This window comes from Mauremys reevesii, linkage group 25 (assembly GCF_016161935.1).
Source record: "Mauremys reevesii isolate NIE-2019 linkage group 25, ASM1616193v1, whole genome shotgun sequence".
Lineage (NCBI taxonomy): Eukaryota > Metazoa > Chordata > Testudines > Geoemydidae > Mauremys > Mauremys reevesii.
This window is the reverse complement of record NC_052647.1, coordinates 21,639,038-21,769,585: the sequence shown is the minus strand read 5'-3', so window position 1 is coordinate 21,769,585 and position 130,548 is coordinate 21,639,038. Positions and strand designations below refer to the sequence as shown.

At 49.3% G+C, this 130,548-nt stretch overlaps 1 protein-coding gene and 2 long non-coding RNA genes across 8 annotated transcripts; 1 reads left to right on the top strand and 2 right to left on the bottom strand.

The window, feature by feature from the left end:
• Window positions 1–3,955: 3,955 nt before the first annotated feature.
• Window positions 3,956–6,776, bottom strand: LOC120390800. Its single transcript, XR_005591146.1, has 3 exons — window positions 6,716–6,776; window positions 4,853–4,965; window positions 3,956–4,104 (listed from the first exon to the last, which is right to left on the bottom strand). It is a non-coding gene; the product is annotated as an uncharacterized LOC120390800 (long non-coding RNA).
• Window positions 6,777–39,832: 33,056 nt separating this feature from the next.
• On the bottom strand, window positions 39,833–44,224 carry LOC120391287. The gene is made up of 3 exons (XR_005591252.1): window positions 44,117–44,224; window positions 43,254–43,396; window positions 39,833–39,867 (listed from the first exon to the last, which is right to left on the bottom strand). It is a non-coding gene; the product is annotated as an uncharacterized LOC120391287 (long non-coding RNA).
• LOC120391285 (gametocyte-specific factor 1-like) lies at window positions 42,965–92,278 on the top strand. 6 transcript variants are annotated; one of them, XM_039514784.1, is made up of 9 exons: window positions 42,965–43,003; window positions 65,383–65,497; window positions 70,533–70,633; window positions 72,058–72,184; window positions 73,546–73,629; window positions 74,088–74,151; window positions 82,796–82,890; window positions 90,333–90,501; window positions 91,667–92,278. In XM_039514784.1, exons 2-8 carry the CDS (start codon window positions 65,476–65,478, stop codon window positions 90,455–90,457), a joined length of 618 nt encoding a protein of 205 aa, XP_039370718.1. In that variant the 5' UTR covers window positions 42,965–43,003; window positions 65,383–65,475; the 3' UTR covers window positions 90,458–90,501; window positions 91,667–92,278. The 6 variants fall into 6 exon arrangements, with proteins under 6 accessions (XP_039370718.1, XP_039370717.1, XP_039370719.1 ...); XM_039514783.1 differs by lacking the exon at window positions 42,965–43,003 and adding an exon at window positions 43,429–43,558 and having other exon boundaries at window positions 91,667–92,277; XM_039514785.1 differs by lacking the exon at window positions 42,965–43,003 and adding an exon at window positions 43,494–43,527.
• The last annotated feature ends 38,270 nt before the right edge of the window (window positions 92,279–130,548 follow it).

Sequence of the window (130,548 nt, the reverse complement as noted above, 5' to 3'; positions counted from 1 at the left end):
AATTGCCAGATGTTATTAGAAACAATCAGCCATGTACTCTAAAACTGCTGTATTTGTTCACCCATGACAGCAGGCAGCCAGACTCAGGAAACTGTACATCAGAGGAGAAGTGCCCACCTGCAATATTCTTCCCCACTTCTTTCCTATCAATGCAGGATTGTCACGAGGACAGAGAAAGCCTGACCAGCGTGTCTGTCATCTAACTTCTGAGAGGTTCAGCAGCTGCCGAATGCCTGTGAGTTATCAGTCTCTGAGGTGACACTTCCTTCTTAGCTTGTTGAAGTCTTTATTTTGTCCATTAGGACCTGTAGGACTCAGTGGCAGCAGGGTCTCCCCAGAAAGAGATGCACTCCTGCAGCTCAGTGGTGTCACTTCAATTTAATAGAAGTTACATGCTGACCCCCTGGACACTTTTTGTGACTCCAGAGGCCTGAATCGTCCTATTTGGTAAAGACCAAATTTTCTCCTACTGCCTACTGATACGAGAAAGTTCTGAGCACTTTGTCCTCCTCTAACACGCCTCTTGTTTAAATCATGTGAGTTTCCAGTTACCAGAACTAGGTTAAGTGACCTTGAGTCTTACTGCATGCCTAACCATTAATACTAGACTTCCAGGCTTTTAGGACACAGGCGCCAACCTCAGTTCCTGTTTTCCTCACTGAGGAAACATGGACTCATGAGCATGTGTGCTCCCAGATCCAGGGTTTGGAAGGCAAGATTGATGAAAGAAAAGCCACATTCTACTAACTGGACAGCACAATTATGAAGCGAGATATTCACTTGGCCATCCTAGGTCCCACTTCCACAAAGGTGTTCCTACCCTCTGTTTGCCAGAAGCTGGGACTGGGCAGGAAGGGATGGATCATTTGACATTTTACCTGCTCTGTTTCAATTCCCCTCTGGGGCATGGCACTGGCCACTGTCGGAGACAGGATACTGGGCTAGATAGGATCTCCTTTGGTCCCTGACCCACTATGCAGCCGTTCGTGTATCGTCTTAGAATTCCAGCACTGATAACTGAGTTTATCAGTTGAATCTTTAAATGAAATGATGGATCTGCTTGAGTCCAGTTTTAAATCCCAAGGATGGCAACTCTATTCTTCAGCAGCCAAACCTCACAGATGTACCAAGCGGCAGCAGTCTGATGACAATATTGGCCCTATTCTTTGTAATCAGCCAGAGTTGGACTTGAAGCTGTCATGCTACAAATCAACAGCCACTGCTAATTTCCCAAGTGAGGTCGTCCAATTCAGGTGTCTAGAAACCAGGCGGTTCCAGAGCACCAGCCCAGCAAGCAGCTGCTTGGCAGCGAAGCCAATGAGTGAGGCGACATGTCCTGGGTCTTCAGGCGGCAGATTCGGCGGCTCAATCCCTCACTCCTTCTCAGAGGCGAAGGACCAGCGCGAATTGCCGCCAGCGACTGGCCAGCAACGATGGTAAGAGCTGCAGAAATCGTGATAAGCAGCTTGTTTTCCTTTTTGCTGCTGGGCAGCAAAGCTCCTCTAGCAGGGCTGGCTCCAGAAGTAGATCATTTCCACAATACACTCCCAGTTATACCAGTAAAGTTAGGTCTTTGGGATGTCAAAGCACTTATGAATTAATGAAACAGAATGACATCTAATTTCTCTCCACACCCCACCTTAACGCTGCTCTTGGACCTTCTGGAGAAAGACCCAGGCTATTAACTATCAGGAATTATCCCAAAATGTCTGCTGCTTAAATAAAGCCTTCTAAGCATCTCCCAGTAAAGCTGTGGGATCCATGTTTTACCAAGATGAATGCAATAGGTAGTGGTATATACCTGTCCATCGGCAGACGAGTTTTCTTGGAGGCTGGAGAGCACTGCCTCTGGTGATGGTGAGCTAGAATAGACACTGCCTCCAGCAGGAGTGCCTCAAGCTGCCCTCCTGGATAGTAGGCACGTGGCTATATATTATATTCAGGATAGCTGCTACCCAGCACCTGGAAGGAAGAAAACCAGAAAGAAACGTCCCTTTTTCTTTCTCTCCATTCATTCTGCAGAATCAAAACCTTTATTTAGCCATTTGCTGATTTTTAGAAATTCAAGAAACAAATGTTCAAATATGTCCGTAACTTTAACCCACAACAATTGCCCACTAATTTGGCTGTAAAAATTAACACTGACACACACATACAGCGAAACCCCACTATAACCACGATGATCGGGTCCAAAAATGGGATTACGCTAATGCGGGTCGTGGTATAGAGGGTCTACCATTTCAAGCTGGTCGATTTCTCTTGGGCAGAAAACTACTTTCATTTGTGAACTGCCCACAGCAGTAACTGAAAGGGTGGAGCTCCAGCAGCGGGGCTCTCAGCCATGCAGGAGAGAGGGAAACACTTGGGGAGAGCAGGTGAGACATGCAACGGGCAGAGGAAGAGCGAGGAGCAGCCGGGAGAGTGGCTCTTCTCACCAAAAGGGTGAGCGGGGCAGGTGGGAAGAGGCAGTGGGAAGGCACATTCCATTTTTGCTTTCCGCCCCTCCCAGGCGCTCCAGCCACTCTCCCTTCACAAAGCCTCTCGCTCTGTTTTTTTTTTTTTTTACTCTTTGTTTTCCACTGCACCGCCGCATTTATTTATTTATTTTGCGCTTCTGCACTGCAGCCACTTTTTTTTTTTTTTTGGCCTGGGCGGCCAGAGCCACCTTACAATTGCGTGATAGCTAAATCGCTTTATTGCGGGGCGCATTATAGCGGGATCAGGGGCAGCTCTAGCCATTTCGCCACCCCAAGCATGGTGGCACGCAGCGGGGGGCGTTCTGCCGGTTGCCAGTCCTGCAGCTCCAGTAGACTTCCCGCAGACGTGCCTGCGGAGGGTCCGCTGGTCCTGTGGCTCGTGGACCTCCCACAGGCGACCGGCAGAGCGCCCCGCGCGTGCCGCTTCAAGCACGCGCTTTGCATGCTGAGGCCTGGGGCGCCCTGAGCGGGATTTCCTGTACATACCAGGTAATTTAATGTGATGGTGCCTAGCTAGGCATTAAATAAACCAGCTGCCATGCACAAAGAAGGCTTTGCTTGCCCAGATTTTGCAGCTGTGATTTGAGCAGCCAAATCCGACCATTTGCCTCAAAAGATGCACAGATCATAAACAACCACAAGCACAAAATATGCAAGTGCTTTAAACACAGTGTGCAAATGCCTGGGACTATGAACAGGTGACGACCTCTCATATTCATGCCTAGCCCTTCACATCTTCAAAACACTGTGCAAACGTGGCAGTTCTGCTACGAGGGTTCCCTGTCCTGAGGCCTTTCACCAGCCTTGATAGAAGATTTTTGGAGTGCTCCTTTCATCTAGCCCTAACGCACTGGGCTCCAGAATAAGGCATATAAATAGTGGATCCCAAAGACACTATAGTTTTCTCCCTCCCACCTTCTATTCTTAAAGGGTACGTCTACACACCAAAAATCCACAGCAGTGAGTTTCAGAGCTCAGGTCAACCTGGGCCTGAGGGGCTTGCACTATGTGGCTAAAAGTGTAGCTGTTCCTGCTCGGGCTGGAGCCCAGGCTCTGAAACCTGGCAAGAGGGTGGGTCTCAGAGCCCAGGCTCCAGACTCACTGGGAATGACTACAGGGCTATTTTTATCCAGGTAGCCCTTAGCCATAGGCCTCCTAAGAAGTGGATGCCTCCAAGTGCCGGTCATTCTGTCTTCTTGTCTTTTCCCCAGAGTCTGTTTTTTCAAGCCTTTCTTGGCTGAATACTGTGGCAACAAGCCAGACAAATAAATAACCAACCATCTTCCTTTTCCCTTCGATTTTCTCTGTCTATTGCTATTGATTCTGCCATTGCCTAGTTTAGGGTGGGAACAGAGATGGAATCGACTCTACGTCCGAGGGGGAGAAACAGCAAGATTTTTGTTCATTACACATGAGGGCAAAGATCTAAAAGCCTAGAGTTTAGGCAGAAAACCTCTCCAGTTTCCCATTTTACCTGGCCCAGCATGGCATCTCCACACTCCTTTAGGATGATCTTTATCCACAGTCCAGCTGCCATGGCACAGGTGGGGCTGGCAGACAGCATACCTTCCACTGTGGCCTCAATAAAGTCTGTGGCCTGTTCTGGGGAAAAGTACTCACTAACAACCTGGGAACAAATCAAAAACAGGAGAGACTGCAATGATGTTTGGCTCCAGCACTTGTAAAAATGGAGGCCTAATCTCTCTATGGAAAAAGATCTATGCATCCGCAAATTGCATCCGACGAAGTGGGTATTCACCCACAAAAGCTCATGCTCCAATACGTCTGTTAGTCTATAAGGTGCCACAGGACTCTTTGCTGCTTTTACAGTTCCAGACTAACACGGCTACCCCTCTGATTAATTAACAATTTGTTAATTAGCCTATGTCCAGCTAGCCATTTGGGATTAAAATTCTCTCCATGGTCTATATACTACATTTTTTGTATTCTACACTAATGAGATCAGGTTCGAGGCAAAGCCTCTGTTGCACAGTTAGCACAACATTGTACTGGATATTCAGGAGATAAGTTTCAGTTTGTATATACACTGCATCTTTTTACAACATATAAAATGAAGTCAAGAGAGGCATGCTCACAAATATAGGCTAAGGCAAACCCACAAGGTGACAGAATGAAGACTGGATGGGTTCTCAGCTTGATGTTCCACTAACAGAGTTTTTTCTCATGGATAGCGGGATAGGTACATGTGTGCACATCTGCATGCGCATTTTCATGCACGTGCAACATTCTGTGGAATCTGGATTTACATGGCCCACAGCTTGCTCCAAGTATGGAAAGGCATCATGAAAGCGTAAATGTAAAATGAAGGGTGCCTGGTCACTAGAACATCTGCACAAGTTTTTTGAGTCAGTTACCCTGGCCATTTTGGAAGATGCCTGAAACAAAGCCTCAGGGTCTGGAGCTGTTGTTAGTTCGTCACGGAGACATCTCAGCTCCTCCTCCGCTGACCCCAGGTTCATGGGCTGGCCTGGAGTGGAGAAAAGGAGAAAAAGTACTGTAACGACTAATGAAACTGAACCTCTACTGCATGGACATTCATACAGAAGGATCCATGTGCTAGGCTGTTATTAGCACAGTGTAAAATCTTGGCCCCATCAAAGTCAATGGCAAAACTCCTGTTGACTATAATGGAGTCGGGATTACACCCTAAATGTCTGAAAGTTAACAGTAGTGGTATGTTCTTGTGACTGATACAGGATTGAACAAGCACCGTCTTCAGCTTGGAGCAGCTTTCTGGGGGTGTCTGGTTTCAGTAGCATCTCTGCTCTCAGTATTTACATCTAATCTCATATTCAAGTACAACTCATGCAGGTAGATGTGACGTTCCAATGTAGAGGTGAATCCCTCCACCAAACTCTCATTGTAAAAGAGATGGGCAGGACAAAACCTTCGGCAGGAAACCCAGGCTCATCCATCACTTCTAAACAATGCTGGGATTTCTATGTTGTACAGTCAAAGACTGGAGTCCCTTATTCTGTTTCTGAATCACCAACACTGTTTTTTAGGACTGATTAATAATAATTAGAAATAGGGTGACCAGATGTTCCGATTTTATAGGGACAGTCCTGATTTTGGGGTCTTTTCTTATATAGACTCATATTACCCCCACCCTGTCCTGCATGAGTTTCACATTTGCTGTCTGGTCGCCCTAATTGAAATGGCCTTAAATGACAACCAAGATCTATCCCATTAGGTGAAAAGAACGTCCTACTCCAGGGTCGGCAACCTTTCAGAAGTGCTGTGCCGAGTCTTCATTTATTCACTCGAATTTAAGGTTTCATGCGTACAGTAAGACATTTTAACGCTTTGAGAAGGTCTCGCTCTATAAGTCTATAATATATAACTAAACTATGGTTGTATGTAAAGTAACTAAGGTTTTAAATGTTTAAGAAGCTTCATTTAAAATTAAATTAAAATGCAGAGCCCCGGACTGGTGGCCAGGACCTGGGCAGTGTGAGTGCCACTGAAAATCAGCTCGAGTGCCGCCGCACCCGTGCCATAGGTTGCCTACCCTGTCCCACTCTTCACAAAGGGGAGAATGGCCTACACTTACTCCAATAGCTTTGAATGCTCATGACAGAGGGCTGCTGCAAGAACTTTTGTTTAAAGAATTAGTCCAGGAAACCCTCCAATACAGCCAGTGGCAGGTAAAGAGAATGAAAATGTTTAGTACCAAGGGCTTGTCTACATGGAGATAGTCAAGAAAGCTAATCCAAATTCATTTTCAAACTGCATTAGTTAAACTTCATTAAACACCTCTGGGGACACACTTATTTAGAATTAAAGGGCCTTTTTTCAGGTTAGTTTAATTCATGTAATTCACTAAAATTAAGAAGGGCCATTTTAATTCAGAAATAGAGCATCCACACGTGTTTAATGCCACTTTAAAATTTACACCTTTAGTTCATTTGGATTAATTCTCCTTAGTGTCCCTGTGTAGAGAAGCCCTAAGGAACTGAGCAGTTATCTACCTGGTGCAGACCATTTATTATTTGTACAGTTCCCAGAAGTGTGCCACACTCTTTACACATCATAATTGTCTCTTCTAATGAGGTATTTACAAGATGCCCACCACTCTGTTATCTAAGTGCCAACAGACAGGACAGAAAGAACTAGACAGGCAGAAAAATGGACAATACAACAGTGGAAGAAGGTGAAGAATTACTTATACCTGCTAATGGGGAAGAATTACTTATACCTGCTAATGGTCTCCTCACCTTGTATACTGAGAAGGCAGCTGATACAGTCAACCACCCACTGACGAGACGTGGCCAGTGAATCACAGCTGTATGGTGCTATTGCTCCAATCAGAGATCCAAACTGATTAAAAGTTTCCTGAGTCTAATTAAAAAGAATGAAGAATGAACGTTCTCCAGCTGTACTAGACTTCACTTGCCATCTTTATTGTTGATACCAGTCAGCTCTGTGTTTTGGGGACCAGGCACAGTATCTAGCTTGTGTGACTCATGAAGAACACCCCAACCCCCGTCTCTGTTTGAACCAAAACCGATCAGAGAAAAGGCTTGCAGAGAACAATGAAGGGTTTGTGGAGACCCACCTAGACACCTCCTGACAAGGGTGACAAGATTAAGACATCTCCATTTGCATACAGAATGAAGATCAGAGACAACTCCCCTAGCCTCAACTGCATGAAAGATGGTATAGGGATTAGCATAAAGAATGAAGAACAGAGAACTGCACTGAACTCTGGGACCAGAAAGCAGGGACGCATTAAATCATGGGAATCCCTGCTCCAGATGCTAATGAACCTACGCCTGCACACACCCCGCCAGCAATTATCAGACCAATTCTAGTAATAAATCTTTGACTCATATCCCAAAATACTGAAGCAGCCTAGTTGCCTTGTGAGCTCCCTGGAAGAAAACAACACCCATAGCCAAGAGTGATCAGCTCCTATTGTCTAGCCTAAAGAAAACCCTTGAGCCATCAGTTTACCCATAAACAAATCTAGTGTTCTCCCTTCAACCATTGTATTTTCTCTACAAAACCCCTACCTATGCCCAGGTAAGGGTTCTGATGTATAGACCCAAACTCTGCATCAGTTCCACCAGGATTCCATCTCCTGACTGATCGTGCTGGGGGCTCTGCCTGTCTCCAGCACTCAGGACCCTGAGCTACCACCATCACCTGGGAACCCCGACCAGTTCAAGTCTCATGGAGCGGGTGAAATCCATCTCTCTCTGTTTTCTTTCCTACCTCAGGTATTAACCTTTAAAATGTAGCTGTTATGTTTGTTTAGCCCTCCTGGTGTGGTTATCACTATGATTCAATCAATAACTGTTATGGTTCATCTGGTTGCCTCTCTCTCTCTCTCTCTGAATTTTACTCTTTTGTGTTTTTAGCTTCCCCATTTACTGTGCAGCAACACTTCTTGTACCTAAGCTAAAGATCCCTGTAGTGCCCAAAAATACTGTGGGTTTGCTCTCAAGTGGGTTACTACCAGTACAATTGTAATGTGAAAGTGTGATAGGAATGTGTTAAACTTATGCACATAAGTGGGGAGCAGCTGAAAGTGCTGCTGAACCCAGCCTGTTGAGACCAGGGGCGCATAAGGGTACCAGCTCGACAGTGCTGCTTAACCCAGCCCACTGAACACAGGGACATATGAGGGGATAAGCTGATTGACTTGCTCTGCTAGTGTGCGCATGTTCATCTAGTTCTAGTTATTAGCCCTGGGGAACCTAGTCCTGCAGGAAAGCTCCATTGGGAGGGGACTTGTGGAAGGAAGGAGTAGAACACACAAGTGACATAAGCAACACATTAATAGAATTACTGAACCGCCTCCCCGCACAGAAGAGTGACCCTAATTAATGAGCCTCCCAAAGTAACGGGCACATCTGGTAACATTGTGCCTCTGATTCCTGTACTGAACTGGGTAACGCACATTGGAAAATATAATTCCAATTGTACATACAAACAGATGGGGTCTAAATTAGCTGTTATCTCTCAAAGAAGAGACCTCAGGGTCATTGTGTACAGTTCTCTGAAAGCATCTGCTCCACATGTCAAAAAACGCTTAACAACATGTTAGGAACCATTAGGAAGCGGATCGATAATAAGGCAGTAAATATCATTATGCCACTATAGAAATCTACAGTACCCCCACACCTTGAATACTGAGTGCAGTTTTGCTCATCTCATCTCAAAAAAGATATGTTAGAATTGGAAGAAATACAGAGAAGAGTAACAAAAATTATTAGGCATATGGGACAACTTCTCGTACAAGGAGAGATTAAAAAGACAGGGACTTTTCAGCTAGGAAAAGAGACAACTAAGAGGGACTATGATAGAGATCTATCAAATCATGACTGGTGTAGAGAAAGTCAATAAGGAAGTGTTATTTAGCCCTTCACATAACACAGGAACAAGGGGTCACCCAATGAAATTAATAGGCAGCAGGTTTAAAACAAAAAAAAGGAAGCATTTTTTCACACAATGCAGTCAACCTGTGCAACTCATTGCCAGGGAGATGTTGTGAAGGCCAAAAGTATAACTGGGTTCAAAAAAGAATTAGATGAGTTCACGGAGGATAGGTCCATCTCTGGCTATTAGCTAACATGGTCAGGGATGCAACCCCATGATCTGGATGTCTCTAAACCTCTGACTGCCAGACGCTGGGGCTGGGACTGTCCAACAGGGGATGGTTCACTTGACAATTGCCTTGTTCTGTTCATTCCCTCTGATGCATCTGGCACCCACCACTATCAGAAGACAGGATACTGGGTAGATGAACCATTCTTCTGGGGGATCCAGGATAGCCACTCTTATGGTTTATGTTCTTAGCTGATTACATAGAAATTCAGCTTTAGCATCCTGGGAGCATAAGAACCAAGAATGCATTTGTGACACTGGCAGACCGGTCAACCTGTGTATGACCCATAATAACTTAACAAGAGGCACTTCTACTGTATCAAGACAGTTCACTTGCATGTGAATTTCAAAGAGATGTATTAGACTAGCAATCATCAACTCATTCAAAAATGAACAAAAGATGCTAAGTGTATTTGTCTGTGATTATCTATACCCGGTTAGAACATAAGAACATAAGAATATAAGAACGGCCGTACCGGGTCAGACCAAAGGTCCATCTAGCCCAGTATCTGTCTACCGACAGTGGCCACTGCCAGGTGCCCCAGAGGGAGTGAACCTAACAGGCAACGATCAAGTGATCTTCCTCCTGCCATCCATCTTCATCCTCTGACGAACAGAGGTTAGGGACACCATTCTTACCCATCCTGGCTAATAGCCATTTATAGACTTAGCCACCATGAATTTATCCAGTTCCCTTTTAAAAATTGTTATAGTCCTAGCCTTCACAACCTCCTCAGGTAAGGAGTTCCACAAGTTGACTGTGCCGTGAAGAAGAACTTCCTTTATTTGTTTTAAACCTGCTGCCTATTAATTTCATTTGGTGACCCTAGTTCTTGTATTATGGGAATAAGTAAATAGCTTTTCCTTATCCACTTTCTCCACACCACTCATGATTTTATATACCTCATCATATCCCCTTAGTCTTCTCTTTTCCAAGCTGAAGAGCCCTAACCTCTTTAATCTTTCCTCGTACGGGACCCTCTCTAAACCCCTAATCATTTTAGTTGCCCTTTCTGAACCTTTCTAGTGCTAGAATATCTTTTTTGAGGTGAGGAGACCACATCTGTACACAGTATTCAAGATGTGGGTGTACCATGGATTTATACAAGGTCAATAATATATTCTCAGTCTTATTTTCTATCCCCTTTCTAATGATTCCTAACAGCCTGTTTGCTTTTTTGACCGCCTCTGCACACTGCGTGGACATCTTCAGAGAACTATTCACAATGACTCCAAGATCTTTTTCCTGACTCGTTGTAGCTAAATTAGCCCCCATCATACTGTATGTATAGTTGGGGTTATTTTTTCCAATGTGCATTACTTTACATTTCTCCACATTAAATTTCATTTGCCATTTTGTTGCCCAATCACTTAGTTTTGTGAGATCTTTTTGAAGTTCTTCACAGTCTGCTTTGGTCTTAACTATCTTGAGCAGTTTAGTATCATCTGCAAACTTTGCCACCTCACTGTTTACCCCTTTCTCCAGATCATTTATGAATAAATTGAATAGGTTTGGTCCTAAGACTGACCCTTGCGGAACACCACTAGTTACCCCTCTCCATTCTGAGAATTTACCATTAATTCCTACCCTTTGTTCCCTGTCTTTTAACCAGTTCTCTATCCATGAAAGGACCTTCCCTTTTATCCCATGACAGCGTAATTTACGTAAGAGCCTTTGGTGAGGGACCTTGTCAAAGGCTTTCTGGAAATCTAAGTACACTGTGTCCACTGGATCCCCCTTGTCCACATGTTTGTTGACCCCTTCAAAGAACTCTAATAGATTAGTAAGACACGATTTCCCTTTACAGAAACCAGGTTGACTACTGCTCAATAATTTATGTTTTTCTATGTGTCTGACAATTTTATTCTTAACTATTGTTTCAACTAATTTGTCCGGTACCGACGTTAGACTTACCGGTCTGTAATGGCCAGGATCACCTCTAGAGCCCTTTTAAAATATTGGCGTTACATTCGCTAACTTCCAATCATTGGGTACTGAAGCCGATTTAAAGGACAGGTTACAAACCTTAGTTAATAGTTCCGCAACTTCACATTTGAGTTCTTTTAGAACTCTTGGGTGAATGCCATCTGGTCCCGGTGACTTGTTAATGTTGAGTTTATCAATTAATTCCAAAACCTCCTCTAGTGACACTTCAATCTGTGACAGTTCCTCAGATTTGTCACCTACAAAAGTCAGGTCAGGTTTGGGAATCTCCCTAACATCCTCAGCCGTGAAGACCGAAGCAAAGAATCCATTTAGTTTCTCCGCAATGACTTTATCATCTTTAAGCGCTCCTTTTGTATTTTGATCGTCAAGGGGCCCCACTGGTTGTTTAGCTGGCTTCCTGCTTCTGATGTACTTCAAAAACATTTTGTTATTACCTTTGGAGTTTTTGACTAGCCGTTCTTCAAACTCCTCTTTGGCTTTTCTCATTACACTCTTGCACTTAAGTTGGCAGTGTTTGTGCTCCTTTCTATTTGCCTCACTAGGATTTGACTTCCACTGTTTAAAGGAAGTCTTTTTATCTCTCACTGCTTCTTTTACATGGTTGTTAAGCCACAGTGGCTCTTTCTTAGTTCTTTAACTGTTTTTCTTAATTTGGGGTATACATTGAAGTTGGGCCTCTATTATGGTGTCTTTAAAAAGGGCCCACACAACTTGCAGGGATTTCACTTTAGTCACTCTACCTTTTAACTTTTGTTTAACTAACCCCCTCATTTTTGTATAGTTCCCCCTTTTGAAATTAAATGCCACAGTATTGGGCTGTTGAGGTGTTCTTCCCACCACAGGGATGTTGAATGTTATTGTATTATGGTCACTATTTCCAAGCGGTCCTGCTATAGTTACCTCTTGGACCAGCACCTGCGCTCCACTCAGGATTAAGTCTAGAGTGCCTCTCCCCTTGTGGGTTCCCGTACCAGCTGCTCCAAGAAGCAGTCATTTAAAGTATCAAGAAATTTTATCTCTGCATTTCGTCCTGAAGTGAAATGTTCCCAGTCAATATGGGGATAATTGAAATCCCCCACTATTATTGGGTTCTTAATTTTGATAGCCTCTCTAATTTCCCTTAGCATTTCATCATCAGTATTACTGTCCTGGTCAAGTGGTCGATAATAGATCCCTAATGTTATATTTTTATTAGAGCATGAAATTTCTATCCATAGAGATTCTATAGAACATGCGGATTCGCTTAAGATTTTTACTTCATTTGAATCTACACTTTCTTTCACATATAGTGCCACTCCTCCCCCTGCACGACCTGTTCTGTCCTTCCGATATATTTTGTACCCCGGAATGTACTTCACAATGTAACTAAATTAGCTTGTAGATGCTAATTCCCTTTCATGGCTTAATTGCCTTAATTATGTGTGCAAGGTGTTCAGTTAACCTTAAAATCAAAGATGTAAGACACTTCAGGAAATCAATCATTTCTACATTATCTTCAGCTTAACTATCTGTGTTATAATGGAAGATCAGCTAATTACCTTATGTGAATGAATGTAACTAGTTTACTGTGTATGCACAGGAAATAGAAGATTATCTTCAAAGCTAAGTACAACGGGCCATCTGCATTGGGGGAAGGTCCTTCTGTGACAATTTCTGTGAGGTAGGCTTGTCAGTCTGGTAGAATAGCTATAAAAGAGAAGGCTCGGGCCTGATCCTACCATCTCTAGTCTGCTTAAACGTTGAACAGGGACAGTGTAAGCCATAGGACAGAGATCTTCCAAATGATTATTTGGAAGAACCTGGAAAATGCCTGGAAAAACTAACAGACCTTACATCTAAGCTGCCTTTGGATTCTGATCTGTTGGGAAGATTCCAGAGAGACTTTTACAAACCAGCAGTTTATTCCATCACTGTTGTGATCCTGAACTAGGAACATTGAAAGTCACTTGTCTGGATATTGATCTTTTAACCATTTCTTTTAACAATAAATCTTAGATTTAGTTAATAAGGATTGGCTGACAGTGTGATATTTGGGAAAGACCTGAGATTCACATTGACCTGGGGATAAGCATCTGGTCCTTTATGATTAGGGAACCCCACATATGGCGAATCAGGTTTCCAGTAACCCCTCACTATATTAGACATAGAATGTCAGGGTTGGAAAGGACCTCAGGAGGTCATCTAGTCCAACCCCTGGCTCAAAGCAGGACCAATCCCCAGACAGATTTTTACTCAAGGATTGAATTTACAATCTTCGTTTAGCAGGCCAATGCTCAAATCCCTGAGCTATCCCTCCCCCCTCTTCCAAGACGTGGATGTTTACATGGGAGCCAAGGTCTGGAATGCCAAAAGGGGACCGTGTTTGGCATCTTGATAACTAGGGTGGAAGCTCTTTTGTGGTTGACTTGGTGAATCTAATGATAGAATAAGTCATCAGCTTGGGGGTTGTCTCCCTCTACTTCTTGCAGTCTGCCCGCAGTGTGGTCACAGCAATGTTGTGTAAACCTCTCTCTTACAGAAGCAGAAGGATGTTAGTCACCTTGAGATCCCCCCAGCTGCTGTCCTGGAAGAGTTTTTCATGCATTTGCGTTGAGTGTCAGATCTGATGTAAGCAGGGAAGTCAGCTCAAGGAAGAGTACGGCTATACTCACTGTGCTATGAACTGTCTCTTGATAGGCAGTCAGCAACTGGGTGCTGGCCTGCAAGGCCCTTTCTCTCTCCCACTCCTTCTCTGAATTGAACCATGTCCTTAGGAGCTGTTGGTAGAGCAGGGGAATGGACAGAGTTAGTACTATTAAATCCCTCCTAAAAGTTCCTCTTAAACACGTTTAATTGTCACTAAAATCCCTCTCCAAAGCATCTGACCTCCATGTAGCAAAGGAATTACACCTATATCTAAGGGGCTCTTCCATTAGACGAGTCCCAGGGACCAGATTCACCTCTGGTGTACTGTAGCTCAATTGAAGCCAAAGGAGTTACATGAGAGATGAATCTGGGCCCGTGTATGTGATGTCTGCTATAGACTGTCTGATGGGAGCTGTCTAGCACATTGCATGCTGTTTGATGTCTGCTGCTGTGGTCTGTTTCCTGGGCAACTTCTCCCACATTGAGTGGCAAAATGACAGAGAGAAGCATTTATTTTTATTAATTTGAATAAGAGCAGAGAAGTCCCCCAAGCCGAGCTCCTTTTTTAACTTCACTTTTATACTGAAGGTGCATCAAACTCCCCACCCCTCAGCTCTTCACGATATTCTGTTCATGTCTGAGGAACAGGAAGTCTGCTCTGAATGAGTTTCCATGCACAGGGCTTAACTCAATATTCATGAATTCCTCTTAGAAGAAGTGATCAGTTTCAACTGGTTCTCTTGGATTTGGCTACTGCAGTGGTGATTTTCTTGCCGCTCCAAGTAGTGTCAACGACACTGTAAGAACCTGGTCCCAATCCAGCCCTGGCATAAAATGGCACAGCTTCCATGGATTTCAATGGGGCACATGCCCGCTTATCCCAGGAAGAATTTGGTACTTTCTCCCTAAAATTCACTCCGTTGTGGAAAATTCCTCCACAACTGAAGCTTGACCCCCTAAATCTCTGACTCTTCCCTGCTGTAACACAAGAAACAATCTCCACCACGGTTCAATGGTCTACTCACATCAAACATTTCCTGGAACCAGTCTGCGGTTGGTGCTTCCTCCAGCAATGTCTCCATTAGCTTGCCAAGAGCTTCAAAGGACCTCACGTAGAGTGACTGAAACCAGAAGAGAAGGAGTGAGGCTCAGCACAGATCATTTGTGTGTGTGGGCCGGGGAAAGCTAACCATAACCTTGCCAGGGAGGCCATGTGTGACTGCCATCACCCAGTGCCTGCTGGGCAGAAATACAGTGGATGGTGCCAGAGGAGACTTGTCATCACGCATTTGTATATGCAGAGCATCCTCTGCTGTCTCGCCTTCCTCTTTCACATCTCCAAGGGAGGAAGGGAAATAAACTTTGAAGCACTGATCCAGGAGCTCACGGTTTTCCTCCATGGTCAGAGATGGTTTGAGCTTGCTGGCAGAGGAAAGATAGAGAGAAAAGTCATGCATTGGACTCAGTTCCACCTTCAAGTAAAAGAAACGGGTCCAATGACTAGAGATTGTCCCAATCTAGGACCCCAAATGCGAACAACCCTTCACTTTGCACCTCTCAAGTACTGGCTCATCTAGAAGTAAAGCTAAAATGTCAAGTCCCCCTTTTAGAGAAACCCACAAGCTTCCTTCCCCCTGCCAGCTAGTCAGACACCTGCCTCCCCATCTGAACTCTGCTCCATTGTACTGCATGCCCCACAACCGCCAATCTTGTGTCTTTCGAGCACAACCCCCCAAATGGACACATTCAAATCCTTAAGAACTAAAGTCCTGCTGTTGAGCAGCATGTGAGCCACAGGGCCACCCAGAGGATTCAGGGGGCCTGCGGTTTTTGGCGACGGGGAATTGCCGCCGAAGACCCAGCACTTCAGCGGCGGGTCCCGGGGCGGAAGGACCCCCCGTCGCCAAATTGCCGCCAAAGACCCAGAGCGGAAGAAGCTCCGGGGGCCTAGGCCCCGTGGGAGTTTTCCAGGGCCTCCGGAGTGAAGGACCCCGCTCCACGGGCCCTGAAAAACTGTCGTGGGGGCCCCTGCGGGGCCCAGGGCCTGGGGCAAATTGCCGCACTTGCCCCCCGGAAGGCCCTGGTGAGCCAAACCCTGCAAGCATTAAACTGCTCCCTACCTGACACTCATGAATTAACAAATAAGAAGGCATCACAGTGCCAGGAAATATGGCAGAAAATAGCCTACCTCAGATGTCCAATGGCAAGAATTGCCTGGTAGCAAACTGCAGGTGCCAGAGAATCCAGTGGTTCCTGTTTAATGAAGTCCTGAAATGCATGAATAGAGACATCAAAAATGGGAAATGGATTTGAAAGGCAGAGAGGCCTTCCTCTCACAACCTGAAACAGGGCTATATGCCAGACCTGGAATAAACAGACATCATGCCCAGCAGGCTCTCTGCCTCAGAAATGGACCGTAGGGCCATCTGCAGGCTATACAGAAGACAGAAAGAGAACTCACAAGACACAAGCCATTCCTTCCAGTTACAGCCCACAATATGTCAGCATCCCTGCCAAGCTCAGAGAGGACCCAGCATTATGGGTGCCGTGCAGGTAGCTCATGAGACTGCAGTAGTACAGTCACAGCCAATGGATAAAATATCATCTCCCTGGAAAACCGGTCTCATTACATTACAACAAACTCTCTTGTACTTCAGTCCTCAAAGCTCCTAATCACTCACCAGCATGTAGCCAAGGAGCTCCAGTTTGTACGAGAATCCGAACTCCTGGGAGTCTCTGGTCTCCAAGATGGCACGGCTAATCTCCATGACATTGTGGATGAAGGTTAATTTTAGGTTCATGTCCTAAATAATCCAGAAGGAGAAACAAGAGGATATGGATGAGAAACTGAGAGAAGAACCAGAGTCCAGACGATAAAGATCAGGAATTAAATCTAGCCTCAGGGAAGCAGAGAGGTGTCCCCAGACCCCAGAAGGTAGTGGACTCTGGCTCTGCACCCACCTCAGAAGAAAAGAAAACCAAGGTTCATCAAATAAATCCAGGTCCACTTACACCAGAGCAGCCAGGACCCCTGCTTGATGTAGCAAGGAAACCAAGCTCTGTGCAATCCTGAGATTCACATTGACCTAGGGATAAACAACTGGTCCTTTATGATCAGTGAACCCCACATATGGTGAATCGGGTTTCCAGGAACCCCTCACTATATTAGACATAGAATGTCAGGGTTGGAAAGGACCTCAGGAGGTCATCTAGTCCAACCCCTGGCTCAAAGCAGGACCAATCCCCAGACAGATTTTTACCCCAGTTCCCTAAACGGCACCCTCAAGGATTGAACTTACAATCTTCGTTTAGCAGGCCAATGCTCAAACCCCTCAGTTATCCCTCCCCCCTCTTCCAAAGACGTGGATGTTTACATGGGAGCCAAGGTCTGGAATGCCAAAAGGGGACCGTGTTTGGCATCTTGATAACTAGGGTGGAAGCTCTTTTGTGGTTGACTTGGTGAATCTAATGATAGAATAAGTCATCAGCTTGGGGGTTGTCTCCCTCTACTTCTTGCAGTCTGCCCGCAGTGTGGTCACAGCAATGTTGTGTAAACCTCTCTCTTACGGAAGCAGAGGGATGTTAGTCACCTTGAGATCCTAGCTGCTGTCCTGGAAGAGTTTTTCATGCATTTGCGTTGAGTGTCAGATCTGATGTAAGCAGGGAAGTCAGCTCAAGGAAGAGTACGGCTATACTCACTGTGCTATGAACTGTCTCTAGATAGGCAGTCAGCAGCTGGGTGCTGGCCTGCAAGGCCCTTTCTCTCCCACTCCTTCCTGAACTGAACCATGTCCTTAGGAGCTGTTGGTAGAGCAGGGGAAAGGACAGAGTTAGTACCAGAAAATCCCTCCTAAAAGTTCCTCTTAAACAGGTTTAATTGTCACTAAAATCCCTCTCCAAAGCATCTGACCTCCATGTAGCAAAGGAATTACATGTCTAATGGAAGAGCCCCTTAGATATACAAGTCCCAGGGACCAGATTCACCTCTGGTGTACTGTAGCTCGATTGAAGCCAAAGGAGTTACATGAGAGATGAATCTGGGCCCGTGTATGTGATGTCTGCTGTAGACTGTCTGATGGGAGCTGTCTAGCACATTGCATGCTGTTTGATGTCTGCTGCTGTGGTCTGTTTCCTGGGCAACTTCTCCCACACTGAGTGGCAAAATGACAGAGAGGAGCATTTCTTTTATTAATTTGAATAAGAGCAGAGAAGTCTCCCCAGCCGAGCTCCTTTTTAACTTCACTTTTATACTGAAGGTGCATCAAACTCCCACCCTCAGCTCTTCACGATATTCTGTTCATGTCTGAGGAACAGGAAGTCTGCTCTGAATGAGTTTCCATACACAGGGCTTAACTCAATATTCATGAATTCCTCTTAGAAGAAGTGATCAGTTTCAACTGGTTCTCTTGGATTTGGCTACTGCAGTGGTGATTTTCTTGCCGCTCCAAGTAGTGTTAACGACACTGTAAGAACCTGGTCCCAATCCAGCCCTGGCATAAAATGGCACAGCTTCCATGGATTTCAATGGGGCACATGCCCGCTTATCCCAGGAAGAATTTGGTACTTTCTCCCTAAAATTCACTCCGTTGTGGAAAATTCCTCCACAACTGAAGCTTGACCCCCTAAATCTCTGTCTCTTCCCTGCTGTAACACAAGAAACAATCTCCACCACAGTTCAATGGTCTACTCACATCAAACATTTCCTGGAACCAGTCTGCGGTTGGTGCTTCCTCCAGCAATGTCTCCATTAGCTTGCCAAGAGCTTCAAAGGACCTCACGTAGAGTGACTGAAACCAGAAGAGAAGGAGTGAGGCTCAGCACAGATCATTTGTGTGTGTGGGCCGGGGAAAGCTAACCATAACCTTGCCAGGGAGGCCATGTGTGACTGCCATCACCCAGTGCCTGCTGGGCAGAAATACAGTGGATGGTGCCAGAGGAGAATTGTCATCACGTACTTGTATATGCAGAGCATCCTCTGCTGTCTCGCCTTCCTCTTTCGTCATCTCCAAGGGAGGAAGGGGAAATAAACTTTTGAAGCACTGATCCAGGAGCTCATGGTTTTCCTCCATGGTCAGAGATGGTTTGAGCTTGCTGGCAGAAGAAAGATAGAGAGAAAAGTCATGCATTGGACTCAGTTCCACCTTCAAGTAAAAGAAACAGGTCCAATGACTAGAGATTGTCACAATCTAGAACCCCAAATGCGAACAACCCTTCACTTTGCACCTCTCAAGTACTGGCTCATCTAGAAGTAAAGCTAAAACGTCAAGTCCCCTTTTTAGAGAAACCCACAAGCTTTCTTCCCCCTGCCAGCTAGCCAGACACCTGCCTCCCCATCTGAACTCTGCTCCATTGTACTGCATGCCCCACAACCTCCAATCTTGTGTCTTTCGAGCACAAACCCCCAAATGGACACATTCAAATCCTTAAGAACTAAAGTCCTGCTGTTGAGCAGCATGTGAGCCACAGGGCCACCCAGAGGATTCAGGGGGTCTGGAGTCTTTGGCGATGGGGAATTGCCGCCAAGACCCAGTACTTCAGCGGTGGGTCCCGGGCGAAGGACCCCATCGCCAAATTGCCGCCAAAGACCCGGAGCAGAAGCAGCTCCGGGGCCTGGGCCCCGTGGGAGTTTTCCAGGGCTTCCGAGGAAGGACCCGCCCACGGGCCCTGAAAACTGTCGTGGGGCCCTGGGCCCAGGGCCTGGGGCAAATTGTCGCACTTGCCCCCGGGAGGCCCTGGTGAGCCAAACCCTGCAAGCATTAAACTGCTCCCTACCTGACACTCATGAATTTACAAATAAGAAGGCATCACAGTGCCAGGAAATATGGCAGAAAATAGCCTACCTCAGATGTCCAATGGCAAGAATCGCCTGGTAGCGAACTGGAGATGCCAGAGAATCCAGTGGTTCCTGTTTAATGAAGTCCTGAAATGCATGAATAGAGACATCAAAAATGGGAAATGGATTTGAAAGGCAGAGAGGCCTTCCTCTCACACCCTGAAACAGGGCCATATGCCAGACCTGGAATAAACAGACACCGTGCCCAGCAGGCTCTCTGCCTCAGAAATGGACCGTAGGGCCATCTGCAGGCTATACAGAGGACAGAAAGAGAACTCACAAGACACAAGCCATTCCTTCCAGTTACAGCCCACAATATGTCAGCATCCCTGCTAAGCTCAGAGGGGACCCAGCATCCTGGGTGCCGTGCAGGTAGCTCATGAGACTGCAGTAGTACAGTCACAGCCAATGGATAAAATATCATCTCCTGGAAAACCGGTCTCATTACATTACAACAAACTCTCTTGTACTTCAGTCCTCAAAGCTCCTAATCACTCACCAGCATGTAGCCAAGGAACTCCAGTTTGTACGAGAATTGAACTCCAGGAGTCTCTGGTCTCCAAGATGGCACGGCTAATCTCCATGACATTGTGGATGAGGGTTAATTTTAGGTTCATGTCCTACATAATCCAGAAGGAGAAAGAAGAGGATGTGGATGAGAAACTGAGAGAAGAACCAGAGTCCAGACGATAAAGATCAGGAATTAAATCTAGCCTCAGGGAAGGAGAGAGGTGTCCCCAGACCCCAGAAGGTAGTGGACTCTGGCTCTGCACCCACCTCAGAAGAAGAGAAAACCCAGGTTCATCAAATAAATCCAGGTCCACTTACACCAGAGCAGCCAGGACTCCTGCTTGATGTAGCAAGGAAACCAAGCTCTGTGCAATTTAAACAAGCAACTTGTGTATAGAAAACGCAAAAGCTGACAGCAGATTATTTAGAATGTACCTTGTTCGCAACAGTGATGCCCAGCACCTGAAAAACAAAATGCAAAACAGCTATTAGCAATGTAGATAGTCCCACATAACACACAACCTCAAAACGTCCTGGCTGGTGACTATGGAGCAGAGAGAAATCACTATTGTTAAATCTTCTAAAAGGCAGGAAAGGTATCCAGAGGGGATGTTTTGCAGAGGTCAATATCAGGGGCCATCCTCCGTAATATCTGCATTTGTGAACTACTGGAAGATCTGTTTGGTTCAACTGTTTTTGGCAATGCCTAAGTGAAAGTCTCAGTTAGACAAGGCAGAACTGAATGGCAAAGTGACGTGGAAAGGTTGGACTGAGATGAGAGTCAGGACCAGCAGTCAGGCACCTGGGGAACAGAAATAACGCAGCACACACAAACAAGACGACAGATAAGAGGTAAGGGAAGTAGTGAGTCCAAGAAACAGCGTGACAATAAATTAACTAAATACAGGCTAGCACTAGACTCTCTTGGGTAGTAAAAAATAGAGCTAGATACATGTCCATATGAGGAGTGGTACTCTGAATTGCCTGAGTGTCACTGCGTCTGAATTACTGTGTAGCTGGGGTCGACAGAATTTAGAAGAATATAGAAAACTAGAGAAAATACAAAGAAGAGCAACAAAATGATACAACATGTGACAGCTCACACTCCCATTACAGTTTTAAATTTGAGTTATGTGACACTTATCACGCAAAAGCTCTTACCTGACCACTGGCTCTGTAATGGAGAAGGATGTTCCTGTGATGTCTGCCTCTACTCGGGAGAGAAGCTGGTCTTTGGAGCATGGACAGCCACGCTGCTGTAGGCCAGCATCAGGGTGCTGCGAGTCTTGCCTCTTCTCCCATGGTGGTGGTCCTAGACAATCAGAAAGTTCTTCTGATTCCTTTGCTTTGGAATTCTCATCTGCTGCTGACCGAGGAATTCCTCACAGCAGCAATAGCAGCTTGCACTTGCAAAGCTCTTTTCAGCCAAAGATCTCAAACCACTTGCAAAAAGTATTTAAGCAATATAATAACTGTGAGGTGTGGAGATATTAGTATCTCCATCATTCCCACTAGGTAACTCTGACACAGAGAACCTAAAATGCTGAACCTACAGCAGTGAAGTACACGGGAGCTTAGTCATTGACACTGGTAGGTACAAGATCAGGCGCTAAATATCTTGCCTAAGGCTGCACAGTGAGTAAGTGGCAGAGCCAGCAGTGGAAGCCCAGAGGCCTAGTCTCCTGCTCTAGCCTCTAGATCAGTGGTTTTCAACCAGGGCTACTTGTGTACCCCTGAGGGTCTGCAGAGGTCTTCCAGGGGGTTTATCAACTCATCTAGCTATTTGCCAAGTTTTACAGCAGACTACAAAGAATGCAAGTACAATATTTATATTCCAGTTGATTTATTTTATAATTATATGGTAAAAATGAGAAAATAAGCAATTTTCAGTAATAATGTGCTATGACACTTTAATAATTTTATGCCTGATTTTGTAAGCAAGTAGTTTTTAAGTGAGGTGAAATTTGGGGACAAATCAGACTCCTGAAAGCAGTACACTAATCTGGACAGGTTGAGAACCACTGCTCTAAATCACAGGTTCCATAATTGTCATCCATAGACCACTGGTGGTCTACCTAAAGCAGATTGGTTGGCCACATGTTGCTTGCAACACCTCCTCATTTCCAGCCACTAACTTGGATTAAAAAAAAACGCTAAAAATACCTTAAATGCTTTTCCATGCAAGCCACTGAGGTAGTTCCCACACATTGTGCATGGGAGGGGCGCTCAAGCCATGAGACATCAGATGATAAAAATCATTTGAGAGAACCGCAGCTCCAGAGTGTGCTCCTCTCTGCTTAACTGCAGGCGTCACATAGAACGCACACACTTGGGGACAATGCGAGCTGAGCAGAACTGACACTACCCCGGGGCTGCTGCCCCTGCTTTAGAGGGAGAGGAAGTTGGAGAGAAGCCCCTGGCTCCTTTACCTTCAGGCGGCTGATGAACCCAGGAATCGTAACCTTGCTCATTGCAGCCCCAAACTCTTGAAGTGCATTCAGGGTGAGGTCCAAGTGGCTCTCAGCAGAGAATGTGAAGATGGAAATGACTCCCTGTCACCCAAGAAAAATACTGGTTAGGATCTAACCCATGAGTCCCTTCCTTTCAGCTGAAGCGGTGTAAAGCGCCAGTCAGGCGTCAGACCCATGGGCAGCGGGGGCTGAGTGAAACAGCAATGAAGAGGATATGAAGCGAAATGGCATCTGTCCCAGGCCAGCTCAGAGCTGAGCCCCACAGGGAGCATTCAGGGATTACTTGGTAAAGTGGAGAGAAGGACAGAGTCCTCACCTGTCTCTCAGGGGCTTCCATATAATCTGTTGCTGTCAAAAATTTATGAAGCTGCGATTTAACGTGGACCAGGTCCTGACAAACTGCTAAGGACGTTCCTAGCGCCTTATACAGGAAACTCTGAAAGAAAGAGACCGGCACTGAGATACCAGTAACAGAACGTGCCAGTCAGTACAGACCCAGCTCAGCAACACTCAGGAAAGAACAAGATAGCCAAGTCCAAGCACCCATACTGCAGAAACATCCCATCATCTAGCCCAGCCAGAGAACCAACAATGCAGCACAGACAAGCAGCCTGTCCAAGCAAATATTGGAAGGGCAGGGGGGCAAGAGAGCAGGGAACAAGTAAAAACAAATTTTATATGCAGAATAAAATATAAGGTAATGAAGCCTTGAGAGAAGCCTTATGCAGCCCCCCAATCAGAATTTCAAGGAAATTAACTAGAAACTAAGCCTTAACAGAGAACAAACCTTCTCATGGGAGGGGCTGGTATAGCTGGCCATCTGCTGGTTCAACTCAAGGCTTATCTGGCTGCTCCAGGCACTGTCGTCTATCATCGCCAGAGATGTTCTTAGGAACTGAGTGTAAAAGAAGAGTTATAGCAGATGGTTAATTGCAAGAATTTGGGGGTTGTTGTGGGGTTTGTTTATTTGTTCGGTGTTTTTTTTCTTCCTTGTTCTCTCTTGTAAACTTTCCAATATTCAGGTGTCATGGGAAGGTTACTTCCCTATTGAGAACTATAAACATCGACAACCCAGACTTCCTCTGCTGTTGTTCTTTAACCTTTGTCTGATGATTCTTCTCAGTCCCCAAACCCAGATGAACAGTGAATTGGAGAATGAGATGGAGCCAAGAAATCTGACCATTGAGGAGTGATTTTATAGTGGATGGAGGATGGGCCTAGTAAACTTTGAACAAAGGGCCCTTGACTACGAAGGACCAGGAACCTTCTCTCAAGTGCTATGAACCCTTTATGCCACCTCCCAAGGGTCCCCAGGGTTGTGAGGTACCTAACTACCACCTGCCCTTAGCATGAAGAAGACTTCTCTGTGCTCTACCAGCCACAGGAAATACAAGCACCCTCTTCTCACCCCATTCAGGTTCCACTATCCTCCTACAGATAAGCAATCGGTACAGTCTAACCGCCGAGCCCTCTCTGTGGTCCCACAACATCCAGCCCCTGTTCCACTGGACACTCACAGAATTCATAAGTTTGCTACACACCACCTTACCAGTTTCACCTCAGCGTCACCGCTCCATTTAACACACTTAGATACATTTATAGTGAAAACAAGCAGCGTTCAAGTGACAAAGATCAGAGAGTTGAGAAGCAGCAAGTAAAATAAATGTAAACAAATGGTTATGTAAAAATAAAATCCTAAAACACTTCTAGAGCTTGAACTTAGATAACCAAACATTCCCCTGTCTCACAAAGGATAGCTCCCCCAAATCTCTCTCCCCGCATGAAACACCCAGACCAAAAGGTGATCCTCCATTCATAAGACAAGCCAGCTGGCAGTTCGTCCAATAGGTGAAGGATTCCTGGTGCCGGGTATCTCTGGACCTCCAGATATAGTTCCACGCATCCATTGTCTTCATTTGAAAACAGGGTACCCCCTACTGTTTGCTTGTTTTTCTTGTATCAAATCTCCTCTGGAGACTTCACAATCACTTGATTAGAATTTTCCTCTATTGATTAGCATCCACTGTGAATAATTACTCACAGGCAGATAAGCGTCTCCTGCCTGAAAGAAACTTGTTTATCACTTTCTGGTGACCAGCCCCAACTCACAGACCTTAAAAGCATCAATTTCAGTATGGAACCATAACACCTTATATATTATCCATCCAGTCACTGTGCAATGAATATGATGAGCCGTGTGGCACAGGTATCCAGTAAAGGCTTTACATGACACCCTTTGATTATATAGAGATCAGATCCAGGGAATCCTGGGAATAAAAGGTATCTCCTAGAACTGGAAGGGACCTTGAAAGGTCATTGAGTCCAGCCCCCTGCCTTCACTAGCAGGACCAATTTTTGCCCCAAATCCCTAAGTGGCCTCCCTCAAGGATTGAACTCACAACCCTGGGTTTAGTAGGTCAATGCTTAAACCACTGAGCTATCCCTCCCCAATTCTGTGGCTTAACTCACTGGGCATCCAAAGGACCAGGAGTCACACCCTCAACTCCCATTGAAGTCGGCCAGAGGTTAGTAACTCAGCACTTTGCTGTTTCAGGCCCAAATTTTGAACAGCAGCCAGGAAATCTCAGAAACCTCACAAGAAAACCCAATCTTATTTGATTTTTTAGCTGAAAGAATTTGAAAGGAGGCTGGATCTGCAATGGGGAACTCTAGAGTGTAATCCAACCCCAAATGGAACTGCAAACCTTCTGGGGCGTATTTCTCACTAGGTCCCTTCCTTTCATTTTCAGCACTCGCCATCAAAATGTTCCTTGTCTGGATTTACACGAGGCTGCAAAGAGCCTTTCTGCTCAGATACAGTCACCAAACCCTGTCTTGTCTCTTCCTTTTGGGGTTTCTCATAGCAAATTTTCTTTTGAGTGGCAAAAAGAATCCTTTCGATGTCCCCCAGTGGTGCATTAGCACCATGAGCATGCTGGTTTTCTGGTTACGTTTTGTGTTGTTCCCAGTGGTAACACAGAGTTATTTATAACTAGAGCAGGTTGAACAATGGTAAGTCCATTTCACAAAACAAGTGGGATTTTTTTGTTTTCTTGATTTTTCAACACACACATGAAAAGTGAAAGAAACAAAAATATTTTGCTTTTCAAAATCAAAAATGACCATTATTCAGTTCTTTGTTTTCCCCCTTTCCTTCCCTTTATCCCTCGTCCCCAGGCCTTTCCTCCCCTCTTCCACTTTGTGACTGAAAAAGCCAGGGCGGGGGGAGGGGGGAGCAGGGGGAAGGAGACAAACAGGATAGCAAATGAAAAAAAAATACCCTAAATCAACTTCACTTTAAAAAAACTGAACATTTTCCGGCTGGGTTGGGTTGTTTTGTTTTGTGTAAAAAAACAAAAAATTGATAATGTCCCATGAAAATAAAAAAGGCCAGTTTTCACTGAGCAAAATGAAATGGTTTGACCAGCTCTGCTTATAATGAATAGTTTATCATTAATATTTTCCCCAGCTGATACATTTGGAGGGGGGAGGGAGGGCTGTGACAATACAGCTGAAAGCCATCTTGTACCTGAAGCAGCATGTGCTCCCACCGCGCATGGTCCAGGGAATTCTCCGTGTTTCCTATGAAGCAGGAGGCAAAACAATAATGTCAGCTCGGTTAGCAAGAGTTGTCGTCCCAGGAATCTCCTTTGCAATCAGTCCTTTGAAAACCCCTGCTCTGCCAAACTGTAACATACCTGGGCTTTCAAGGCTAAATGGGACCTACGCCAACATTCTTTGCTGGACCAACAGAAAGTATCATGTTATGTACCCTGCTGGCATTTTTATTCAGGGTCAGTCAACCCACCAGGAGTGAGATGCTGAGCACTCCCAATTCCTTTTGACTTTAATGGGAGCTGAGGGTACTGAGCATCTCAGAAAACTGTTCAACACATCAGAAGACTGGGTTTAATGGGAATACAAACTTTTCCTGCATAATAAGAGATTCTGGACTTGATCCTAACTTGATGTAAATCAGTGGAGCTTCACTGAAGTCAATGGAATGATACTGATTTACATCAGCTGAGAATCTGGCCCTGTTTCTGAATGTCCAGCTCTAACCTACCCTTCTTTAATGTTGGCACAAGGCAGTACTGGGGACTCTGTACAGCAACAACCACTAGGAAGATACAGCTCATTTTTAAAATCTTTTTGACTATCAAACCCACTTGAACATTGTGGGTCCGACCTTCACCAGAAACATATCCGGTTTGTGCTCCACGTAGGGTCTGTCATACTTCACAGAGACTACAATGGCACAGCCACGTCATTGGCGCTCTGCTGGCATAACCCCATAGTGTAGACGCAGCCTACACTGACTGAGGAGGTCAATAGATTCATACCACCGTAAAATTGCTGAAAGACATTATTAGGCCCACAATACCTAGAGTCTACATGGGCACTCACTTGGCCAACCTAGCTTTTATGGCTCAGGTTTCCTTACAGAAAGAAAAACTCTGGGTTTTTAATTGAATCACCCTTGAAAGTAAACATGGGGTTTAATTTTCAGAAACCTTCAGTTTGCAAAATCAGACTATATATGGAACCCCAAAATATTTCACTAACCTCCAGCTTCACGCATAATTCACCTTCCCAAACATTAACCTAGCAAAGGTGTGTGGGGAACTGCTGTAAAATTTCCATTCAGCTGAAACCTTCCTGGCCTGATTCTGCCCGGATTGAATTGGCTTCAGTGGTTTAACTCTAGATTTACCCCAGTGGTTCACAGTTATCCAGATGAAGGAAAAGTGAGGGCCTAGAAGCCCAATTTCAATTCCCCACTGTTCCCACATACTGCAACAGGAATGGCACAACACGTGTCGATATGAAGCTGCATTTTCTGGCTTCCCTTCTATGCTCCATGGACTGCACTCCTCCTAACTAGCACTTTACCTTCAATGTACTGCAGCAGAGATGGGATCTTTACTACCCACATCTCACCCACTGCTGCATGGATATTTTGGTGCAGGGCTTGTAGTAACTGCAAGGCAGCACATCCGTGTCCTTCTCCTGCATAAGGGGACGAGGCTACTACCTGTCAGCGAGAGAGAAGAACAGGCTAAGTTTGGTCAGCACAATACCAGTTTGTTCCTGAAGGAGGGAATAGTTCAGACTCTCTCATTGTGGAGACCATACAATAGAGTCATTGTTACTGCAGTGCCTTCCTGAAGAAGAAAGCATTCTAGCTAGTACGAGGATGCAGAACAATGTGTCTCAGGAGAGGGCAGAGCAGAGAGATCCAATCATACACATTCCTCAGCCTGTCTACAAGCATCTAGCTAGAAAACCCATTTTTATAGTTAACTGTCCCACTTCACATTCTGCAGAAAACCTAGTCTCATGGTCTACTCACCAGGAGTCGTGCCAGCAGCCCCTGGGGTGTAGGGAATTTCACTAGGGAAAGAAAGAGAATATCATGAATTCTGTCAGACTTTCAGAAAGTCCTGCTTATGTTATTCACCTAGCCATTTCCAACGTGTCCACCAATGTTGAATGCAGCTGATCATAATTTGCATTTCCATAGTGCTTTCAGTCTGAGCTTCTCAAAATGCTTTACAGACATGAATGAATTCCGCCTCACAGCACCTCTATGAGGTTGGCATTAATTACTCCTTCATTTCACAAGTGGGAAGCTGAGAGAGAAAGATCAGGTGATTTCCCCAAGGTCACGTCAGAATTTTTGTGGCAAGCTGGGAACAGAACCCACATTTCCTAGCTCCCTCCCATGGCCATGTTGTAATCACAAGACCATCCCTCATTTTAGCCTTCTCATTGCAGAGGAGAAAACTGGAGCAGACTGAACCTGTTCATTGCATAGTGTGCCTGGGGAGAATAAATGAAAGAGTTTCTGTTATAAACCTGGTCCACCGTAGTCGAGGCAAGCAGCTTCTTCTCCTTCCTGCTGCTTTTTCTCAGCCAGCTCCCTAAGGCATCTGCAGAGAGGCTTCAAAGTACCAGTGTACTGAGCTGGCACCACATATTCCAGAAGCCTTGGCCATAACACCTGCAGAGAAGAGCAAGACTGTTCAGTACGCAGCTATTTCCATTCCCCCACCTCCAGTATCCTGCTGTCGGAATCCCTCCCTCTCATGTAGCTTCTCCTTTTATTCATCACTGACCCGTCCCTTACCTACCACCTCATCTCTCTCTCCCCATCATCTCACTCCACCTGTCCGGGGCCCCCTCACTCTGTCTTTTAAATACACTGCCTTGTTTGGTGAGCAATTTGGCTCTCACCCAGAGATGAATCCTCTTTCCCTGCATTAGAGCATTATGGAGCTATTTAGATGGCACCATCAACTCACCCAGAACTTTACAGACCTATAGAAGGCACAGTCCCAGCCCCAGCATCTGTTCAAATCCAGGATCACCAAATCTAAATGTCAGAAGTATTCATGGGGGACCAAAGGGGCAGTTGCACTCAGACAGTGGAAAGAATGAAGAGAAGATCTCTGCAACATGATTCCTTCCAGTTCAGTTGCTTTCTATCTTTTCTCTAATGTGAACCACTTACTCCGTGATGAAGGGGTCACATCCCTGACATGAATTTGACATGCTGTTCCTCCATTATGCTGACTGTGCAAAAAGCTTCCTTGTGGGGAGGTACAAGGAAGGTAAGGAAGAACGTCCCTATTTCAAGAAGCAGTAGCAACAGGTCACTTACTTGGGTCATTCCAGTGACTGAGGTGTCCAGACATTGCAGGATGTCAGTGCACAGGGTTTGGATAGTGTTTTCTTCCGGAATAGCCTGGGTGAGAAGTGTGGTACCCTGGTGTGAGACAGCTCTATAGAACTTATTAGCTAGTAGCAAGACACTGGCTAGAGAATCAGTGTCCTTCTCTTACAAAGCCATCTTGAACATGGGGGACCTATGCAGTTAGGTCTGCTTTTATATTGCACTGGAAGGGAAGAGAATAATGGAAACACCTAACTGGTGGGTCAGATCCCAGGCTTAGGAAAACCCTAAAGTGAAGGGAATGATTCACTGAACACAAAAGAGTTTCAACAGGGTTAATTTTCTTTAAATTTGAAAAAACTGTTTCATCTTTTTATCTCTGAGGAAAAACATTCAGACTCCGCCCTGTGGAAATCAATATGCAGAACCAGGGGGATCCACTCTGTTTTTTCTGATGCCCCAACCAGCTTGGTCATTTCGTATGTAGTGAGTGTGATTCTATCAACTGGCCTAATTCTGCTCTTACTTACACCGGACTAAATATTGATTGACTCTACTGATTTCAATGTAAAGGAGAGCAAAACTGGCTCGAGAAGAAAAAGCAGCCTTCCTTAAGGGGTGGGTGGGTGGGTGGGTGGGTGGGTGTGTGTGTGAGAGAGAGAGGGGCCCTTGGAGAGTATTGCCACAAGCTCCAACTTTGTAGAAAAGAGGCCAGGCAGAGCTAAGATCTTCAACAACTTACTGTAAAGTTGGACTGTTTATGTTAATACAGATCATGGATCCACTCATGGAGCACAAAGTGTCTGGAGCCCCTGGCTGTGTCCATGGACAGAAATACGGATTGAAGATATTTTTAATCTAGTACATGTAGATTAGAGCATGTAGTGAGGGAAATATGCAGCAAGCTTTCCCAGGCTCCTGACAGTCTGTGATGCAGCCTGCATAACCTCAGTGTTTTGCTGATAGTTTATGTTTGCTTCAACAGCCACAGAATTGGGCGTCATTATGTTCTCTGGAGAGTCTATTGAAAACAAAGAGATGTGCTTCCTTGTACAAGAACATTTCACTGAAAAATGGTGTTTTCAGAATTTTCAATGACTCATCAGAGGGTTGAGGAACCTAGATAACTCTGTTAGATGTAAATACCCAGTGTGAGAGTCTGATCTGTTACACTAGTATAAATCCAGAGTAACGCCACTAAAGTCAGTGGAGTTACCTTGACTTTACACTAATATAACTGATCAGATTCTGGCTCTAATCATTCAGTCCAGTTGTCCTTGAGTCAAAACTCCCACTGAAGGCAAGGGGAGCAGTCAGCATGCAAGAATGGTAGGACCGAGTCCTAAGTGTTAAGAACTCTCCTTACCAGTTTGCTGGTGGACACACTGAACTCCCTGAAAACATGTGCTACCATATCCCATGCTGCACAGTTCTCCACACTTTCTGAGCTGAGCAGCGTCCTGATGAAATGAAGAACTGCCTTCCTCACCTGCAAGGGTAGAGATGACACACATGAGTTATTGTTATCCCTTCTGCCTGAAATAGGAGATACGATATGAGAGTCCTTATGCTTTTGATTTGATCTCCTTGGCTTATAAACATGGATCCATTTAACACAGTCAGGAGAATGACATGCCTTCTCTAGTCTGCAGTCTCTCCTCTGGATCTGAATGAAAGCTCCACCCAGATGTCCATTCATCCCATATCATTGTAAAAATTTTGAAATATTTCACTGCTCCACACACAATCTTACCGTAGCATTCTGATCACTGAAAGTAGATTTCACTGCCTTCACAATCAGAAACTTTTTCAGTCTTGTCTCGGGCACTGAAAGATAAGGAGAGATGTACAGTACTTCTTTGTTCCACACACTCACTTTCCACATTGGAATGAATCCTGGATTTCAAAAGGCCCTATTTAAGAATAGTCCCAAGCTTCTCTCATACACAGAATCAATGGGGAAAACATAGGACCAGACTCTGGCCTCAGTTACAGTAGTGTAAATCTAAAGTAATTCCATTTCTATAAATAGTGCCATCATACTGCCATGATGGAAATAGTATAAAAGAATTAGATTGAGGTCAATCTGTGTTTAACACAGTATAACAGAACTCAGAATCTAGTCTATAGTGTCTAATACTGACGATTATCGAGTCAGGGGTATTATTTTATTTTTTATAATTGTTAATGTGCATTAGCCCCAAGGCAACTTCTGTATCTGAAGTTGAAAAATATCTTGGGCTACATTCAGCACTTAGTTGAACCTGTTGATTTCTGTGTGGCCATAGGGGGGTAACTTAGGGCAGCATTTGATCCTTTAGTGGATATCCAGACCACTGGTGACTGTGTGTTATAGAGATTCTGTGCCCCATTTGCAAAGGCGATGAGTCTGTTACAGCTCTGCTGTGCCTACAAAGCCTTGGTTCTTTAACTCAATCTATAGTAGCTCATGCTTTTAGCTCTGGATCAGGGCTGGCTTTAGGCCGATTCTCCGTGCCTGAGAGGGCCTCGCACATAACAGGACCCCGCGCCCAGTGGCCTTTTTAATTTTTACTCACTTGGCGGTGCTCTGGGTCTTCGGCGGCACTTTGACGGCACGTCCTTCACTCGCTTTGGGTGTTCGGCGGCACTTTGGCGGTGAATCCTTCACTCGCTCCAGGTCTTCAGCAGCACGTGAAGGACCCGCTGCTGAAGTTCCACCGAAGACTCGGAGCGAGTGAGGGACCCGCCGCTGAAGTGCACCCGAAGTCTCAGGGCACCGCCCCACAAATCAGGCCCTGCACTTCCTGAAGCCAGCCCTGCCCTGGACGTCCCCAACTCAACCCTCAGCATGTCGGCCAAGAGGGCAGCTGGCACAGTTGCTCCTGTGTTACTTACAGTCAGCACTAACAATAGCTCTGAGCAGATTCAGAGATGCCACACGAACAGCCTCATTCTCAATCTCCAGCTGCGAGTGCAGAAAGGCTATCAGATCATCAGGAGAAGAACGGGCTGCAAGGCAAGAAATCACGTCCTCACTGACAACAGAACTCTTATTCTTACCAGACCTTACAAAGGTAAGGAAGTTACAAGGAAACTACTGTGTAACTCAGTCTCTCTTTCCCTTACCTAGCTGAACTATACAATAGACCAGCTCTGTGTGATTTTCCATGCTGAGCGGCTTAGCTTGAGAACAGAGCTGTGGGAAGAAGGGAAATGGTCAAAGAAAAACTATTCAGAAGAAATTGAAAAGAAAATGTTCAATTAATTTCTAAGCTTCCACTTCCTACTTGTCCAACTAGAGGTCTGAACCCCAGGTGGATGGTACTGAATGCACAGCAAGAATCAAACACAATGTCCAATACATTAGATGAGAGAAGCTGAAGTGTTTTGAGCAGCAGAGCTCATCGAATCAAGACACAGCCACAGTGTTTACTGTGCAACTCTGACTCCCCCGATAATCGGCTTATGGTGAAATTGCTTTACAAACTGATCTGGATATTAGCTAAGAAAATGAGACCACTACCTGCTTACTCTTGACCCTGCAGAAATCAGTAAGGCATGAGGCGGTCCCCAGGCTCTGCACTATCATTCCATAGATTTGGATTGTTAATATGCACAGCAGATCTGCTGTGCCTAAGCTCAAGGGATCCAAGCAAACCACCCCTCACCTGGTTGTGCAGAGCACTGCAGATGGCTTGAAACTTCCTCTTAGGGAGAGGGATCTTATATTCACCCGAGACCTCCAAGAGCTGGCTCAGACTCTGCAAGAGAGGGTGAAAGTCAGATGGTGGCACACACAGGAGCAATATGTAGTGACTGAAGCAGATTCAGGGGATTCGTAGATTCCAAGGCCGGAATTATTGCCATCATCTAGTCTGACCTCCGGTATAACACAGGCCACAGACCTTGCCCAGAATAATTCCCAGAGCCGAGCTTTTAGAAAAACATCCCAATCTCGATATAAAAACTGTCAGTGAGGGAGAATCTGCCTCGGCCCTTGGTAAATGGTTCTAATGGTTAATTATCTCACCATTAAAAATGGACACCGCATTTCCAGTCTGAATGTGTCTTGCTTCAGTTTCTAGCCATTGGATCAAGTTACACCTTTCTCTGCTAGACTGAAGAGTCCGTTATAAAACATGAGGACCTCATGTAGGATATTATAGACTGTCATGAAGTCACCCTGTCACAGGATAGGTCCACCCCGTCAGGGTGGTACCAGGTTGTGGAGGAAATGAAGTAGATCTCGGGCGGCCCAGCTGCCTAGTCACTGCAGCAGTCCTGACTCCTACGGCAGCATAGCCTAATGGTTGGGATCAGCGCAGCAGCCCTTCAGTGAGGGTCCACGGCCAAACAGCCTGAGTCTGTAGGGCTCCCCTTCTAGGTATGGCAGTGCGGCCGAGTGGCCAGAGTCATTAGAACCTCCTTTTGCTGCAGGGAAGTGTTGCCTAGTGGCCAGCCCTTCTGCATTGGGTCCTACATATTCCACAGGTCCCAGCCCAGGGCCGTGTCTTGCTGCAGTGGTATCTGCCACCAAATCAGTGGGAATCCTTCCAAAACATGCCAAGTCAAAGCCCAGGGCCTCAACTGGATCAGTGCTTATTCTACCTAGGCTACTTCACACTCAGGGATTCTGTGGTCTCTCCTCCATCTCTGGCATTGGGCGGCTGGGGGTCAGTTGCAGCCGCAGTCTGGCTGGCCTCTGAATTCTGGAGCACTGGCAGTCTCTCTGCAGAGACTGCAATGCACCCAGGGCCGGCGCTTCCATTTAGGTGAGCTAGGCAGTCGCCTAGGGCGCCAGGATTTGAGGGGGGCGGCATTTTGCCGGGAGGGCGGCAGGCGGCTCTGGTGGACCTCCCGCAGGTGTGCCTGGGGAGAGTCCGCTGGGCCTGTGGCTCCGGTGGAGCATCCACAGGCACACCTGTGGCAGGTCCACCGGAGCCACGGGACCGGCGGCAAAATTGGTAGAGCTGGCCCTGTGCCTAGGGCGCCAAAAACCCTGGCGCCACTCCTGAATGCACCTCTGCTCTCTTCGGCAACCAGACTGAGCTGAGTGGCTCTCTTTTATATCCTGGTTCCAGCTGAAGCATGCCCAGCAGAGATGAGGGGCCATGGCCTCCTTAACCCATAAAGTATAATTAACCCATGTTGAACCAATGTGGGGTAGGTAAACCCAGTCATGCACCCTTTTACTTTCTGTTTGTTAAACTAAATAGATTGAGTTCCTTGATTCTACCACTGTAAGGCTTGTTTTCTAATCCTTTAATCACGGGGGCTCTTCTCTCAATCTCCTCTCCAATTTATCAACACCCTTTTTGAGTTGTGGGCACGAGAACTGGACACCATATTCCAATGGAAGTCACACAAGTGCCAGATTTAGAGGTAAAATAACCACTGTACTCCTCCTCGAGATTCCCCTTTTTATGCTTTTCAGCTTTTTTGGCCACAGCATGAGTTCACATTCAGCTGATTATTCATCATGATCCCCACAATCTTTTTCAGAGTCACTGCTTCCCAGACAGCATCCCCCATCAGATATGTATGGCCTAAATTCTTTGGGCCTAGATGCTCACATTTACATTCAGCCATATTTAAATGCATCTTTGTTTGCGCCCAGTTTACCAAGTGATCTAGATCTCTCTGAATCTGTCCTCTCCATTTTTTACCACTTCCCAATTTTTATCTCATCTGCCAACTTTAGCAGGGAAGATTTTATGTCCTCTGCCAGGTTATTGATAAAAAAGGTGAAAATCGAATTCCTTCCTGCATCTAAACACTTTTCTCCTTTGCTGCTTCAAGCTTCCACAATGTCTCTGATGCCATCTACAGATTTTACTATATTGAAGCAGTTCTGTAGTGCCCTGATGCTATCAAACAAGTCCATGATGCGTTGGTTCCTCCAAATCATGGGTATTTCAACCCCAAAAGTGACCACATACTCTGTACCAGAAAGCTTCAACCAACAGAGATGGTGAGTAAATATCACTACCAAGAAGTTACAGCTGTCTCGTGAGTTCATTTACAACTCTGTAGCCCCACTGAAGACAGAATATGGCCCCTTACTTCTTGCTCATGTGGTACTCAGGGCAGATGAAATAGAGAGACAAGGGGAGTGAGACAATATCTTTAATTAGATTATCTCACCCACCTTGGCGCTCTAATATCTTGGAACCAACATGGCTACAACAGCACTGCATAGAACGGGAGATGAAATAGACAGGCAATGCTTTTAGATTCATCTAGTTCCATAATCCAAAGCAATGACTCTCAAGCCTCCTTAGTATTAATTTTCAACCATTGACAATTGGCTTGGTACTGACCAGAGACAACATATGGCAGCCCCTGCTCTGAGGAGCTTGTGAACTAAAAGAGAGACGCAGAGTTGACAGGATGTACTGGGAAATCAGAAGGAGGGAGGATCTTGTTGGGGAGGGGGGCAGGTGTTTTATTTTTTATCTCCTTATCATCCTCCCCAGGAAACAGAGGATGCTTTTCATAAGAGGCATTTACCTACAAATCTTGTTGCCTGGGTCACCATGTGTATAAACCCAGAACTCGTGTGGATATTTATTTTCTAACAAGTCACTGTCTAAACCAGGAAACCCCACTGGCAGCAAATTCCTCGTGCAGTTCATACATGCAGACACATAGACAGTTACCTTAAGGAGCGGTACCTCACCTTGGTGACGTGAAGAACATCAGTGCTCTCCTTATATTGCTTAAGAAGCCATGACATCTGTTCAAATATCTGACCTTGATACTCCTCTTTGTGTAGCAGGAGACTCATCATGGGACCAAGGGCTTTGATGACAGCCTGCTTGAGCTGCATAGATGAGACACAGAATTTATGTTCCTACGAATTCATTCAATATCATTCAATGGGCACACCTTTTCTACTTCCAATGACTGCACCTTCCCTTGTTCCACTGTAAGATTGTGTCTATCTCAATATTTCCTGGTAAAGAACCAGGACTCGCCGGGTTGGTTTCAGGATTATATCCTAATGCACCTCACAGCTATACCAGGTAAAATATTCCCCAGATTAGTATGCATTCTAGGCCAACTCATCCCTGCTGGAACTCCACTGGGGCTGAATGGAGGAATTAATTTAGGCCACTATCCCGTGTTTATCTGAACGTTAGGTGCATAAAACTAGAATCCATGTACACTGCGTACAGACAGAATTTCCATGATGTGGTGACATTATAAATGTTAGGGTTTTAGATATTTTACATGACACTCTGTTCCATCCAAAAGGACCTACCATTAAATGCCATCATCACAATGAGTGTCAGACTCATAGAATTTAACGTTACAATTTCTGCTAAAGTTTTAGAGAACCAGCAATTCTCACCTCCAGCTCCTCACAGGTCAGCCAGTTGCTGGTCACATGAGAGTAGACGGGAAGAAAATGATTGCAGAGCCGCAATTCGCCCACTTTGGGGAATGGGTACTTTTCCCAGCTAGCCAAAAAGAGACGTACTGCCCTTGACCATTGTTCCAGAACTGCATGGACGGAGAGAAGACAGGCAATGTGAAAAGGACACATTAGTAACGAGGAGAAGTTGCTTTATCGGTGAAGACACCCAGGCCTAAAGTTTACTACAATTCCGTGGCAGCTACTGCTTAGTTCAGGACTAGACGCTGAAATCCAGCATCAGTTTTGAGCTATTTCTCTTCCCCCCATTCCATGTCTTGTTTCTCAAAAGGCTTTTTAATTTGCAGATCTCTCAATCTTTTTTCAATTACCAGCATCTGAAGACAATTTTTTCTCCCTTCCTTGTTACCTCTTAATTAGAGCTGCTTGAAAAAGCAGTTTAAATTAAATTACAAATCTTTACTGATAGTGTTTTTTTCTTTCTAAATTGCAAAGTTTAAAAATCATTTATATTTTTCAAAAATCAAAAAAAATTCAGCCACCTCTTTAGATACTCAGAAACACTGGATGCACACTTCCTGATCAAACTTGTCATTGACATTTTTCACGTTTGTTTTTCCTCAAATTTGAGGAAAAAATTATGGAAAATATAATTAAAAATCAAAATATTTCAGCAAGCTCTCCTCTGAACGACTCGTGCCCTCTGCAGTTATTGTTTATTTAACTCTAACACTGTATGATTTAACCTGAGTTACAGTTTGTCTGAAAGATGTTCGGTGCCCCTAACTGCCATTGGCTTTACTGGGATTTGAAGGTAGTGGGGAGCACTTTGCCCTAAAAGTAGGTGAATCTAGTGTCCTTGCTAAGAAGAATTAGGGCCCAATCCTGTTGTCTATGAAGTCGATGGCAAAATTCCCATTTACCTCAAAGGCACAGGATTAACCCCTTACTGAGCATCACCTGAAAAGCAAAGGAAGAGAGAAGTAGAGAGGAAGAGATTACAGAGAAAGAGGGTGAAAGGAAATGATGATAAAGAAACTAAGAGGAGAGAATGGGTGAAGGAGTGGGAAATGGGATTTTTAAATGTACAGTATTGAAATCTGCTCCCTTCACCTCCTCCCCCAGGAGACTGCTGGCAGATGGACAGCTTCAGCCTTTGTGTCTGTTTATTTTAAATTATATCCATGAGTCATAAAGGGCTTGAACTTACAAATGCTCAGCTCCTCCTGCAAAGTACAGAGCACTCTCAACTTCACTGAGTGCCGCGGGAGCCAAGAAACGCAGCACCTGGTGCAATCCAGGGCAGGGAGCACAGTTCAGGGCGTGTTTGCAAACTTGGTCAGTCACTCCAATCTGTACCAAAACCCCCTAAATATCCATTTGGGGCACTGCCGTAAGTTCTGGCACTTACCACCGCAAAATGCTTGTCTCATCCTGCTGTCATTGACTAACTCCAGCATGGAGAACATGGTGCTCAGGGTCATTTCCACAAAAGGGATACAGTCAAGTGCTGCAGAGAAAGGCCAGAAGAGAAGGAAGACAGATAATTGGCTGCTCCCCGCCTTCTTAGAACACACTTGGAAACATTGTGGGGCAGGATGCTATGGGCTCCTAGGCCAGTTTGTGCTGTGTAAGCAGAGCAGACTGGCTTTAAAGGAGCCATTGAAAGCCAGTGGGGGATTCTCCCTGAAGAGAGGAATCCCGCACCAGTGCACAGCTCTGCCCGATGCCTAACTCACTCCCAGGGTAAGGGGAGAGAGCATTGGGGCGGGATGGGAAGTGGGGTGGAGAAGAGCTCCACTGGACCTGCAGGGATTGATGGGTGGGGTGGGGGTGGTGGAGGCTCCACTGGACCTGGTAAGGGAGAGAGCATGGGGCGGGATGGGAAGTGGGGTGGAGCAGAGCTCCACTGGACCTGATCTTCCACTCATTCCCATCCTTAAGGAACTTCAGTCAGGGGCAGAAGTTAGAGCTTGCACCGCTGTCTGCATAGCTCATGATCTGGAAGCCAGAACTAGCAATAGCAGTTAATCCTGTGTCTCTCCACACACGCACGCACGCACACACTCAAGCAGAGCTCAGTTTAGCTGCAACATTTTTAGGTAGAGAGAGTAATCCCCTGTCCTTAAATGAAAGATGATAACTTTGAAACAAAAGATGGAAGTTACCATACCATAGGCTGATGACAGGTTGCCCAGTGTAACTAAAATAAACTCTTCAGGCAGCTTCGGTGGTTTCAGGTGACAGTGCAGCTCATACATGACATCATCAAAATAGCAGCTTGCCAGAGTCACTAACGTGTTGCTAGCTGCCACTTTTACCTCATTTGTTGCTTCCTAAGAAAAAAAAGACCACAAAAAGAGAAAGACTGAAGTAACTGAAGCCGGTTGCACTAGCCAGAGTTGTTTATATGAGTCAAGTTCTTATTTCTGTGCATAAGTTCCAAATGAACTCGCCCAACTTTCTGCAGATACAGTCATTAGTCATAAATATTCATTGAGTCGTTTGGCTAAACAATTTTCAGCCTTTGAGTTGCTTGCAAGCTGCTTAGTTAGACTATTCACTAGTAGCTCCTTGTGGTGGATGACTGATCAGCAGAGTCACGTGATATTTTGCCCTTCCCTTCCCTGAGGAGGTAGTTAGAGACAGACTGGGCAGCTTCAAAGATATTCAGAGAGCCTTCCTGGAATAAACTGTCCCCCAAAAGGAGGCTGACTTCCTTTGGAACAAGAGAGGGATTTTTCCATGGGTTTTCCTGCTGCCAAACTAGATTCTAAATCCAATGCTGCTGCTTTTGGAGATAGCTCAGATTCTGTCTGTCTTAGGGCTTTAGACTGCCACTTATCGCTATAGTATCAGAGCGCCTCCCACATAACATCAGTATCAAAAATGAAATCCCTAGTAGACTTTGGGAAAGACGTGCTCATTAAGAAACCACAGGCCTGTCTCTGTGTCTGAGATCATGTGTCTCGGGTTCTGATCCTGCAAAGCACTTAAGCACATGTGTAACTTTCACATGTGAGTTTTCCCATCTTATGCATGTGCACAAGTGCTGTCTAGGACCTGGGCTTTGGTCTGGAGGAAGGTGTGGGCCTCTAACAGAAGAATACATTTTCATTTCAGTAAATAGTTTACCCCCCCCCCAAAAAAGAAGAGTTTTTATTAGTTAAAGCTTTGGATCCTTTGATTAGTAGCTCAGGAGAACTAACTTACCCGAGTCTCTCTCATCTGCTCTGAGGCTAGGCTTATAATTTTGTTCACTAGCCTCATCTCTAGGCCTCCGGTGTCCTGCTGTAACACCCTCCAGGATATAGTAGATGGCTACTCTGTTTTGCTGGGGACAAACCAGAAAAGAGAACAAACAATTTTCTTGATGACCACACAGTAATTTGACGAATAAGCCCCTGCCCTAAAGAGCTTCCAATCCAAACATAAAATGATTAGCCCAAGTCTTATCAGAACAGAGCCGGTCCGTGGCCAGGAAGAGAATCCATGTCTCCTGAGTCATTATCCAGAGTCCTATCCACTAGGCCACACTGACTCCTCAGCCAGCATGCTCACACAACTAATCCCTTGGCTTAACTGGTGTCAAACATGCCATGCCCTCCACAATCACCGCATTAGCAGCACTTCAGAAGCGGCCAAACAATTGACATATTTTAATCTTCCTGCAGAGAAAAAAGCCAGAAGAAGCCTCCTTCACTGCCCCCTTCTCGAGTTTCATTTATTGAAATGAAACAATAAAAAGGAGCCCCTTGCCCTTGCTCTAGCCACTCCAGACAGAATTGGTAAATGTGTAATTACAAAATACCCAACTCCCGCAGTAAGTCCTCAACAGCTGCTAGGGGAAATTAGCTCAGCAGTTAGATCTACATGGACAGTCGCACAGTTAAAGGTGTCTTTTATGAGGCCCATCAGTGTAGAAATTCACAGATGATACTAAATATGGGGGAGTTTAGTAACAGCTGGGACAGAAAAAAAATAAAGAGGACACAGAAAAATTAAAAACTTGAGCAGAGAACAAGATTCCTTTCAGAAACCTGCAAACTAGCACATCTGGAAAGGAGGTAGAAGTAACTGACATAATGGGAGGGAGAAAAGTGGGAAGCAACAAGTGCCCTGGGGGTGACAGTGAAAAACCAAGTCAATGTGTATATGCAAGGGGTGACGGCTACCACAAAGAGCCATGTGGGTTGGGTCTTTTCCACACAGGGATCATGGCACAAAGCAGGAAGATGACAGTTCCTCTCTGTTCATCTAAGGTGTGACTGCATCTGGATTATTGCATTTTCTAGCACCACATTCCCAGAGAGATCAACAAACTGGAAGTAATTCATGGGAGAGCAAAAAAGAATGCAGGGGGTGGCAGAATTGACTTCTGAATAGAGCCCTGCAACCTGACCCAAATCCTATGGGACCTGACTACAGGCATCAGGCTCAGGTTGGATGAGAAAACAACTGACTCTCTTGGGCTCAGGTCAGCTCGGCTCTCCTCCTTTAGCCCATGGGATCGGCACAACAGGGGGCAGTGTCAGAGGATGAAGCCATCGCTGCACATTGTTGCTGCTGAGCCAGCTCCACGAGCAGGATGCAGTGGCAATATCCGGTTTGGGGGGAAGGGCTGGGACCAAGATGGAAAATGATTCAACCCTCTCAAGGTGAGGTGAGTGGGCTTGGGGCCAGTTCAGGTTGGGCTTCAAAACTGGGCCCGAGCAGACCTCTACTTCTGAAGACAGACTGAAAGAACTGTCTACGGCAGATGCGGCCAAAGGATGACTATGAGGGAGACATGATAATACCAGACAACTATGTGAAGCATGTGAACATCAAGGAGGGAGAGGAATTTTTTAGTATAATACATTTAGGTAAAAGTAGGAGTAATGGGATTAAACTAAAAAAAGACATACAGTTTAGACTTTAATAACAGGAAATATGCCTCACCTGTGAGACAGATCTATAAGGTTATGACATAGTCTTCCTAGGAAAATAGTGCAAGTTCAGTCATTAGGGGCTTTTAAAATTAGTTTCGGCAAACCAGTGGGAAATGGCCATTTGGAATGGTTCTGCATTGGCAGGGAAATGGACTGGATGATCCAATAGGTCTTTTCCATCTCTGTCTCCTGGGAGTCTCTAAATCTAGGTAACCTGCATGCCAAGGTCATAAAGCCCTTTGGAATGTTCAGAGCCAATCAGATCTCTCGATTGGCTAAACATTCCAGGGGTGCTGCTTGAAAAGGAGGCTTCTGCAAACTGCAACCAGAACACACAGCTCCACTGGGGAGAAGCTCCTTCCATTCATTTTTAAATGTCAGGAGGATTTGTTTAATTGAAAACTGTCACTGATAATTTATGAATACATAAGCACTACGTAATACAAGCAGCTCTGGATTAGGCAACAATTTTATTCTTTAAAACCAAAAGATTCATAATTAATCAAGTAATTCAAATAATTAAAGTACTAGGAGGCCAAGACAAGCAGTTGGGTTCTGCTCATAAGGACTAGTGGGGGAGAACAGACTGGGGCAGGGGCTGAATGGGAGTGGAGACCCAGGGTTACAGGGGGGAGGGAGGTTCAGAGCCACATAGTGATGTGGGAGGAGGTGCAGAGCTACACAGGGACAGGGGGTGGTTGGGTAGGGCACAGAGCCACATTGGGATGGGGGGAGTGGGGGTCTGAGTCAGGGTGGAGGAACACATGTGGACAAGGGGTGCAAGGTCCCATGAGGGTGCAGGAACACATGGAGACAGGGGCAGATGCCTTACTGAATGGGAGAGGTTAGGAGTCAGCCAGGGTCTGCATGGGGGGAGCTCCCTAACAATTCCTCCCCACCCCTCCCAAAAAAACTGTTCCATACCTTTCCCAACCCTGCAAGTTCACACCCAGGCTCCTTCCCAGCAATTTACCTCCCTCTCCCTCAGCTCCTCCATTACCCCTGACTCCACCAAGCCTTTGCACTGCAGCTGAGGGGTGCAAGAAATATGGCTCTGTAGTGAGTTGAAATGAATTGTTACTCAGAGTTCTGTATTAATATGCATAGTAAGGAATCTATTTGTCAAAAAACATTTCCTCAATCCTTTTTGTTGTCTGTATTGATACAGACATACTTGCTGCCAGGGATTTTGAAATAAATAATTTGAACTGGTGCAATTATATTGTATATTTGCAGAAATGTTAAAATACTGTGCACATCATTTTTATTTTTTTGTTGCAGAATCCCCCCCCCCTAAAATATATAGATAAGGTCCCTTCAGTGCTATAATCTCAATAACCTTTCTTATGATGACATGAGTGTTGGCTAGGAATAAGAGCAGAGAGTCAGTTCACTTGGGTATTATTCACATTCTTTTACTAACTTGCTAAGTGGTGTTGAGCAAGTAACTTAATTCCCTGTGACACAAATCATCTGTAAATGGGGATCATGCTTACCATTCTCACAAGGGTGCTGAGAGTCTTAATTCATTAGTATTAGGTAAGTGCTTTGAGATTTTTGGATGAAGATGCTAAAGAAGGGTAAGGTATTATTAGAAAAGATTACTGAAGGTCCTATAGTGTACTTTTACTATATACAACCCATGTACTCCACTGTGTGTAAACGGACAATGCTCTTTTTATAGAGCATTATATCAGCCTGATCTGTAATAATAGCATTCCCCAGGAAGTCAGGCAGAATTTGGTGTGGACACATGGAAAGCAGATTTAATTTCATGAAATTGCTCTACCTCATCCTGTTGCAGTTTCTCCAGTAGAACTCTCACAACACTAACCAGCTTGGTCTTTGCTATAGAGGCAATCCTGAGGGCAATTCTGTTCTTATCTTGGTCAGCTATATGCGCCAGGAGCGAAATAACCTCATTATAAACACCTGAAATTCAATAAAAGGATTCGGCTGGTTACCATTAATAGTAGAATTAGTGCTGGCCTCTTTAATTCACTATCCAGTAAAGATTCTGCAGGTGCCCAAACACTGTGAGGAGAAGAAGACCTGGGAATCATGTAAATCCTCTTCCTTCCTCCTGATGATCAGGTTTGTGTGCTGAAGGACCCAGTGTGTTTGAGGGGAATCATAATGAAGAAAATTTGCTCCTTTCAAGTAGATCCCCATGTAAAATAATCTTCCTTTCCCTCTTTACTATCAATTGATGAGGTTTGATAGCATACAGAATAATTATTTATGGCCCAAATTTTCAAAACCGGGTGCCTAAACTTAAGCTCCTAAATCCATATTAAGGCACCTACACCCTGATTCAGCATCCTAATCACATGTTTAACTCTAAGCCAACAAAGAGACCTAAAGTTAAGCACATGCTTTAAGAGTTTTGCTTAGTCAGACCTCCCCCATAACATTCAATAGAAACTGAGATTCTCAGGAAAGTTTCCAGGTCCAAAGGCTGTAGGCCAAGTCCTCAACTGGTGTAAATCAACACAGCTACAAGGAAGACAACAGAGCAATACTGGTTTACAGCAGCTGAGGTTCTGGTCATAGAAATGGAGAACATTACAACTTATCTATCTGTATGCCTAGGCTTTCTGAATGTGTGTGTGAATATAGACTGGATCTAGAAAATACAGTGCTGACCCTTACCTCTCTCGGTTACCTCCAGTTCACTCACAAGATTATTCATGTTTTAGTCGTTTTTCACCACTTCCTACAGTCCTTTCTCTAAAGAGCTCCTGTACTGTCAGGCAGCTGGCCTCTCAGTCTGTCATGGCCAGGATTAGATTCAGATTATGCAAGCACTATTATGACATCAATGTGACTGCAGCATACCTCACAATCTGTTGCTGACCAGGTATGTACTGTAATTACATGGACAAGAGTCTCAAAGGTATTTAGGCTCCTAACTCACACTGAAATCAGTAGCTTTTAGGAACCTAAATACATTTCAATATCTGGGCCCATACATGTAAGCAGTTCAACAGGTGGCTACATTTGCTCCAGTGTAGAATTTCTCATTCTCTCAACATCATTTTGAATTTTGGTTTGGTCCCTCTCTCAGTTTACAACACTTTCCAGTATTGGTTTTACCTGAAAATCTGCTCCTGGTTGAATTTATATAAAATAAAAGCACCAAACAAAGAAAGAGAAGAAACTGCCTTGGAGAATGCACAGTGACCCTTGAGTGTGGTTGATTGGTATCCTTTGCTTTTTAATTTGGTTGATCAAAAAGCCTGATGAAACCTTATTGAACTGTATTACAAATATTGATTTTTATATTCTTTTACAATGAATTGAAATTTATACTTAATTTCCATGTCCTGCCAGACAAATCAACTACATTAATTTTTATTGTGTTTAATACAGTGTGGTGTCATATGTAGGGCCATATGTAGAGCCAACTCTTGATTTTGGAAGTTATGTTGCCTTTAAAGCATTCAGAGTGATGACACTCTTTGCAGTCTAAACTTCCTAGTGTTCAGTTTATATCCATTTCTTCTTGTGTTCACATTGTTACTAAGCTTAAAAAATTCCTCTCCCTCCCTAATATTTATCCCTCTGATATATTTATAAAGAGCAATCATATCCCCCCTCAGCCTCCTTTTGGTTAGGCTAAACAAGCCAAGCTCTTTGAGTCTCCTTCCATAAGTCAGGTTTTCCATTCCTCGGATCATCCTAGGAGTCCTTCTCTGTACCTGTTCCAGTTTGAATTCATCCTTCTTTAACATGGGAGACCAGAACTGGACACAATATTCCAGATAAGGCCTCACAGTGCCTTGTATAATGGTACTAACACCTCCTTATCTTGCTGGAAATACCTCGCCTGATGCATCCTAAAACTGCATTAGCATTTTTAATGGCCATATCACATTGGCGGCTCATAGTCATCCTATGATCAACCATGAGGTCCTTCTCCTCCTCTGTTACTCCCAACTGATGTGCCCCCAATTTATAACTAAAATTCTTGTTGTTAGTCCCTAAATGCATAGCCTTGCACTTTTCACTATTAAATTTCATCCTATTACTATTACTCCAGTTTACAAGGTCATCCACTTCTTCCTGTATGATAGCCCGGTCCTTCTCTGTGTTAGCAATACCTCCCAGCTTTGTGTCATCCGCAAACTTTATTAGCACATTCCCACTTTTTGTGCCAAGGTCAGTAATAAAGAGATTAAATAAGACTGGTCCCAAAACTGATCCCTGAGGAACTCCACTAGTAACCTCCTTCCAGCCTGACAGTTCACCCTTCAGTACAGCCCGTTGTAGTCTCCCCTTTAACCAGTTCCTTATCCATCTTTCATTTTCATATTGAGCCCCATCTTTTCCAATTTAATTAATAATTCCCCATGTGGAACCGTATCAAATGCCTTACTGAAATCAAAGTAAATTAGATCCACTTCTGAGATACCAGACAGACACTCCGAAATTTTTTCCACATATGCACTGCTTCTTTGCACAGACAAGCAGCCATCTTCCTCAGACAAACATTTGGAGAAACTCTCCATAGGCAAATCCTTGCCCCTAGTAGACACAGGTTCAGGATTATGTCTTTCCTTTGACAGGTTTATGTCATCAACTTGACTGAACAACGTTTTAATATCATCCCCAATCAAAAGATCCTTAGGCAATAACTTCCTTACATCAGCTATAACTTCATGTTTAACACCATTCCATTCAAGAATGATTCTGGCTAAAGACACACATACAGTAAACACATAGAGGATCACAATATTCACACTCTTATTTTGTAAGTAATCTTCCTCTTTGACCTGCTTTAACAAGAGTGATGTTAGAAGCTGTAATTTACCCTAAATAGCTTTTACCATTGACTTTTACACTCTCTGCACAAGTTATGGGTTTACCTTCACCTGAGCTCACAGTAAAAGTATTTACATAAAAGGCGGAAATGTTGGGGTAAATTTGGATACACACAGAGAACTGCTTAGAGTCAAACAAAATACCAACATTGTTACAAACTGGATAGATTTTATCCCCATCTTTGCTGTTGAGAGGAGCTGGCTGTCCAGGATGATACAGTTCCTGTTGTTCCTTTATTCTCATGAGTTGGAGCTTCAGTCTGTCCACTTTTGCCTTAGCTTCTAGTTCCTGCAATCGAATATCTGCCATTCTTTGTTCATGTTCAAAACACAGGTGTTGTATTTCAGAAGCTTCTCCTTCCATATCAGCTTTTTTTTTTTTTTTTTTTTTTTTTTTTTTGTTGCTTTTGTTCAAGTTCTAGCTCCTGGTTTCTCACTGCAAGTAGTTTTGCCAGGTGGAGCAAGCAGCCTTCTGCCAGGTGGACCCAGCAGCAACAAGGGCCAGGTTCAGTATCTAGGAGTTCCTTTTCAACAATACAGCACAAAACCGGCTCGAGCCCCCACCCAGTGACCTGGGGCAATTACACACCACCCCCTGGGTGCCTCTAAGAGGCAATACTTCCCCTCTCACAAACACAGAGTCTGAGGGTAACAAAAAGCTTTTAATAAAAGAAGGGAATTAACTCAGCATTAATTTGGGAAAACACCACAACTAGGGTTCATAAACACAAGCCATGAGCAAAAGACCCACCCTCAAGTAAGTTGGGCAGTGGCCTTTTCCCCTCAGGGTCTTAAGTCCAGCAATCCAAAAGTCCCTTTAATGTGCCCATCCCTTCTCCATACCCCATTCATAGTTGCTGTCCTTGGCCAGTGTAGCCCCAGAGTTCAGAGGTTCATCTGCAGAGTTAACCTCCCACCCTGTGTGGAAGGCAGGGGTGGGTAAGGAGGCACCTGAAATGCCACATCGCTCCAGCACTTGCTCATTGCCCCAATGATTGATTGCCATGTATCGGCAGGGCTCTGCCCTGACCCTCTCCACCACCAATTATCCTGGCCTCTTGCCACACCTCTCCGCCAGCTGCCCTGGTAGCTCCTTGCCATGCTTCTCCGCCAGCTGCCCACTCACCAAGAGGTCTTCAAGCCCCTCTCCCACAGCTCTCAGTGACTTCAGCTGTTCGTGTGAGAGCCTCATTGCTGGTACACACTAGGCAGTCTCTTACAATAGAGATGCTGTTCTAAAGTATGTCTAAAGCTTTGACCAAGGTATCAATGACTTCAGCTCTGTAGCATATAACAAAACCCACAATTGAGTCTAAATTAGCTTTTATTACACATGGGTCAAATGACATCTAGAACCCTTAAACACAATAAGCCCATTCACCCTACTCCCATTGGTCTTTGGAACCCATGTCCCCTGCCTAGTGAGTGTCATTCATTTGAGAGTGAGTCCCTCCATTGGGAGATTCCAGGTACAGTTCTGCTGCCCTTGGTTCACACAACAAGGGTAACAGTCCTCTATTACTCCTGCCCCAATAACAAGGAGACTGGGGATCCAACACCAGCTAGAAGTGATCATTTGGGCAAGCAATCCCATCACACCGAGCACCTAGGCAGGGTGGGTATGTCCATGCAAACAAGATCAGCTTCTGAAGTCTTCTTCCATAGCTCACCACTAGATGTCAGGGGAGAGCTCATTCAGACTCTGCTTACATCTGTAAATACATCAAAACACAAACATTATCTCCCCACATGTCTTTGGAGGGTTATTTATTTTGCAGGATGTTTAACCCTTTCTTGGCGTGTATCACAATCCCCACGGCACTTTACCCAGCATGCCTTGTCAGCCTCTAACTCCCATGAATCTCTCTAGACTAGAACTCCCAGAATCCCTCTACTCTGGGCAGCAAGCAGGAATGGGGTGGAGCTGGACCTGAAGCATCTCTTAAAGGGCCACCCACCAACCATGAGCTGCTCCCATTTGCAGTAGATTTGCTGGTGATTTGTAGCTGGGAGCTGCGAATCAGTCCTTATGCTGAATCCCATGGCATCTATCTTAGGGTTACCACCTGTCTGGTTATTACCTGGACAATCTGGTTTTTGGCTTCTCTGTCAGGGGGCTATTAAGGGTTGTCAGGTGACTGGTTTTTGGGACCTGGCAACCCCAAATGGCACCCAAACCAAATGCCTGGTTACCACAGGGCGGGGGGAGGCACCAGGTCATTAACTGTGACCAGGCCCTGCTCAGCCAGCACCAGCTCCTGCTCAGCTGGGCAGCCTCCTATCTGCAGATGGGCTCCTTGAGAGGATCCAGTGTGCGATGTGGGGCGGGGGAATGGAGGGAGAGGAGCAAGTGACAGGGATGGGGCCTTGGGGAAGAGGCAGGGCAGGGGGCGGTGCCATAGGGGTTCAGTTATCAGCAATTAGAAAGGTGGCAACCCTAACAGCATCCCTCAGGCTGGAGTGCAACGTCACAACAACACAAAGCTAAACAGTAGAGGGCAAGGAAGATATAAGAATCCCTAGTGCTTCTATAGTGCTGTTCATCCATGGATCTCAAAACACTTTGCAAGGAGGGCAGTATCATCATCCCCATTTGACAGATGGGGAAACTGAGGCACTGGGAAGTGGAAATGACTTGCCCCAGGTCCCCCAGCAGGTTAGTAACAGAGCTGGGGATCAAACTCAGATGTCCCAAGCCTCAAGCCAGTACTTGGTCCACTGGCCGACCCTGCCTCCTTCACACATTGCTCAGTTCTGTAGGTTTGGTGCCCACTCCCCTCTGGGGGGTTCTGCTGAGCAGTGGTTGCCCTGAAGCATTTCAGATGAACTCTTAGGGGTGAGCTTCGATGGTTTAATTAGCACTGAAACAATTAAAAACCCTTCAGAGTGATCCATTTTTAAAGAAACACGAACAGAAAACCGTTTTGTTACCAATTCTCAGGTAGCTGGTTTGTCTGCCCAGGCTGTCAAAGCCCTATTTGGGGTCTTTAAGTAGGACGTAAGCAGCCTGGTACTGTCCCCCTGCAGTCCCCTAAAGGGACCAATCCCTTTAGGGGACTGCACTGGGCCACGCTGTCACACTGGGCCACGCTGGTGGTGTGCAGGGGATGGAAATTGCCCCTGCCCTGGGTAGGGGGAATCACAGATTGGTGTGGAGCTGGCGTCAGAGCCCTGCACCCGCCTGGCTCCCAGCCCCTGGTGTAAGGGATGGATCAGGGGCTTGGCTGGAGCGTGCTGCACCATGGTTATTCCCTGCTGTCCAGAGTTGGCACAGAGAAGTTAGAGCAGCCCAAAGGCTGCTCTGACTGTTGCCAGGAGCCCAGGTTCCAGGCATCCCAGAGGAGACTTCAAGCAGGGCCCATGGCGCCTGTAAGCAGCCCAAAATTGGGGGCTGTGCAGGAAGCCCTGAGATGACAATGCTGCACTTTGGCTGCTAACCTGCTTTCCTCCACCAATCCAGACGCTGTCCATCTTTCGGTGTCTGGGGAGCTGGCCGCTGTGAAGGAGTCTCACAGTAAAATGCAAGAGGAGATCACGGCGTTACAGAAAAGAGTAGGTGAGGAGTACAGTGCCAGCTGCTGTGCCCATGCGAGGGCTGCAATTAGAGGGAGGTGGCAGCAGACACGGGCCCACAGCGCCAGATGCTCAAGGAAGCTCAGCACACGGAAACTTCCATTGCGGGATTCTCTGTTGTTCTCAGTGGGAGCTACAGGGCAGGGGATTCTTTAAGCCAACCTCAGGCCCACCAAGGCTGTTGGCTACAACCATCCCCTGTGGATCGCTCTCCATATGTCTACATGAGACCTGGGAGGGTTTGTAAGAACAGGCTGGACAAACACCCATCAGGGCAGGGTTCAGTTTCTTTGGTCCTGGCACTGGAGGAGGGGCTAGGTGACCTCTCGGGGTCTCTTCCAGCCCCATATTTCTAGGACTCCCTGTGGAGTTTTTGCCATTTCTGTTGGGAGGGGAATTGCTGGGATATTTTCAAGCGATCAGCCGGACAAACCTAGCGTGGCTCCACCCTCAGCCCCTGTATCTTCCCCCACCACTAGGTCATGTTTCCTCCAGGCAACAATCCCCCTTAATCCCTCACAGGGGCTCAGGCCCCACACACCCCCTTCAGACCTCTCATTGCTCAGGGGTGAGAGCTGGACTGAGACCACCCCCACTCATCAGCCAGGAACAGCCTTCAGTTCCTGCTGGATTTGAGATGGTGACAAATCTATGGCATTTAAGCTCTTCCCCCAGCATTTCACACTCTTCAGTGTTATTATTCTGCTAGCACCCTCAGGGCTAGGGTTATTGTTCAGTTGGGGGAACTGAGGCATAGAGAAAGATGCAGGGACTTGGCCAGGGCCACACAGGGAGTCAGTAGCAGAGCTGGGACTTAAACCTGAGTCTTCTGAGTCCCAAGCCAGTGTCCTGCCCACCAGGCCATCCTTCCTGGCACTGGCAGAGTGCGTGGCCTGTCCCCCACCCATTCACCCCCTTAGTCTGTTCTTGTCTATTGCAGGCGTTCTTGGTGAAGAACTGCACAATGTCCTGGGTATACTGGCTGGGGCTGAGTGACCAGAAAGTGGAAAATCAATGGCTCTGGGTGGATGGCTCCCCTCTGAAACTCAGGTGTGTGGGGTGAAAGGCTCCATGCCCCCCTGACCCACCCCTTACTCCCCGCTGTGATCTCCATGGGGTTTTGCTCTTCTTCACAGCTTCTGGAGCACCAGGGAGCCCAATGACTCCAGCAACGAGGACTGTGGCACCATGGCGATTGACGGGCGCTGGAACGACATAAACATACCTGTGGACATACACCTTTCTCAAATTCATCTTTCATGGTATTTCTACATTTATTAATCCTTTAGACTCCAGGTTCAACACCCTTTTGTCACTTTTTGTTCTTGCAAAGCAGTCTGGCCCTCTTCTATTGGGTCACACCCTTTTCTTAATCCCCAAATGGGTACTCCAGCCAATCAGAGTCCTCTTGCTGTCTTCCAGCCCAGAAGTCAGGCAAAACAAAGAACAAAAAAAGTAGGGAAGCTTCATATGAGACTCCTTCTCCAATCCACAATAGTGCCCAGATAGCAAGGTAGTTAGGCCAGGTCTACACTGTAAACTTACCCCTGCATGCCATTGATAGAACTATGTGTGAAAAATCCACACCTGTGAACGACGCAGTTACACCTACCTAACCCCTATTGTAGACAGCGCTATGTGGCCAGGAGAGCTTTTCCCCTCAACATAGCTACCATCTCTCATGGAGGTGGATAAACTATGCCAATCAGGACCGGCTTCAGGAAGTGCGGGGCCCAATTCGAACATTTTCGGTGGGGCCCCGGCAGGGATGACTAAAAAAACAACACGTAAAAAAAAGCCTTTCATTTCTTAGCAACTGGTTCCCTATAAAAAGTTCTGATTTAAGGGATGTGCCACACTAGATATATTTTGTACCAATAGGGTTACCATACGTTCATATTTTCCTCCCAGATGGCGATTTAAGAACCAAAAAGCCTGACATGTCCGGGAAAATACGAATGTTTGTTAACCCTACCTAAAGTTCTTTTTTAAAAAGATGGACCTGAACTAGAAATGAGCTCTGTTTCACATATGTGGGATCCTGCCACTCCCTGGGGGTGTGCTAGGGTGACCAGGTGTCCTGATTTTATAGGGACAGTCCAGATTTGTGGGTCTTTTTCTTATATAGGATCCTATTACACCCCACCCCCGTCCCAATTTTTCACACTTGCTGTCTGGTCACCCTAGGGTGTGCCCATGTGTGGGTCCCAGCTGCTCCCTGCCCCCCTCATTGAAGTAGGTGTGCAGGGTTACTGCCCTGGGAACTGCAGGGCACCAGTGGACATGGCGCTGGCTGGAGGCAGGGCAGGGACTGACTGGAGGTAGGGTCTGGCTGCAGGCAGGGCAAGGGGTGCGGGGCTGGCTGGAGACAGGGGGTTGTGGGACGGGCTGGCTGGCTTCAGGTAGGGCCACAGGGGGATGCGGCATGGGTTGGCAGGGCTGGAGACAGAGGAGTGTGGGACTGGCTGGCTTCAGGCAGCGGGGTGCGTCAAGGGTTGACTGGAGACAGGGCAGGGGGTGCGGTGCTGGTGCGGAAAGTGCAGGGGATGTGGCAGGGGCTGGCTGGAGACAGGGCAGAGTGTGCGGGGTTAGCTAGAGACAGGGCCTGGCTGCGGGCAGGGCAGGGGATGCGGAGCTGGCTGCAGGCAGGGGCTGGTGCGGGCAGGGCATGGGGTGCGGTCCTGGCTGGAGACGAGCTGGCTGTGGGCACGGGGTGCAGGGCTGGCTGCAGACAGTGGCTGGTGCAGGCAGGGCAGGGGGTGCAGGGGTGGTGCGGGCAGAGGTTGCAGCAGGGCTGGCTGTGGGCAGGGAGTGCGGGTACAGGGGGTACAGCCCACCCTGTATGGTGAGTGCCCCTTCCTCCTCCCTCCCCCACCGGGGTAGCAGCAGCAGCTAAACTTCTAAACATAAGCAAGAGCTCCCAGGCTGTTTAGCTTCAGTCAGCCCTAAAGGATAAACAGAATCTTCTATAATATGCAGGCTCTTGACCTTCAGAACCTAAGACTGTAACTCGTGTATGTTTACCTGCTCTAAGCCTGAAAATAACTCTCATTTCTTTTCTTTTTCTTAACTAATAAATCTTTAGTACATTTATGATAGGATTGGCTACAAGCATTCTGTGATAAAGAATTGGAAATGCAGTTGACCTGGGGTAAGTGACTGGTCTTTTGGGACTGGGAGTAACCTGAATATTGTTGTGATCTTTTTAGTGTGAGGACCCATCTTTCACAAAGGCAAGTTTGACTGGATGACAAGATAGAGCTGAGTCCCCTAGGGGACTGTCATGTTAAGGCTGTTGTAGCGGCTGAGGAGTTCACATGGGATACTTGGTTGGTGAAATCTCAGTCTAGAACACAAAACCAGCCTGGGTTTGTGCCCTGCTTCTTCTCAGCCTGCCCAAGATCGGAAGAGAGACAAGGTGGGTGAGGTATGATCTTTTATTGGACCAACTTCTCTTGGTAAGAGAAAGTTATTACCCCGCCTGTGAGCCACTCCAGACAGCTTGACAAATCTAATCATAGAAATGTAGGGCCAGAAGGGACCTCAAGAGGTCATCTAGTCCTTCCCCCATGCAGAGGCAGGATTAAATACACCTAAATCATCCCTGAGAGGTGATTGTCTAACCTGTTTTTAAAACCCTCCAATGACCATTTCCCTAGGTAACCTGTTTCAGTGCTTAACTAGCCTTATGGTCAGAGTTTTTCTAACCTCAGTTTCCCCTATTGCAAACTAAGCTCATTACATCTTGTCTTGCCCTTGGGGACATGGAGAACCATTGATCACCATCCTCTTTAACAACCTTTTACATATTTGAAGACGTATCATGTGCCACCTCAGTGTTCTCTTTGCCTTTGTTTCATACCTTTCCTCCCAGGATCTGAAAATTCTTCACACTCTAGTGAATGGCGTACCATTCTCCCTGAGTGGTACAGGAGACTTAATGTCCCATTTGACAGAAGGGTAGACATACAGAGAGGCCAGGTGTGTTTTTAACACAAAGACCTCATGAGGCAGTAGTCATGCTGAGATGCCTGGCACTGTGCTGCAATCACTGGACAAACACTCCCACCATGTGGCAGAAAGAAATGTCCTGATGATGATTTAAATTTGAGCAGAGTCCTAGTTCCATATTTAAACATGATTCTTCTTGAAAGTCTTAGCACTTGTTTATCATTTGCATTTTAAATTACTGGAGCAGCAGGTGTCATGGAGTGAGACTGCATATTTTGAAACCCAGTGATACAAAAAGAGGAAGATTACCATGCATAGAGCAGTGGGCCCATGTAATTTTATTTTGACACAAAACTGTCAGGTTTCTTTTCTCCAGCTTTAGGTTTTATTGAATTGCAATATGTATCAGAGTCTAAATGCAGAACAGCAGAGAGCAAATCTCTTTATGTCAAGGCCAGTTCTTTGTTCACAGTATTTGTCTAGCTCTTGAGGTGTGATGCCTTTGGAAGGTCAAATCAAGGTCAGAAACCAGCCAGGATAACCAATTTCACTTGTGTTAGGCTGGCAATTGCAAAACAAATGCATGATTAGCTGTGTTAAACTGGCAATTTTTTTTAAAGCTCCACCAATATTTGTTTCATTGTTTCCTTGTCCTCCACTGTCAGCATCCATCTGTTCTCTTGTCCTTAGACTGGAAGCGTTTTAGGGCAGGGACTGTCTTTCTGTTCTGGCTTTGTACAGGGGCTGGCACAGTGGGGTCCTGCTGTGACGAAGTGGGACTGTTCTTAATGTTTCCTCTGAATACCGTGGGGGTGCCTCAGTTTCCCCTATGCATTTCTTAAGTCTCCAGCATGCATAAATGGCTGACACTCTGTCTCCCACCAACAAATGGCCTGGGCCCTTCCCCGCTGCAAGGGGATCCACAGGGTTCTTCCCTTTGGAGCTGCTGTATGGGAGGAGAGTGAGGGGACCCCTGGACCTGGAAGGGGAGGATTGGGAGGAGAAGGGGGAAGACCCCCTAGTGGATCTCTTCCCTGAGGTGGGAGCCAATCTTCCCATCAGGCGTTCCCCATTCAAAGTCACTGGGAAAACAGCCCAGAACCTGGAGCGAGAGGTCTAGAACCTGCTGGCTTTAGATGTGATCCAGGCATTCAACACCCCATGGGCCTCACCTGTGGGGCTGGCCCCCAAGGAAGATGGAATGATCTGGTTCTGTGGGGACTATCAGAAACTTAAAGCCATCACCGTGTCCGATGCCTACCCCATGCCTAGGCCTGGGGAGATTCTAGACAAGGTGAGGGAGATGGAGAACTTGGCCCTGGCGTACGATGACGTGTGTCTTTACCCAGACCTAGGAGAAACATGTGTCCCAGGTGAAGAGGGGGGCTGGGCTGCCTCAAGGAGGCAGGACTGATGGTAAAAGCCAAAAAGTGCAAGGTGGAGATGATCAAAGACTGGCCCATTCCAGGATGGCGGGGTGCTACCGGAGGTTTGTACCTCACGTTAGGCCCCTAGCTGCCCCCATCCCTGAGCTATGTAAGACGGGTAAGCCAGACGAGGTGGTCTGGACCGAGCAGTGCCAGAGGGCTCTCTGTATACTTAAGGAGACTCTAATCCAGGGCCCGGTAAATCTGGTAAACCCAGACTTTGCCAAGCCCTTTGCAGTGTTCACTGATGCCTCAGACGCAGGGCTGGGCATGGTGCTCATGCAAGCCAATGCTGACGGGGGGGAGACACCCCATTAGGTACCTCAGCAAAAAACTGCTGCCCCAGGAGCAGAACTCTGCGGCCTCAGAGAAGAATTGCCTGGCCATGGTGCCGGCCCTTAGAAAGCTGCAGCTGTATCTATTTGGGGGGCGCTTTACTGTGTATACTGACTACTCTCCTCCAACATGGCGGCATCAAATGCAAGGGGCTGAAACCGAGCTGCTGGGGACAGAGACACCTGTTCAGAGGGTGGCCAAGGTCAAGATGGGGGCTCTTAACCAAAAGAGCCCAAATTGCAGCCCTCCAAACTGGAGCACTGGGAAAAGACTCAATCTCAGTTTAAACCCCAGGGATATTGGGGTGGGAAAAGGGTATGAGCTGCATAAACCTTCCCACATGCAGCTTGCAGGCGCCATCAAGCACAACAGACCCACGGGAGGGTGTGAAACTGGAAGGGCCTGGTGTAACTCCCACCAAGGAATGGGAGAGATAATGGGGTATCCATGGGAATGTGGGTGGGTTCGAACTTCCCCAGGTCACTGGCTAAAGTGACCTCGCTCAGTTCAATCTCGAAGGGGGGAGAGATGTGATAAAGTGGGACTGTTCTTAATGTTTCCTCTGAAAAGCGTGTGGGTACCTCAGTTTCCCCTATGCATTTCTTAAGTCTCCAGCATGCATAAATGTCTGACACTCTGTCTCCTGGCAACAAATGGCCCAGGCCCTTCCCCCCTGCAAGGGGATGCTAAAGGTGTGGGAGAACAAAGAGGTCAGGTGACCTCCTGGCCCGGGAAAGGAACTCAGCAGAGAAGGAGGGGCTGAAGGGGGTTTCAGTTTGGAGCTGGCTGGGGACGGGAAGTGAGGGCAGACGGGGTTGTCTAGCTTGCTGGGCCCCAGAATGGACCCAGCCGAGGGGGCTCGTTCTCTGTACCTACAAGCTCTGTTTTAGACCGTGTTCCTGTCATCTAATAAACCGCTGTTTTACTGGCTGGCTAAGAGTCACGTCTGACCCTCTGGCTTCCCCAGGACCTCGCCTGGGCAGATTCGCTGTGGGAAGTGCATGGAGGGGCAGAGGATGCTGAATGCTCCAAGGTCAGGCCCAGGAAGGTGAAGCCGTGTGAACTTCTTGCCCTGAAGACAGTCTGCTCCATGGGAGAGGAGGCTCCCCAAAATCCTGCCTGGCTTTGTGGGGAGCAGTTCCAGAGCATCGCCCGGGGACTCCGTGACAGCTGCTTCATGCCTAACACTCCTGGGCACTACTGCAATACACCTACATACTAATATGATTGATTGTATTGCTGTAGTGCTTAGGAGCTCTAGTCTTGGATCAGGAACCCATAGTGCTAGGCACTGTACAAACACAGAACAAAATGATGGCCCGTGCCCCAGAGAGCTTCCAGTCTGGGAAGTTGGCAGTTCTAGGTCCTAAGCATTTTGGCAGCTGTTAATGGCCAATGTGTGGACTAATTCACCTGGCCCTTGTGTACATGAGGTACCTTATGGATAGGGTTCACCTGACAGCTGTCTCGTATAAGCAAATACAAGTAGTAGGAAGGCTTATTATTTGTACTGTGGTAGCAAGGAGGAGTCTCAGACATAGATTTTAAGGTCCAAGGGACCATTGTGACCATTTGGTCTGACCTCCTAGCACAGGTCAGAGAGAACCTCGCCCAGTGATTCCTGCATCACATCCATCACTTTTAGAAAGATACTTTTTTAGTCTTGATTTAAAGGCTTCAGGGGATGAAGAATCCACTATGACCCTAGGTGAGTTGTTCCAGTAGTTAATTACTCTCACTGTGAAGAAATTGCACCTTATTTCTAGTCTGAATCTCTCTAATTTCAGCTTCCAACCATTGGTTCTCATTCTGCCTTTGTCAGCTCCATTGAAGAACATTCTGCAATTGGAAATCTCCTCCCTGTGTAGGTACTTGAGTTCAAGTCACCTTTTAACCTTCCCTTCAATGGTGACCACTTCCTCTCAGCCAGGAGCCCATTGGTTCTCAACCAGGGAGACGCGAACCCCTAGGGGCACACAGAGGTCTTCCAGTTAATATCTACATTAACTCATCTAGATATTTGCCCAGTTTTACAACAGGCTACATCAAAAGCACTAGCAAAGTTAGTACAGACTAAAATTTCCTACAGGCAATGACGTGTTTATACTGCTCTATAGACTGTACACTGAAATGTAAGTACAATAGTTATATTCCAATTGATTTATGCTGTCCTTATGCATAGAATGTCCTTCAAGAACTCATCTATAAAGCCACTCTACTTTCCTTCAAATCTTTCCTCCAGCCCCCCCCCCCCCCACACGACAAGGAATTAGCCCTGGCCAAGTAGGGGCCCCAAGGGGAAGAGCTGAGACACACTTGACTCTCTATTTTATCCCTCTCACTCCACCCTTGGGCTTTTTCATGTAAACTCTTTGGGGCAGGGACCCTCGTCTCTATACGTGCAGGCAGTGCTCAGCACAGCAAGGGGGCTAACAGAGGGCAAATCACACACCACGCAGCAACACTGAACCACTTTTCCAGGGTTTTTGTCCTTTGTACTTTGCTGACAGTCCAATGGGTCTGTGGCCACTTCATCCATTGTTCCATGCTAAGAGGGAATCCTGCCCCAACTACCTGCGCTTCGTGTTGGGAGCCATCCAGCTGCCTGTACTGTATATGCAATTTGGTGCTCTCCACCCAAAGCCCCAGTGGGCATATAAGAAAGGGGGCTGAACGCGGCAGACCCACTAGCCAAAAGCCAGCTTTGGGGTGAAAAACTATGGCCAAAGCTTTCAAAGCATCTAACATCCAGTATCTAAAGCCAGCTCTAGGCACCTTGAGAAGCAGCTTGATTATTTGGAGACACTGGACTCCTGCTGATTTCAGCAACTCTGAAAAATCAGCCCACTTATTTAGGTGCCTAAATAGGGATGTAGGTACCAAACTTGAAAGCACCCAAATGGGAACAGACCTATCCCTTGGTCAAATTCTAATGAAGGGCCAATGACCTTCAAAATGCTGGACCTCCCTGGCTTCAGTTGGGGCTGATGCAGATGCTGGGCAACCCGTTTGCAATTTTGGTGCTGTGATTACAGCTGTGGAAGATTCCCAAGACATGATCCTAGTTGAGCCAATGCTTCATAAGGGCCAGGCCTTGGCTTTTTTAAATCTTATTAAAGATAACTAGGAAATAATTTAATTTAAAATTAATTAGGTCCATCAATGGCTATTAGGATGGGCAGGGATGGTGTCCCTAGCCGCTGTTTGCCAGAAGCTGGGAATGGGTGACAGGGAATTGATCACGTGGTGATTACCTGTTCTGTTTATTCCCTCTGGGGCACCTGGCATTGGCCACTGTCCGAAGACAGGATACTGGGCTAGGTGGACCTGTGGTCTGACCCAGTATGGCTGTTCTTATGTTAAAAATTAAGTGGGGAACTCAGTGAAAATGAGACACTGCATCTAGCTCAAAGGTGCTAAACTTGATCATGCCAGTACAAGTGTGATCAGAATTAGGTCCAATATTTTAACCTCTACTGAAAGTCAAAGCTAACGTCACTCATTTCTGGACTGTTGAACACTCATCAGGCTTGTTTGCCGAGTGCATAACGGAGCAGATTTGTCAGGCACCACCGCTTTGAGACAGCCATTACTGAATGTAACGAAGCCTGACATTGGTGTGTTTGTTTAGGAGGCCCTATATCTCTTTCTATAGAAAATCTTATCTGTTTGCGATCTAAACAGATAACATTTATGGGTCAGCGAAGATCAGTATGAACAATTTCACTGCGATTATCGCAGCTTACAGACTGAAGATGGAACGTCGTATTTAGATGCATCTGATGGAGACATGGGGAAGATGCTCCATGCACAGCCTGCATGGAAGGGGTTGTAATAAGCCAGCAGTCAGCCGTTTGGGAACTTTACATTTTCCATGGCAACTTTAAACAAAGCTACAGGAGACACGAGCAGAGCCAGCAGAAAGCAACTAATTTGCATCAAATGAACCATACGGCAGGAACTATTGTCTTCAAAGTGCTTTTGACTCTGAAAAGAGAGACTGTCTAAATTTCATCAAGGGGGCCCATGTCCATCATCTCTCTGAGACGCCATAGTAAATGCGCTCACCTTGCAAGGAAGCAGAGGTTTTCTTCTACTCACCCTGCAAACTAATGCCAGGATCAAAGAGTTAAGCTGGGCTTTTCTCCTCATGCATCATTGCCTGTAATAACTGTTCTGTGGGTCAATTTCAAGGACACATGCGCTTAGTTGGCACAGTAGTAACTGATTAAGATTATGAGCAATCAGAACGTGAAAATGGCCATACTGGGTCAGACCACTGGTCCATCTAGCCCAGTATCCTGTCTTCTGACAGGGGCCAATACCCGGTGCTTCAGAGGAACTGAACAGGACAGGTAATCATCAAGTGATCCATCCTGTTGCCGGCCCAAAAGGCCTGAGGCAGCAAACAGTGGTTCGTTGCCCGGTGTGCTTCGTTCCAAATAACACACCAAGGTGGAGAATGCAGAAAAAGTTTATTTGAGCCCAAATAAAGGTGCAAGGGAGATATTACAATCTCAAATCCTGCACACAGATGCAAGCTGTGTATCTTTTCTTATACATGACTTCAACTAGGCATCCTCATTACCCCCCACTAGTCTCCTCCCCCCTCCTATATAGTACACACATTGTATAGTTAACAATTAAATCATCCTTGACAGCAGACAATTCATTTTGTTAGTAACTTTTCAAGGCTGTTACCTTGGTTTACTTCTGAATTTATTACTTTGCCGCCCCTCCCCTCTTTCTAAACTAAACACAAGTAGTAAAAAGGGGCCCTATCTTCTGGTGTCAGTGTTATACTGATAAGAAGCTGTTACACATTCCATTCTTAATACTAACCTGGGAGTTCGACTAAAGTTTAATATGGAAGCACTCTGGACAAGCATAAAATAACTTTGGTCCATTCAGGCCTGGTACAGAAAAGCTTCATTAATACTGTGGTTTTCCACCCTCCTGAGTTATCTAGGGCTATGCCTAATGGCACCAACAATCCCCTGTCGCCCATTCCCAGCTTTTGGCAAACAGAGGCTAGGGACACTTCAGAGCATGATTTTGGATCCCTGCTCATCCTGACTAATAGCCATTTATGTATCTAGTTCTTTTTAAAACCCTGTTCTAGTCTTGGCCTTCACAACATCCCCTGGCAAGGAATTCCACAGGTTGACTGTGTTGTGTAAAGAAATAATTCCTTTTGTTGTTTTGAAGCTGCTGTCTCTTACTTTCTTTGGTGACCCCTAGTTCTTGTGTTATGCGAAGGTGTAGTGATTACCTGCTCCTGCCATGTGGGGCTTGAAACAGCCCAGGAGAGGGCTGCAGCTGGGGGCAAGAAGCCTGGGCTGATTGGAGGAAAGTAGGCTCAGCTGGGGCTATGCCCCAATCAGGCCCAGCTGGCCCCTATAAAAGGTTGTGAGCCAGCAGCCCAGGCAGTCTCTTGCTGCATGTAGAGAGAGAAGGGCCTTGGGCCTCTGTGAAAGGTGCTGAGAAGGGAACCTAGAGTGGAGCAGGGCTGGGGAGCTCCAGCCCAGGAAAGCCTCAGGCTCCTCAGGTATTGGGTTGCAGGGGGAAGCCCATGGGTAGGCAGAGGCAGCAGGTCTGAACCCCCTTTGCCTATGATGAGTGGCTTACACTGCAGTCTGCCCCAGTGAGTGGGGGGCCAGATAGGAACTGGCAGTAGCCAAACACTGAGGTGAAGTGGGGATAGTGGGTGGGGGTTCCCCTGTCAGGGGTAGACCCTGAGGCTGTGAGGGGTTACTGCCAGGGGGGCAGCACTCCAGGTAAAAGGGGCACGGGTCCTGGGAGGGACATGGGACCACAAGTAAGGCAGATCATTGGCCTATAGAGGGTGCTCTGGAGCTGGAATGAGCTAATTCCCAGAAGTCACCAGCAGGAGGTGCTGTGGCAGTGAGTCCAGAGGCTTACAGGAGGATTAAATAACACTTCCTTATTTACTTTCTTCAGGTCAGTCATGATTTTATAGATCTCTATCATATCCCCCTGAGTCATCTCTTTTCCAAGCTAAAAAGTCCCAGTCTTATTATTCTCTCCTTATATGGAAGTTGTTCCATACCCCTAGTCATTTTTGTTGCCTTTTTTGTACCTTTTCCATTTCCAATATATCTTTGTTGAGATAGGACAAATCTATCTGCACACAGTATTCAAGATATGGATGTACCATGGATTTATATAGAGGCAATATATTAATTCTGTTAATGTTGCATTTGATTAGACACTATACAGTGCCTAGCACAACAGATCCTTGTCCATGACTAGGGCTCCTGGGTACTATGCTGAGACAAATAAATTGTAACAATGATGATGTAGAATAGACCCAAGCTCTCCCTCCTGTACCTGGGCTGGCTCTGCAGAGTTAAGAGGATCAAAATGCAACAAATCCTCCCCTTCTCATGTTTGTCACAGCTCTGATTCCAATACACACACACAGAGCAGGCCAGCTAAGGAGAGGCCATTTTTAGACAGTCATGTTTCAGAGCAAAAGCATGTTATAGTACTGAAGTGACATCTTTTAGGGGCCCCAGCATGTGCTGCGCAGCTTATCTAAGCAGGGCAGCCCATAGCTCATGAGGATGTGCCCCTCCCTACTTGACCACACTCCCAGCATAGGGTTAGGAACACCTGGTCAAAAAGGACCCTGGCAGCTACAGTCAGCACCACCTACCAGGCTGTAAAAAGTCCAGTCGGCAGTGCTGCGGGTCTAAAGCAGGCAGTCGCTACATGTCCTGGCACTGTGCTATGCCCCAGAAGTGACCAGCAGGTCTGGCTCCTAGTTAGGGGGGCCATGGGGCTCTGTGGGCTGTCTTTCTCTCCCCGCCCCCCCCCAGTACCAGCTCCACATTCCCATTGGTCGGGAACCATGGCCAATAGGAGCTGGTAGGGCAGTGCCTGCATGTGAGAGCAGTGCACAGAGAGACCTGGCCACTAGCCTAAGAGCTGGACCTGCTGCTGGCAGCTTCCTGGGTGCAGCGCAGAGCCAGGGCAGGCAGGCAGCCTGCCTTAGCCCTGCTGTGCCACTGACTGGGAGCCAGCTGAGGTAAGCCTGTGCCCGTACCCCAGCCCTGAGCACTGCCCACAAACCGAGCCCCCTCCTGCACCCCAACCTTCTCATCCCTGGCCCCACCCCAGAGCCTGCACTGCTAGCTGGAGCCCTCATGCTCTGCACCCCAACCCTTTGCCTCAAGATGCAGCCCGCTCCTGCATGCTGAATCCCTTGGCCCCAGCCTGGAGCTCCCTCCTACATCCCAAACCCTGCATCCCCAGCCAGACCCCTCACTCCCTCCTGCACCCCAACTCCCTGTCCCAGCCTGGAGCCCCCACCCACACCCTAAACTCATCATTTCTGGCCCCACCCTGGAGCCTGCACCCCCAGTTAGAGCCCTCACCCCCTCCCACACCCCAATCCCCTGCCACAGCTCAGTGAAAGTGAGTGAGAGTAGGGAAGAGTGAGACACCAAGGGAGGGGGAATGTAGTGATTGGGGGGCAGGGTCTCAGGGAAAGGGCAGGGCTAAGGTGTTTGGTTTTGTGTGATTAGGAAATTGGCAACCCTAAGCATATACAGCTCCCCGGCCCTCAAACTGCACTCCCAGCATGCACTGCTCCCCCCTCAGCTGCTGTCCCAGCACACACTGCTCCACCTTGAGCCATGTCCCCAGCATGCCCTGCCCCCATTCAGGGTGCAGTCCCATCATGCCCTGCTTGCCCATGCAGGCTGCATTGCCTCCCCAGGGGCCACTGCTGTCCCAGCATGCACCATGCCCCTCAGCCACACTCCCACCATGCACCCCGCCCTCCCCACATGCCCTGCGCCATTCCAACCCCAACCCCAGGGGGCGCTGCCGCCAGCGCAGAGTGACCAGGCAACTCCCTCACAGCCTGCCCCTCCCTGCGGTGCCCGGCTAGCCCCGCCCCTTCAGCTGGGCGGGGTGACTTCAGCAGCCTCGTTATGGTGCCCAAAACGGGGGTGGGGAGTTAGAGCCTCGCTGTGGTCTCACAGCGGCGGGGGGAGGAGTTTCGCACTGGCTGCTTCGGAGACGCCTTCGCAGTAAGGCCACGCGCTGCTTCGGCGCAAAGCCTGGTGGGTAACGGCTCAGGGAGGGGCCACGCGTGAGCGGGGGGAGCTTCCTCCCCCTTTCCTCAGGTGCCCCTGGCTGGGTCGTTGGGGGAGGGGCGGGGGCTCTTCCCGCCTCTCTCTCTCGCTAGGTGCGGTCGTTGGGGGGAGGGGCGATGCGGGGGGGGCTCTTCTCGCCTCTCGGTGCCGGTGGTTCGGGGGCGCCCGCTTGCCGCGTAGGGGCTCTGCTGCGGGCCCCGGGGCTGACACCGGCTGCCGGGCCCCGCCTGGCCCCGGCTGTGCGGGGCGCTGCGAGCCTGCGCGGGGCCGGGGGGATCGTGTTGCCCGGCGCCCCGGCTCGCGGTGTGGCGGGAGCGGCCCGCACCACTGGGGATGCCGGAGAGCCCGGGTCCTTGGCTGCCCGCGCCTCAGCCTCGCTCTGCGCCGCCCCCAGGCTGTGGTCCGTGCCCCCCGCAGTGTCCTGTGGCTGATGGCTGCCCCCCCCCCAGTGCCCCGGGGGCAGGTGGGGTAGGACACACCAGTGCCCTTGCGGGGGTGCCCTAGGCCAGACCAACCAGTTTGTCAAAGGCACCTCGGACATTGTGGTGCCGGTCAGATCTGCAGCTCACACTTTAGCGAGGGATACGCAGCTGACACAGGCGGCCCATGTGTGCCAGTTTTATTAGGCATCTCCTTTTTGGCTTTTTTTTTTTAAAAGCAGCAACCATATTTTCTGGCAGGCAACCAAATCTGAGATTCAGATTGTCTCTAGAGTGTGTGCAGTCCTTTATAAATCTAAATAAGACAGAATTTAATCTTGTGAGGAAGGATTTTTTTAGATGAGTGATGCATTCAGATTGTATGAATTGCGGTGAAGACAGGAGAGAATCTAACTCTCTGCCTTTTTTTTCTTCTTCATACAGATCCTACTTTCTTCTTCAAAGTAGGTGTAAAAGTGTTGACCTGTCAGGCAGGTGGAGTGGTTCAGGATGGAGCACTAAATTGTGTATAAGAGATAACTGAGCTCTCAAAATACATGGCTTAACTTTTCTTGGGAACTGGTTCTTTTAAACCTTTTAAATTTATTGGGCAAGAAGGGTGTTTCAGATAAATCTTTGGATTTTAGCATCTTGGAGGAAACCTTTCTGTGTGTGGCAGAAGAATATGAGGTTCCAGGTGCCCTGCGTTATACGTGGGCCACCTTATAAGCTTGTGTCCTAAGCATACATAGCATAGATATAAAGTCTACTGGCTGCTGTCATGCAGTTGATCATTGACCCTTAGTAGCTGTGATGAATAAATTGAAATAACTTTCAAGTTATTTCCAGTGCTTGTAAGTTGAAGCTAGAAAAATTTAGAGTGGAAATAAGGCTTATTTTTAACAATGAGGGTAATTAACCATTGGAAAAATTACCAGCTGTTGTGGTAGACTCTCCATCAAACTTTTGAAATCAAGATTGGATGCCTTTCTAAAGGATCTGCACTAGGTCAAATGGGAATTAAGTCAGGGCAGTCCTATGCCTTGTGTTATGCAGGTCAGCCTAAATCAGTAGTTTTCAACTTTTTTTCATTTGTGGACTCTTAAAAAATTTCGAATGGAGGTGCAGGACCCCTTTGGAAATCCTAGATATAGTCTGTGGACCCCCATGGGTCTGTGGATCACTGGTTGAAACCTCTTAGATGATCATAATTGTCTCTTCTGGCCTTAGCAATCTGTGAATCTCTTCATTTTTGGTCTATAGGGTAAATATTTTAAGGAGGAGAGTGACACTCAGAGACTGGCTCAAAGGGTCCTCCAGCGAAACTTAAGTCAGCGTTCTTTCAGCATCATTAAAATGGATTTAGAAGACAACTATGGTAAGTATTTCTTTGCTGGCTTGTAACATTCATGCAGGGGTCTGGACTAGATGACCTCTGGAGGTCCCTTCCAGTCCTACAATTCTGATTCTATTCATGGTTCCTGCAAAGATACAGTGAGAGACAGCTTAGATCTTTGAAAGTATTAAAGTATCTTAAACTTGATTAAAAGGAGGGAGTGGCTTCTAGGAAGTAACTTTCCCTCTAGGCATTAAGTTTGGTGGATATATGCATCTGTGTATTAGAGCAGTGGTTCACTGCACCTGATTTTGGGTCCCAGAATGAAAGAATTTGTGGTCTTCTTGCAGTTCAAAACCACACAAACTTTAGAGGCAATAAAGGATGATGTGGGTCAATATCACAGCAAGAAACCATACCTAGGTTTTGCAAGGTGGGTGTGAGACTGCTTGGGTGATATGTAGTTCCTGGGTGGGTGACTGGGTGTACTGAGACAAACTCTTCTAGGCAGCATATTGGGTGCAGACACGCAACACCATGCCCCAACCTTTGTGAGCCGGGAAGGCTGGAGTGGGGGTGTAACTCAGCTGTGTGTGGTTCATTTTATTTATTTAGCATATGCAATCTGGCTAAGCCACAGCGTTCTTATCAGTAATGTTCAAGGCATGAAGGCCTCCAGGAAGTTGTCATTTTACAGTCCTCCAATGTGTGTTCCCACACTGACCTAGTGGACTATGTCCCCCAGCTGCAGCATGTCAGCGGTCTGGAGAAATGGACGATCCAACTAGCAGATTTGCTGTGTGGGGTACAAACTGGTTACAAAACTACAGTCATGTCTGGTGCAGACAGGGCCTAAATCAGTTTCCTGGGGATCATCCCAGTAAAGTGACTTCTTATTAAGGCCCTATCCATGCCACATTTCATAATTTACTTTATTACCAGTGGCTGGCTCCAAAACATGGTTAATATCCTGTTAGTTCTAGGGCTGTCAAACGATTAAACAGGTTAATCACACGATTAAACAGTAAGAGAATACTATTTATTTAAATATATGTGGATGTTTTCTACATTTTCAAATACATTGATTTCAATTACAACACAGAATACAAAGTGTACAGTGCTCACTTATATTTATTTTTTATTACAAGTGTTTGTACTGTAAAAAAATAGTATTTTTCAGTTCATGTAATATAAATAATATAGTGCAATCTCTTTATCATGAAAGTTGAACTTACAAATGTAGAATTATGGACCAAAAAAATGCATCCTAAAACAATCTAAAACTGTAGAGCCTACACGTACAGTCAGTCTTACTTCTTGTTCAGCCAATTGCTAAGATAAACAAGTTTGTTTACATTTGCAGGAGATAATGCTGCCCACTTCTTGTTTACGTCACCTGGAATGAGAACAGGCGTTCACATGGCACTGTTGTAGCCAGCGTCGCAAGATACTTAAGTGCCAGATGCGCTAAAGCAGGGATAGGCAACCTATGGTACGTGTGCCGAAGGTGGCACGTGAGCTGATTTTCAGTGGCATTCACACGGCCTGGGTCTTGGCCACTGGTCTGGGAGGCTCTGCATTTTAATTTAATTTTAAATGAAGCTTCTTAAACATTTTAAAAACATCATTTACTTTACATACAACAATAGTTTAGTTCTATATTATAGACTTATAGAAAGAGACCTTCTAAAAACATTAAAATGTATTACTGGCACGCAGAACCTTAAATTAGAGTGAATAAATGAAGACTCGGCACACCACTTCTGAAAGGTTCTGACCCCTGCGCTAAAGATTCATATGTCCCTTCAACCACCATTCCAGAGGACATGTGTCCATGCTGATGACAAGTTCTGCTCAATAACGATCTAAGGCAGTGTGGCCCAACGCATGTTACTTTCATAATCTGAGTCAGATGCCACTAGCAGAAGGTTGAATTTCGTTTTTGGTGGTTTGGGTTCTGTAGTTTACACATTGGAGTATTGTTCTTTTAAGACTTCTGAAAACATGCTCCACACCTCATCCCTCTCAGATTTTCGAAGGCACTTCAGATTCTTAAATCTTGGGTTGAGTGCTGTAGCTATCTTTAGAAATCTCACATTTGTACCTTTTTTGCATTTTGTCAAATCTGCAGTTAAAAATTGTCCTTAAAATGAACAACATGTGTTGGGTCATCATCTGAGACTGCTAGAACGTGAAATATATGGCAAAATGTGGGTAAAACAGAGAAGGAAACCTACAATTCTCCCCCAAGGAATTCAGTCTCAAATTATTTAATGTGTTGTTTTTTTAACAAGTGTCGTCAGCATGGAAGCATGACCTCTGGAATGTGGCTGAAGCATGAAGGGGCATATGAATGTTTAGCATATCTGGCATGTAAATACCTTGCGATGCTGGCTACAAATGTGCCATACAAACTCCTGTTCTGAGTTTCAGGTGACATTGTAAATGAGAAGTGAGCAGCAGTATCTCCCATAAATGTAAACAAACTTGTTTTTCTTAGCGATTGGCTGAACAAGAAGTAGGACTCAGTGGACTTGTGGGCTCTAAAGTTTTGTTTTGTTTTTGAGTGCAGTTATGTAACACATCTACATTTGTAAGTTGCATTTTCACAATAAAGAGATTGTACCACACTACTTGATTGAGGTGAATTGAAAAATACTATTTATCATTTTTACAGTGCAAATATTTGTAATAAAAACAAGAGTGAGCACTGTATCTTTTGTATTCTGTGTCGTAATTGAAATCAATATATTTGAAAATGTAGAAAACATCCAAAAATATTTTATACTTCAGTTGGTATACTGTTGTGTAAGTGCAATGATTAAAACTGCGAGTAATTGTGATTAATTTTTTAATTGTGATTTTATTTAATCATATGAGTTAATTGTGATTAATATACAGTCCTAGTTAGTATCATGGTCGGGTAAGGGAGCTGCCCTCTTCAGAGGCCTAGCCTGGCATATGGCGCTGGTTTGATGCATTGGGGATGACTCTCCTCGGCCCCTCCCCCCCCACACACAGTAATTCATGGGTACACAGGCTTGGTGCTCTGGAACCATTGGATGAAGTTCAGGGCTTGTCTACACTACCTCTTAAGTCGATATAATTTATGTCAGTCACGGATGTGAAAAAGCCACCCCCTGATCAACACATCACCTGAGCTGTCCACACCAGCCCTAAGTCAGTGGGGGACACTCTTCTGCTGTCATAGCTTCCGTCTCTTGCTGAGGTGGAGTAATTATGCTGATGGGAGAGGGCTCTCCAGTCAGCATAGTGCGTTTTCACCAGACTCACTAGAGCAGCGCAGTAGTGTAGACTAGCCATCAGACAGGACCCTCTTGTAGTGTGACCACCCCTCGGGGCGCACACTCACTAAGACAAACTGCCTGGGCTTCAGCTCCTCCTGGGTCTGACCTCTGAGCGTTCAGCATCCCAGTTTCACACCATAAGCTGCCTGCAGCGAGTCCACCTGAATTGAACACCTGGGGAAACCTTGCATGCCCCCTTAAGGGGCCATGCACCCCCGACGGTGTAAAACAGAAGGGTTTATTAGTCGTCTGAAACAAATCATAGAGCAGAATCTTGTTAGCACAGAAAGCAGGAAGTTAAAGCAAAGTCCATCTTAAGGAGACCCAGAGCCCTGGGTTCTCCCGCTCAGTCCCAAACCAGGAGACTGACCAGCTTTCAGCAGCTCACTCTCAGTCACACCCAGTTGCCCCTCCTCTATCCTGTATGCTGTTGCCCAGGCAAACTGGTCACCTGGCCTCCACCTCTTTGTTCTCTAATTCCTCCGACTGGCTCTTGCAGAGAATGGGCCTCAGGATACAGAATGTCCAACCATTGGCTGGGCCCAGGTAGCTAGATGGCACTTGTACCTTCCCTCTTGGGGTATCTGCAAAGCTCTCACACCTTTATCCCACCGCCTAGATACTTGTGCAACACATAGGGAAAACTGAGGTGCACACAGTATTCATACAAACATTGACAATTCACACTTTGTCAAAAGTAGCCATTTGTCCTAGTGACCTGTGTCAGTCTTTCTCAGTGGCCTGTCCCTCTGGTCTCTCTGACACTGTTTAGAAAGGCTGCAAGCTGGTCCCTGGTATCAAAAAAATTTAAAAACACTGGTTTATGTAATCAATCTGGCCCTTCCCCTTACTTCCAGCTCTCTAGAGAACATCCCACAGTCTGTTGTCCCTTGTTCCTTTGTGTGCATGCCCTCTGTACACTGATACAAATGTGGGTAAGTAGCATGGAAGGTGTGAGGGGAGACAAGTGTAATGGCAGGAAAGCTGCTGCACGAACACAAACTGAATCCTGAAGAAGAGATCTGTGTATGCTTGAAAGCTTGTGTCTCTCACTATCGGAAGTTGGTCCTCACCTACCTTGTCCCTTCTATGTAACTTTTAAGTGAGTAAGGTGACTCGTGCCTCTCTGAGTCCTAGTGTGGACTAGGAGGGAACATTTTCAAATAGTGCCTGTGACTTAGGCCCTCACTATATTCAGTGGGTGTTGGGCTCTTAAGCACCTGCCAACCTCTGCACTTTATAGGGCCAAGTGCTCTGTAGTGCAAATTGCAGCCTTAACTCCAGCCATGTTTGTTTTAGTTTGATTTGTTTCTTACTCCAGCAGAGATGGCTTTTGAGCATTGAAGGTAAATGCAAAAGGATTTACTTCAGAATGCCATGCTTCTGCTGACCCTTAGCATGTCACTGCTATACAGCTAGCTAATTTGGTAGCTTCAAGGGTTTTTTTAGTAATGTATTTCCAGCTCACTGTTCTGCATAAGTGTACTCGTGGATATATACTGGCCACTCTGCACTACTGACTACACTTTCCTCATTTTTAATTTAATATTCCACTCACAAAAAGTCCAAAGTGAATTTGGTTGGGTGTACACGAGTGCCACCGTAGCAATTTTAAATTTTTGTCTAGGCTATTAAAAATTAATGGCTTAACCCCATTAGAGGAAAGCTCCAGTACCTAGTATGTTTCCACACTTGTTAATTGTGTTGATGATGTTCTTAGATCTTGTTTGGCAGAATGTTTTCTTGTCTTTTTATTCCTTCTCCTCCAGTTGATGCTTTGGATCCAGAGAAGTTAATACAATGTCCATATGATCGCTATCATCAAATCCGAGCCTGTCGGTTTCCCTATCATCTTATAAAGTGCAGGAAGGTAGGACAGGATGTTAAGGTCTCTAATGCACTTGGGAAATCATATTTTTGTAAAGCTAATGCATGGTGAGCTCAGTATGCTTTGTTGCCTTTTGCTAGAAGGATGCATTCACTTGCTATTAGACTGGAAGAAGCCATCTTTATTTCATATTTATATCTGTCATCCATTTACCACTTAGTAAAAGCATCCAGTTCATATTTAGTAATGCACTTCAGATCAGTGCATTTGCCCCAAAGAAAGGTGATATAGGTTCTTCAGAATACCTAGGTTAGTGATGGGATTCTATTCTCTTCCAGCAGTTCACTTGTGGGACCCGGGTATTTGCTTCCCACTTCAGGGCATGGAGCAGATGCAACCAGTGTTATATGGATGCCTTCTGGTTGGCCAAAGCAAAAATGATCTGATGTTGCAGCTAATTCTTTAGCAGCTGCACTGCTCTGATTGCAAAATAAACCATCTTTTTTTATATTGCTAATAACTCTATTCAATGTACATCGGTCTGAAACTTTTTGTCTCTTCTCAGTCTTCTATTCTGGGCTAGAATGCTATATATTTAACAGGAGAAGCTGCTCCTTTCTTTTGTCCTCTCAGTCAGTAGCTTATTTTAACCTCTCCAGTGCTAGTGTATATTAGTTGTATTGATATAAGCACACTTCTACAGATATAACTGCATCCACATGTTAAGATGATGTACTGTATAACTGTATTGGTTAGGAATCACACCCCTAGCCAACATAGCTATAGTAATATAAAAACTGTGCAGAGCAAGCCTGAGCAGTGTGTGTTCTTCCTCTCTGTTGTCTTGCTCTTTTCTAAGGGTAGAGGCTCTTCATTCAGTGGGGGATGGTAGCGCTCTTCTGTGTCCACACTCGTTTACCTCTACTGGCAGAATGCCCCCAATATAGATGTGGCCTCAGCTGGAACATTGAGTAACTTCCCTCCTGTTTCAGGAGAGTTAAATTTACTGCAAAGACTTAAGCTCTAGTGCAGGCAGGAACTTGTTCTCTAGTCTGTTGCTTACTTAATTTAAAAATAAAGTGGCTGAATTTTTTAGGGTTTCAAGGCACTTACTCCCGATGTAGGCTTATTAGGGCAATTTCATCTGTGCATCGAACCATGCCAGTGATGACACTGCAGGGGTTTCACTGTGTTTGATCTGGGGCTGATCTTCAATCAGATAAATTCAGGGTGGTGTTTAAATGTAAAAATGAACAAACATAGCCTGTATCATAAACGATGCATATGCTTCACTGTTTCTACACTGCATTTGTGCTCAGGACCTGAGCTAAGTTTTGTCTTTCCTTGTTTAAATGTTTTCAACCTGTTTCAGGATGCAGATTGCACAAACCCTTCACTAGTGACTAGAAAATACAAGGGCTAGGATGAATTCAGTGAGATAGCACGTACTTTTTCTGTTTCTCTAGAACCACCCTAATATTGCAGAGCAGCTAGCCACATGCCCCTTTAATGCCCGCCATCAGGTTCCCAGAGCTGAGATCAGACATCATATATCAAGCTGTGATGACAAAATCTGCATTGAGCAAGACATTGGTGAGAAAAACTCCTTTACAGAGCCAAAGTCACTTCTGGAACTCTTGGGCTAACAGCGTTGTAACTTAATTTTTGCTGTTAAAGATTGTTACTCTATTATTCCATAAGCAATCCTTTACCTGTAGTGCTATGTGATACAGAAGCAACAGGAGCCCTGGGAGACTTGAGTTTCATTCATTCTGTGTCCATGCAAATTCTCCTAAGCATCTGACAGGCAACTGGCTTGCATTACATGTGTTATCTGCCAGAGATTTTAGCATTAAAATGGGAACTGTACATTGTGCCCTAAACTGTGTGTGCTGAAATGAGATCTAGCTGGTAATCTGGACCGCTTAGAGCGGAAAGATAGTGGCCATGAGAGAGGTGAGTCTCCAATGCAGATCTGACCTGATAGTGACCAAAAATCTTCATAGTCTGTCTAGTGGCATATGTGAAATAAATTGGTCTCAGTCCATTTCTTAATGGACAAGTGTCTAGATCATAACAATCCTCACTTCTGTTACATCCTACTTGACTATCTTAGCAGAAGAGCCATGACTGGGCCAGGGAGGCTGAATAACTTTCCCAATTGAAGGTGGGTTTTTCCAGTTCAGAGTGGGGCAAGTTGGGGAGGGGACTATGGGGAAGCTTTCCTACCACTGCCCATGCTGTCGGCTCTGATGAGGAGTTCACTGTCCAGGTCTGTCACCCCAGCACCTAAATCACTTGGTTATGTGGGTCGTGTTCCAATGTCTCCCCCCACTGATGTCTATGTGGCTGTCACTACACTGGAAAACGTACCCGTTCTCTGGCAAAAGTAGAGTTGTACTGAAGCCAGCAATGATGTGCATGTTCATGTAGACAGGGCTTGGAGCATGACAGTAGTGGAAAAAATCCTGAGCAGATTTTTGTGACATGACAATAGAAACACACCTGAACCCTCTCCCAATGCGTATGTTGGAGCAGCTGCACCATTGCTGAAAAATGTGTGCAGAATTGTTTAGCTTTAGAAGAGGCTTAAAACAGGGATTGGCAAATGGGGGGCTGCAAGCACCCTGCCAGATCATTTGATTTGGCCTGCCAACATTCTGTGTTGTAGCAAACTCTCAGAGCTGGGCAATGTATAGCCTCTTAAGGTATGGCCCACCAAAGGGGTCTCATGGATTTTGTGTCCCTTTGCTACCTTCAAGGTGCCCATCCCTGGCCTAAAGAGTTTTTTGCTGCTAAGACTAGGGGAGTACTGATCAGCTTCCAGCATATGCTGCTCCTCTCCAAAGCCTAGAGCTGTTCTGCAGCTAGGTCAAAAAATGATTAATGTCCCTAAAATAGGATTGTATTTTATCCAAAAAGATTTTCTCACTAAGAATTTTCTTTGCTTTAAGTGAGTCAGTCGAATAACTGCCACAGAGAGATGAACACTGTCAGCATGTGGCAGCCGTCCCCATGTGACGAAGACTGGGATAAAGGTGAGGAGGTTGATGACACAAGGTGGCTGTCAGCCCCTGCTATTCCCTTCTTCTTGCCCCCAAAGAAGTTACATGGACTAAGAGAGAGGTCCCATAGAGCCCTCTGCACAGATCATGTGTGGGGACACCCAGTTATACTGTCCCTGAACAAATTAAGTTCTCCTGCTTCACAGGATCTACGACACGCCTGCTATTCTCTACAAAACATCTGTTGTTTTCCATATAGTCTGTTGCACCATCTGTGCTTTGATGAAAATGGAAATTGATGATGATCTTTACGCTTTATATTTCTCAATTAAATGCCTGCTTTGCTGTCACTTATGCCAAGTCTTAGCTCAAGTCTCATTCCATTTTGTAAACCTAGCAGCGTCTCTGCCATATTTCTCATTTTGTGTTGCTATGACGCTTGCAGAAGTTACTCAGTTCTGAGCCACAATGATGTCTGTTTCCTTTGGCAGAGCTACAGGAGCAATCAGATTCTGTGTTCGTTTGGGGCACGTTCAATAGTGGCATAAACAACAGGTAACAAAAGGTGTATTTCTTGTGACAGTGCTTTTCATAGAAGATGTGCTTTCAAACTACTTTTAACTCATGCTGCTGTGTTGATGGGCAGATGCAATTTACTTTGGGGTGATGGTGTGGGAGTTCCCACTGGCATGAATCAACATTCCTATGCCTCTTGGTCAGTGTTTCCTGTCTCCTTTTAGTTGCAGATCCATAGGAGAGTATAAGAACATACTATTGCTACCAGATAATGGTTACTCCTCTAGTTCTACTGTAGTACTATTAGTGCTGATGGTCCTGGATTCAATCCCCACTGGTTATATATTTATTGGGGGGGTTATTAAACATTAAACTGTTATGCTGGGCATGATAGAAATGCAGACTGATGTCAGCTCTTAGGCAATTTAGGCTTAAACTTCTGACACTAATCTAATCTCTCATGACCTGCTACAAGTAACTTTTAACAGCCAGGAGATTTTGCAGGCAGTTAGAGCCCTGAGTCAGAAATAATTTTATTTTTGAAGTGTAATCACAATGTAGGTTCGGAAAATAAAGCATAATGTGTCTGGTCATTATCTGTCTCACCCCTGAACAACCAAATCATTGTACTGTGCCTTACCTGTTTAATCAAAGGTCATCAACGTACGACTTTCTACAGCCTGTAACAGTGACACAGAATTGAAGGACTGAAAGGAACCTCGAGAGGTCATCTAGTCCAGGCCCCTGCACTCATGGCAGGACTAAGTATTATCTAGACAAGTGCTTTTCAAACCGTGGGTTGTGGCCCAGAAGTGGGTCACGGAACAGAAGGCACTGGGTTGCGGTGGCTCTGGTCAGCACTGCTGACTGGGCTGTTAAAAGTCCTGTCGGCGGTGCTGCCCAGCTAAAGCAGTCTAGTCCCTACCTGTTCCAACACCATGCTGCGCCCTCGAAGCAGCCAGCAGCAGGTCCGTCTCCTAGGTGGCAGGGTTGGGGGGGAGCCACGGGGCTCCATGTGCTGCCCCTGCCCTGAGCACCAGCTCTGCACTGGGAGCTGGCGGGGGGCAGTGCCTGTGGGCGACAGCCGCACGGAGTCGCTTGCACGCCTCTGCCTAGGAGCTGGACCTGCTGCTGGCTGCTTCTGGGGCGCAGTGTGGTCCGTGGTGCCAGGACAGGCAGGAAGCCGCCTTCTTCACCCCTGCTGCGCCACTGACTGGGAGCTGTCTGAGGTAACCCCATGCCCCTGCCCCAGCCCTGAGCCCCCCCAAACCCAGAGCTCCCTCTTGCACCCCAAACCCCATATCCCTGGCCCCAACCCAGAGCCTTGACCCCCCCTTCTGCACCCCAACTCCTTGCCCCAGCCCAGAGCCCCCTCCCACACCCTGAATCCCTCATTCCTGGCCCTACCCCACAGCCCTTACCCCCATATCTCAACTCTCTGCCCCAGCCCTGAGCCCCTCCCAGACCCCTTATCCCCAGCTCTCTTGGATCAACTAGGTCACCAGAAAAAAAGTTTGAAAATCACTGATCCAGACCATCCCTCACAGCTGTCTAACCCACTCTTAAAAATCTCCAGTGATGGAGATTCCACAACCTTCCTAGGCAATTTATTCCAGTGCTTAACAACCCTGACAGGCAATTTTTCCTGATGTCCAGCCTAAACCATGCTGAAATTTAAGCCCATTGTTTCTTGTCCTATTCTCAGAGGTTAAAGAGAAGAATTCTTCTCCTTTTTCCTCGTAACAACCTTTTATCTACTTGAAGCAGCAAAGAATCCTGTGGCACCTTATAGACTAACAGAAGTTTTGCAGCATGAGCTTTCGTGGGTGAATACCCACTTCTTCGGATGCAAGCAGTGGAAATTTCCAGGGACAGGTGTGTATATATAAGCAAGCAAGAAGCAAGCTAGAGATAATGAGGTTAGATCAATCAGGGAGGATGGGGCCCTGTTCCAGCAGCTGAGGTGTGAAAGCCAAGGGAGGAGAAACTGGTTCTGTAATTGGCAAGCCATTCACAGTCTTTGTTTAGTCCTAAACTGATGGTGTTAAATTTGCAGATGAATTGGAGCTCAGCAGTTTCTCTTTGAAGTCTGGTCCTAAAGTTTTTTTGTTGTAAGATGGCCACCTTAACATCTGCTATTGTGTGGCCAGGGAGGTTGAAGTGTTCTCCTACAGGTTTTTGTATATTGCCATTCCTAATGTCTGATTTGTGTCCATTTATCCTTTTCCTTAGAGATTGTCCAGTTTGGCCGATGTACATAGCAGAGGGGCATTGCTGGCATATGATGGCATATATTACATTGGTGGACGTGCAGGTGAATGAACCGGTGATGGTGTGGCTGATCTGGTTAGGTCCTGTGATGGTGTTGCTGGTGTAGATATGTGGGCAGAGTTGGCATCGAGGTTTGTTGCATGGGTTGGTTCCTGAGCTAGAGTTACTATGGTGTGGTGTGCAGTTGCTGGTGAGAATATGCTTCAGGTTGTCTGTGGGCGAGGACTGGCCTGCCACCCAAGGCCTGTGAGAGTGTGGGATCATTGTCCAGGATGGGTTGTAGATCCCTGATGATGCGTTGGAGGGGTTTGAGCTGGGGACTGTATGTGATGGCCAGTGGAGTCCTGTTGGTTTCTTTCTTGGGTTTGTCTTGCAGAAGGAGGTTTCTGGGTACACATCTGGCTCTGTTGATCTGTTTCCTTATTTCCTCGTGTGGGTACTGTAGTCTTGAGAATGCTTGGTGGAGATTTTCTAGGTGTTGGTCTCTGTCTGCGGGGTTAGAGCAGATACGGTTGTACCTCAGTGCTTGGCTGTAGACAATGGATCTTGTGGTGTGCCCGGGATGGAAGCTGGAGGCATGAAGGTAGGCATAGCGGTCGGTAGGTTTTCGGTATAGGGTGGTGTTAATGTGACCACCACTTATTTGCACCGTGGTGTCTAGGAAGTGGACCTCCCGTGTAGATAGGTCCAGGCTGAGGTTGATGGAGGGGTGGAAGCTGTTGAAATCATGGTGGAATTTTTCCAGAGTCTTCTTCCCATGGGTCCAGATGATGAAGATGTCATCAATGTAGCGTAGGTAGAGAAGGGGCGTGAGTGGACGGGAGCTGAGGAAGCGTTGTTCCAGGTCGGCCATAAAAATATTGGCATATTGTGGGGCCATGCGGGTGCCCATAGCAGTGCCACTGATCTGGAGATATATATTGTCATTAAATTTGAAATAGTTGTGTGTGAGGATAAAGGCACAGAGCTCAGCAACCAGTTGCTGACGTGCACAGGCAGAAATTGTGGAAAAACAACATCGCTTGCCTCACAACTTAAGTCGTGCAGAACGCAATGCCATCCACAGCCTCAGAAACCATCCTGACATTATAATCAAAGAGGCTGATAAAGGAGGTGCTGTTGTCATCATGAACAAGTCTGACTACCAAAAGGAGGCCGCCAGACAACTCTCCAACACCAAATTTTACTGGCTACTTCCCTCAGATCCCACTGAGGAATACACTAAGAAACTGCACCATCTACTCAGGACACTCCCTACACTAGCACCGGAACAAATCAACATACCCTTAGAACCCCGACCAGGGTTATTCTATCTACTACCCAAGATCCACAAACCCGGAAATCCTGGACGCCCCATCATCTCTGGCATTGGAACTCTCACTGAAGGACTGTCTGGATATGTGGACTCTCTACTCAGACCCTATGTTACCAGCACTCCCAGCTATCTCCGTGACACCACTGATTTCCTGAGGAAACTACAATGCATTGGTGACCTTCCAGAAAACACCATCCTAGCCACCATGGATGTAGAGGCTCTCTACACAAACATCCCACACACTGATGGAATACAAGCTATCAGGAACAGTATCACTGATGATGCCACAGCACAACTGGTTGCTGAGCTCTGTGCCTTTATCCTCACACACAACTATTTCAAATTTAATGACAATATATATCTCCAGATCAGTGGCACTGCTATGGGCACCCGCATGGCCCCACAATATGCCAATATTTTTATGGCCGACCTGGAACAACGCTTCCTCAGCTCCCGTCCACTCACGCCCCTTCTCTACCTACGCTACATTGATGACATCTTCATCATCTGGACCCATGGGAAGGAGACTCTGGAAAAATTCCACCATGATTTCAACAGCTTCCACCCCTCCATCAACCTCAGCCTGGACCTATCTACACGGGAGGTCCACTTCCTAGACACCACGGTGCAAATAAGTGGTGGTCACATTAACACTACCCTATACCGAAAACCTACCGACCGCTATGCCTACCTTCATGCCTCCAGCTTCCATCCCGGGCACACCACAAGATCCATTGTCTACAGCCAAGCACTGAGGTACAACCGTATCTGCTCTAACCCCGCAGACAGAGACCAACACCTAGAAAATCTCCACCAAGCATTCTCAAGACTACAGTACCCACACGAGGAAATAAGGAAACAGATCAACAGAGCCAGATGTGTACCCAGAAACCTCCTTCTGCAAGACAAACCCAAGAAAGAAACCAACAGGACTCCACTGGCCATCACATACAGTCCCCAGCTCAAACCTCCAACGCATCATCAGGGATCTACAACCCATCCTGGACAATGATCCCACACTCACAGGCCTTGGGTGGCAGGCCAGTCCTCGCCCACAGACAACCTGCCAACCTGAAGCATATTCTCACCAGCAACTGCACACCACACCATAGTAACTCTAGCTCAGGAACCAACCCATGCAACAAACCTCGATGCCAACTCTGCCCACATATCTACACCAGCAACACCATCACAGGACCTAACCAGATCAGCCACACCATCACCGGTTCATTCACCTGCACGTCCACCAATGTAATATATGCCATCATATGCCAGCAATGCCCCTCTGCTATGTACATCGGCCAAACTGGACAGTCTCTAAGGAAAAGGATAAATGGACACAAATCAGACATTAGGAATGGCAATATACAAAAACCTGTAGGAGAACACTTCAACCTCCCTGGCCACACAATAGCAGATGTTAAGGTGGCCATCTTACAACAAAAAAACTTTAGGACCAGACTTCAAAGAGAAACTGCTGAGCTCCAATTCATCTGCAAATTTAACACCATCAGTTTAGGACTAAACAAAGACTGTGAATGGCTTGCCAATTACAGAACCAGTTTCTCCTCCCTTGGCTTTCACACCTCAGCTGCTGGAACAGGGCCCCATCCTCCCTGATTGATCTAACCTCATTATTTCTAGCTTGCTTCTTGCTTGCTTATATATACACACCTGTCCCTGGAAATTTCCACTGCTTGCATCCGAAGAAGTGGGTATTCACCCATGAAAGCTCATGCTGCAAAACTTCTGTTAGTCTATAAGGTGCCACAGGATTCTTTGCTGCTTCTACAGAACCAGACTAACACGGCTACCCCTCTGATACTTTTTATCTACTTGAAAACTCTTATCACGTCCCTTCTCAGTCTTCTCTTCTCCAGACTAAACAAGCCCATTTTTTTTCAATCTTCCCTCATAGGTCATGTTTTCTAGACCTTGAATCATGTTTGTTGCTCTTCTCTGGACTTTTTTCAATTTTTCCACATCTTTCCTGAAATGTGGCCCCCAGAATTGGGCACAATACCCCTGCTCTACTCCATGCTGATTAAATGTCAACTGAAGAATTACTTCTCGGATCTTGCTTACAAGACTCCTGCTAATGCATCTCAAAATGATGTTGAGTCATATTTAGCTTGTGATCCACTATGACCCCAGATCTTGTTCTTCAGTGCTCCATCCTGGGCAGTCATTTCCCACTTTGTATGTGTGCAACTGATAGTGGAGTACAGGTCTGTGTCATCTTACGCTGGGGTTACGTTCCGCGGTCAGCGCGTAAAGTGAAAACCACGTATAGTCAAAATTACATTGAGTTGAATGGCAGGCGGAATCGCCCGCACTACAGGAACAGTATTTAAATTATTTTTCTCTTTTTTTTGCCAGCCGCGTAAAGCTGAATTCGCGCATGTTAAATGCACGTAAGATGCGACAGACCTGTACTCTGGATTTGTCCTTATTGAATTTCATCCTGTGATTGGTTCCCCCCCGGGGTGCCACCTGGAACTGGGGTTTCACTGAGCCCTGTGACTCACCAGCCTGGGCTCCCTCTTAGCACTGTGCTGCTGTGACAGGCTATAGACCGCTCCCACCAGCATTCACACAGGCAGGGACACACCCAGCTGCAGGTTCACGCAGGCTTTAGACAGCCACTGCATGAACCAACAATAGAGAGACTACAGCCAAAATAACCCCCGGCCTGGGACCCCAGAGTTGTACCATCCTGCTCTGATCAAAACATTGACCAGTATGAATTTATTACCCACTTTGCCACTCCCTCCATGTGGAGAGGACCATGCATACTTGTGTTAAGCAGGCTGAGATTTTTCCCAAGACACTTTGGTCACAGGCACACCGGTTTAGATAAAATCTATCTTCTGTAGTTAATAAACTCGTTTTTTGCTTTGTGATTATAAGTGATAGAACACAGACCAAAGCGGATTACCTAGTAAATAAACAGAATCGCAAACTAAGCCTAAAATTCTAGAAAGATTGGATATGAATTAGCAAATTCTCACCCTGGCTGACAATATAAGCAGGCTTGCAGATTCTTAAGGGACAAGCTGCATTTGTTTTGCAGCTTGGGATCTCGTACCCTGTTCCAAGACTTTTTCTTTCAGAGCTTCTGTCTGTTCTTGAGTTGTAGGGGAGTGAAGAACAACTGATGATGTCGCTCTCTGCCTTATATAGCTTTTTCATATGGCAGGAACTCTGTTTCAAACTTGGTTTCCAGACCAGTTTGTGAAAAAATTCAGGTGCCCAAAATGGAGTCCAGAGACATGTGATCTGGTCACATGCCCTTGCAGAATCGTAGCAGCCATAATTTACAGGCTGGCCTTCCACGAAGGCTAAGCTATTCCACAACCCGTTGTCTTTGTTGATGAGCCAGTAACCTTCTTTGGCTTTTTCATTGTTGTATCTGAAAGGCTGGCTGTGGGTGTTTTCTAGAGTAAGCCCATTTGAAATATAGATACCTAGTCAATATTCATAACTTCAGATACAAAAACGATACATGCCTACAAATAGGATACTTGTATTCAGCAAATCATAATTTTCCCAATGACTCCTTACATGACCCATCTTGTACAAAATGCTTCATAATTATGCCATGATCATATCCTAATAATATTACTATGATGAATATGGAGTGTAGTGTCGCACATCCTATTTACTTCAGACCATTTCTCCAGTTTGTCCAGGTAACTTTGAATTTTAATCCTATCCTCCAAGGCACTTTCAACCCCTTGCAGCTTGGTATCGTCTGCAAACTTTATAAATGTGCTCTATGCCATTATCTAAATCACTGATGAAGATATTGAACAGAACTGGACCCAGAACTGATGCCTATGGGACCCCACTCAATATGCCCTTCCAGCTTGACTGTGAACTACATACTCTGTGTGAACGGTTTTCCAACCAGTTATTCACCCACCTTATAGTAGCTCAATCTAGGTTGTATTTCCCTGCAAGTCAGGATCAAAAGCCTTATTAAATTTAAGATGCACCACATCTACCACTCCCCTCCCCCATCCACAAGGCTTGTTATCCTGTCAAAGAAAGCTATTAGGTTGGTTCGACATGATTTGTTCTTGGCAAATCCATGCTGACTGTTACTTATCGCCTTATTTTCTAGGATTCTGCAATTGGATTGCTTAATTGTTTTCTCCATTATCTTTCCAGGTACTGATGTTAAGATGACTGGTCTGTAATTCCCCAGATTGTCCTTATTCCCTTTTTTCTAGATTGGCACTATATTTGCCCCTTTTCCAGTCCTCATGAATCTCTCCTGTCTTCCATGACTTTTCAAAGATAATTGCGTATGGCTCAGATATCTCCTCAGTCAGCACCTTGTGTATTTTAGGATGTATTTCATCAGGCCGTCCCGACTTGAAGACATTTAACTTGTCTAAGTCATTTTTAACTTTTTTTCCCCCTGTTTTAGCCTCAGATCCTACCTCATTTTCACTGGCATTCAGTGTTGGACATCTGCATGAAGTCTGCGTATATAGAGACAACTAGGGCATGTGTGCTGAGATGCCATTTACAGTTGAGGGCAGTGCAATATTTATAATCGAGCTTTAACTCTGATTTTTCTTGCTGTCTTTGGTTTATTTATTTCTTGTTTGGATAACTGATTAATTGGGGATTTTAGTCAAAAAGTAAATGGCATCAACATATTCTACACTTTTGTCTAGCCTTTGCGAGGAGAAGTAACTGTTCTGGAGAGTATGGCTGGAGAGTCTTGCCCGCATGCTCGGGGTTCAGCTGACCGCCATATTTGGGGTCGGGAAGGAATTTTCCTCCAGGGAAGATTGGCAGTGGCCCTGGAGGTTTTTCGCCTTCCTCCGAAGCATGGGGCAGGGGTCGCTTGCTAAAGGAGTGGGTGGAGCAGCTTATGTGGCCTGCATCTTGCAGGAGGTCAGACTAGATGATCATAATGGTCCCTTCTGATCTTGAATTCTATGATTCTATGATTGCATGAAGGTTTGTTTAAAGTAACATACTCTGTCTTCTTCAATGTTAGAAAAAACTCAAATATTTATAGTAAGATACTTGGCTAGAAGAAGTACACGTGTAGGATAATTCTTATTTGCTCTCTTTCAGCCCTGGGTCCAGCATAGTGATGGAACCAAAGAATAACCTAATGCCAGGCATGAGAGCACCCAGGTCCTTGCCATATAGCCTATCCTGGAAAAGCAGTAAGTGCAAAGGCAGGTGGTCTTCCCGTTCTTTAAGCTGGGGCCTACATGTTAGCTCAAAGTGGAACGGGATAACTTTTCTCTGTATTTGTATTCCGTGTGTCAGCATTCTCCTACATAAACTGAAATGCTTTTATTCCCACCATCAGCAAGTGGAGATGGAGAGCTCTGTAACACAGTCCTCTCTAGAAGCAGGTGCGTTTCTGTGGTGGGTGGAGTATCCTCTGTGTCCAGGTTTTATTTCACTGTAGGCGGCATTGTGGCAAAGGTGGTCTGGCTCCATGTACTGCCCCCATTACTATGGCATCTGACATCCAAATGTCAGATTATTATTCACTGCTATTGGTTGAACAAAAGTCGAGGCTTACAAACAGGTCTGAGTTTGGCACAGTGGAGCGCAACACAGTTGTTGTTCTTCAGGTGTAGCTGCTACGGGAGTCAGTGGAAGCTGTACATGTGTGTAGCAGCTGTAGCGTTTGGTTTGGTTTTTGCAAAACCTGATTGAAATCTCATAGCTAGGGTGTGTCTATCCAAGGAGACCTACCAGTATTACTTCCAAGGGGATGTAACCTAAACTGAAAAGGCCTTTGTTATTTGAAATAAGTGTTCACATAGGAAACCACCCACATAGTGGTGTAGTAATGTGTACTCCTGAGGGAATTCTGCGCTAAAAAATTAAACATTCTGCCCACAATATTTTTAAAATCTGCATATTTTATTTATCGAAATAACACAATATAATCACACCAGTTTCAGTTATTCTGGTAATTTAATTCAAAATACCTGTCAGCCAGCAAAAAGATTCCCCCAGGAGTAGAGAGTCAAAGAAACTCCTCCTCCAACAGCCCAGTTCCTATTTCTCTGTTACGCTTTTGTTGGGCACCTGTCTGAGTGTGTCACACATGTCAGCTGGACACATCTTGGGAGAAATCTCTGCTCTTCCAGTCTGACACCCACACCCCCAGCATCCAGCTGTGGGACACCCCCCTAGCCCAGACACCTGCACCCCCTACCAGCCAGAGCATAGCTGGGGGGGAGCAGGGGGAGCGGCCGCTCCCCCCGAGTACATTTTCCAAAAGTGGCGCCTTTCCAGCCAGCACTGGACTCTGGAGCCGGGTTTTGCGTGCGGCCGCCGGCTGGCTCTCAGCTCTGCACTGCCTTCCTGCATCCCCAGCCGAGGCTGCCGGCGGCAGCGGCTGATTGCCCGGCTCCCCAGGGATGAGGAGGAGGAGGCTCCTGCCTGCCCACTCGCAGCTGCCCGGCTCGCTAAGCTGAGCCCCGCTTGGCGCATGCCGCCCAGGCAGGGGTGAGCTCTGCTGGGAGGGGAAGGGGCGGCAGCACGGTGGGAGGGGGCTGAGAAGCAGCAGCCCCGTTGGCCCCTGGCAGCCCCATGCAGAGCGAGGCGGCCACACGGTGGGTAAGGTGGCTCTGAAGCCCAGCTGGTGCCGACGGAGGAGGTGGAGAAGGAAAGAAAAAGGCGGGCGGGGGTGTTTCTCGTGGTCTGTCTTCAGTGGCATCTTTTCTCTGCAAGCAGCGGCAGCCCGGGGCAGGGGCGGCTCTAGAAAATAGGCTGCCCCAGGCAGCGCGGTGTGCTGCGCCGCCCTTCCTCGGTCCCGCGGCGGGTCCCCTCTTCCCGCGGCTCCGGTTGAGCTCCCGCGGCAGGTCCACCGGAGCCGCGGGAACAGCGGACCTCACGGCTGCGGACGGTTCGCGGGTCCGGCGGCTCCGCTTGAGCTGCCGCAGTCATGCCTGCGGGAGGTCCAGCCGAGCCGCGGGACGAGCCCTCCGCAGTCATGCCTGCGGCAGGTCCGTCGCGGCTCGGGTGGACCTCCCGCAGGCATGACTGCGGCAGGTCCACCGGCCCAGCCTGCCGCCCCCTAGATTTGGCCGCCCTAGGCAACAGCTTGGTTTGCTGGTGCCTAGAGCCGCCCCTGGCCCGGGGAATGACTCTGCTGCAGTCGAGCCACCGCTCTGCTCCAGGGGGTGCGCGGGGACGCCGGCCACTGCTGTCTCTGTGCTCTGAAGTTGGTCCAGCGGAGCAGGGAGGCGAGGATGATGTCGGGCTCTCCCCCGCGGAGGGGACTGAGGGAATGGCAGGACCAGGAGGCAAAGGAAAGACATTGGGTTATTGCCCCCCTTCCCGTGCTTAACCCCCTCCCCTCTTTCTTCTTTCTCTCTCTGTAAATTATCACCAATTCAAAATAGTAGTGTGCAAGTTGACTGGATAATGGTAATAGCATAATCTCTTGTGGTAACATTCTAAACCCTACTACCTGATTTTTATATTAAACACTTACTATACATCATACAATAAATCCGACAAACAAAACCTAGGAAAACTGTATTCTTTCTGTGTCTTATTTAAAGTTTTCCAGTAATCTCCTCTTGCTTCAGAATGCCTCATGCGTCACCCATACTGTTTGCAATAGGATTCAGCCTGTGGCTTGGCTGCTGACTCTTCATTGCTTCCTGAAGAGCTGGGAGATCAATATTAATCTCAGACAGATACTATATCCAGAAGCACAACTCTGTATATGGGGGGGAGAGGAGGGAATTATTGACCTTGTGCATATGTAATTGTGTTTGGTGTTTGTAAGACAAGGTATAATAATCACACTTCCAAATTGCAATGAACTGTGGAGAAGTTCCTGTTTGGTGTGAGAGATGTTACCTATACCTAGATGCACTCCCCTTCCCCACCCCCAGCCCTATGCATGCTGGCTTGGGAATATCACTGCTGTAGTGTCAACTTTTAGAGAGCTTCACATGCACCTCTTCTAGTATTACGGTAAGTTAAAACAAGCTATAGTACATTGGGACAGTAATACTCTATTACAGTGTTTGCATTAGCATATTAAAAGCAATAACACTTAACAGACCAGTGTATCCAGGACATAACTAGCACACTTCCCCCACCGATACCTAGTAGTTGCACTGTTATCTCCCATAGCTACTTACATTGCAGCTTTTTTTGTTAAAACTAAATTGGGAAGAAAGACGATTGACTCAGAACTTGTTTAATGGTTACTTTATTGCTATAGGCTTGGAGGGAGGAAGGTTTCTATGATGTAGGCAAGATCAGGTGTTTTATCCAAAACCAGAATATGAATGGTGCTCTTCTTGGTGGCTGGCTGACCTTGAATTATTGTCAAAAGTTAGAGGGTGTACACATCTCCTTCCTCACAGTTTGGTTGAGGATTCCATTGATAAGAGGATTGGCCTCAAATACCTGGTTGTAGGACTCTTCCATGGTATAGTTTTCATCTTGGGTGGCCCGGTCCTAATTATATTAAAGCATGTACTTTAGTCTTTGTAATTATCTGTTATAACTCTGTAGCTTTTTATGAAGGCATGAGTAAAATAAAAGTAGCTGCAATAGTTCCACGGTTAACTCAAACTGAAAATTTACATAATTTAAATCAGACTCCTAATCTTAATTTTTGCTTAATAAATAAGTCTATAAGAAAACTCTGTTGGGAAACTGCTACAGTTTACTTGAGTGCACTTCTCCTATATAGGTCAATAAGGATCCTGTCTGGCTGAATACTGGCTGCTCTTTCTTTCTTTGATCTGCAGAGCGACTGATGCTTTTCAGATATGGGTTGTGGGTACAGGAGGGTTTCATTGCATCTTATCTCTTGGCCCTAGCTACTGATCTCCCTTCTTGTTGCATTGATAGTGGGTGTGTCTCACCTTTTTTTTTTTTTAATCATATATGCTAGGGACAGTCATGTCCTCTTCTCCTCTCCTGATGTCAGTGTAGCTGCAGGCAGTGCAAAATGTACTCAAGTCATATAGTATCTCAAATGCAAAGCTGCATTTCACTGATCTGAGGTTTGAAGAACAATGTGGAACTAGCTATTTTATGGGATGTCTAGATTTCATTCCTGTAGTAACAGAACTGGTGATAGGAAAGCAGGAAGAAAGTTGTTTTTTTTTGTTGGAGGGTGTGTGTGTGTGCACGTACACAGCTTAAATTGGTTAAAAACCCTAACTTTCAGTACTCAGTGTTTCAAAAATGTTAGACTGCCAACCTGTGTCGTAGAGATGTCTTTTGTTTTAAAAAAAACAAAACCCATGAATGAAGCTGCTTTAGGGGAAATTACTGCTTTGTCCAACCCCTAAGAGCTATGAGATCTTTGCTCACCAATTCTCATTCTTGTATTTGTCATGCCTTTTTGGTGACTTTAGTATTACAATCTATTATAAATAAAGTGCATTTCATTGATTTTTAAAATGAAATTAGTAACTGGAAAAAATATCACAGGTTTAAAAAAATACCGGCCAATTATAAACTACTGTATTGTCATTTACTTTCTAGAATCTAAAGTATATCTAAGTATAATCTGTGCAAACACTTCTGTTGCCTGGATCATTCTTGTGTTTTTATTTTAAGTACAAAATAAATATGTATGATGAATTTAAAAGTATGTAATTAGTAATTTGATATGTTGGGTGGTGTCTTTTTTAATGTGTTCGCTCCCCCTGATGTTAGAACCTGGCTACGCCACTGAGAGGGAGAAAGCCTGATGCTGGGTCCCAGGCTTGTACAGAGTTTCCTGCATGCCACTTCCTTCTTTCAGGACATGCTGGGAACTGCACCTGCGTGGAACAGTCCAGCTCCCCGTCCCCCTGGCAGTGTCATGTATTTGCAAGTTGGAGAGCCAGGCTCTGGTTGGTCCCGCATCTGCTACTGACGGTGCTGCAGAGCTGCTGGCTAATTCTGCTGGCCGGGGGGGTGGGGTGTGAGGGGGAGGAAATGAATTTCTGCACTGTGTTGTGGCTCAAAATTCCTCCTGGAGTAAATGTTGGAAAATTTCCCCTATATACAAGCCTGGGTCTGTGCACAGCAGTGTCTATGGACGAGTCTATTGTCATTGTTGGGGAATGTGGGCTCAAGACTTGGCATTTTTCTCAGTCCTCTGAGTCCATCCCTGATGTGCTGAAATGGCTGTTACCCCTCCCAGAGTCTGACCCTGGGCTTCAGCTCCATGCCCTACTGTGAATGCCCCAGCTCAGCCCTTTGCTGCATGGCTGTCCTGCTTTCCTGTCAGCTACACATCATGCCAGTGGAGGGGATGGGGGTCTCTGAAACTGATGTCAGGTTGTGGGAACTGGAAAAGGTTCAGAAAAGAGAAGCAAAAATGATCAAGGGTCTGGAATGGCTTCCATACAAGGAGAGACTAAAAAGATGACTAAGGGGGTTACGATAGAGGCCTATAAAATCATGACTGTTGTAGAAAAAGTGAATAGAGAAGCATTATTTCCCGTTTCACATTATACAAAAACCAGGGGGTCACCTGATAAAACTAATAGGCAGCAGGTTTCATACAAACGGAAGGAGGTACTTTGTCACACAGTGCACAACTAACCTGTGGATCTCATTGACTTGCGGTGTTGTGGTGACCAAAAGTGTAACTGGGTTTAAGCAAGAATTGGATACGTTCATGGAGGATAGATCCATCAATAGCTATTAGCCAAGATGTTACCCCCTTGCTTTAGGTGACTCTAAACCCGTGACTGCTAGAAGCTGGGCGTGGAAGAGAGGGGTGGATCACTCCATAATTGCTCTGTTCTGTTTATTCCCCTTGAAGCTCTGGTAGGGGCCACCAATGGAGACAGGATGCTGGGCGAGATGGAACGTGATCTGACCTAATATGGCAGCTCTTATGTTCTTATGAACTCTGCCACATATGACTCTTCTCAAGGTTTTGTTCTTTTAAAAACTGATTCAGTTGCCCAGTGTCCTAATAGCCCGATCCCCAAAGCATGGAGTTCAGGGTAACTATTATTAAACCGCCTCATTGTATTCCATGCCATTTGGATCTTATGGAGGGAGTTTCATGTACTCGCCCTGTACTTACTTGAAAATCTTTTTACCCCTTAGACAGCAGCAAGCACTAACTGGAAGGAAGTGTGACCCACTGAGCATTTGTCTTGGTCCCCTTGTCAAACTGTAGCTGTGACGTCCTGGCCATAAAGCCATCCTGTTCTGGGGATGCCTGAGGCTTCAAAGGAATTCTCTTGCAATATCTTGCTCTCTTTCAAGTGGCCATTAGTTTAAACGTTACCGGGGGGGTTATGGTCTTTTACTTCTGAGTATCTGACAGAGTTTCTGTGATGTGGGCATCTGTTCCCAGTGTGAGCCCCACCAGCTACAGAGACTGTCTCCTTGATCTTGGGCAAGTTACTTAAGCTCTCTGTGCCTCAGTTTCCCCATCTATAGACTGGAGGGACAGTAATACTCACCCTGCAAGCTAAGTATTACTAGCTATCTGAGAAGATCAACATGTAACTTATGAAGCATCCTCAGATGAAAGGTGATGGAGAAGCACAAAATAGCATTATTAGGGTTTAAAACGCTTTGAGTAGGAATTTGCCAGTTTTAAAAAAAGCAGGCCTCCACTTTGCAGGAGATCCCCATTGAAGTACACCCGTTACTTGATACCAGCTGTAAATTGCCAGGCGAAAGCATGAATGAACTGAGGATGCAGCATCGTGGGCGCAGTTATTTGCAGTGCAAAATACACTCCACATAAATGGGGGCTTGGTGTGAAGCTTATTTCTGTAGTTTTCGCACCCTTTATTTTTATCACTGTATTTTGAGCTAGCAGGTCAGGATTCATGTAACTGTAACTCTGAAGTGTTGAGTGATGAATACGCTTCAAAAGCATAATGTCTAACAGTCTGGTTGTAATACTCTGATTTAAGAAAAATCTGAAAATCATAATACACTATGCTATGGGGGAGGGGAGCTGAGAGAGAGGTGATTAATTCCCAAGAAATGTGGTTTCCCCAGCTGTTAGGCCTGCAAATTCATGGTGATATTATTTATATTGTTGTTACAACCAGGATCTCATGGTGCTAATGGCTGTACAATCAGAACAAAAGACAGTCCCTTCCCAAAGAGCTTAGAATCCAAGTAAGAATCTGAAAGTCACGCTGGCTTGTGCATTGCCAAGAATTAGAAATTCTGCACCTGGAACTCAGTTTGACTAATCTGGCTGTACACAAGCCAGCTCTCACTCTCAGCTGTGCTGGCTTTGCAGTGCTAACAGAAGTAGTTTGGTCAGTAAAGTAAGCAGAAAGATAACAAACAAATGCACCTAAGTAGCAGGTCAGAGTAAAGGGAACTGTCTAATATCCTCGATTTTTCAAGCCAGTACTATACTTTAAAAATGCCCCATTAAGTGGATGTACTTAGAGCAGCAGTGAAGTTTGCATTTTGCCTTCAAAACACTCCTCTTTTGGAATCCTTTTTAACCAAACCTGTTGGGTATAACCATATGCTAAATCACCTCCCACATTTAAAAAGCCAGCCAGCCAGCCCAGGATATTGTACCAATTTCACAATAAAACCTGTTTGGTGCATGTGTCTAGGGAGTAGAGGATGCATTGTTGGCAGTCCTCTGCTTTTTTTTTGTTTGTTTGTTTTAATGCAGAGGTGCATGGATGGGAAATTGGTACTTGGAAAAACAATGGCTCATCAGCTTTTGCTACAGTCATCACTATGGGCTGGCTGGCTGTTTTATGGAATAATAGACCATTTCCAGATGCTGGAAAGTAGGTATCCTGCTACATGTGGACTCTCCACCTGGAATCATTGGACAGGTACTGGAACATTTCACAGACAAAACCTGCAATTGGTCTTGTCACTGTATGGGCAGGCCACCATGGGAGTGTTTGCACCTGTATCTGATTAGATTTTCTAGTACATTAATCTTGTGAGATGAGGTTTTCTGAGAAGGATACTTGAGAGGAAGGGGGAATGGCTTAGCTCAATGCCTGAAGGTCACAGCATTGATAAACACACACTGGAGATGAATTCAGAGGTGTCTGTGTACATTGGATTGGTTGAGGGTGAGTTAAAGCAGAAGGACTTATTCCAAGTGTGCGGTAACCACCCTTAACATGCCCAAATAGAGCAGCTGGTCATAGAAAGCTTTAGCCAGCTTTCTAGCCAAGGTTTGGTGAGGATCCAGTCTAGCAGGGCTTCCCAGAGACCTATAGAATGTACCTGTGCTTCATATTTGATCTTTCCTAATGAATCATTGCACTACGGGCTGATGCACGGGATCAGCCTTGTTCTGCTGGGTAAAGTCACAGCAGTAAGGACGGTTGCTTGGTTTTGATTCCACTGAAGGTGTTGGAGCTCCAGCCAGACAGGCTGGGTCTATTTTGGGGAAGGAACTAATGCTGAGCTCACTCGGGTTGGGCACTAGTCCTGCCCTTGCATGAGCACAGCCAGAGGGGCGGGAATAACAGCAGCACCACCATACATTGGGACTTTGTATAGAGCAGTGAGACGTCTGCTTCCCCCAGTTAAGGAAGCTTTTCCTGCATGTTGCTTGTAAACAGAACAGTTTGTCTAAAGTGGAGAATAAATTCCCTCCTTCTCTGTGTATATAAAAGAGCCCCCAGGCCTCCAGCCCCATCCCCCTGCTCCCTAGTATGCTGACCAAGGAGCAAAACACTAGCTCCTCTGTGCTAGTACAGGTGTTGCTTGTGCTCTTGTGGTGGCAGCACGAGGAGTGCTGCTTCGTTGCCCTGGTGAGACCGCAAACTGCCTGGTTCTGAGCACGAGTGCGGAAGAACAGTCCAAGTGTCTCAAAGTTTCAACACAGTGATTGACTTGGCGGGGGGGGATGGGAGTGGTGGTAGCTTGTGTACCTACATTGAGTCCGAAGCAGCTTGTCTGATGCTTACAACTGGGGGATGATGTTAGAGCTGCTGCTATTGATTATCTACAATGTCTTGCTTTGTAATCTAATTGCAGGAGCTGGTAACTGAAGACCAGAGAAGAGAAGAAGCTGCTATTGAATGCTTATCTGTTTCCTTTAGAAATGTGAGGTGCTGGTTAAGAGACTCAGATAAACTCCCTCTGTGTTGGCTAAGCACTCGCAGCCCTAACCTTCCTGCAGAACTGTCCTTCACATATCTGGCTGCTGTCCTGAAATCATCCCGACCAAGGTAATTGGACAGAATGCTGTTAACCCTTGATACCAGAGACTCTCAAAAACTAACTCCATACACGCTGGTGCCAAGGAGCTAGCAGAGTTCAAACGGTCTGAATCCGAATGCTCTACAAGTTACCTCCTGGAGGGTGTTTGCATTAATCATTGCTGGACTCCTGCATGTCTTTGCATTAAAATGTGTTGTGGCTGTTTACCCCTGCATGGTACTGATGGTGCGTTTCTCTCATAGGGATTGCAGTGCCAGGTCAGGCCATTGGTCCATGTGGGCCCCCTCACACTGGGGGTAAGCTCTCAAAGTGGTACGGCTCTCCCTGATGAGGAGTTAGGCATCTGAATGTTTGGGTCCCTCTAAGTTTCCCTCTAGAGACCTTGAATGTGTACTAGTCCTCGGGTGTCCCAGGGTCAGATCAGCCGCAGCTCTAAAGCTGCCTGTTGTGCCCATCCACCTAGATGTGAAAAGGAGCTGCCATTCAGACTGTAGATGGTGTATGGGGGAGTCGAAGCAAAAAGCCTTTTAAACAAAAAATTCTCATTGCTGTTTTGATTAGGCCTAAAAGTTCATCTGTAAGGGAGCTGGGATGGGGGATTCAGTGAGGTTAGGGTGGCAAGTGCTTAGCCAACACAGAGGGAGTTTAGTCTGAGTCTCTTGAAATGGTGCCTTATCAATAAAACAGTTGCACTGGGCCCTAACACCGCACCTCATACATGGTGCCCAGTGCATGCTGCTGCTTGAGCACCTCTGGCCTGGCGCCCCTCGCTAGTCTCGCTCAGACTCTCTTGTGCAGTGGGGGCTTTTATACTCAGTGGTGTTTAGTTCTGAGTAGGAGTGTGTGTAGGTGTCCTTGGACTTCATGGGGAAGGTGAGGGAATGTTAATTTCTATAAGGACTGGGCTGGGGTGTCAGGAGTATTATGCATGCTGGAATGTCCCCCCAGTCCAGCACCTTGTGTCAGGTGAGCTGGATAACATTAAAGCATGAGAATATCCAGCCAGATCCTGGTCCATAGCTCTGTCCCATCTGTGTCTGTCCAGCAGAGCAAAGGGGACAGAGGGCAGCCAGGGATTTCCCTGACATCAAGCTGGCATAACGGGTTTCATGCTACCTGCCCCCTTCTCCTGGGGCAAAGAAGTGCAGGAGTGGGCCACCCTAAAGCATGGTACACTCCAACCATTCTTGGCCCAAAGAGCAGTCTCAGGAGAACTGCTGTAGTCAGCATAGTTTCAAGTAGTCCTTAGGCTGCATTAATTACGCTAGAAGATATTTCCGTCCCCGGCTGGCTCCAGCATCGGCGTGTCAGCCAGACATAGGATCTGGCCCATCACATTCTAGTCAAATCTGCCTTGTCCTGTTCCCCTCCACTGCACAAAAGAGACTTGATATTCTGAGTAAAGAGCAAAGGCCCCTCCTCACTCTTCGCCTAGCATCACTACTTGGTCCTGCACAGGAAGGATAATCCTGCGCTTGACATGCGCTTGTCACCATGGAAACACATATAGGGAGTGAAGTGTGTTTGGTCAGAAGGCAAGTGTAGCAAAATCCCCTTTTGCCACCCTGCCATTCTGACAAGAAATAAAAATGTGCTCTAGTTAGTGAGCTCTTCCTGCACCCATTGCTGCATCCACGAGATACTCTCTTGGTAGGGATTTCGGTGTTCCACGCCTGGCATTGTGGTTTAGTAGGTCCCACTTGCAAACCCGATGAGAGAAATGTCTGAAAACTTGTGATAACAGGTCAGTAGCAACTTCCCCTCTATTAGCATCAGCTCTGTTATAAAACTTGTTGGGTAGTTGTTTTTTTTTAAGTCTTTGCAACTTGAAAGTATTTCTCTTGAGGGCAGAGTTAAATAGTCAACTTCTTAGCAGCAAAGCAAACTATACAGCTTTAATTTGGCCATTAAAACTAGTCTGTGAAAATCCCAGTGCATGCAGAATAACGCTCCCTAACAATTGTATGTAGTGGCAGCATGTCTCTAACCTCCACGCTCCAGATTGGCACAGTCTATAACACCTCTAAAGAATGCATTCTGCAGTGTCCTGTTAGGGCAGCATGTTCTCCTCCAGAGGGCAGCTGTCATGGGACTGCTTTTAGGCTAACTGTTCTGATGCATTGCCTCAAAGACTTGTGGCGGCAGGAAGGTGCACAGACCTCAGACACTGAGCGTGCCCGTCAGCACCGGGGCAGGAATTGAAACAGCATTGCCTGGAGTTACCTCTGGGATCACCCAAAGAGCTTGGTGTTGGCCTTCAGGCTTGTCTACAGTGGGAAAGTTATTGAAATAGCTGTTCCGGATTAACTCCCTGTGTGGACATTTACTGCTGAGTAAGAGAACCCTTTTCTAATTTAGTTTAAAGATTAATCCACATCCAAAGTGGATTAAGCTAAATGAGAACAAGGCACTGTTATTCTAGAACAGAATGTCTACACAGGGTCTTAAACAGATGTAGCTATTCTGGGGAAACTTCCATGTGCAGAGACCCTGACTGCTCCAGGTGATGCTAGTGGGAGGCACTGGCTTCAGTGGAGCAGTTAGGCCAAAGCTGCATGTGTCTCAAACTCCCGCTCTCTAGTATTAAAGGGCAAGGAAATTCTCAGTTGGGTTTAGGGCAGAGTACCCCGTCCCCCCACTATGTGATCATGGAAATAATCCCCTGTTGTCAGTCAGTGCTGTGTCTTGTCCCAGCCCGTCACCTGCAGCACTCCTACTGACAAGCTCTGACCTCACCCTGCCTGCCCCACCTTCTGCCCTTTCATCTTAGTAGGGTGTTAGCAACGTGTACTTGTGACCTTACAGCTAACTTGTTATCAGAATCTGGGTTGAGTTTTGATGTAAAAGATCCATGCAATAAATAACCAACATACCCACGCCCCTTTCAAAGCATACCCAAAAGGGGTCTGGCAGCGTGGGGGTGCCTAACTGAAATAGAAGCAAGCTGTTTCTAACCTTTATCTAATAGGTTGCAGATAAGTTACTGCAACTGCAGGGGTGTTTTTGTTCTTAACCCTCTGAAAGATAAGACCTTAACTTGAAAGGGGACATCTTGGAGAAGAGGACACTTACTCCGATGTCTCCTCTGCTCCAGAGCTAGGCAAAGCGCTGCTGAACTCTGCACTCAGCTGCTCTTGAGGTTACAAACTCTCTGCTGCTCTAACACCCACAGGTTTTTTTTATTGCATTTTTTTTATTTGTGGGTTTGGATTGTGAGGAATCAATCCCTTTGATTCTTTTCAACCCACTCTCCACGTTCATTATCCTTAGTTTGTGAGCAGTCAGTTCATTTGGTCTGTCACCCCCACCAAGTGCTGGAGGGATCCGTCTCTGCTAAAACACAGGACAGCAGCATATCCCTGAGCTGTGCTGAAGCCTGGCCCTGTTCAAGGCTTTCAAGGCACTTAGGAAAGGGTGCTCCAGAATGAAACCGGGCTGTAATCATTTCTAGCAGGGCCTCTAGCAGTGCTGGTGGTGTAGGCACTCCCCTATGAGGTCTCAATCTCACATGAACTCAGAGAAAAATTGTAGCTGCTTTGCTTAGAAAAGCTGTTGTGTTGCATGTCTTCAAAGCCCCATGGGCATTGGCTGAGGTTGTAGGGAATGGCCTGGGGAATGTCCTAATGAACAGGGGGACCACTTCAAAAAGTGTGGGAAAATATCTGAAGCTCTTCTGTCTGTCACCCTCAAACTGGCAGCTGGAAGTTGCTTGCCTGTGACCAAGTTTCAGTCTGGACCAAAACTGTGACTGAATCTTAATCCCTTGAAAATAGTGGTTCCTATTGGCACCCAGATGCAGCTGTGACTAGTGGTACACATAGGAACTGTGTACAATCGGCCAGATCCTCCTCTAGTGTGAATCGGCGTCAGTGGAGCCATGCCTGTCTACAACGGCTGAGGATCTGGTCCAGAATATCTAACTCTAAAATGCTGTGTTCTTGCTGAAATGGACCCACCAAAGGCACTTGTACCTGAGCTGGAAACCAGGGCTATGTTGTCAGAGACCACCCAGCATCTTCTGCCTTGTGCAGAAATACAGCCCTTTTCCGAAATCGGAGCCAGATCTGGTGTTTGGACAGTGACTCCTGCAGTGAGACACAGGACCCAGTTCATTGGTGCCCTTGCGGCTTGTCACAGCAGCTTTGCGGTGGTGGGAGTGATTGTCTCAAGGCACAGGACAGCAGTGAGCTGGGGCAGAATGTCTGTACACAGGATAAATCAGTGGTGGTCTTCCTTACAAGAAAGCTTCACCTGACCACCCAGCAACTTGATGCTCCTCCAGGGTTAGAAACAAGGGGAAGTTTGAGAAGCCTGTTGGCGAAAGTTACTCTCTGGTTTCCTCTTTTAAAAAAAAAAAGTGCATTTGAGCTAAAGTTTTATTTTTGGATGTGTTCAGGCTGGGCTGAAAACCTACAATTTGCTAGTCTGATTATGGGTACATAGGGCCATTAGCAACAATGTACCTAGCTAATAGCCATTGGGCCACCATTCCTGCACTAGTTAGGTGCAGTTCTGAAAACGGGGGTCCCACAACTTGGTACCAGATTTTCAAGATTACCCATGAGCTTTTGTTTTGTTTCCCATGTTTTGGAAATGCTGTTCCTAAAAGCTGTCCCTGGCTGTAATTTTGTTTGTATTTCAATAAAACCTGTTTTGGGTTGCTCAGACTGCCTTGTCCTCTTACACCACTTTAGCAGGCCATTTTATTTCCTTTTCCTTTGTCTTCCCACACAAAAATGAAGAGAAAGAGAACCTCTTTATAGCATCTCTCTCTCTAATCCTACAAGCAGCCCTGTCTGCTCTGAAGAATTCCATCATCTCAGAATGGTAGATTACATTACCTCCAGCACCGACTGGTGAATTCTAGATTGTAGTGAGATTGGTGTGACTGAGCTGTGTGTGCCTTTAACGAGGCTGTGCATTGGAGAATAAAATCTGATTTAAGGAGGTAATTGATCCAGTCTTGCAACAGGAAAATGAGCCCCCAGTAGTGGCAACCTAGAACAACACAAATAGGTTTTAGGCTATAGGTAACATTTCCAATGCTTAAATTACTTAAGAGCCTTTGGCCTTGTCGGTGTTGGAAAAGATTTCTTGGTTTAAGTGAAGGTCTGAATTTTAGCCATTTGAGCTGTATGGGTCTGAAGCTCATGGACATTGAGTTCAGTATCCAAAAGGCCTTTGTTGGTTTGGTTTATATCAATTGAAAAGAGATTTAAGCTAAACCACCCCACTAAGCCACTCTTCTACTGGAATAAGAGTGCCCCTGCAGGCGGGTTACACCACTGGCATCACTAGTCCTAAACAGCTGAATTGATCTGAGTTCCAGTCATGCCCATCACTCATTTCTCAGTTTCCAAAGCATACAGTATTAGGAAATACAAAATTAAGATTTAAACGTAAATTCCATTGTCTTGTAAAACAGCAACACTCCTAATTCAGAATCACAAAACCACCCCCCAGCCTTAGCTTGAGCCAAATTACCAATTCTAATGAAGCTAATTTTGAGTCTGAAGTGCAATAGCTACAGTATCTTCATCAGTGTGTATAACTTATGGTAAAGCATAACATTGACACTGACCTTAGGTGTAAACAAAATACCAATCACAGTGACTAACCTATCTCCAGCCTTGGCAGTCTGTAAAACATGGTATCAGTCAGCTTCATGGCATTCCCCTGATAGTCAAGACCTAAATCCCATTTTCAAAAGTGAATGAGAAACTTGAGTTTAATGTAAACAGATTGTGGTGATCCAAAGTACTGTTCCTTGAACACTTCTCTTTTGGAAGCTATTTCTAAAATCTTTCATGAATGAAAGAAAAAATCTGCATAATTTTGAAGCCTGTGATGCAAAATTTAAAACAGAAGGACATCATCAGCTAGGGGAAACTGTCAGAGCTCTACACTGGAGCGATGGCAATCTGTACCGGCAACCAGCTCTGGCCCAGAGCTAACGAAGAAGGTGACTTAAACCTGGTTGTGCAAAGGCTTATCTAAACGTGCTTTTCTGTAGGCACGTGTGGTCCCATTGAATGGGACTCTGCACATAGCGTTAAATACACGTTTGCAGGACCCAGGGTTATGAGTCAGCCGTTCACGTCACACGAGTTTGGCTTTCAGAAGCAGAGAACTTTTACGTTGGGATGGGTTTGTTCTGTTGGTGGTTAGTGCTGTGCCCTTTGAACTTGAGCTGAAGCGAGAGCTCAGTTTGAATGGGCCCTAGGATGATTCTGGTTTGGGAAGGTTCTTTAAGAAAGCATTCAGTTCCCTGGTGCTGCAGTGCATTAGCTCTGCTGCCTTTGCTTTGATCATGTTTTTTAGCTGTCAGTCTAAAATAGTCTCAAAATTGTGTTTTGGGTACTGCAAAGGGAAACAAGCACTTCAAGCACCTGCTAGAATTAATCCAGGTAAAAATGTCTGATTTGGGGAGGGGGGAAAATAAACTTTTTAATAACCCCTCCCAGGTCCCTGCAGTCCTGGGGTTCTCACAATGCAAGTGACTCCTTGTTTATCTTTGCTGCCTGTGACTAAATTTTTTAAAGCACAGACGGTTCCAAGGCCTGCAGCTGTGCTTGTCAGACAGGAGTGTGAAATCCCCTTTCTTTATGTGCGGAGCACTTAGAGCAGCCTGGAAGCTGAGCATCCTTCCCACCAGGCTGGAGAAGCATCTCAAATGCTGTTGACCCCTTTATGGCACCTTAAGAAGCGGCATATTTCTGTCAATACCTTCAGCAAATTGTGTGTTGTCTATTTCATGTTGGCCATGAAATACAGACCGCCTGATGGAAACCTTATTTCAGAATGTCAACGCTGGGAGCTTTGAAGGGCAGGCAGCGTTCGCAGCCCTCACATTCGCTCCTCACACGCGGCAGGCTCCCCGCGGGGCCGAGAGTTGCTTTTCTTGCTTTGCGGCTGGAAGGCTGCAATTGAGGCTTTGGCTGTGCAATCTCCTTCTGGGCTTTGCTTCCAGACTTGTTTAAATTGGGTTCTTTGCAGACTTGCTTTTCTCAGCCTCTGTGTTTGTGTTTCAGCCTGAGAGGATAAAAGCATTTAGCCACTACCCGTTCCACGGTGGAGTGAATAATCCCCACAAAGGAGGCTGGCAGGAATACTTCTTAATTGCAAAAATAAAGTGTCAACCCAACTGTTAATTTGGCATTTATCCATAATCAGTGAGCGCTAGGGCAGGCCTGTTCCTGAGGTAAGCTGCAGCTGATGGCCCGAGGGGCAGGGCTGGCTCCAGGGGTTTTGCTGCCCCAAGCAGCCCAAAAAAAAAACAAAAAAAGCCGCGATCGCAGTCTGCGGCAATTCAGCAGGAGGTCCTTCGCTCCCAGCGGGTGTGAGGGACCCTCCCTTGCCACCAAATACCTGAAAGTGCCGCCCAGCTCCGGAGTTGCCGCCTCAAGCACCTGCTTGATAAGCTGGTGCCTGGAGCCGGCCCTGCCGAGGGCAAGCCAGAGGCCTTATCCTGTTACTGCAGATACAAGGAGCCAGCAGGGTATGGGGGGACAGAGTTGAGCCCTGGGGTGGATGTTGCCCCGTGAGCTGAGCCGAGGCTGGATTCTAAGGCAGGGTGGCTGGCTGGGGTCACTAGTTTGGGGCATGGAAGGATGAGCTTTAAAGTGCCTGGTTTGTTTCTGGGTCCCTGGGGGACTCCCCATTGGCTTTGGCTTGGGAGGGCGACAAGGTGGCAATTACCTCTCAAGATGCTGCCCTGGTAGGCCTGGCCCTGTGGCATCATGGGAGAGGGGACGGGAGTGACCTCTGCAGGGAGGGTTTGAGCCCACCCCTCACACCAGCGAGCCCTCCCCAGCCATGGCAGAGCGCAGCCCACCCTGTGGGCACAAGGGGGAGCTGGGATCTGTGTGCCCCTGCGCAGCAGCCTCCCTCAGGGCAAAGCACCCCCAGCTCCTGAGGAAATGGCCTGGCTCCTCGGCCTCAGGCCCTGCGCAGCCTGTTCCACCCCACCCCTTTAACACCAGCCCTGCGCTAGCGCTTTAACGCGGCTTGTGTGGTCGCTCTAAAAAACCCACCTTCCCGAGGGGCAGCGGTCCCAGCGCTGCTGCACTGTCTACACTGGCATGTTCCAGTGCTGATACTTGCAGTGCTCGGGGGGGGGGGGTGTTTTGTCACACCCCTGAGTGAGAAAGTTGCAGCACTGTAAAGTGCCAGTGTAGACAAGCCTGCACCCTCTTCTGCCAAGCAGCAGGGCCCCGCGCCGGATGAGCCTTTCTGGAGATCAGGAGGATGGCGGCGTAGTTCATGTAGCGGCTGATTCTTCCCCTGAGCTGGGAGCACCTGCTGGCAGGCCCTGTGCCTGTAACCCACAACTGGGGCCAGCAGAAGAGCTGTCCCTTCTGCTCCTGCTGTCTGGGCCAATGGAGATGTCAGGAAAATGGGGGAGGAGGTGGGGGCAGGGAAGGACAGGATGGGGTGCCGAGGGGGCAGGTGGGGGCAGGGAAGGACAGGATGGGGTGCAGAGGGGGCCGGTGGGGGCCGGGAAGGACAGGATGGGGCACAGGGGGAAGAGGCGAAGCTGGGGACTGGAGCAGGGAAGGATGGGATGGGGTGCAGGGGGGGTGGTTGGGACCGGGAAGGACAGGAGAAGAGGAGGTGGGACGGGGTAGGAAAGGACGGGAGGGGGCACAGGGGGAGGAGGCAGTGACGGGCAGGGAAGGACAGGACAGGACGGGATGGGACACAGAGGGGGAAGGCAGCGACGGCGGCAGGGAAAGATGGGATGGGGGGCAGAGGGGGGAGGCGGGGAGGGGGGACAGGAGCAGAGGAGGTGGGATGGGGGTAGGGAAGGACAGGATGGGGCACAGGGGGAAGAGGCGAAGCTGGGGACTGGGGCAGGGAAGGATGGGATGGGGTGCAGGGGGGGAGATGGGGACAGGGAAGGACAGGAGAAGAGGTGGGACGGGGGTAGGGAAGGACAGGATGGGGCACGGGGGAGGAGGCAGTGACGGGCAGGGACGGACAGGACAGGACGGGATGGGACACAGAGAGGGAAGGCAGGGATGGGGGCAGGGAAAGATGGACTGGGGCTGGGGGAAGGTGGGGCTGGGGCAAGGCAGGGCAGAATGGGGCCAGAGGGGTGAACGGGGGCAGTGAAGGACAGGATGGGACGGGGCCAGAAGAGCGAGGGAGGGGGAAGGCGGGGAGGGTAGCAGGGCAGGACGGGATGGGGCACGGAGGAGACGGGGGTTGGGAAAGATGGGACGGGGTGCAGGGGGGAGACGGGGAAGGATGGGACGGGGCCAGAGGAGTTGGCGGGAAGGGTGGCGGGACGGGACGGGACACAGAGCGAGGGCAGTGAAAGATGGGATGGGACCAGAGGAGGTGAGGAGGGAACAGGTGGTGAAGGATGGGGTGGGACCAGAGGAGGAAACAGGGCAGGGAAGGACCGGATGGGACCAGATGGGGGTGAGGGGGGAACGGGGGCGGTGAAGGACCGGGGGGGGGAACGGGGCAGGGAAGGACTGGGCCAGAGGGTCATGAATTTCTATGCAGCCCTGCACACCGCTTATGGGGGAGGGATTCCGGCTCCTGAGGGAGCTCAGGATGGCACCAGAACACACAGGAGGAGACAGACAAGCCAGACCAACCGGCTCCTCTGCCATGGGGCACAGGGTGGCTTCCTGCAGGGCCAGCTCTGGGCCTGTTCGACTCGTCGGCCCCTGTGCAGACACAAGACCCTCAGCTCACCAGCTCCAAGGACGTGCGCCTCAGTTTCCTTCTGAGCGATGTGGGGGCTCATGATCCCAACACCTTCCCAGGGCCCTGCGGGCAGGGAGCCTGCAGTGAAAGCAGCAAAGGGAGCCCAGAAGGGCTGGGGTCTGCCTGCTGCTCTGCTCCAGCTAGTGCAGGGCTCTTAGCTGAGGGGTCATGACCTCCCTGCCCTTCCCATAGTGCTCAAGGGGAGGGGGCCTGGCTGGCCGGGAGGAGAGGAAGGGTTCAAGGCTCTGTCCTGTCTCCGAGGGTTGCTGCTCTGATGGCACAAGAACCTGTGGTTCGTTGCCTGTTTGGAGATGAACCATGGAAACAGAAGGCAAGTGGGGTCAATCAGTGTGATGAACCAGGGCAAACAGACGCGGGAGGCTGAGTCAGTGCAAGCGAAGCACGGCCGGCTGGGGCGACTCAAGAACTGGGCTGAAGTCGGACTTAACAAACAAGCGATGGGGCCGGAAAGTAATGGGCCAAAATCGGTGGTGTGAGTATTAGGGTTAAGTGGTGGACGCAATACTGAGCAGAGGAACTGTGCCCCCCGTGGCCTCCCTTGTGGGGTTCTTAAAAAGAGAAGGCAAAAAAAAATCCCAGCCAAGCTCTCACCGGGACCCACACCTGGATCCCAGCATCCCAGCTCATCTTGTCCAACTCGCGTCATCTCATACTGCCCACCCCCAGGGCAGAGGGAGCCGACCAGACCAGAGGACTTTCTTCCCCAGCCCAGCAATGGGGACAGCCGATGGGCAGCGCTGCAGGGACGTGTAAGAACCTTGCATCCCCTTTGGGTTACTGTCTGCCCCACTATTTCTTCCCGCCGGTCCTCTCTCTCGCTCCCTCGGCTTTTCCGCAACTCCTGAAATGAGCTGCACTGCGCGCATCACCACAGCGAGACGAGACCACCCAGTCCTGTCTGAGGAGAACAGACCCAGCCAGATGGTGTCCCTGACAGGATGTGAGCCTGAGACCAGACCAGGTGTTGTGGCCGACCTGCCAGCCTAAAGCAGCCTGCCGTCCTGTGGTCCAAGAACAGCAACAAACGCTGTATTTCCCCCACATGTCTGTCCTTTCTCTCCCCCACCGTGGGTCTGTCTGGTTAAAACCGGGAACAACGAATACCCAGCACACGGCAGGGCTAAAGGTGAAATGCCCCCTTTCCTTTTCCTCAAAGGATGGTCATCAAAATAAGAGACTAAACATTTTGCCTCCAAAAAAGGCTGCAATAAGTTTTAATTCCGGTTGTTTTGCTGAATCTGTTTCAATATAAACACTTGTTTTGATTTTGTTCTTGTGTTTAATCAAAAAACTTTCAGCTTGAGAATAAATACTTAAGCCAGGGCCTCTGTAAAACAACCCAGGCTGCGGGGGCAGCAGATGGCGCTGGAGAGCTGGGAGAGGGAATCCCTGTGTCAAGTCTCCCTTGCCGCCTTCACTGCTGGGAGGGTGGATGGTTTAGCGAATCAGGACTCCAGGACTGTGTTCCCAACTCTGGGGTGAGAGTGGGGCCTAGTGATTAGAGTAGGGATGGGGAGGGGCTGAGAGCCAGGACTCCTAGGTTCTATTCTCAGCCCTGGGGTGGGAGTGGGGTCTAGTGATTAGAGCAGGAAGTGGGAGGGGCTGAGAGTCAGGACTCCTGGGTTCTATTTCCTGGCTCTGTTGTCTGGGGAGGTGAACACAGCTTCCCACATCAATAACATGGCTCTCCAGAGTGCACTGAGCACCCCACCACCACCACCCTGGCATGGGTGCCCGAGGGATTGTCTGCCAGGCTCAGGGGGGCTCCATTCCCCAGTGCCCCCCCCCCCCGAACCTGCATTTCCATGCCTGGAATCCTCTCTCCCTGGGCCAGGAGCCTCAGACACTGCCAGCAAGAGACGGTACCCAGGCTGGCTGGGGGAGGCTGGAAAAACTGGCTGACTCAGAGAGGAGAAGGATGAAATGAGACCTGCACTGACCCAGCCCCTGCCTTGTTCTGCCTCCCCCGCCCCCATCCTGCCTTAGCAGGGCAGCACGGGGGATGGAGCTGGCAGGGCAAGGGGGCAGCAGTGGGTTGGGGGTAGCAGTAGCAGCATGTGCCGCGCTGTGGAGGGGCTGCAGGTGACGCCGGGACCAGCCCCTGTCCTGGGCTGGCTCCCGATGGGGGCGGCTCTGCAGAGTTCTCTCCAGGCTGCAGGCCATGGGGCTGGGCATCCTGCTGGGCAGGGAGAGGGGGGTTCCCTTGGCATCGCTCAGGGTCTCTCCCAGCCCTGCAGGTCTGGGCCACTGTGAGGTGGGCAGCCCAGGGGACCCGCTCCCAGTGACTGGGCTTTGGTGAAGCACATGGGAGGGCAGGGCTGGGGGCTCTCTCCAGGGTAGAGCAGTCACAGAAACACCTGCCCCAGGGGATGCTGGGATGCTGCCTTCTCCTGTGGGAAGGGGGCTGTCCCTGCCCCGGTGCCCTGGAGCTGCCTGTCAATACAGCTGTTACCGATACCCCTAGAGACGAGGTGGGAGCCACACGAGCCCTGCTTCAGGGCCGGGCACGGCCGGCCGCGCGTCACAGCAACACGCAAGGTGCCGGGATTGCTCAGCGTGAGCAGTTAGCACCTGCTGGAAGGGGGCAGGCGAGGGAGAGTGGCCCGTTAACATAGGACAAACAGGGGGGCTAGTGGGTTACAGGCTCAATTCCTACCTGCTAGACCAGGGGTGGGCAAACTACGGCTCGTGAGCTGGATCCGGCCCATCAGGGCTTTGGATCTGGCCCGTGGGATTGCCACCCCCATGGGGCTGCAGGCCCCACGCTGCTCCCAGAAGCGGCCGGCACGACCCCTCCATCACCCCACAGCATCCTCCCAGCTCAGCCCAGGCCAACCCTCCATCACCATCACCCCCAACATCCCTCCCAGGCCGACCCCTCCATTGCCTGCCTAGAAGCCCCACTCACAGGACATCTGAGTGCAGGAGCTGCCTCCCCACTGGCGCAGGCGCCGAGTCCCCCAGGCTCTGCCCCCCGCAGCCCAGTGCCCCTGTGGCCGAGGTGTCGCTCAAAGCTGAACAAAGCGCCAGGCCCAGCTGCTGCGCTCACCCATTCAGTGCAGCCCATGGCCCCCTGGCCCAGATTCAGATTGTGACCCCCCGACCCAAACTGCTCGGCCTAGCCCCAGAGGGAAGGGCAGAGGGGCGACCTTGTCCCAGTGGAGAGTGACCCCGTTCCCCACAATCCACTATCACAGCCACAGGCCGCGGCTCCTTCTCCCCATGGCTGTGGCTCTGCCCTTCTCGCTGTGACCCAGGGGCTCCCTGCTAGCGCAGGGTACTGGGGTGCCCGTCATAGGAAAGGGGCACACAGGCCTTTCTGCGCTGGCAGTTTCAGGCCTCAGTAGCCCAGAGCCCAGTGGTGCTGCTGCCCCAGCACAGACAGGCAGAGCTGCCCTAAGTTGCAGTTGGCAGCTGCCTGGTGGGTCTGCACTGGGCTGTGCCCCGCTGGCTGCCAAGGGCAGGTCCCCACAGCACACCTAACTCAGCTGCGCACCAGGCAGCGAGCGGGTTGTTTTGCTGCACGGTGATGCCAGGATGGTGCATTGAAGAGGGTAAAACCCACAGCGACAACAGTCGGCTTGTGGGCTCTGGGGAGGAAGGTGGAGGTGGCTCTTTGAGCCCTGGGTGGGGCACACCCAAACCCAGCACCACTCCCATCCTGCCCCCTCTGGGTAAGGTGCCCCCATACCTCCAGGGCCTGGGCCCCGCAGGGCTGCACGTGGCTCTGCAGACGGGGTCCATGTGCTGTACGGGGGAACAATCCCCTCTGCAGCCAGCCTGGGGGGGGGGATTCTGCACCCCTGGGGGTGGAGGGGCAGCTGTGTGTGTGGGGGGGGGTAACCTGGAGGAAGGGGGGGCTCCGGAGCCATGTTTGGCCCAAACAGTGCCTCAGTAAGGAGATGAACTTGAGGGTTCCCCAGGCTAAACCAAGCCCCCCCCCCCCCAGCTGTATCCTGTGCCCTCTCCCCTGCCTGCAGATGGGGCTGGCTGGTGCAGGGGGCCGATCTCTCCTGGAGGGTGACACAGCGTCAGTGGTCTCCAGCGCCTGCCTCTCAGGGCCCCGGCATGGTGCCTGCTGCCCCCCAAACCCGGCCAGCGCGTGGCGGCTTTCACAGGGTGAATCACACCCTGAGCCTGCAGCGGGTGGAAGTGACTCTGAGAAAACAGAACTGCCGCCTCTAGCTTCCGGACCATCAGCTCCCCACTTCCCCAGGCCACATTCCCCACATCCAGGCTGCCACTCATCCCATGGCCACACTGCCCATGCTGGCGCAAGGGGTCAGCCCTCCCACCAGGTCTGTGCCCCCCAGCACCAGCCAGCCCTGACAGGCAGGGTGCAGGGGCATGGTGCTCTTTGGCCTGCAACAAGAGCCAGCCCTGTGGATGGGGCATAGCTCAGGCCTGGTGCCATTCAGCCGCCTGGGCTGGCTCTAAGCGCTTTCACCAGCCCGTGCCTCAGTTTCCCCTGTTAAATGGGGGTGACAATCCTGACTCCAGTCCTGTGTGAGGACTGTTACGCACAAAATTCTCTGTTACTCCCACAGTCTAGGGGCACCCACCCACACCCAGTTCCTAGGGCTCAGGCGTAACCTCACACTCTAGGGCACCCACCTTTACCCTTCCATGGGCTCAGGGAGTAACCTTACATGCTGCAGGTTTGTGGGGTCTTTTACACAGTAACACCCTTCACCTCTCTTTATGGACAATCACCAAAACAGGATGCACACGTGACGCATACAACGCTCACCGCTCCCAATGAAGCAGCTGAACTTTTCTTGATGGCCAATCAGGATCAGGTCATCTGGGGAACTCCAGCTTCTGGAGGTCTGGCAGCTCTGATCTTGGGGCTGTGTCCTGGAGCTGGTTCCAAAGAACGTCCTTTTGGACTCACCGTTAGATAGTGACACTTGAGTCTTGCTTAGCTCTACCTTAACCATCATTTCACTGAATTATTACTAAACAATTTTCTAACTCATCCTAGCACATTGTAACAATTCTTTAACCAGTCATACCCCAGCACCTTCACTGATTCACGCCATGGCTCGCTCTCCCCCGCCCTTATTCACTTTCACCAGGCAGGGGGTTGGGGTGTGTGGTTGTGGGTGCAGGCGCTGGGGTGGGACTGGGGATGAGGGGTTCAGGGTGCAGGATGGGGCTCTGGGCTGGGGGCCAAGGGGTTCGGAGGGCTGGACGGGGCTCAGGGCTGGGGCAGGGGGTTATGGTGCGGGGGGGGGGGGTGCAGGCAGCATTTAGCTCAGGCAGCTCCTGGACGTGGCCGGCATGTTCCTGCGTCTCCTAGACAGAAGCGTGGCCAGGCAGCTGTCTTAGCCCTGCTGTGCTGCCAATCGGACCTTTGGTGGCCTGGTCAGCAGAGCACCCAGGGGTGGCTCTACCTTTTTGGCCGCCCCAAGCAGTCATGCGCGGGAGGCGCCCCGGAGCCGCGGGAGCAGCGGACCTCCCGCGGGCATGACTGCGGAGGGTCTGCTGGTCGCGCGGCTCGGCTGGACCTCCCGCAGCTGCAGACGGTTTGCAGGTCCGGCGGCTCCGCTTGAGCTGCCGCAGGCATGCCTGCGGGAGGTCCACTGGAGCCACGGGACGAGCGCCCCCTCCGCAGTCATGCCTGCGGCAGGTCCGGTCGTCCCGGGGCTCCGGTGGACCTCCCACAGGCATAACTGTGGCAGGTCCGCCGGCCCAGCCTGCCGCCCCCCTGGGAAAGGGCCGCCCCACGCGCGTGCTTGCTGCGCTGGGGTCTGGAGCCGGCCCTGAGAGCAGCACTGCTATGGGGTGGCTACAGGGGATGGGAAAGGAAAAATTTTGGATGGCTTTTAGCCTCCACAAGCCCTCTCCCCAGTGCCGCCCAGGCTCTTAACTATCCAGCTAAACTGACTTAATAACACTACCTACTCAAGCAGCATATAGTCAGGGGCAGCTCTAGCAATTTCGCTGCCCCAAGCAGGGCGGCATACCGCGGGGGGCGCTCTGCGGGTCCGCTGGTCCCACGGCTCTGGTGGACCTCCCGCAGGCATGCTCCACCAAAGCTGCGGGACCAGCGGACCCTCCGCAGGCACGCCTGCGGGAGGTCCACCGGAGCCTCCTGCCGCCCTCCTGGGACCGGCAGAGCGCCCCCTGTGGCATGCCGCCCCAAGCACGCGCTTGGCGTGCTGGGGCCTGGAGCCGCCCCTGCCTGCACCCACCCCACTGATCCACTGCACTGACCCACATGCCTCCTCCTCCTTGACCCACCCCACTGACCCACATGCCTCCTCCTCCATGACCCATGCACCTCCTCCCTGCGCACACCCCGCTGACCCACACACCTCCTTCTCCCTGCGCCCACCCCACTGACCCACACGCCTCCTTGCCCCAACCAGAGCCCCACTCCCTCCTCACCCTTCATGTCTTCATGGGTTGGGGTGTAGGAGGGGGTGAGGACTCTGGCTGGGGGCGCAGGCTCTGGGTTGGGGCTGGGGATGAGGGGTGAGGGAGTGGGAGGGGGCTCTGGGCTGGGGCCAAAGGGTTCAAAATGTAGGATAGGGCTCAGGGCTGGGGCAGGGGTTGGGGTGTGGGAGGGGGTGAGGGCTCTGGCTGGCGATGCAGGCTCTCGGCTGGGTCTGGAGATGAGGGGTGAGGGGTGGGAGGGCTCTGGGCTGGGGCAGGGGTTGGGGTGTGGGAGGGGTGAGGGCTCCGGCTGGGGTGCAGGCTCGGCTGGGGCTGGAGATGAGGGTGAGGGGTGGGAGGGGGCTCTGGGCTGGGGCAGGGGGGGGGTGTGGGAGGGGAATGAGGGCTCCGGCTGGGGGTGCAGGCTCTGGGTTGGGGCTGGAGATGAGGGGTTTGGGATGCAGGACGGAGCTTAGGGCTGGGGCGGGGGTTCGGGTGCGGGGGGGGGGTGCAGTCACTCCCCTTCCCTGTGCCTGTTTCCCTCCCCCTTGGTCTAGGAGCTCACCTGGGCAGCGGCACCCGAAGAAGGATGATGAGAACCCCCCAGCTCATGGCACCTATGAGCCAGGGCACCGTCGCTGATCTCTCCTAGCCACGGCTGGCTTTGATGCAGCAGCCTGGGGACGGTGCCTCGTCCTAGCTGGGCAGGGCCCATGCCCTCCTTGCCTGGACAATCCCATCGGGCTCCCCTTGAATCTGTCCAGGACGCGATCGCTGCAGCCCCGCAGCCGCTGTACAGAGCTCCCAGCATGGGCACAGTAGGCCAGAGTGTGGGTGTTGGTCTGGCTCCAGGGCTGGGGAAGGGAGGAGGAGTCCCTGGAAAGAGCAGCAGCAGCGGTTCGCTGAGTAGACAGGACTGGGCTGGCAGCTCCCAGCACGCTCCCAGCTCCACAGAGAGGGACGTCAAGGCTGGCTGGGCTGGGTCTGCTCCGGGCAAAGCGCTGGTGACTGGGAGGCCCAGCGTGTGTGTGATTATCCCAAACCTTCCTGCAGGCGCCAGGGGACCGGGTGGCACCTGGAAAGAACGTGGAGGTGTTTCCTTTGGGCCAGCTCCAGCCTGGCCAGGCTCCCAGCTCGGCACTCCCCTGCCAGCCTCGTGAAGGGTCCTGGAGGGAGCCAGAACACAGGGCAGGGGAGGAGAACGTAACCCTGGAGTGGGGCTCTGTGTGTGTGTGTGTGTGTGTGTGTGTGTGTGTGTGTGTGTGTGTGTGCGCGCGCGCTGCCCCCTAGGGGACAGAATGCTGTACACGCACATGGGTGCCCGTGTTTATACCTGGAGCAGACGCGAGCCCTAACGCTGCTGAAGCTAGTGAGGATCCAACAGGCTCCATCCCCAGCTGCGCACTGATGCTGCCCATCTCTGTGCCTCAGTTTCCCCCTCTGTAGAACAGGAGGCTAACGATACCAACCCTCCTGCTGTCCCGTTGCAGCACTGGGCTCTTTGTGGCACGGTTCTGGAGGAATAGCTTTAGGCAGCAGGGGAAGGCTGGCATCAAGCTGTCAGTGTTTTCAAAGGCCTTCCAGCTCCCTCCCCTCCCCCTGCACTCTGGTGCTGATTACAGGGATCCCGGCACTGATTTTTATTGGGAACACTTCCCGGCCTCTGCTCCGGGCCCAGAACATGGTGTGTTTGCTTTAAAACCTCGTGCTACATCTGTTAGCTTTTTACAAGACCAAGACAAGAGCTGGGGACGCAGCCAGGGCTGGAGCTCTGCTCCATGTTCCTTTCCCAGTGTGCAAACCAGATGGCGAGCTGGCAGGGCCCTGCACCGTGCCACGGCCAGCAAGTTCCTTTCCCTTAACCCTCAGTGGAAACCCTTCCTGCTGCCAATCGCCAGCCATGCCAGTGTAACACTGACAGACCCTGGTCGTCGGCAGGCGGGATCGAACCTGGGGCCTCTAGAGCTTGGTGCCTGAGTGTGACAAAGTGGGAACGTTCTTAATGTTTTCTCTGAATACTGTGTGGGTGCCTCAGTTTCCCCTATGCATTTCTTAAGTATCTAGGTGGTGGGATAAGAGGGTGTGATTGTCGCAGAGCCCTAGGGGGCCAGTGTGATGGTGTCTGCACAGAGAATGGCCGAGGCCCTGTCTCCTGGCAACTGATGGCCTGGGCCCCTCCCCTGCAAGGTGCCAACTGAAGGTATTGGAGAACAAAGAGATCAGGTGAGCTCCTGGCCCGGAAAGAGACAAAGGCCAGAGGAGGGGCTGGAGAGTTTCAGTTTGGAGCTGGCTGGGGAAAGAGAGGCCCCAAGATGGACCTAACTTAGGGGTCCAGTTTCTGTACCTACAAGCTCTGTTTTGGACTCTGTTCCTGTCGTCTAATAAATCTTCTGTTTTACTGGCTGGCTGAGAGTCACATCTGACTGCGGAGTGGGGGTGCAGGGCCCTCTGGCTTCCCCAGGACCCCGCCTGTGCGGACTCGCTGGGGGAAGCACACGGTGTGAGGAGGGGATGCTGAATGCTCCAGGTCAGACCCAGGAAGGTCGAAGCTGTGTAAGCTTCTAGCCTGGAGACAGTCTGCTCAGAGAGGAGGCTCCCCCAGAGTCCTGCTTGGCTTCGTATGGAGCAGTTCCAGAGCATCACCTGGTGACTCTGTAACAATGACCCTCCACAGCATGAGCTAAAATCCAACCGGCTGTCAGCTAAGGCTGTAGAGCAGACTCACTGTATCTCTACGTGGGCTCGGTGCCAGTAGATGGGACACAACACCACGCCCAGGAGGTGTGTGGGTTACATCAGCTTGCGGAGGATTAACTCCATGTCTAGCTTCAGATCCCCGTCTTGGGCTTTGATCGATTGGGGAGGGGAGTCGCCAGGCGGGCTGGGGTGGCTGGGAGCTGTTTGGGCTGCATTGCCACCCCTGTCACCCCACATTCTCCATCACAAACCCCTGCAGGGCGGCTGCAGCTGCTTCCGGGACACCGGGCTCCCCACAGCTCCCATCGGGGCAGACCTCAGCTGGGGCAGTTTGCCCCGCCCTGTTCAGGGGCCCAGCACATTCTCCAGCCATGGTCACGTACACGAGAAGTGAATCTGGCCCATTGACGTCGGTGCAGCTGTGGGACTCGGCGCCGCAGAAAAGGAGGCCCATGGTAAGTAGTAGCTGAAGCTCTGGGATGAGGACCCTGGGCTCTAAAACAGCCCTATATGGTCTCCCCAACTGCTGTCCAGAGGTGAGCGCCTGCCCTGGCTCCCGGGACTTTTAATCCGCTCCGGGTGGCTCCGTTCCCCAGCGGCGCAGGCTCGTTCCTACCAGAGGGGTGTATTGCAGTCTCTGCTCCCCTCCCATTAACAGCAGGCGGGGTGGGGAGAAGTAAGGAATTGCACATCTGCCCCCCAGGCAGGTCAGTCTTTCCCAGGGGCTCCGGGCGCGGCTCTGCTTTCACTTTGGCCCGTTCCCTCCATCTGACGCTGTTCTGGGCCTGATGTTAAACAAGCTGGCTGGGTTTCAGCCCAACGCTCATCGCAGGGCCTCTTGGCGAGGCACCGAGCCCCAGGGTTAAACAGGGCTGCCCTGGGGCTCCCAGCTCCCTGCACAAACAGCAAAATCTCCTGCACGCTAATGACATACACATTTGGGCAGAACAACCGGTTCCAGCAGATCGGGACGTTTCATATCATACCTGACGTGGCAGGCTTGGTATGAAATATCACAACTAGGCTGGCTCTGAGGGTTACCGGGAGCTCTTCTGAGGGACAGTGTCTGTCACACCTTTGTTCAGGAGAGAGCTGCTGTGGTTTGAAGTGTTAATAACCCCATGCTGTGCAACCTTCGAACTTCGGCAATGGTGCCACCCATATTTTACCGAGACAATAGTGACCAGCAAATCAAGTTTTCAGATGAGCCCTCCCAAGATTATGACAATAGTGGTACAAGGGGTGAATCCAGGGGTACAGTCAGTCACAGTGACTCCTGCGCCCAGAGAGGGGGACTGACAAGGGGGGGGTACCTCGCTCTAGAACCCTCCCCGGGCTGGAACAAAAGCACCCTCATTGCTCGGGCAACAGAGGTTGAAATGGCAGGAAAGCAATAGCTGGGCCTCAACAGTCATTGTCTGAGTGCTGCCTTCCTGTGCCGGAGAGCGACAGGAAACCGCACAATAACCGGAGTCAGAGCAGGTGAGAGCACTGCCTCTTACAGTGCCAATGCCAGCGCTGCAGAACCCAGCTCCACCGCAGCCTGAGCGCCCGTCCCTTCCCCACAGCCTGCGTCTGAGCGCCTGTACCTTCCCCTCAGCCCACGTCTGAGCACCCATCCCTTCCCCTGAACCTGCGTCTGAGCGCCTGTACCTTCCCCTCAGCCTGCGTCTGAGCGCCTGTCCCTTCCCCACAGCCTGCGTCTGAGCGCCTGTACCTTCCCCTCAGCCTGCGCCTGTGCATCCATCCCTTCCCCACAGCCTGCGTCTGAGCACCTGTCCCTTCCCCACAGCCTGCGTCTGAGCGCCTGTCCCTTCCCCACAGCCTGCGTCTGAGCGACTGTACCTTCCCCTCAGCCTGCGCCTGTGCATCCATCCCTTCCCCACAGCCTGCGTCTGAGCACCTGTCCCTTCCCCACAGCCTGCGTCTGAGCACCTGTCCCTTCCCCACAGCCTGCGTCTGAGCACCTGTCCCTTCCCCACAGCCTGCGTCTGAGCGCCTGTCCCTTCCCCACAGCCTGCGTCTGAGCACCTGTCCCTTCCCCACAGCCTGCGCCTGTGCGCCTGTCTCTTCCCCACAGCCCCCATCTGAGCGCCCGTCCCTTCCCCACAGCCTGTATCTGAGCACCTGTACCTTCCCCTCAGCCTGAGCCTGTGGATCCATCCCTTCCCCACAGCCCGCCCCTGAGCGCCTGTACCTTCCCCTCAGCCTGCACAAGTGCATCCATCCCTTCCCCACAGCCCGTGCCTGAGCGCCTGTACCTTCCCCTCAGCCTGCACAAGTGCATCCATCCCTTCCCCACAGCCCGCCCCTGAGCGCCTGTACCTTCCCCTCAGCCTGCACAAGTGCATCCATCCCTTCCCCACAGCCCGTGCCTGAGCGCCTGTCCCTTCCCTGCTGCCCATGCCTGTGCATCCATCCCTTCTCCACAGCCCACGCCCGTCCCTTCCCCTCAGCCCACGTCTGAGCGCCCGTCCCTTCCCCACAGCCTGCGTCTGACCGCCTGTATCTTCCCCGCTGCCCGCGCCTGTGCATCCATCCCTTCCCCGCAGCCCGCCCCTGAGCGCCCGTCCCTTCCCCACATCCTGCGTCTGAGCACCTGTCCCTTCCCCACAACCCGCGCCTGAGCGCCCGTCCCTTCCCCACTGCCTGCGCCTGAGCTCCTGTCCTTTCCCCACAGCCCGCGCCTGAGCGCCCGTCCCTTCCCCACTGCCCGCATCTGAGCTCCCGTCCCTTCCCCGCAGCCCATAACTGAGCTCCCGTCCCTTCCCCACAGCCTGCGCCTGAGTGCCCGTCCCTTCCCCACAGCCCTGATTGCCCATTTCCAGGGAGAGGCTGGGAAGGGGGGGCAGGTCCCGGGGGGAGGTTGGGAAGGGGCCAGCGGGATTCACTGCACACAGTTCTACAGGAGCAGGTCCATGGTCTCCCCAGCGGAGACGGCCCTCAGGTGCTAGCAATCCCTGACTCTCAGTGCAGCGGGATTCCCTGTGGGAGGCTTGTTCTGCTCTCTGGAGAATCTGCAGCAGCACAGGCAGCCTCTGAAAACACGATCAGTTTGTCACCGGGCTGCAGAAGCTGCCGGGCCCTGTGTTAGCACAGAGGAGCAAATGGTTACAGAGCATTAGGACTGGCCAGTGCCATTGCTCCCTTCAGCCAGGCTGCAGCAGGAGCCATCTCTGCTGCCTCGCTCTGTCTCTGTTCCTTTTCAGTGCTAGGCCAGAGCCTTGTGGGTCCGTCTACACCGCAAAACAAAACCTTCTGCTGGCCCAGCTCAGCCGACTCGGGCTCATGCTGCGGGGCATTCAAATTGCAGCGCAGCCGTTGAGTTCAGGCTGGCGCCCAAGAGGGGGGAGGGTCTCAGAGCCCAGGCTTCAGCCCACGTGGAAACATCTGCCCTGCAGTTTTTAGCCCCGCAAGCCTGAGTCAGCTGACCCGGGTTCTGAGACTCAGTGCCACAGGTTTTTATTGCAGTGTAGCTGGACCCTGGGTGATGCCACAGGGCTGAGACAGGCAGCAGAGACAGGGAGCTGCTGGCCAGGGTGTGTGTGTTGGAGGAGGGGCCCTGTAGCAGTCCCTCCCTGACCCCTACCTGGGTGTGACAGACCAGGGTACAATCCAGACTAATGAGTAGCTGTGCCACGCCTGCTCTCTTACCCGGGATGCCTTTTACATTGCTTTGCTGCTGTAGCCTCCAGCTTGGACTGTTCACAAACAGCCTCCAGCGTGCAAGTCACTCCCAGCTATGCCTGCATGTGGGCTGCAGCCAGCCAGACACACCTTGGCTCTTACCAGCCTGGGTTACACTGCAGAGTGACCCCAACACACTCCCAGTCCCAGATTCCCCCCCAGAAATGTACATCCTGTACTGCCCAGCCCTCGCCTGGCACCACAAGGCCGTTATTTCCCTAAAAGGAACAATATGCACAATACTTGCCATCCCAAATGCAGTTTCCCAAACACTTCCGTTTAAGCACACTGGGTCAGATGAAACAATAAAACAAGCCCATTAACTTCAAAGTGACGTTTAAAAGTGAGTACAAGTAATGAGGCATAAAAGCCAGAAACGGTCGCAAGAAAAATAAAGATAAAAGGCTACTGGTGCCTAACTTAAACTATGTTAAGCTCAAAACAAAGTTTTCTCACCAGGTGCTCTCAGCACTCTCCCTGACCAAACTCCTTAGATCAGGACCCCTCCTCCCAGAACCTTTGTCTTGTTGCTTCAGGTACCATTAGGGTGACCAGGTGTCCTGATTTTATAGGGTCAGTTCCGATATTTGGGGCTCCTATTACCCCCCACCCGCGTCCCGATTTCTCACACTTGCTGTCTGGTCAGCCTAGGTACCATGGAAGTGATGGGCAGGGAGAGAGAGAAAGTGTCTTGGGCTGTTTGTCCTCCCTTGAAAAACATTTCCAGCTGAGATTCAGGAGACAGAAAGAGTCTATGTGGAAGGATGTTCCCTGCTGCTTTTTCCTCATCTGTTTGAGCTTCCTTTGTTTCCCTTCCTGCTTGATGACTGTGTTTAGTGCTTAAATGTAAATAAAGCAGAGCATGCAATCCTTTGTTTGGGGCAGATGGGTTTGCCAACCTCAGGCATGTGTTAATAACACCATACAAGGGAATTTATAACTTCACATGCAATGTTGCCACACATATTTTACCAGGACCATACTGACCAGCAAGTTACGAGTTTTGAGATGATACCTCACTAGGCATACTTTGTACACAGATTATTACAATAGTGCAGGGGTTGGCAACCTTTCAGAAGTGGTGTACCGAGTTTTCATTTATTCACTCTAATTTAAGGTTTCGCGTGCCAGTAATACATTTTAACATTTTTAGGTCTCTTTCTATAAGTCTATAATATATAACTAAACTATTGTTGTATGTAAAATAAATAAGGTTTTTAAAATGTTTAAGAAGCTTCATTTAAAATTAAATTAAAATGCAGAGCCCCCTGGGACTGGTGGTCAGGACCTGGGCAGTGTGAGTGCCACTGAAAATCAGCTCACGTGCCACCTTCGGCACCTGTGCCATAGGTTGCCTACCCCTGCAATAGTGTTGTCATAAACAGCTAGTTAAGGGTTAATGTCTCTTTTACCTGTAAGGGGTTAAGAAGCTCAGTAAACCTGGCTGACACCTGACCAGAGGACCAATGAAGGGACAAGATACTTTCAAATCTTGTTCGAGAGAAGTCTTTGTTTGTGTTCTTTGTTTGGGGTTGTTCGCTCTCGGGACATGAGAGGGACCAGATGTCCATCCAGGCTCTCCAAATCTTTCTGAATCAGCCTCATGTTTTAATTTTGTAAGTACCCAGCCAGGAAAGCGTGTAGTCTTATGTTTGTTTTCTCAACCTGTAAATGTTTCTTTTGCTGGAAGGATTTTTTACCTCTGTTTGCTGTAACTTTGAAACTTAGAAGGGGGGAGGGAGTCCCTCTAGGTTATATGAACTGAATACCCTGTAAACATTTTTCCATCCTGATTTTACAGAGATAAATTTTACTTTTTTCTTTTTCTTTAATTAAAAGCTTTCTTTTTAAGAACCTGATTGATTTTTCTGTGTTTTAAGATCCAGGAAATTGGGTCTGGACTCACCAGGAATTGGTGGGGGGGGGGGGGGAAGGAGGGGGGATAGTGAATCCCTCTTTGTTTTTTTTAAGATCCAAGGAGTTGGGATCAGTGTAGCCTCTCAGGGTAACCAAGGGAGGGAAAGTCTGGGAGGGGAAAGTGGGGGAATGGTTTATTTCCCCTTGTGTTAAGACCCAAGGGGTTTGGGTCTTGGGTTCCCCAGGGAAGGTTTGGGGGGAATGGAAAGTGTACCAAAACACTATCTTATTGGTTGGTGGCAGCGCTATCAGATCTAAGCTAGGAATTAAGCTTAGAAGGGTACATGCAGGTCCCCACCTTTTGGACGCTAAAGTTCACAGTGGGAAACAAACCTATGACAAGTGTGTAGGGTGTGGATACAGAGATACATTCTGTCACACTGGGTCCCTGCGTCTGCCCTGTAATGACCAGTCTTGATGTCACCCTCATTGCACTGAGCTGGTGTGAAGGGACCAGATTCAGAGAATCCCCTTTGCAGAGAGGATTTCCCCACTGGGGTGGAGCTAGCTAGGTCAACTCCTATGCTTGCTACACTCCTCCCAATGCAGGAGGCAGCAGGAGGTGGTGATGGAGATGTGGGGGGCCCCATGGGGGTGCGGTCCCGCCAACACCATGGCCTGGAGGTGCAGAGTCAGGGTGGGAGCCCCTCGCAAAACCCCGATCTCTGCATCCAGCCCTGGCGTCAGGGGTTGATCGGATTTTCTCTGGTGCTGTCTGAAATGCAGAGACCCCCTGTGCAGCCCTGGTAGCCATCAGGGAAAGGAAGAGGAGCATGATCTCCATGGCACCCCCAAATCCACCCCCACTGGCTCCCAAGAGGTTAATGTGAACAGGCTGAGCTGCATCTCCTGACCGTATAAAGCAGTCCCCTAGCCCAGCTGGGAGTATTGGCACAATGCCCGGCAGCCGGCTGAGTCCCCTGTCGCCTTCTATGGGGGTTCTCTCCACAGAGGGCTGGGAGGGGAAATCTTACTGGCAGATCCCACCAGGGGGCTGGTCGTCAAAGGGCGGGGGGGGGGGGGGAATAGTAACCTGCCTGGAGATCCTAGGAGATCCATTCTTGGTCCCTACTGGTCTCGGTTTGTACTGGAGGCCAGACACCAGCTGAGCCCCAGAGCCAATGGGGCTGAGGGGAACAGTGCCCACTGGGGTCGCTGCTCTGGCCTGTCCACCCTTGGCTTGTAGGAATGGGGTGGGGGTTGGGCCCCATTCTCGGCCTGTCTGTACCTCGGACCATGGTGCCTGGTGCCCTGGGCCTTTGCTTGGCCCTAGTATCCCAGCTGGGGGAAGGAGTCCCGGGGGTCAGGAGCTGATATCCCCACATGGCTGAGCAGGGAGTTGCCATGGTGCTCAGCCCCCTGAATGCTCTGCACCCCTCACTCATTGTGGGGGGGGAGCTGGGGCTCAGCACAGCTCTCACGTGTTTGAGAGTCAGGATGGATCATGCTTACAACAGAGAAGCCGGGGCTCTTGGGTTCTGCACCAGGGCTCTGTCAAAGCCCCACTGTGTGCCTATGGGCAAGGCCCTGCCCCTCGCCCTGCCTCAGCTTCCTCCCTGCACTGGGGGGATAGTGAAATGCGCCCCCTTTTTACAGCAATTTCAGCTCTTCTGGGGAACGTGCTGCCGAAGCGCAGAGCATCGTTCCAGCAGGGAGCAACGGCTGGGACCGATGGGAGCCAGAGCCAGACTGGGAGCCAGGTGCAAAACCCGGAGAACCTCTCAGTGGGGACATGGGGGATGCGCCTCGACACTGGGCATCTCCGTCTGACCTGGCGCACCACAGCAATGGGTTGGGTCCTCTGGCCAGAATGGGCCCTCTGGCCATGAAGCCGCAACTCACTGCCAGACACCCATGGCGCTGCCTGGCTCAGCCCTGGCACCCACTGGAAGAGCAGCAGAATCTCTGTAGACTCAGGGCTTCCCAGCTCTGCGGTGACCCCTGTTGGCCCCAGCAGCCCACGGAGAAAGAGCCTGGAGTGTCCCAGAGCAGATGTTGGCTGACAGGCCCCATTCCCCAGCCAATGGGAAGTGGCTACAACTTGCATCATGGGCCTGTCCCTCTGCCCACGGGTTCCTGGCTCTTCATCATCCTGCCTCTATTTCTGGCGCTGTGGGCAGCTGGGTGCTAGTCACTGCATGGTCTAGCAGTGGGAGCAAAAGGTCATAGACTCACTAAGTCACCTCAGGCAAGTGAGGGGAATCACCCGTGCGACCATCCCCCAGAGTCCTGGTGGCTCCTCCACCACTAACTATTTTTAAATGGACACTGAGTGTTTTTCTCACAGGTCTGCTCTAGTTCCACATGAATTAACTCAGGGCCTGTGCTGTGCAGCTCAGGCTAGATAACCACATCGGTCCCGTCTAGCCTTGGACTCTGGGAATCTCTAAGTCCCCAACCCCAACTCAGCCCAGAGGCCTCAGGATTCTCCTCCGCTTCCTGCCCTGAGCTCCTGTCTTGCTGAGTGTCATTAAACAGCTGCCGCTTACCATCCCAGAGGTGGCTGCATCTTGGCGGTGGGTGAAAGGAAATGATCCCTGCATGGGTTAAAGGAGACTGATGAGGGGGTGCTTGTGCCCCTGCCATGGAGGAGGGGGAGTCATGGGGGCTGCTTGGCCTAGCCTAGGAGACGGGGGGGCTGTGCCCCCCTAAAGCCGCTGCTTATGCATGGCCTGTGCAGTGAGGCTGGGGCCTTGGAATTCAAAGAAATGTCCCGAGCTTCCCTATGCACTGAGGAACAAGGGCTGAGCGTTTGAGCACAGTCCTGGGAGCCCAGACACCTGGGTCCTAATTCCTCATGCTCTCTGCAGCCTTGAGCACGTCACACCCAATCAGACTTTCCAAAATGGCTCCCATCTCCAGTCGCCACCAGGATCAAGGACCTGCCCCCATCACATGTAAGCTGATCCTGAGCCAAGTCTAGGGGATTCTGCAGAAAGGGTTGGAGTGGGGGGGGGTGAGGGCTCTGGCTGGGGGTGTGGGCTCTGGGGTGGGGCTGGGGAGAGGTGTTCGAGCTGTGGGAGGGGGCTCAGGGCTGGGGCAGAGGATTGGGGTGCAGGCTCTGAGGGGTTTGGGGTGCAGGCTGCCATGGGGCTACGGTGGGGAGAAAGGACTCCCACCAGCCCTTTCTCGCCGCAGCAGCTCGAGGCCGAGTGACAGGTGCCTGTCCCCGGCTGCGGCAGCTCTGGCAGGGCTGGGCTGGGCCAGACCAGATATGGGGCTCCTCTCCCTGGCAGCTACAGCGGGGCTGGGCTAAGCCAAAGGAGAGGCTCCTCTCCCTGCCTGCACCATCCTTGACAGCCTGCTGCACGGCCGAGTAGCTTACAGGGAACTTAGGCTGCAGATCAGTTGCTCTTCAGGGCAGGGACACCGCAAGAGACAATAGCAGAGCAATAACGCCGGGCCATTGTTCTGCACTGGTGCAGCATGTGTGCAGGACAGAGCCACCACGTGGGGACCGTCGGGTCATTGGGAATCATTGTCACCCTGCTGATCTGCGAGGAGGGGACAAGCCGGGGAGTCTGGCGGCACCGGTTGTGAGTGCTGTGGGTGACTATGAACTCTGGCCGGCCACATCAGGCTGCGATGGCCAGTTTGGGTGTGAGGCTTGGCTTGACCTTCCCAAAGTCCCCAGCCCCCCAGCCTGAGCTAGAATTCCAGAGCTGACGAAAGAAGGTCGTTGGCATCCTGAGCGCTCCCATTGAGAGGGAATAGCTCTGACCAAGGGACAGTCAAACGGGTCCAGTGGGGCGAGGTCGCTTGGCAACGCAGTCACCCGGCAGGGGCCTGGAGGCTGAGCGGCTGACACCGTGGGCGGGGTGGTGGGCATGGTGGTCGGGCTGTCGATTGGTTGTTCTGGGTGCTATTGAATGAGTTGGAGGTGAGTGCGTGGGAAGCGTTTACAGCAGCCCGGTCCCCAGCAGGCCGGCCCCTTGGGGTGGAGTTCTGGGAGAGGTCCTGTTTAAGCTCTGGGCATGTCTGAAGGATCAGTGCCTGTGCCATGGGGACAGGCAGCTGGAAAGGGGGGGGCAGCTCTCAGCAGAGGGTGTTAGACAGAGGGTCTGTGCCCTCAGCGTGGGCCTAGGCACCCCAACACTGGGGCAGTGGCTGGGCTCTATTTAGGATCCGGAGGCTTAAAATACCCAGAGAGCCAGCACTGGGGTTCGTCCCAGCAGTCCAGTGGGTGGCCAGGACGGGGAGCTCGGCTGGGACCTGTGACAATGGGGTCTGGCTTAGCAACTCCTGCCCTGGCCAGGAGCCCTCCCAGTCGGTGCTGAGGTCAGAGATTGCCGTTCGCTGCACCTAGAAACCTCCCCCGCTCAGTGTGTGGGTCTGGAGCTCAGACAGAGAGCTGGAGGAGGGGGGCGGGCAGAGCATGCTGGGTCCTTACCTGCAAACAGTGGTGCTGGAACACTTTTAATAGTGGGGATGCTGCAAGTCAGCCCCCTTACCCCTGTCCCCCCCTCTCCCCAGACAGGGATAAGGGGGCCAAGGCTGGGACCACAGCTGGAGGCAGGCATGGGGCTAGGAGCAGAGCCCCAGGCGTGGGGCTGGCAGCAGAGCCCTGGGCGTGGGGCTGGCAGCCAGGACTCTGGATGCAGGGTGACAGCCAGGACCCCAGGCAAGGGGCCAACAGCCTATGTACAGGGCCGGGAGTGGAGCCCTGTGTAAAACCTGAGGTGCTGCTGCACCCCCGGCACCCCTCGTTCCCGCACCTATGCATGCAGATAAGCATGCTCTCCCCTTCAGGAGCCCATGTCCCCTGGGGCCTTCCCCTGGGGCAAGAACTCAGCCCTCCACATCTGATCCCCTCATCATCTGATGCCACTTCCTGCTCAGGGAGGAGGGACCCCCCCTGCATAGAGTTCTGACCTCCGCAGCAGCCTGCTCAACCCCATGGGGGCTGGGGCGAATGGAACCCAGGAACTGCCGGTGGCCCTTGGAGACGGGGCTGTTCCGAAGGCATCGGCCGATGGAGGGAGTGCCCAGTTGTCATGGGCATTTTACTAGTGCTCTGGGTGCTGACCTTGGGCCGATCTGTGTTGGAGCCACAGCCATGGACCAGCATGGAGTCTCCACTGGGCCTGCTGCCTGCCTGCCTTTCTTTGTTCCTGTGACACTCCATTAGCCCCAGGACACCTTCCCCTGCAGTGCTGAAATGGGGAACACCTGGAAGTCTCTCCCTAGTCCCCTTCCTCTACTAGAGGCAGGTCGCCAGCCCTGGTGGAGGGCACAAACCCCTGCTCCTCCACAGCCTTGCCCAGCAGCCTGGCCCTGCCTTCACGGTCCTGCTGCAGCTGGTCCAGGAATGGTGTCAATGGGTCCCACGAAACCTCTTCCTGGGCTCTGTGTCAAGCATCAGGCGGAAGCAGATAGAGCGAGGCCAGAAGGCTCCCTGCTGCTCCTTGCTCTGGTTCTGCATCACCCAACAGGAGCTGCTGGTTCCTTGGACTCCCTCCACACAGCAGCTGGGCTTGCTTAGCGTCTGCCACACCACAGGCTTCCCGCTCAGGGTGGTCCAGGTGGGACAGCTGAGGATGGGGAATCTGGCTTGGATCAAATCAAAACCCAATATGAACCTGCGGCCAGACCCCGAGGCTGTTCTGGAGAGCCTCTGGTAAGAGTTTTTGAGTCCGCTTCTCCTTTCTGGGCTTCCTTCCAGGGCCAAACAGTGCAGGGGCCGAGGGATGCTCTTCTCAGAGATGCCAACACTAGACGGGCCACTCAGATCATCTAGTCTGACCTCCTGCACTGCACCCCCGGGGATTCCTGCATCCAGCCCGGGGACATGTGGGAAATTAGAGCAGATGTTGGAGGAAGATCCAGACTTGGTGCCAAGGCTCAAAGTGGAGAGTCTGGGGAAGTTGTTCCCCTGGTTGGATCCCCTGGATGTGAAACAAGCAGGGGCGGCTCTAGGCACCAGCAAAGCAAGCACCTGCTTGGGGCAGCCCATTTGCAGGGATCGCAGGGAAGCTGAGAACCAACAGGGGGCTCTGGGAACTGTAGTTCCTTGGTTAGCTCCCTGCTTATAAAGCCAGCCCTGGAGCAGGGAAAGAACTACATTTCCCAGCATTCCCTTGGCCACTACCAACTGGGAAGGAAGGAGGGGGACCTCATGCGGCAGCCTGCTGTGAGTGCTGTGAATGGTAGGGAGACCAGACTTTAACATTCAAAAAACAGGACACTCCACGGGGAGGGAAGCCCCCCCCCGCAACCATCCACTCCCTCCGACTGCCCCCCACAGAACCCCCAACCCATCCAACCCCGCTCCCTGTCCCTGATCACCCCTGCCGGGACCCTGCCTCTAACTGCCCCCCAGGACCCCATCCCCTATCTAAGCGCCGCTGCTCCTTGTCCCCTGATTGCCCCCTCCCGGGACCCCTGCCCCTTGGGACCCCAGCCCCTATCTAAGCCTCCCTTCTCCTTGTCCCCAACTGGCCCCTCCTGAGACCCTCCCCCTAACTTCCCCGAGGACCCCACGCCCTACCTGTCCCCTGACAAACCCCTTGGACTCCCATGCCTATCCAACCGCAGCCTGTCCACTGACTGCCCCCCAAACCTCCGCCCCATCCAATGCCCCTGCTCCCTGTCCCTTGACTGCCCCCTGGAACTCTCTACCCCTTCTCCAACCCCCCAGCCTCCTTACCGTGCCACTCAGACCAGCATGTCTGGCTCCGTGCAGCTCCAGACACGCTGCTGCATACATGCTGCCGTGCTCCCCCATGGAGCCCACAGGCCCCCCCCCCCACACCACCACCACCACACACACACCCAGCACCTGCTTTCCAGATTTGAACACCTCAAAATTCAGGAGTGCTCAAGCTCAGTTTGGGCAGCTTCATTTCTCCCAAATCAAATATACTGATCCACTGTAACTTGCTGTAGAAAAAGTAGGATAAAATTGAGCAAGAAATGCTTCCCAGTGATTATTAGGACTGGAATTGCTATTTTCAACAGCCATTGCCTTTTTTTTGTTTGTTTGTTTTGTTTAAAAGGAAGACAGTGATATTGCATTGGCAAATTCCCCATAGAAAGAAAGAGTGGAACAAAAGAATAATAAAGGCATCTCAAATTTTCCTCGTTTATGGAGGACAGTCTTATAATATGCATCCAGATATCCTCCAATCACACAAGCTGAAAATTGTTCCACTTTACTGCAGCTCTGTAGCCATATGGGAACCAGTCCTGTCTGTGTTTTGTGCACATCCAAAATTCCTGCTGAATGACCCGCCCTGGGAGCGAGTTACCAGTGACTCAGGGCTGCGGCGGAAGGAGTGTGCTGGTGGCGGGGGAGGAGAGCCCAGGACTGGGGCGGCAGGAGGTGTTTGGGGGCACTGGTGGGGGGGGGAAGGAGGGAAGCCCAGCACTGGGGTGGCAGGGGCGGGGGGAGCCCAGGGCTGGGACAGCAGGGGGGTATGGGGAGGAGCCCAGGGCTGGGACGGGGGGCAGCCAAAATTTTTTTTTCCTTGGGGTGGCAAAAAACCTAGAGCCGGCCCTGGAAACACGTGGGCATTAAAACCTGTTAAGGTTCAGCTTCCAGACATCAGATCTTGCTCTGCCTTTGACTGCTTGATTAGAGAGCGCGCTGCTCCCAGAAATCTCCCCCCATGCAGGTGCTTTTAGACCAGTCACCTCTTCACCTCCTCTTGGGCAAAGTGCTTCAGTCTCCGCCGTCAGGCTGGTTTCCCAGACCTCAGATCGTTCTTGTAGCTCTTTTCTGAACCTTCTCTAATTTTCCAACCTCCTTCTTACCGTGTGGACCCCGGCTTGCATGCAGAATTCCAGATCGGACAAGAGCCGGATCTGGTGAGGCATGCAGCCCAGCTTCCAGACCAAAGGGGAAAACCCACGATAAATCTACACAGCAACACAACACCCGCGGCTGGCCTGGCTCTGCTGACTCGGGCTTGTTCTGCAGGGCTAAAAATTCCTATGCAGACATTCAGGCTGAGCCTGGAGCCCGAGATCTGGGACCCTGAGAGGAGGGAGGGACCCGATCCTGGGCTCCAGCATGAGCCCGAACGTCTGCACAGAAACTTTTAGCCCTGAAGCCCTAGCCCGAGTCAGCCAAACCGGCCAGCTGCAGCTGCGCCCAGGTCTGTTATTCCAGTAACAGACCCTGCAGGCTAGAGTCACAAAGGGATTTAGGTGCCCAACTGCCACTTTACTCCAAAGAGGATGGAGCTCGGCTGTTCTCAGTGGTGGCAGATGACAGATCAAGGAGCAATGGTCTCAAGTTGCAGTGGGAACGGTCTAGGTTGGATATCAGGAAACACTGTTTCCCTAGGAGGGTGGTGAAGCACTGGAATGGGTTACCTAGGGAGGTAGTGGAATCTCCTTCCTTAGAGGTTTTTAAGGCCCAGCTTGACAAAGCCCTGGCTGGGATGATTTAGTTGGGAATTGGTCCTGCTTTGAGCAGGAGGTTGGACTACATGACCTCCTGAGATCCCTTCCAACCCTGATCTTCAATGATTTTATGCACCTAAAAGCCAGAATCAGGCCCCACTGGGATTCACAAAGGCCCCGGTCAGCTGCCGCTGACGGCTGAACTCACTCAGCACCTACCTTTCTGCAGTAAGAGATCCCAAAGTGCCCACGTGCTGCCGCCGGGCACATGCCCTGCAGCCACATGCCTGGTGTGCAGACACCTAAGCCTAGAGCCGTGCATGTCCCAGGGGAAGATGGATCTGCCCTGCAGGGCCCCTCTGGCAAGTGGGCTCAGAGATCACCTACTGGATCAGGCAGAGACGCTTACAAGGAGACTCGGTGCCTAACGCCAGGAGAGGATTCACAGCTGAGAATGCCAAGCAGAGGGAGGCACCTCCCTGCAGCCAGGACTTAGGCACCTGGCCTGGGAGAGGGGCAGGACTTAATGCACGCCCCTTGGCTCAGCACCCCGCCTGCGGGACCTCAGTGAGGAGCTGCCCGGCCTGCTGGCTTTTGGGATTCCCATTCAGAGGCGCCCGTCACTGCACAGGGAGCCTAGACACCCAATTCCAGCTTTGTGAATCCAAGTGATTTTCTAGGCGCTGTGACACTGACCATCACCCTGCCTAAGCTTCTCTGGGGACGCAGGCCTGGGGTAGCAACCCCAGCCGCAGCAAGTGCGGGACCTGGGACCTTCAGCACCAATGCGCAGACCATGGCCACTTCAGTTAAGCAAGTGACTCCATGGAGTTGCAGCACTAGTAGACTGGTGTCCTCGATGTGGATGAGCCACAAGAAGGAGCTGCGACCCGCTTCATGCATGGCACTCGCTGCTCAGAGACTGGGTTTGAACTGAGGGCGAGATCCACAAAGGGACCCCAGCAGTGCAGGGCCTGACGCCGAGGCGCCTGGTGCCCCTGGAACGCTCACCCCACGCCAGGCAGGCAGAGGCAGGAGAGGGAGGTGCCTAAGAAAGCGACTCACAGAAGCCAGCCCATAGGAAGTGCCTGGGGCAGGGGTGGGAGGCAGGGAGGGAGGCGCCGCAGGATGCACAGCTCTGAACACCTTTCTCATAAACACCTTGTGAACACCCTCATAAACACCCCTGTTTTCAAATCCCTGCTCTGCCGCCTTGGAGAAGGGACTTGAACCTGGGCCTCCCGTTATGTAAGCAGGCGATTGGTCCCCACTATCGTGGGGAACTTTCCTGGCTTATGCACGACCCCTGTGGAATGGGCTGGTGAAAGGATCCGAGTCCTCGCTCCCACTCCCTTTACCCAGAGGCCTCCCTGCCCTCGAGGGCTCCCCTTCCACCCTCCTGTGGCAGAGTCCTCGTAACCCCGACAAGGCTGGGCCCAGGATTCGTGGGGGGCTGCACCCCCAACCTTGTGATGGTCACGTAGGGCAGCGAGGGTGTCCCCACTCCGGGATGCTCTCTCTGCTCTGGACGCTTCCCTGACCCACTGATCATCATATACAGTTCAAAGCAAACACAATTTATTAAACAGCAATCAATTTTTAAAAAATAAGGAAAAATCGGGAAAGGTAAGGAGAACACGTCACCTGCTCCGTGGCACGGGGACATCGCAACCAGCGTCTCTGGAATGTCAGGGCAGTTCACAGTGCGTCCCTCACACGTCCCAGGCCTCCTGCCCAGGCCCAGGCTGTGCTGCAGGGACGCTGCGGGTCGGACACGTGCTCTGGCGGTGGCCACACGCCCTCTGGCTGTAGGTGGCCAGACCCTTCTTCCCAGCGTCGTCCCGCCCCATTGGGGTTACGATCCCCCTCCAAGTCTGGCCTGCAAGGCCCCTTGGCTGGGGGCATCTCCCTGCGCTGGGCCCACTGCCCAGGGTCCCCCTCGCTCTCCTCAGATGCTCACCGCACCCGGCTCCGGACTGCTCCAGCCCCAGCCCCAGCCCCAGCTCCAGCCCCAGCCCCAGCACGGCTGCTGCTCTGCCTCAAGCCCCCTGGGCTGCTTCTCTGGCCCCTCTGGCTCCGGTTGCTGCAGCTTTGCTCCCAGCACAGGTCTGATCCCTGGGCTGCTTCTGTGGTTCTCTCTGGCCGGCGCAGAAGTTTAGGCAGATGGAACTGGCTTTTCAGGTGTTCAGGCACTGAACAACGCAGATGGGCACCTGGTGGGATTTTCAAAAGCACCTATTTTCTGCATCTTTACGTGCCTAACTACACTTAAGGATCTGGCCATGCTCCCCAGCCCTAAAACAGCAACCCAGCCAGGTGCTGGCATCCCTCGCAGGGCCGAGGTGAGGCTGTGCAGTGGCGTTGTGTTGGGCCTGAACTCCACCTCAGTGAAGTGGTTGGAAGGGGACGTGCTCCTGATTGATCAGAAAATCAGAGCCCGATGCCCGTGCCGACTACTGTCACCCTCCGCCCACCTCACCCTCCGTTCCACCGGACACTAGATGTGGCGTAGCTGCATGCTGTTACCCAGCATGCTCAGCGTGGCGTGCAGGGCCAGGCCAAAGGGGTGGAGTGCAGCCCAAGCTAAGGTGCTGTGTCTGAGCCTGGCCAGCTGGAGCTGTTCCAAGGGGCTTCCTCTTCCTCTCCTCCCTGAGTTTTAGTTTTATGGCCCCGGCCCAAGGTGCAGATGTGCACGTGGAAGCATCCAATGAAAAGTGCGCAGCTCCCTCTGCTCAGCACGCAGGCCGTGCTCAGCGCTCAGGAATTTCGCCCTGACCCGTTTTGGCTCCTCTCCTCCCGTCCCGTGACTCCCCACGACGGAGCAGCTCAGCGGCGTGCTTCCCCAGCTCGGTGCTTGGGGCCAGCACACAGCACCGGCCGTACCCCCGAGTTCCCCTCCGCCAGCAGCCGCCTTCCCTTCCCAGAAGGGCATGCAGAGCGCCAGGATTTATGGCTCCCAGCTGGGCTCCAGGTGCTACGGCTTTTGCCCATTTTTTGCTTCCTTAAAGGGATACAATCAATTAACGCTCACTCTCTCTTTTTACAGTCAGCCTCTTGCTGGCGAAAGGTGCCGGCTCCACAGGGCACCAGTAGCTGCAGGGCCTTCCTCCAGCCTCCGCCTCTGCCCCCGCTTTACAACACAGCAGCACCTGCAGGCCCTGAGCAGAATCATGGCCCCCTTGTGCTAAGTGCTGCACAGACACAGAGTGAGAGAGAGAGTCCCTGCCCCAAAGTGCCACAGTCTGACTAGACAAGACAGCCACACAGAGGATGATTATCTCCTTTTTACAGATGAGGGACTGGAGCATCAAATGCCTTTGCCAGAATGACGCAGGGAGCCTGGCAGACCCAGGCAAAGTTCCAGCCTTGTCCCTTAGCCCCAAGCCTGGCCTTCCTCTCTAATCCCTCTAAAGTGCACGGGGCTCAGGCACCCCAAGCCCTTGGGGACAGGAATATCACATGTCCCAGGGGAACCCCTAGGAGTCTGGTGCCATAGAGAACACAGCGTGTAGGAGCCTACCAAATTCACAATCCATTCTGGTCAATTTCACAGGATTTAAAAATCGTAAATTTCACTATTTCAGCTATTTGAATCTGAAATTTCACATTGTTGTAATTGTAGGGTCCTGAACCAAAAAGGAGTTGCGGGGGGGATTGCAAGGCTATCGTACGGGGGGGGGCGTGAGGTACTGCTACCCTGACTTCTCCACTGCTGCTGGTGGTGGCGCTGCCTTCAGAGCTGGGCAGCTGGAGACCGGCGGCTGCTGGCTGAGCACCCAGCTCTGAAGGCAGCGCCACCGCCAGCAGCAGCGCAGAAATAAGGGTGGCCTGGTATGGTGTTGCCACCCTTACATCTGCGCTGCTGCTGGGTGGCCGGGGGGTCAGGGGGGGACACACGCTGCCTTCAGAGCTGGGTGCCCGGCCAACAGGTGCCACTCTCCAGCCGCCCAGCTCTGAAGGCACTGCAGAAGTGAGGGTGGCAATATTGCAACCCCCATAAAATAACCTTGTGACCCCCCACAACTGCCTTTTGTTTCAAGACCCCCAATTTGAGAAATGCTGGTCTGCCCTGTGAAATCGTGTATACTATAGGGTAAAAGCACAAAAAAGACCAGATTTCACGGCCTGTGACGCATTTTTCATGGGCGTGAATTTGGTAGGGCCCTCACAATGTGGCATTTGCATTTGCCATATAAACTCCAGCCACTGCACAGACACTTGTGCCCAGTGCACCTTTTGCACCATCTGTTTTCAGAGCACAAACTTCCCTGCCCCCCAGAAATACCTAGTCCGTCTGTGTCTTCCTGCTCAGTGAAGCTATGCTGGTTTACACCGCCTGGGAATCTGGCCCTTACAGACTGTGCAAGGCTTCTCAGGAAAGAAAACAGGAAATTCCCAGGCCAAAAACTCTGTTAAATGGAAGTGAAGATTGTGACAGCAAATAATTGAACTTTCATGTCCAGTGAATTGTAGAAAACATTGCAAAAGCAGAACAAGGTCATTGACAGGAAAATCCTATTGCCCTCGAAGTGCCTTTATCTGACCTGTAAACACGGCCAATCTCACTTCACACGTTTCCAGAACAGCCTGCCCCAGACGACCTACATTTCCCATCCCCACGTCACTAATTACATCCTCCTGCCGGATGGTTCTGCTTCTACCTGCTACCCTTTCCCAGGGCTTGGCTTTGCGCTGTGCAAATGCAGACACTCCATGAGCAAACCCTGCAGGGAGGCATTTCCTTCTCCTGAGTCGGTCAGAACGGGGCTGCGGATGCATTTGGGGCTCTCGTTTGCCCTGTGCTCCCCCCTCTGGGGGCACTTGTCAGCGCTCCCTCAAACCGAGGCCTTCCTGCCTCTCTGCCAGATTGGTATTATCCAATAGGCCAGTTCCCAGCGGTTCTGGGCTTTGATTTTCCCCACTTGTGTCAGGCAAAGATTAGGCAGCTCGTTCTTGAGAATTTAGATTTGCCTCAGCAGCCGCCCTGGTTCTGCTCCCCTTCCCAGCCCCCTCCCCCCCCAGCTGGACTGAAACAAACAAAACCAGGTCTGTAGGAAACGCCACATGGAGGAAAGCAGGTTTGCTGCCTCCCAGCCCTAGCAGGGCATGTGTTTGTGGGTCTGCCTCTCTGCCTTCGGGGGTGCAATAGGGCTGAGTGCGCTAGTTGGCGTGTTTGTGAACACGTCTTTGTGTGTGTTTTTCTTCCTCTTTGTGTATACGTGTCTATGTGTGTGCACCTCTGCGTGTGTGTACCTGTATTGCTGGGGGTCTGTGTGTAGCTGTCTGGGATGGGTCTCTGTGTGCGTGTTCATGCCGTGTTCATGCAGCACTCACTCTCTAGTCCCTGTTTGTCCCCTGTTAAGGCGGGGGGGAGTGGGAGGGGGATGCCAAGAGTCAGGCAGTGCAGACTTGCAGCTCCTCCCAGCGACAGCGAGAGGCCGAACACAGACACACCCCTGCTTTCTGTGTGAGCAGGGTCTGGATGAACTCTCCCTTGACAGCGAGCTTGGCGGTGGAGAGACTTCAGGAGCAAGCTGTGTTTACATGAACACACCGACTCTGCGTACGTGTCCGGCAGACAGGAGCCGTGTTACTCAAAAGTGATCAACTTTGGCTGGTGTTGGGTTACAAATCACTTTAGTACTGAATGCAGGGTAGTGAAATGCTGTTACCAATCTCGTTGTCTTTATTGTGTGAATAAAGGGGAGCAGAACTGTGCTTAACCTGGCCCAAATGAAAGGTTCGCCCTCAGCTGAAAGGACCTCGTTAAGCCTGGGGCTCGAATGCCAGCGCCCTGTAAGAAAGGGGTGGGGACAGGTGTGTGAGTTAGGAGGGGTGGCGGCTTCCCTAAGGGTCCCTAGTTTGTTTTAACTTCTTCCCTCCCCACTGTTCAAAGACAGAGCTAAATGGGCTTTATTAGGAGCCTT

Excerpts from the sequence above, each read along its gene's own strand:
- LOC120391285 (XM_039514780.1), top strand. Across the intron at positions 70,634-72,057 it reads ATCTTATAAAGTGCAGGAAG|AACCACCCTAATATTGCAGA; the intron begins GTAGGACAGGAT and ends CTGTTTCTCTAG. Across the intron at positions 82,891-90,332 it reads TAGCCTATCCTGGAAAAGCA|AGGTGCATGGATGGGAAATT; the intron begins GTAAGTGCAAAG and ends GTTTTAATGCAG.